Source organism: Xiphophorus hellerii, chromosome 16 (assembly GCF_003331165.1).
Source record: "Xiphophorus hellerii strain 12219 chromosome 16, Xiphophorus_hellerii-4.1, whole genome shotgun sequence".
Taxonomy (NCBI): domain Eukaryota; kingdom Metazoa; phylum Chordata; class Actinopteri; order Cyprinodontiformes; family Poeciliidae; genus Xiphophorus; species Xiphophorus hellerii.
This window is the reverse complement of record NC_045687.1, coordinates 7,207,421-7,344,211: the sequence shown is the minus strand read 5'-3', so window position 1 is coordinate 7,344,211 and position 136,791 is coordinate 7,207,421. Positions and strand designations below refer to the sequence as shown.

At 37.3% G+C, this 136,791-nt stretch overlaps 10 protein-coding genes across 13 annotated transcripts; 2 read left to right on the top strand and 8 right to left on the bottom strand.

Annotated features, from left to right (window-relative positions):
* Positions 1–73,766: 73,766 nt before the first annotated feature.
* ccdc43 (coiled-coil domain containing 43) lies at positions 73,767–76,386 on the top strand. 2 transcript variants are annotated; one of them, XM_032586347.1, is made up of 5 exons: positions 73,767–73,962; positions 74,402–74,495; positions 75,084–75,216; positions 75,391–75,446; positions 75,627–76,386. In XM_032586347.1, the coding sequence occupies exons 1-5, from the start codon at positions 73,789–73,791 to the stop codon at positions 75,812–75,814; spliced, it is 645 nt and encodes a 214-aa protein (XP_032442238.1). In that variant the 5' UTR covers positions 73,767–73,788; the 3' UTR covers positions 75,815–76,386. The 2 variants fall into 2 exon arrangements, with proteins under 2 accessions (XP_032442238.1, XP_032442237.1); XM_032586346.1 differs by having other exon boundaries at positions 75,084–75,219.
* Positions 76,387–77,408: 1,022 nt separating this feature from the next.
* mylk5 (myosin, light chain kinase 5) lies at positions 77,409–100,059 on the top strand. 3 transcript variants are annotated; one of them, XM_032588492.1, is made up of 18 exons: positions 77,409–77,608; positions 87,032–87,192; positions 89,453–89,587; positions 90,379–90,531; positions 91,308–91,478; positions 91,896–91,928; positions 92,784–92,911; positions 93,002–93,155; positions 94,223–94,528; positions 94,618–94,720; positions 95,938–96,141; positions 96,227–96,444; positions 96,530–96,653; positions 97,714–97,866; positions 97,950–98,079; positions 98,155–98,242; positions 98,328–98,468; positions 99,225–100,059. In XM_032588492.1, the coding sequence occupies exons 2-18, from the start codon at positions 87,057–87,059 to the stop codon at positions 99,425–99,427; spliced, it is 2,580 nt and encodes an 859-aa protein (XP_032444383.1). In that variant the 5' UTR covers positions 77,409–77,608; positions 87,032–87,056; the 3' UTR covers positions 99,428–100,059. The 3 variants fall into 3 exon arrangements, with proteins under 3 accessions (XP_032444383.1, XP_032444382.1, XP_032444384.1); XM_032588491.1 differs by lacking the exon at positions 77,409–77,608 and adding an exon at positions 86,645–86,762; XM_032588493.1 differs by lacking the exon at positions 77,409–77,608 and adding an exon at positions 86,646–86,762 and having other exon boundaries at positions 98,155–98,236.
* A 468-nt stretch (positions 100,060–100,527) lies between these two features.
* On the bottom strand, positions 100,528–101,820 carry LOC116736179 (complement C1q-like protein 2). Its single transcript, XM_032588494.1, is given in 4 exon segments — positions 100,528–101,052; positions 101,161–101,212; positions 101,215–101,336; positions 101,371–101,820. Coding segments are annotated over 4 exon segments (663 nt in total). The 5' UTR covers positions 101,573–101,820; the 3' UTR covers positions 100,528–100,765.
* A 1,672-nt stretch (positions 101,821–103,492) lies between these two features.
* LOC116735007 (complement C1q-like protein 4) lies at positions 103,493–104,560 on the bottom strand. The gene is made up of 3 exons (XM_032586586.1): positions 104,235–104,560; positions 104,015–104,149; positions 103,493–103,910 (listed from the first exon to the last, which is right to left on the bottom strand). The coding sequence occupies exons 1-3, from the start codon at positions 104,488–104,490 to the stop codon at positions 103,624–103,626; spliced, it is 678 nt and encodes a 225-aa protein (XP_032442477.1). The 5' UTR covers positions 104,491–104,560; the 3' UTR covers positions 103,493–103,623.
* Positions 104,561–107,036: 2,476 nt separating this feature from the next.
* LOC116735004 (complement C1q-like protein 2) lies at positions 107,037–108,102 on the bottom strand. The gene is made up of 3 exons (XM_032586582.1): positions 107,779–108,102; positions 107,559–107,693; positions 107,037–107,454 (listed from the first exon to the last, which is right to left on the bottom strand). Exons 1-3 carry the CDS (start codon positions 108,032–108,034, stop codon positions 107,168–107,170), a joined length of 678 nt encoding a protein of 225 aa, XP_032442473.1. The 5' UTR covers positions 108,035–108,102; the 3' UTR covers positions 107,037–107,167.
* Positions 108,103–109,548: 1,446 nt separating this feature from the next.
* On the bottom strand, positions 109,549–110,614 carry LOC116735027 (complement C1q-like protein 2). The gene is made up of 3 exons (XM_032586616.1): positions 110,291–110,614; positions 110,071–110,205; positions 109,549–109,966 (listed from the first exon to the last, which is right to left on the bottom strand). The coding sequence occupies exons 1-3, from the start codon at positions 110,544–110,546 to the stop codon at positions 109,680–109,682; spliced, it is 678 nt and encodes a 225-aa protein (XP_032442507.1). The 5' UTR covers positions 110,547–110,614; the 3' UTR covers positions 109,549–109,679.
* A 2,479-nt stretch (positions 110,615–113,093) lies between these two features.
* LOC116734996 (complement C1q-like protein 4) lies at positions 113,094–114,159 on the bottom strand. Its single transcript, XM_032586573.1, has 3 exons — positions 113,836–114,159; positions 113,616–113,750; positions 113,094–113,511 (listed from the first exon to the last, which is right to left on the bottom strand). The coding sequence occupies exons 1-3, from the start codon at positions 114,089–114,091 to the stop codon at positions 113,225–113,227; spliced, it is 678 nt and encodes a 225-aa protein (XP_032442464.1). The 5' UTR covers positions 114,092–114,159; the 3' UTR covers positions 113,094–113,224.
* Positions 114,160–116,658: 2,499 nt separating this feature from the next.
* On the bottom strand, positions 116,659–117,691 carry LOC116734883 (complement C1q-like protein 2). The gene is made up of 3 exons (XM_032586421.1): positions 117,399–117,691; positions 117,179–117,313; positions 116,659–117,074 (listed from the first exon to the last, which is right to left on the bottom strand). Exons 1-3 carry the CDS (start codon positions 117,649–117,651, stop codon positions 116,788–116,790), a joined length of 675 nt encoding a protein of 224 aa, XP_032442312.1. The 5' UTR covers positions 117,652–117,691; the 3' UTR covers positions 116,659–116,787.
* A 535-nt stretch (positions 117,692–118,226) lies between these two features.
* On the bottom strand, positions 118,227–120,466 carry LOC116734884 (coenzyme Q-binding protein COQ10 homolog, mitochondrial). Its single transcript, XM_032586423.1, has 5 exons — positions 120,294–120,466; positions 119,790–119,942; positions 119,430–119,622; positions 119,167–119,268; positions 118,227–118,647 (listed from the first exon to the last, which is right to left on the bottom strand). The coding sequence occupies exons 1-5, from the start codon at positions 120,410–120,412 to the stop codon at positions 118,480–118,482; spliced, it is 735 nt and encodes a 244-aa protein (XP_032442314.1). The 5' UTR covers positions 120,413–120,466; the 3' UTR covers positions 118,227–118,479.
* A 1,650-nt stretch (positions 120,467–122,116) lies between these two features.
* On the bottom strand, positions 122,117–131,051 carry hsd17b1 (hydroxysteroid (17-beta) dehydrogenase 1). The gene is made up of 6 exons (XM_032586571.1): positions 125,682–131,051; positions 125,314–125,475; positions 125,051–125,230; positions 124,853–124,946; positions 124,549–124,732; positions 122,117–123,200 (listed from the first exon to the last, which is right to left on the bottom strand). Exons 1-6 carry the CDS (start codon positions 125,782–125,784, stop codon positions 123,045–123,047), a joined length of 879 nt encoding a protein of 292 aa, XP_032442462.1. The 5' UTR covers positions 125,785–131,051; the 3' UTR covers positions 122,117–123,044.
* Positions 131,052–136,791: the final 5,740 nt, after the last annotated feature.

The following is a 136,791-nucleotide window of genomic DNA, read 5'->3' as shown; positions in this document are numbered from 1 at the left end:
AATGCATTATGGGATTAACAGTCCTTACACCAGCCTCCAGTAGACAGTCCTTCAAGACTAGAGGCACAACAATGACATCACCTATCTGGTTTACCCTTGTTTAAGCCAGAACGCAAAACTTTAATTTCCTCATTCTTCTTCACAAAGACTTTGCAGCTTGTTCAAGAATCCACTCACTCCTCTGGTTAGGAGATGCTCATGCAGGTTTTATTTGAGGAAATAACGAAGCCCCTCTGTGTTACAATACCTCGAGGTGTCTGTATTGGCAGTTTACAAGATGCCTCTATGGTTATATTAAAGCGCATAATCACATTAAAGTCAAATTACCTCCAAAGTGGGGATAAAGTAATCCCTGGTTCTCCACTGGGGGGACTCACTAATATAAAATAAATGTATGGCGTCAAATGTTCAGGGGATAGCCTTGTTAATTGACTACATTAACCTGGTGACTGGCTGGAGAAGGTAATGAGCCCTCGCAAGGTGAAGGGGACCACAAGGGAGGGCAGAGGGCAAACAGCGAGGACAAAAACTAAACCAACACCAAGATTTGCAATCATTTTCTGGCTTCAAACTTCTTGTGCTAATCTTAATGTAAACTTGAATCATTAAGAGGACGCTTTGTCTCTGAGGAGTTACACAAGCAGAAATACATGTACCATGCACACACAAACTTTAGGGAATGGCTCCACGGAGAGATTGACTGAGCCATCTGCCAAATTAGGCCATGAGCCATGAGCCCACAACTTTACTGTTCTGTTCAATTTTCAATTACTTGAGACTTAAGCACAAGGACTTCACACCCACATCTAACCACCGAACAGGCATTAATAGAACAGCTATGTCTTTCACACATGCATAAAAATGAGCTAAAATGAATCATGCAAACAAGGCAGTTATTCATAATGTTCCCAAAAAAAGATAATTTACGTGGAACCACCAATTGTTCGGCTTTTAATTTCACTGTTGGCACCAAATGAGGTTTAAGCAGCTCAATTGAAATATCTGCTCTTGACTGAATGAAAACACAAGAGCATCCAAACATATAGTAGATTCTGTTTGCTACCCAACACAAACCGAGGTTCCTGAGCCCGAAGCGGAGCTGCTTCTGCACCGAGTGCCAGATTCACCCTCTCCAAAATGTCAGAGGCATACATCGAGAGAGAGTGAGGTGATAAACACACCCAACTGAAAATGTCAGAGTGTCACTTGTTGCCATGACAGCAGGCAAAGTTTGCCAAGAACTAGACTGTTTCAGCCAAAGGCCAGATTATTTGCTACAGCTAATTGAGCGTGTGTTTCTGGCGTGACCGCACACAGGAGTGTGGCAAATAAAGAGGCTGAAAAATTCAGCATCACTCGGTATTAATCTAAAAAACACTCCTACACGTCTTAATTAGATCCTGCCAGTGACCGTAATCATTATGAAAGAATTAGTCAGACATCAAAGTAGGTTGTTGCAGAACATATTTTCACAGCCTGAGTGTTGCTGAGAATCAACTGGGAGTTTGCAGACGGAGGCTGGAGAAAGCTAGTGTAGCAAACATTGAGTGTCCGTCTTGATAAGTAAGCCCATCATCTGGTGTCAACAAAAACATGAGCTGTACAATGCAGCACTAGTGGGTCATGTTTGAAACTGATTTGTGTAGTCTTTAGTTTTATGTGTTTAATATGTTGTTTGGAAAAGTTTCATACCTCAAAAATGTGACCCCATACAATAGTCATATTCAATAAATTAGACGATGCGTTCAGAAAAGCCTTCTTTGTCAAACTACTGTTTGAAAATAGACTTTCAAGGGTTATTAAAAATATTTTTCATAAAGTTTGGATTTCTGTTTTAAAACTGATTTTAAATTGGTCTAATATAATATTCTAATCTTAATGTTGTGTTTTCATTGGCTGCCAGTTGAAATTCACCATAATGAACAGAAATAAAGGCTTGAAAATATCAATCTGTGTAATTTATCTATATAGTACGTTTTCAATAAGCACCAAGTAACTTATTGAATACTGGGTTTTGACCTCCAACAAGTTAAAAATGGCACAAAATGATTGCATTCATTTTTTGACATTTAAAAGCTTTATACTTTTTTTAGTCTGAAGATCAGATCATGGCTCATTGTGAAGAATAAAAACTATAAATAGCAAGGTAATATACAAAAAGTGAGCTTCGGAAAGAATTTAACATGAGACATTTAATGAAAAGCAGATGGAAAAAGTAATAATACAAAACTATTAATTATAAACAACAGGTACTTTTGAGGCAGTCTCAAGATGAAACATTAAAAATGAAACTAAATGAAAATATAAACAAAGGCAGATATAGGAAAAGCTATAACATATGATTTATGCTAATCTTCTGCCTGATGACAAAAACTAAAGAGGATTACAGAAGTCATTGTAATTTTAACTATTTCTCTTTTCATTGAAATAATGGTTCTACCATGAAAATTGGTTTGAACAATTTCTTGTACTGGGCTGCCTGACCATCTCGTTCATTTTAGAGAGCAAACCATGTTAAAACAGCAGAGGTAGAGTGGATGTATTGATCCAGAGCAGAGTAGTCTATCTAAAGCATAACCTGTCGCATCATATTTCAACCTTTAGCGTTGAGCATTTCAGAGTTTCTTATTTTCCATATAAAGTCTGAAAATGTAACAAGAGTAAGTCTGTATTTAAGTTCTGGAAATCGAGTTTAGTAACTCTGGATCATGTAGCTTCATAATCAGAAAGATATGACTGTTTGTTGTTTAATCTTCACTGTCTTGATATTTAAAGTTCTTATAATATTTTAGTGACTAATGTTTCTTTCAGATTCTGTCAATGCATGATATTCACCTAAAACTTGGTTTATAGCATTTCATCGAACACATACGGACTTCTTGAAAATGCATTTTGTCAGCAATTAATTCATTTTTTATGCAGAAAATAAAAGCCCATGGTTTGAACTAGAAAATTATCACTATTTTGGCTTGTTGGCAATTCAAGAAAGGATTTTCAGACACTGGCATCAAACCAACACTTTGGCCACCTTCTGTTCCAACCTATAGTTGGAACAGAAACTATGGGTTTCTGTTCCAAACTATAAGTTTAACTATAGGGATGCAAATTATAGTGTTTACTGTGGACCTTTCACTGTATAAAAACATAGTTGTCTTCCATTGTGGACTAAGTCTGCATTAGCAGATCAAAACAAAATAGTAATTTTAAAAGAACAACATAAAACAAGCAAAAGTTCAAGAAATAAACTTAATTTGAGCAATTTAAACAAGATATAGTGAGCAAGCATGATTTCTTTTTCACCTCTCTATAAGAGAATAGGAATCAGTTAGCAAATTTTCACAAAAAGCACATTTTTAATTTCTCTCAATACTTAAAAATGAGCTGTGTCCACCCACCGGAATCAATTATGGAGGTTTGCTCTGTTTGTTTGTTCTTGGAAAACAGACACGTTCGAAGCTCAGCTGCTAACCTGGCTAATACAGGTTTGTGTAAAGACGAACGCCTTTTAAATCCCCGGAGTGTGAAACCCCTCACACAGAGAAACAAGCAAACAGACCACTGAATGTCTGACATCTTGCACCACCAACACATGGTGCGTCTCACACTCTTCTCCATCTTGTACAACACTGTCAACACAATCACCATCTGATCAGCAAAAGGCCAAGTGTCGAATTTGACAAAGGGCAAATTGCTTTTCACTTTCTCTCAATCCTCCATCATTTCTGTGTTTGTCTTTTCATCCCCAGCTGTCTGTCTTTCAGGCTATCGTCTACAATCATGCAGATTTCCTCCTCAATTAAAAAACTTATTTTTGTAAATATGTCACCTGCAGTTGACATATTTATTCAAGGTAGTTAATGAGATCAATACAAAGCAGACACAGTTTTAACCATTTTATACTGATAAATTCCCAAACCTGCATCGTACTTATTTATTTAGTACACTCATTAAGGGTAAAGACGTTTAGTTTTGTACATCAGCAAATACTCCTTCATGATTTTTCTATTTTTCATTTTTAGGTAACCTGTTCCATGTTTCATGTAGATATTTAACACTGTCAAAATGTATTTACTTTTTTCACTTTACTGAGTTAATATGTTCAACATTGTGTTTTTTGTCGTGTTTTTCTAGTAAACGAATCTGGTGGCAGGAGCAGATAAAAACAAGTGTTGGCATTAAAGTCTCAAGGGAATAAATGTCCAGTGTACCTGAATTTCTCACTCTGCTTGGCTTTTTCCCCTCTGTTCTTCTGCACAGGCCACTGGATTCTTCCCAGATAAAACCTCTTCTCCATGTCTGTCTCTTGCAGGCTGTTTCTTTGCAGCGCCACAGGGGAGCCGTGAGACCAAGAGTGAGCCTCCGAGAGCAAATTATGTACATTTAAATGAACCGATTCCTTGAGACTGCTCAGCTCAGCGCTAAAAAAGAGTTCAGATGGAACAGAGCTGGAACAGGAAGCTGACAGTGTGTGTGTGGGTGAGGGGGTGCGCGTGTGTGTGTGTTGCATGGCAGGAAATGTAGTGGGGATCCACACGGTGCAGCTTGGAGTAGGAGTGTAAAAACTTGAGTGGACCCCAGGCCCTCGCTTAGCCTTAATAGCCTTCCCATTCGCCTTCTCCTCCTGCATTAGAGTTACATTTCCACTCTGGGGGGGTGGATTCCCTTTTATATATTTATTTATTCTATTTTTTTTTATCCCTGCTCAAATGCACTGTCTTCATTCAGGCAGTCACTTCACAGAGGTGGTGCTTCAAAATAGCCAAAAGACTCCTGCAGGAGTCTGGCAGCCACAGAGAGACAAGGAAACTTTCTCCAACCATCAGTTCTCCTCGCAGACACATTCCCGCAAATACACACAAGCACCTGTGGCTTTGTTTTCCGTCCAGACGATGCATCACAAAGAATCTTTTGTTTGTCAGGTTGTTCCATTATTTACCTCCTCCCTTTCTTCATCCAATGGCTGGTTTGAATGCCATTTATCATCTCAGAGAAACCTTGCGTCTGATAGAACTTGGAAAGCCAATAAATAAGTAAACTAGTTCCTCCTGACTTGAAAACACGTCCTGTTCAGAACATGTACAAGAATAAAGAGTTGCCTGACTGGACACACAAACTGGATGGCACATCCCTCTGAATTAGTCTTCAGAAAGAAAAAAAAAAAATATATATATATATATATTCCCTGCCCTACAAGAGTCTTCTTTAGACTTTTTAAACCCTTGAAAATACTCTTACAAGTTATTAAAGTCATTAAGCTCAAAATATGATAAGAGGAACTGAGAAAGGATGTTAAAGTAGCCTCTTGTGAGATTACACCACCTCTTCCTTTATCCCTTACCGTTACATTATGAGAGGAAAAGACAAGTACAAGTCATTTTCAGCAAAGCTCTGATTTTCTTCAACAAGCTTCCAGACAATCCGATGTTTGCAAAGCTCACAGCCAGGAATGCTGCCTAAGCATTCCTGTATAGCTAATGAACTGCAGACAGCCAAATAGTGATCTGCTTTTAGTCATCCGACTCGTCCACTGTAGCTGCTGAAGCTGCTGCTGTGTGGATTTTCTAGCTCCCTGCAGCATCACAACCATTTCACACCATAGGAAAATGGAATTACAGGTTTTCCCAATTAGAGAAACAAGGAGTAGGTTTGCCATGTCATTTTATGAACTGTTTTCACTGCTGTTACACAGGGAGAGAATGAGAGTGAAAATCCCTTTAAGTGGCTGAGTCCATGTTAGAAGTAACAGACACCGTGAAAATATTCCCATGCGGACTCTGAGCCCCCAACAAGTTTTAAACACACTAATACCAGCAAGGCTTTACGCCGTAGGCGTACGCTGGATGAAATATTTGCTGTGTCTGCCAGGAGACAAATCTATCCTCTGCTTTCAGTAAAATACTGTCTATGCGGCAATATCTTATTTGTAGACTGAGACCAGAGTCTCACAGGGACCAATTGAAGCTGGCTCTTTCACTCCCTGTGCTTTGTGTGTTAATTACATGAGTCACAAAGAGCGATGGTTTAACAGAAAAGGGTATAAGATGAGGTTATCAGCGTCTCTCTTTCTCTCCTCTCCATTGGCTTGGTTTTTGTATTGCCTTTTCTTCTTTTTCACCGGTGCTCATGGATAAACAGACAATCTCAGCAGACTGGAAGTACAAAATCAACAAACTGCCATAAATGATAATAGGTGACAAGGGTGAATTTTCAAATCCTCTGAAAGCCACTGTGCCTCCAGGTAGAACCCATGGATGCTCACAGAGGTTACGTGAAGGCTCTTTAGTCTCTCCCAGCCTCTTCTGGCCCTGTGGGGGATTTTCTTTCAATATCTATGTCTCTATTAATCTCTCTCCCCTTTCTTGCGTTAGTGTTGACATGCAAGTCAAGTGCACTAATGACTTTCTTCTTGGTAAAAAAAAAGAGACAATGGTGAAGCTGTATAAAGATTGCAATTATGGCATGAAGTGTTATTTCCATTTTCATGCTGGCTCAATTAACATCTCCTCTAAGTGTGTGATTGTGTGTGTGTGTTTGAGAGAGAAGGAATTTATACAGCTTCTTTAAGTGTCTAACCTTCTCCTAACCTTGTGATTGTCTCATAAAAACAGCTTTTTAAAACTATGGATGGAAGAGTCAGGGAGACAGACAACAGGTTCTTTTCCCCCCACATCTTCACTCTCCTTGACATCGCAGATGTCTCCTGCCGCTTGTGTCTAAACACATTTCACAGCTGCTTTTCCATTCTGTGAAATCATCAATGTGCGAGCAAACATACTGTGCAGTCACATACAGTCAATCCCTCTAATTATACAGTGAGAATTTTACATCTGCGAAGCGCAGACTGCTTCTGCAGGACTTCGGTAACACCCGGCATAATGTGTCTTCACCTAGCCATGAGATGAAGACGTGACTTAATGTTCGCCAGCTCAAAGAGCACATATTAAGGCATTAATGCAAAGCACGCTCTCAGTAGCCCTCTGAATAACCCAATTAGTCTTCAAATGAGATGTCGGCTGGTCCCTCATATTGTCTCATTTCACAGAAATCAGGGGAAATCCACTGGGGCAAGACAGATAGCAAAGCTGTCTTAAGAAGTGCTTAACTAGACCTCAGCACCACGACGAACTGAGAGGGATCATCCAGCCATACACTGTCGCACACACAGCGCAAAGACACTGATAAGTGATCAAAGGAGAGATAAGTAAATGCATGCATGCAACTCACACAGATGCTAACAGTGGCCTCAGGTTCAAAATGCACAAGCCAGATGGGCAGGTGTGGGTTTATAACAGAGGAGTGGGTGTGTACTTTTAGGTACCCACTCCTCGGAGGAGAACTAGCACCCTCAGGTGATAATTAGAGCTGCAGATCGGCGACCTTGCCGGGGTTTGACCTGGAGAAGACAGAGCCCAGAAAATGTCAGTCGCACAGGTAGTTTTCCGCATAAAATCTGAATAGGTGCATGACGCTGAAACAGTTGTTGCTGAGTCGACAATACAGACAAAAAAACATACAAACAAGGAATGAGTTTTTCTTTTTTGAAATGAACTTCAACGGTCAAATTTGGGGCAGGAATTGCAGTTACTGATAATGAAAAGTCAAGCTTTAATAGTGAGAGATTGTGTTCACTCGACAACTTTGCAGAAATATTCATATTCCTAGAAATTTTTCACATTCTATAATTTCATGACCAAAATTTCTAATGGTTTTAGTGGGATTTTGTGAGGCACATTAACAAAAAAATGTTGTATGACAACCTCTATTTTCTGAGTTCTTTGAAAATTGTTAAAATGGATGGAAAGTGACAAATAGTTTTCATTTTATTTTACAAATAGAAGCTGAAAAAGTGTGACATGCAGGTGTCATTAGCCCTTCTGACCCAGTACTTGCACCTTTCACTTCGATTACAGTTGCACAACTTTTGCAGGACGGTTCCACCACCTTAGCACACTTGAAGATGTTCATTTTGAAATAGTCATTTTTCCAAACCAGCTCTAGCTGCGCAAGCAAAAAAATATTCTTCAGCTTTAGATATTTTCGGTTTCATTTAATTTATTCAGAAGGAGAATGAACAATAATCAACATAATTTCTTTTTGTCTATTGTGTAAGATTTACCTGATTTGGAAATAAAAGCATCAGATAAAACAAATCTGTAAAATACTAAAGGCATAATGCATAAGAGAAAATGAAAAAACATCATTAATATGCAACCATCACTATGTATGCTTATTTAATTGATACAAGTGTTATAGGAGTGTGATTAAAATGCATTTGTTTGTTTGATACACTGTAAATGTCTAATTACTTCCTTTTCTTTCACCCCTCCAGGGGGTCTTTTTGTGGGCTCTAGTGTCCCTTATATGACAGTAGACTGACAGGAAACAGGGAAGGAGAGGGGGGAAGACATGCGGCAAATGTCGTCGGGTCCGGGAGTCGAACCCGCGACGGCCGCGTCGAGGACTCAAGGCCTCTAAATATGGGTCGCGCTAACCGCTACGCCACCACGGCACGCCCTAATTACTTCCTTTTCTACTTATAATTTTATGTCAGGATGATTTTGTGAAACACATTTATACAAAATTAACAGCGCATTGTGTAGTTAAATTTCATGTTACACTGAAAAAAGAGAACAAGTGATCTAACTTAGATATATTGTGTTAATTTGTCACAAGGAATCAAATTAAGTTAATCCAAGTTAGTTTATTAACTAACCAAGTTAGTCAACTTTAAAAGATTTACATTTAAATAAAGTGAATCTGAAACATTGGCATGACCAATTAACACATTTGTTTCAAGTTAGAGCTTGTTCTCTTTTTTCAGTGTATAAACTGATCTTTGTACAAATTTAACAAATATACCTTTATCCACAGCGTGTGAAAATTGTTTAAGTTCTCCAAACATCTTGGTAAAACTTAATTACTAACTCATCCACAAAAATCAGTGTCTGTTTTCCTCTTTTAGTAAACCAATGGCTCTAACTGCTGGATGATTAAATATCAGAACCCATCACTATCACTCCCCGTCTCCAACAGCCATCGCTGCGACTGAGCATGTGAGTCTGCAATACCCAGAGACCCTCAGGGTCACCTCCACCCACCTCTCGTTTCCACCACAGAGCTTCGGCTGTTGTGACAGCCGTGCTGCCATGGGAGCATCTATTTCAGCGCAGGGCCTTGATCTTGGGTGACTTCACATTCGGCCCTCAGTCTCTAATCAGATGTGCCACACATAAACCCCCGACAGATCAGCTGCTGGATGTTGAGCGTGTGGAGAGTTCAGCAGGACGGGGCCTCTAATGGGCAGAGCTCTGGGTTGTAGCGTAGCTTCATATGAACCATGCAGGTCCGCTGATGGATCGGGTTGACAGGATGTAAGAATAGCGCACCTGGTGCCAACATGCAAGCATTGCTTATGACAGTGAATGAATAAAAAGAAGTTGGACGTATCAAATCACAAATACAGAATCACAATTCTCCCCAAAATTACCTTCTCCATCACCCTCTTTTTTATTTTTCAGTGAGTCACCCTTGTCTTCAACACATACAAATGACCAAACTCTATTGTTATTGCAGATGTCCCACCCTCTGCAGGCGGATAATTACAGTGTTAGTGATGGGGTGAGGCGGAGGGTGGGGTGAAGCACCGGGGGAAAGAGGGGGCAGGAAAGAGAGTCGAACAGCACAATGATTCATCACCACAGTGCTCAACACACACCCCTCCTCGGCAACACGCCCGCTCCCACCCCCCGCCAGCAGTTTGGCGGCGTGCCTGAGAGTGACAAGGTGACACTGGCTCTTTTTTCATGTGCTGCAACTCCACGCCATTCCAATCAAGCTGCGAGGAGCACCTCTGCTTCACAACGGCACACCAGCCGTTGACTGGCAGGGAGAGGGGTAAAACGCAGCTTCGATCGGACATAAATCATTCACTGGTTGACAAGTGCTGCCAAATGTTGATTGCTTTTTGGTTATCTTTAAACCCCTTGTTTTATTGTCTCTGTTAGAGGCAACATATGTTGGGTGCAGAACGGAAACGTCTAAATATAAGTCAAAGTGTTTTTGAGCCGAAATGCTTGGTGACACTATCCAGCAAAAACAGGAGGGAGCTTTAACACATTTTGTGCCACAAATCCAATAAGTAATCAAAAGCAGATTGTCTTACCAACATGGATACTTGTCTGTTAAACTGTTAATAAGCAGTTTGAAAAAAAAAAAGGAAGGAGTTTTCTTGTAAAGATTGAGGAGAAGTTGGGCCATTGTGGTGGAATCTACTGTGCAGTCTAAAAAGAAACACTGAAACCAATTTTGTTTGGCGCGGTCACCCGTCTCATTCTACATTATATTTACTTTTGCATGTCTTACAAAGCCACTTGATGCCTGAGCCTTTACTCATTTCTGATGGTTCAATTACAAAGTTCAATGTATTTTAATCAGATTCTATGTTAAGTTCAATGTTTGGGATATTACTTTATTAAGCAAACTTGTGTCAAATTTTTCTGCAACTTTTTCCCTGGCCAGTCTGATATGTTCCTTAGTTTTCATGAAGCTGCTGAATCACATGTATTCTCCAACCACAGTTTTCTTAAAGAATACTTCACAGAATCAATTTATTAATAATGAGATAAAATTCCCTTTTAGATGGACTCTACACTAATTAGATAACTTGTAAAGGAAATTTATTGTACTGATTATATTGAGGAGTATCAGCAAAGTGATCATAATACAAAGGCACCTGAAAGTCTGATTTTTAAATTGATGGAAAAAAAATAAAACCATGCTCTTTTTCTATAAAATACATTGAAGTTTGTTGTACTGTGACAAAATGTGAAACTTCTCAGAGGGCATATATACTTTTGCAAGTCACTGTACATGTCTTAAAAAAAAAATAAAACAAACAGCGGTACATCCATCACCAACATGAAGGGAAGTATAAGAACAGTAAAAGAACAACAACATCATCAACATCAGCAATAAATTTTCAACACAAGCATTGCTAATATGACATTTACCATGACTCCCTAATGATCCTATCTAATGCCTTGCCGAAATGCCGCCAGTAATGACGGTACTGTCACTTTCCAATGACTTGTTTCAAGGCTGACCTTGCACTGAACTTAGCTCCTCCTCTTGGCCTTTTGACAGCTGTATCTTTCTCCACACGTATCACAATAATAGTCAAGCAGCTGAGAACCCATCTAAAACAAAGCACGCCTTTGCTTAAAGATGCTCTGCATCTTTATGGCTGGATGTGTCAGAAGGATTTACTTTAATTGAAAGTGTTAATGTTGGAGCGCAGAGCAGTACGGCGGAATGCTAACATAGCGCTAAATGTGTGATTGACTGAAATGAAAAAGAGACATTGATTAGATTGTCAAAAAAAATTACAAGTCAGTATAATTTTGAGTTTGAAAATACAATGATTGCTAACAATTAGAGACATGACAGACAATTGATCAAATTAAGTTAATTTTGTGCAATGAGGTTCCATACAGGATTAATGGACAAGCAATTGGTTTTAATTAATTACTCTTTTTGGGGGGTGATAATGATTATTCAGCATGTGTCTTTCTTAATAATCCTTTCCCCCCCAAAAAAGACGTTGGTACAGCATTCTGATTTAATGCGAATAAATCAGTGTAGGGTAAAAGCTGCCATGGTATCCTTCACAACAATTGCTGCCAGTCATACACTTTGTAACATGAGTACGACTGTCTAGTATCTGCAATAAAGGTTTTTGATATGTGTGGGTTAGCTAACCATCAAACCTGACACCATCTAGAAGGAATGAAAAAAGTATTCTAGCAAGAAATTGGTAGGATAAACTGCAAACAAGTTTTACATTACAAAGCAAGTTTGCAGCAGTGCCATCAGTTTATCTAAATGGTATATACCTACAACTTGCATTTCTGTTTCTTTGCCACCACATTGGGTTTAACTTTACATGTCAGAATTTTGACCTTAGGGGACATTCTTGTTGTATTCCCATCTGGGAATAGAATGCACCTTTACTATGGCAATAACTGTGAAACTAAGTTTCTGCTTTCTGTGCTCTGAGGGGATTTGAAAGAATTGCATACTTCTTAAAACAGTAGGAGGTAGGTTCTGATTTCTATAAATTGTCTTCATAGAGGATAGAGGACAATGTTTGGGAAAGAAAGAAGTTTATAACATTTGACATTTATAGCTGAACATTCAATGCCACCATACATAAAAACATCAAAAATGTAGATTCTGAATGTGTTAAAGCATGGTCTTTTTTGTTTGTGGTATTGAGTCTGGGATATTTTACCCATAATTGTCTAAAACATCAAATAGAACATTGCTTATAGCAGAGCATCATTTGCAGTTGGCATCCCAGAATAGCTGCCATTGCAGACATGCAGATATGTTTAATGTATAGCTTTAAAAATTAAGAGATGTTTTATGAACATTTTTAAAATGCTTCCCGATCTGACTTAAAGATGTTGAAGTTTTAATCTTCTTGGCTTCATTGAAAGAATTTTTGCTGGACAGAACAATTTCGAACTGCTGGGATTACTCAGTACTTCACAGGTTTATGACTTATTGTGGCACAAGATAATCGTTGCCTACCTCCAGCCTTTGCTGTGTTTCCCCAGGGTCATTCTGAACCCTGATTTCCAGGCATTTCTTGATCTACAGAATAATAGCTGCTGTGCTGGAAGCTTAAATTGTGGCACCAGTATTTTCAAAAGGTGGCTGCTTTTGTTTGTGTCCATTATGTTGCCATAGTAGAAAAAGATTGCGGTCCAGTTGTGCACTGGGATTTCAAATACCAGAATTGATGGCTAAATTCTCAGAAGTGTTGTCTATCTTTTATCATGTTTGACGGGAGCCTTGACCTTACGATCCAACCTTCAGTTCTTTTATTGCATTACACACCTCGAAGGATTTCAATTATTTGGCTATCAGCTACATATAGACACTTTTCAATGCTTGAAAATGATATGTAATTAAAAGCAACAAAAAAAAAAACAATTGAGATGTTAAGGCATGAAAAGAAAAAAAATCTCCTTGCTGTTATTGAGAACATCTTACAGTTGCAAAAAAAAAAACAACAGATCTTTCTTCAGCTCAATGAGATGCAATTTTAAATGTTCAAGGACAGATGATGTCTGTGGGGAAATTTGTGTCTGAGTGTGTGTCTGGACTCCTTCAGAACTCAAACAACTACTTCATTTCCACTCAGTAATATAGAGTATCAAAGGGTCAAAGCTTTCTAAAGCTATCAGTTACTCCAGCCTCTTCTCAGTAAATGAGCATTGCAGAAATGCAGGACAAAGTAGTTTCTACATATTGAAGACAATCAGTTTTCACCTTGTGGGAGGCTTTTTTCAGGCTGATGTTTATTTAAAAGGTAAGCAGAGGATGGTAATGAAGGGATTTAATTGAAACTGTATGAGACAGAAGAAAGTTAAACAGAGAAATCCTCAAATTGAAGAAAACAGCATTTATTTTCCGTACGTACAGCTGGTCAATCTTAAGCTTTACAGCTCAAATAGTAAGACAAAAACCTCTTTAAGAGGGCAACGTAATTAGGCTTTGCCTAAATAAGTAACCTTCATTTACAGCCTGCTAACACACATAAAAAGCCAAATCATCTCAAACTGTGGGAGGTGTTGTAACAGTTTGCCAACAGGAGACATTCACGCCTTAGTGCATCTGGAAGGGTGCGAGCTGACACCCATGACTTCCTATCCTATATGAGAATTGAGGATGACTTTGTTCGTCATTAGCCGTTCACACAAGCCACCAGCTCTGCATGTGAGCTACTGCCTCTCCATCTCCTACTGTGATCTCCTCTCTCCTATGTCTAGACTCACACCTTTATCCTGTTCTCTATCAAACCCACACATGATGACTCAGTATGAGACCTCATGACATGTCATCTGCCCATATACCTCTGTTGTCACAGGCAGCAGGTGCTGATTACTAAGGATGTCACCCATTGTGGCCTGTGGTATCCCACAAAGATCATGACAAGTGTGAAAACTCAGAGTAAGCTGAATGCAACTTAGCCAGGCTTAGCCAAAGAGAAGTTATTTTGCACATAATGGATTAAGATAATGGGACTTTTTGTGGGGAATGCTGTCTGTTGCATACATTGTGTACAAGTGTACTATTATTAATTTCAGCATGTTTTAAATTACATCTCAGTTTATACTTTAGGCTAATAAAGTATGCCTTAATAATCTTTTACTATTTTTGTTAAAATGGCAAAGAATAAAAAAAAAAGTAATCCTTATAGTGGACCTTGATGTAATGTTGTTTAACAAAGTAACTAATGTGGCTCATGCCAAAATATCAAACATTGACACTTCAGTGACAGAGGTGATACAACAAAAACAATACTTTTCATTTAGTGCACACACCAAAATAAGTTTTTTATTAGTCTGATAATATTCTAATCTTAAATGTCGGGTTTTCATTAGTTGTCACTGAAAAATCATTATGACTAACAGGAATGAAGGCTTAAAACATCAGTCTGTGCGTAATTATTCTATTTAAAGTGTTTCAGTGAATTAGTGAAATAATTAAGCCCTTCGATAATAATCTAATTGAAAATGACTACATACCAATGTCATATCAAAACTATTCAATCATTTATTGAAGCACTTAATGCATGGAAGATATAATTATTTGATCTGGAGAAAAAAAAAAAGCGTATTTATTTACTACTGCTGTATGTATTTGGGAGTTTAGCGCAGGAGTCAGTAATGTAGGCGAGCACAACAGGAGCAGAGGTGTGCTCAGCACCACTAAACATCCAGCTGTGAACCTTGGAGTCAATTGTGCAGGACACAGCAGAAATCTGCAGTAGTTTGATGGAACCAGGTTGTCTTTCCATTTCTAAAGGTACCACTCAGAAGCAAGGAAGAGACTCTGTCTAGTTAAGTGGCCCTAAACCATCTGTTAAAATTAGATCTTTTTTTGTTTCATCTTTCAGCTCACACACACTTGTGATACTTAAACATGATAGATAATGTCTACTTGGCAAAGGCATTAATGCCGCTTTGTGTATTCTGGCCAATGTAATTCATCAAGTCATCTTTATTACAAAACATGCCAGGGCAACTGCTTTCCAAAACTCTCCCAACTCCCCAGAAGCAACGACAGATGAAATTGGAGTTGCCAGATTTCAAGCAGGAAAATAAAGTAGGCTTAAAATAAAGTAGAGCCAGGCCTATCGGTGCTTCTACTGTTCCTGAATAATGCACAATTGGTGATTTCACATAAAAATATACAATTTATACATTTTCCAATAACGTAAAGATAAACAAAAACCATTCATCCACAAATTGATGGTCTTTACATAGTCTTTAGATGATTTAGCTATAATCAATCTCTGTGACTATTAGTATGAATCTGGATTCTGTGGTGTATACATTTGCACAGTTTTTTGTTTTTTTTTGATCATTCAAATGAGCTGTTTTGGAGAAAGTCATTGTTGCTTTTTACAGACTTTTACCAAAACACATGCCTTCCTCCTCCACCACAGATTGGATCAAACCAATAATACTTTAACCAATTCGAGACATGAAAGCCTTGCAATTTATCACACTCAAGAGAGTATTTCCGAGTTCAAGAGAACTCGGAAATATGGGACAAGTACCTAATCTTGTCAAATAAAAGAGAACTCTGTATTTAAGGAATGTGTAGCAACTGAGCTCAATTTTGCCAAAAGAATAACAGAAATAAAACAAACTTTCATCTAAATTAAAAAGCTAATGTGAAATTATTTATCCCTTTACTCTAGTTCAGAGGAGTCAAACTCAGTTTCACGCTGTTTTGATGTGTCCCTTGTCCCATACACTTGAATCGAATTCCTGAAAATATTTGAACATGCAATCCAATTTTACAGCATCCTGCTAATTATTTGATTCAGGTGTGTTGAATCTCAGAAGGACCTAAGACTCTAGAGACACCTGCTATCGAGGACTGAGGTTTCATATTTGTTCACTAGTTTACCAGTCTCTTAGTTGAAATTGAAGGTTTCATTTTTTTCCTTTTCTTTCATTGGTATGACTCTAAGAGCATCGCTGCCAATTTTCAACCCACAACTAACCCCTCTAACATGATGAGCATGTGTGAAATTCATCATACTACATCCCACTGATTTTTATATCTGCACAGGGAACCAGCATCATCTTTGAAAAAAAAATGTTTTTCTGACACAAAATTAAACTGAATTTTGACTTTGTCTTAATTTTAAAATGCACAAATGTTAAGCTTTTTCATGTTATATAGTGAATGATGTGCAGAATGGAGGCTGTAGTTTGTCTCTTGTTGGACAATCAATGGTTGATTGATTTTTACATATTTCTACTTGTTTACTTCAGCATTAATTCCCAATTTTACACCTACACGATAAAGTGCTGCTGAAGCTACTTCCTTCAGAGGCACACAATACTTATCTGTCATCAAGATTTATTTCAAGTGGCAGGACAGTCTACATTAGGGTCATTCAAGAGGAGCAAATCTATGGAGCAAGATTCCTCTAGCCAAGCAGAGAAACAAGAGCCAGGAATAGAGGACCAAGAGTGAGCGCCCATTTTCATTTTAATCAGTCAGCTTGTTGATTCAGTTGGCAGTGAGCACTCTACAAACAAAACCAAATGGCAGTTCCTGGCACTGTCAGAGACACTGAGACTTTGGGCAGAGAGATGAGAAAAGAAACATACAGGGAGGGAGTCTGGGAAATAAGGGTTTCATTAAGCTGGCCAAACACGGTAGAACACGGCACCTACTGTACCGCCGCTCCACAGCAGCACTGCTAAAGGGCTGGGCTCTGTGAACTCTGCAGCATCCCTGGCAATGGTTCAGTTAAAAACTCAAAGCACACACCAAGTGTTTTCCTACTGAGCATGAAGAACTCAGATGAGGCGGTTTCCTCGATGTCTGCTGGAATCGGTCAAAAAAAGGGAACTATCTGATCTCTGAATGTGTGCAGTCCTTTAAGACTACTTTGAGTGACTCTCACTACTAATGACAGCTTCATTATCCCTCTCCACTGTTCTCAGCATAAGTCTTGCACTTGTGGAGATGCAGAGTTTGTTGAAATTTCACAGGCCGAACAGCACATGGCCCCATCAATCACCATGCTGTGATCTACAGGAAGTCCAGTGCAGGATGTTCTCCTTGACTAATTTACTTTATGTTAACAAGTTAAGAAAAAAAGCTGCTTTAACACCAAAGTTTAATTGGGAAAACATTGAGCGCCTCAGCAGAAAACAGACTGACATTTTACACAGATTACTGTCACATCCGAAAGTGTTTTCGTTATCTAGGCCATGTCTATCAATTTCTTCTCATTGCTGTCTTGCTTTTCTGTCGTGTTTTTCTGCTTAAGGATTGCTGTGTCACTCCTTTGCTGTGAGATTACTCATGAAAAACAGGACTGCCATCTATTTGCCTGAAAACAACAACAAAAAAAACAAAGATGGCAAACTATCTTTATAGCTATATTTATAGCTTCATAACGAAGAAATTACAGGGTAATGTGAGCTAACCAGCCTAATAAGCAACTCGTTGGACTTTTCCCAATGTACATTGCATGAAAACACAACAATCTCTTATTTATTGCAAACAGTAAAGCAGGTAATCATCCTCCTATCTGATGCCATGTTTTGCTCCCATTTTCCATGCCTCATTCTTATAATCCTGTTAAATACATACAGTACATGCTTTTCCCAGCGATTTCAGCATTCCAGATGTTCTTTGACCTTTGAGTTCAGCTGTAACAGTATAAAACAGTCAAGTGATTTTTGAGTGCATCTTTGTTCCTTTCAGAGAAATAAAACACAAAGCGGGAAGAGAGAAAGAGAGAGAGCAAAGTTGTTTTGAATGACCAGTCTACAAGTGGACCTGGCTAAGTTGCCAATGTTTGCCAAAAGGCTTATTTGAATTCAGTGGCAGGAAGATGATAAAATACTTGTCATTTACTGGTAACACAACACCTCTTCTATAGAGATAAACTGGGCTGAATACTGAACAGGAATCCTTTACAGACCAGTCTTGGCAGGCAGAGGAAGCTGGCCAGGTGACTGGTGAGACCCTAAGTCAAACAGAGAACAAGGTCGGCTTAACTTTATGTTAAATGTGCCATGTAACCCGAGAGGAGAAGTCAACCTCTACGTATTTCTTACAGTAATAGATTTATACAAAGTAGTTTATAACTGTGAAGCAAAAAGTCATCTTTCACTGAATCTGTATTTTGAAAAAAATAACCTTCTGTTGCAATTTAAGTTGCAAACCTTGTACATGTTATTGTAGACACTTTGACCGTCATCAGGAACATGTATTCTCTTAGCTCAGCTGATCCATGACATTGCTCTGTTTGACTAGCGGTAGTAATGCCACGGCTTATACACCAGCTACTCAGACAACAAAAACAAAAAAATTACCGAAAAAATTAGTCAAGTGATTTTTTTTTAATCAGAAAAACCAAAGTAGTTTTGTGTGCTTACGGTTTCAGAGAGATGGATTATTTAAACAAGGTAAACAGCAGTTTTCCTAAGGCAGTATTTCTGAAAAACAAGAATCATTATCAGTTTTCTTCTACTTGTGATCTAATCTATTGCTGTCCTTATCTGCTGTGTGTTTGTCACTGCTCTCACCTCCCTTTGAATTAGAGTTTTATTGACGCTAATGTTGCACACAGTCAATGCAGTCCCAAATACCAACGCTGCACATTATTGTCTGCAGAGAGCAAAAACAAAGATTGTATTTGTATCACATAGTCGTCATAGTAGAGCAAATTTGGTGGTATAAACTAGACCAGCGGTTTCCCAAGTCCAGTTCTTGAGAGCTACCAGCCTGCGATTTTTAGATGCATCCCTTCTCAAACACATCTGGATCAAATGAACGGCTCGCTACCAGGCCAGAAAATCCAGCCTTTGTATGCAGGTGTGTTAGACCAAAAGCAAATCTAAAAGTTGAAAGATGGTAGCGCTCAAGAACTGGACTTGGGCCACCCTGAACTGGACCTTAAAACATTGTCCTGGTGGAAGGGGACACCATGCTCCTGACTCATGTCTTTTGCCACTTCTGACAGAGGTTTCTGCAGGACTTTGTTTTTACAATGAAGTTTGTGTAATAAGACAAAATGCTGAAAACATCCAAGAGTTTGAAATCAATCAATCAATCAAATTTTATTTTTATAGCACATTTCAGCAGCAAGGCATTTCAAAGTGCTTTACATCATTACAAACACAGAAACACAATGCAACATAGAATCAACAATCAAAAAGCCTCCGCAAAGCCCTGTACTGCATAGAAGTGAGGAGTCAGTGCTAAGGGTTAATGAGCAACACCAGGCATGCCTATGAACAACTGAAAAAAAATATTCACAAACACACATTCAAGAAATATAATTCAATAAAAAGGATGAAAACAACGCTGCCAAAAATTACTTCATTGGTGTAAATAGTTAACAGCCACTGATGTTGTAAACTGTTCAATTCATTTTCAGATCTCACAAATGAATGCACAACTTCAAACTGTTTAATCATTTAATTGCTACACGTTACTGGTTTTGCAAAAAAATAAAAAATAAAAAAGATAAAAATAGCAGGTATGTCAAAACAATTTGCTGCCACTGTTTTTGCCAAGGGTTTATTTATTTACAATATTCTCTATCAAACGTCTGATCTCGCTCTGCAAACACATTGTGCTTCTGTGGGAAGTGATGCACCACCACGATAACACTTTTAGACTTTGAACTCCTTAATAAGCGGCACGGCACAGCCTCTGAAGTCGGGTAGCCATTTATGTAACAGGGTGTAAAACACAGACAAGCAAATTGTTGGGACAGCTCCATGAAATCTGTGTAGATCGAGATGAATTTGTAGCAAAAACCCACAGATTCCTCACAGCTGATTAGATAGTTCTGTTTCCATGTTGTTACAAGCGGTGTCAGTCCCTATTTACACTCCCCAACTTTCCAAAAACTTTTCATGGGGCAAATTGCAGAAAAGTATGTGTATATGTCAACAATATAAATCTAAAAAAAACCCAAAAAAAACAATGCATGTAAACAGTCTCCAAAATAGTCACATTTCTGGAGCGTAGCCTTTGTATAAACTATTGTAGAATAATAATCCCACTCAAAAAGATCCCAAAGTGCTGCATCCAATTTCAAGGTTTCACTCTCAAAACGTTTAGGACTAAAAAGGTTTAATATTAAGCACTCAAGGCAGAGGCCATAGTTCTCATCCATAAAAGAAAGAAATAATCAAATCTGACCTCCAGTGATGTTGCAAAGGGTGCCAAACAATTTTTTTGAAGACCTTGGGAAATAAACTTATTAAATTAATAGATAATTTTCTATTACTATTAACTGCCTGTTGAATTCAGCATAAGTAAGGTTTGCACAAGGTAAATTGGAACAGGAATTTATGTTTTTAATATGCTTAAGCTTTTTCTAGTTGTATTCATAACAGTAGAAAATGATTGCTGTTTACTTGAGCAAAAAGGTTTCTCAGATGGCAAAATTAAGATGGATAAAATGTGATTAGGGTTAGTATTTAAAACAGCCTCATTTAATCAGGCTAAACATTCCTTGTTGTAAGTCAGTTAAAACTACAAAACATATTTATTTTTTCTGAAAGCCAGAATGATGTCAGAGTTAAATTTTATTGCAAACCCATCCTTGCCAGGTTGTTGCCCAGGGCACACACACCTCCACAAGTCTGATTGTTCCTTGGGTATAATGTCCAGATGTTAGAAGATGTCACATTCATCTGTTCACGTAATTAGATGTAAGTATCCAGTCATTGTAAGGAGGAAGGTTCTTTGTCTCATAAATGAACGTGTTTATTCTTTCTGCAAATTGACTGAATCAACCAAAGTACAAAAGCAAAATGACTGTGAAAATTCTGGCTATAAGTCAGGGACTGATAAGTTATGTGGAAATGTAAAATAAATATCTGAAGACAGAAACCAAGACGTCAAAGTTGTGAACAAAAGGGTCTTTCAAAAAAGACCCTTTTTTAGAAAAAAAGAAGTTCCCACATAATATACACAATATACCGTATGTGTATATTATACACATTATAATATTCACATATATTGTGTATATTATGTGGGAACTTTTTTTTACTCACATTATAAATAATAATTACACATTATTCATAATGTGTAATATATACACATTATATACACATAATTACATAATGTGTAATTATAAATAAATACACATTATTTATAATGTGTAATATATACATGATAGATTATGTACTGTATATATGTACATAAACACATAATATGTCTTTATGTGTTACTGTAAACACATATTATGTGAAACACACATAATTATGTGTAAACACATAATACTGTAAACACATATTATGTGTTTATTATGTGTGTATTATGTGGGAAAATATACACATAATATTCGTTTCTATTTGTTGACGCTCTTTCCAGTGCCGAATACCAGTTCTGACCGACTCAAAGTGATCATCAAGCAAGATGGCTCCTGATGGAGTGTTTTCTGCTCTGCTCCTGCAAAAATTTGTTGCAGAGGTTATGCTAGTTTTTCGATGCTGGGAGTCAGTGCTGAATCCAAGAATTGGTTTTAAGGGGGAAAAAATAGCCGAGTTTATATTTATGCACGCGAATGACATCACAAGATTACAGACATCTAGTTGTCTAACTTTAGACTAACAAGTTCAGTTGTGTTTTCACTGCTACGTCTCATTTAATCTTTTGAGAAATGAAGACTACAGTTTAATATATCTTCCTCAGGCTACAACTGCACTCGGTAGACTCTCCACTGTCTAAAGAAACTTTTTACTGACTTGACACTTTGAAGGGAGGCGAGTTGATAGAGGATGGGAAAGGCTGGGGGGCGGAGACGCAGACAGACAGATGATGGACACATTGTAACCCCTCAGGAACTCGTTGCATTTGTCTACTTCAGCTTGCTGTACAAGTCACTGCTTTTTAGTACCAAAGTCAGGGCTAATATAGTTTCTTTTCTGAAAGTGATTCGTACATAAGCTTCTTTTGGTGTATATTGAAATGGTGTGCTTGTCGTGACATCTCCTAAAGTTTTTTAAGATGTTTGTGAGAATGTGACAAATTAAGTAAAAAAAATGGTCCATGAAACTTCTGCTTCAATGCTCAAGTGCTTGGCATTATTGGTAAAGATGCACAAAAACCCAAAAGATAGTGTAATATAATTGGGTTTTGCATTTCAGCTTTGAATTTTTGAAATAATCCACTATTTTCTCACTATATATACAGTATATAAGTATATATATATAGATGTTGATCATTTGCCAAATCAGTCTGATGTGTTTAACCCTCCTGTTATGTTCGTTTCTAGGGTACAGCAAAAATGTTCGTGGGTCAATTTGACCCAGGGAGTGTTTAATCATGCAATAGTGTCAGAAACCAAAAAATTCCTCCAAAACATTTTTGTATCTGATTATTAACTCCAATACTAACCATTTCAATCAATATTTGTGCAATGATGTTTTATTATTTCTCAGAAATTAAGGATCAATGACGACAACCTGCTCATTTACTCATTTGGACATAAAAAATGGAATTTAGATTTTTAATGTCCAATGAAAAAAACCTAGACACAAAAAAACTATAATTTCCTTGAAGTTGACCTTTGGTAAATTATTTTATATTATACTTTTTTTTTTTACCAAAGGGTGATCTTTATAATTGAACTTGAGACACACATACTGTTCTGGGTCAAATTGACCCGCTGATTAAAATCAAGATAAATGAGTCATGCAGAGAGTATTTATGTTTTTCTCCACTTCTGCTGAGTGTCCACTCAGTGTGGGTGGAGTTTGTCCACAGGAACAGAAAAGATTCCCGTCAAAGGTTGTGTGAACACCTGCTTTCTCGCAGTTTCCTAGTGAAGTAAAGAGAATAGTGAGAAAGTGGGCTTGTGTGTGTGTGGTTGCGTGTGTTTGTGTGTGAGTGTGTGTGTGGTGAAATATGGTTCATAACTGCAAGGAAACATATAGAATTGGACATTATAAAATCTTTTTTTGCACTTTAACCTGACTGCCGGGTCAAATTGACCCGAACAGTATCGATGTAAAAAGTAGACCTAGGGTTTGGTACAAATGTGTAAAATGAATAAATTTTCAACTTATGTCTAGAGTGCACCTATTAAGACAAATAGAAAACGTTTCATGCAAAAAAAATGCTTCTATTTATTTTTTTTTAATTTGTAAATTTTAAAACGGGTCAATTTGACCCGGAACATAACAGGAGGGTTAAGTGTGATCCCAAAAGCTGCAATACTTGAATAGAAACTCTCAATTTTCCTGGTCCTGTTTTTAAGCACTGACCCAGAGAAAAGCCCCACTCACAAAACATTTCTCTGCCTTTGCAGAGTGGGACTGTTAACATGGTGGAATGAACATCAAATTCCTTTTAAGGAGCAAAAAACCTCCAGCAGTCCTGTAAAGCTTGCCCTTTTTTTAATCACTATCTTTCTGAGTAAAGGTTTCACTGGGAATAAATGTAACCCATGCCCAGTGAAGGAAACTGTACAGTCCAGAGGTCAAACCCTTTTGCTGCACATTTTCCTTCTTGGTTAGGAATTAAGAGTTTGGAGAAATAAGTTTTAAAATGGTGCAAAACATGCATCCAGCAGAAAAGGTCAGGACTCAATCTAACATCTGTACAACCTGTCTCGACTACCAACTAGTACCTTCTGCTATTTATGAGATTCACCAATTAAAAACTTTTCTGTTAAAAGGCAGCAAAAGTCTGCATATTTCTCCCATGCCTTATCTCCTTGTTCTTGGGGAGGCAGATTGGCACAATTAATGCTAGAAGCAGGTTTGTAAGTGCGCTTAATTAAAGCATGGAAATGTTGTGGCGAATAAGTATGGATTTGCATGAGCACACGTTCCTTCCTGGGCAATAACCCCTCTCTGCTCTGACAGCCAGCCAAGAAGAAATAAACCGCAGATCACAAGCTTCGTGGTTCTAGCTTTCCTAGTAAAAATTAGAGGAGAAGGTGTCTGCGTTCTTGGATGTCCAAAAATGTAGACATTTTAAGTAGATTAAGTGTGCAATAACATAAAGAATATAGGCTGTTAAGACAAACCAATAATCCTCATGTTTATTTTTTGTATAGAACATGACTTTGGAGTTGCTCTTCAGATGTCTGTTGCCTAATTTGCCTTGCTTTGTTTACGGCATCAATGCATAAAACCTGTCTATTGCACAAATATAACAATTAGTATGGGGAAACTAAGATAATGGCATGAATCAGCTAAAACGTGCAGACTAATTGTCTTAGTAACATTAGCTAAGATTGTACAGATTGCCTGGTTTATATTTTCATGCAATTATTTTTTTAGAGTTAGAAGTTTATTTACATTTTCTTGTTGTTTCATAGAATTGTTCTTTATATTTTATGGGTAAAATCTGTTGGGATATGCGCCCACAAGCTGTTCAGAGGAGTTGTCTTTTTATGTTGCCTTTGAAGCAACAGTTTCTTTGTCATTGGTCTTTCAGCCCTTCCCAGAACAGGATTCATTTCACAATTCTTTTCTAATATCTTGGCTGATTTCTAAAGGTGTTGGCATGATGTCACAAAAGGAAGCAGTGTGTTTGAGATGTCACCTTAAAATACATCAACATGGGCATCTTAACTCAAACTATTAGATAATGTCAGGACATCACATGGGATTTTTCAGGCTTTCTCTGGCACTGAGTTAAAGAGGGGTCGTTATGTAAAACATACATACCCACAGATTGTACAACAATGTGCAAGGAGGATTTGCTGCTATAATGACAATGAACAACCGGAACCTCCCCATGGAAAAGTTGAAGAGGAAATTCTCAAGCCTCATCATGAATAATGGGGAGCACAATGTGTTCTTGATGCTTCTCCAAGACCCCGCAAAGACAATCCAAGTTCTTGCTGTTTTTTATTTGCCTTGATAAACGTGGGGGAGAGGGATGCACTAAACTGTTCTTCACTTTTCCCTCTCCTTCAGTCCAGAATTTGTTTAGGAAACTTTTTGTTTGCCACATCCTACAAGAAATCATTAACTCATATAACCTTAAGGATGAGCTAGTTTTAAGGTACACTTACAAAATTTGCCAAAATGTTGATTTTAAATAAATTTCTTAGTTTAATTATTAGTGGCTTTATAACATAATAAGTAACTCTGACATGAAGAACTTAATCAGTCTGTTAGTTTTGCTTAATCTGCTTTGACAAGATGATGATTTAGTTGTAAATTACAACCAAAATATACAACCCCCAGCTATGTGTCCCATAAAATGATAATAGGTAACACTATGACATAAAACTTTCCTGTATGAAATATTTCTAAAAGTCAAAACTTGAATTAACTCACGCATATTTATACACCATAAGACTAACTGGCAAATGTTAAGTTCATTTTTAGATCCATTTCCAAGGCAACAAAGGATTTATGTTTTTACTGCCTACAGCCTGAGGCAAAATAGATCTCAAAATACACTGCATTAGCAAGAAACACAGTGCGAGCTCATTGTTTATTGATCCATTATCAGTTTTTGAAGATCACAGCATGCTATTGAAGAGTATGCACACATTTTAATATTGCAACAAAAGCAGATTTTGTGAGTGCTTGACAGTGAGTAGAGCAACCAATAATCAAAACAAAGTCCACTGCAGCGTGCGGACATTATTGTAAATATAGCCAGTGTGTAGGTGGTCCAAACTGCTGGCAAATGAATACCAACTACAGACATGACCCAAGAAAATCAAAGAAACACAATAAGGATTCTGCAGCATGGAACATGACACTGTAACAACTCACAGGTCTTCTCTGTCACTGAATGCATTGTTCTGGCGCCCACGATAAGCTCTCCATGAGGCTTTTATATTTGAAAAAACAGAAACGCAGGAAGGAAAAACAAAAGCCCAGTGACAAACATAGAACTTTATTGGTGGCATCCCCTTGCGGGCAATGACATCACTCAAATATGTAATTGGATGGGACTGACATTTGAAGAGAAGGGTGTTGCAGGATTTGTGCCCGTCTGGCTGCCATACTGAAACATCACGCTCTGCTGATTCATGAGGCGCTGTTAGTCTGCTCCGAAAACAAAACTCACAGTCACAGTCCATAGAGCTGAGAACGTCTGCTCTCGTGCTTAACTTAATGGGCAACTCTTAGGCATCGAGGTGACAGGAAGATTAAATAAGCATGTTCAATCGGGCAACATCTTCACTCACCAGCATCTAAGGATGCTCTTGATTATCAACCACATAGAAAGGTCACAATGTTCATTAATCAACTTCATAGATATTAAAGTGCTAGATGTATCAGATTTATCATCCTATAATTAGATTCTTTGCAACAAATGTGTAAAAAAGGGCTAAAAGTATACCATAAGTCTACCTTTCTTTTATTCTAATACATCCAATAGACCAAATGCAAGGCTTACCTACAGGCCTGTTGTGTGACAAAACAAAAAGACACCTCAAAACATTTACTTTGACAATAAAAAGAAATTAATTATTTACTGATAATACTGAAAACCAATGTTTGTTTATAGATTGCTACCAATTTTCTTCTGATGCAGTAATTCAGGTAAAAGTTTAAATCATGTAACTCAAATCAAAGTTTATAGCTGGGCCAAAGTATATGCACATTTGCATGTGGTCCTAAAGAGTCATAAAGAGCACTAAAATTGTTGCAAAAGTCAGGCTTACTACTGTTTTAAAGAAAACCCTGTGATCATGGAAATTTAAAATTCCATTTAAAGGCAGATTAATACAATTAATTTGTCAATGAATAAACTATAATGGATACCTGACACCAGTTTTCATTTGTAAACTATAATAGTGGCAATGTTAAAGGATTACTGACTTGGCTTTTAAATATACACAAATTTTTATTAGTAACTTTCTCCAAGCTGTTAACTTTGGTACTGTAATCAAAGTAAAATAAAAATGAAATGAAATAGTACATTTTTATTAACTGTTGTAAATCAATGCTTCAATTATACAGAAAATGTATTATCAGCTGATGTACAAATTTGAAAATGATATAAATTTCACTCAAGTCAAGAATGGCGAGCTTTTTAATTTTAAATGGAGTAGTGGCTTTTAAATTTAGATTTTTAAGATGAATTAATGTAAATCTACAGTATGTTGCAAATAAATTAGAGCTCAACGGAGTCTTGGTCTAACTGCTGTACTATAATAATTAAACACCATGACTGACCTTTCAGGCTTCATATTTATATTTTTGAAACAAAGGGAAGCCAGTTGGTAATCTTTTGTTTTTTTATCTCAAGGGAATCATGATTAACCTGTGAATTATTCTGAAAGAAATAATCACCGAGCCACATGGCAGAGTTAAATCTGTCTAACAGCTCCCTTATGACTGCTGCTGTTATTTAATCCTCTGGAGGAAATAAATGAAAAGGAAGAATTTTTTTTTTAAAAAAGAGATACAGGAAGCTAGTATAGAAGCTCAGCCAGAAAACAACAGAGAGACTAAATGCTTTGCTCAGGTGTAGTCAGCAATTATATCATGACCCCATATTTCAACATTTATTTGAAATAGTGCCAGAAAACTCTGTTACTCTAAATTATGTTGGTTCTCATGGGATATAATTAAAAGCACATGTTGTGAGAAAATAGCATTTCAAGCCGTTTTCTGCCTTGTGGTAATCTTCACCTCTTAAAAGCAACATTTGATTGGTGAAAAACAGGCCTTTGTGTTTTCTTTCATAGCCCTTATTTCAATAAACTATAAACAAATGGACAGAAAATTAGGCCTTTATGTACTCCACAAAAACAGAAACAAAGTTGTTGTTTTTTCTGGATGTTTCTGGAAGGTTCCTACCTAACAAGACCTCAAGGGCAAAGCTCCTGGGAAGTCCAGTCACACAGCAGTTTATTAACACCACAAAACACACAAAAAATGGTCTGGCCAGAATGTGTGTCAAGAACAAGCTGCAAGAACTCTCAAACCAGGACTGCAACAAAAGAATGATGTCATTCCTTTCTTCCAGCTCTGGAGGAGAGAGAACAATTTACACAACCTTTGATGGTGTGTATATACTATATATTAGGCTTGAGTTTAGAGATTGATTGGATTTATAATGCAAAGGAGAAAAAGGTTCAGTGAGTGGCATTCCTAAATGTCTATCAGACAATTTTCTTAATGCCCCAAATCCTTGGAAACATTTAGTTCAGAACAAACTACAGCCATTAAAAAATCCAAGGGACAATCATGTTTTGTTGAAGCCATACATTTGGAGTTTTGTCAATATTTGAGCCTGCTTGCAATTAAGAATCTAGAAATAACATAATTATATAATTAAATTGATTAGCCTTGCTCATTCCGGTTTTCCAATTTGAAATGCTGTCTGTCAAGGAGAACAATTAACAGTAATGTGCAGTAAGTGATAGAGTGCACATGAATGGCTACATTTTTTTGCATTCTGTAAATGTAATTATATTAATCTAACATGTTAATAAGTGAAGGTAAGATGGTAATTATTGTAAAACATGACAGGGGTAACACAATTTATATATATTTAGGGTCTAATTATAGCTGTCTAACTGTCTTTCTACCTGAGGTCTTAACACCATCTGTGTGTGACATCACTTTGTGCATGCCTCCTCTTAGACCAAGTCTGCTTCCTCTACAATGCTGGGCAGCAGGATGTGTATAAAACTTTATGTACAAGCACCAATGCTTCTCCTTTCTGCCTGATCCACTTAACTTCAAATGTACCTCCAGGATTTTAAAAGCTACCAATTCAGAGTTTGCTTTTATTAAGAAATAATAAAAACAGTGACCAGGAGGAGCACAAAAATATCACTGATTAAATCTTCATGGACTTTTGCATCATTATTTATTCTGATTTTCCATGTCCATTATTTCTCACATGGTATTTAAGACTGCGGTGATAAATAACAGCTAACAGTTTGTATATGTAAATATCCTTATTTAACAGTATTAGAAAAGAACTCAGGAATTTAAGACATCAACAGTTTATTGACTTAAAAGGGAATATATTTGAAAAAAGACTGAACATTTTGGTAAAAGTGTACTGTACTCTGAAGCTTTACATCACTAAAAATATGTATAATTATAAAGATATACATATTTTGGGAAATATATGAAAGGATTGCATATAGAGAGTAAAGCAAATGCATGGTGTGGTTCCTGAAACCAAATAGGCCAAGTGGAAGATTTGGGAGCACAATGATTTATAAATAAAGATCTGCACTTTCTCACTCCCTAAATGGAGAGTGAGAAGCCAGCGAGGGACAAAAATGGAGAAAAGAAAAGGGGAGCTACCAGCATTTACCTTTTCATAAACATGGAGTTTCACTCAGCTAGCAGTGGTGGCTTGAGCTCTCTGGTCAGTCAGAGCCACTGATGGAGATAAACCAAACTGACATAACATCTGAGCCGGATCAACATCCTCTTTCCCTTTTCCTATCTCTGCCTGGTTTTGCCTTTTCTTTCTCTGCTCCCTCAAAGACACTGCGCCTTTGCTAACACAGCCATCTGATTATGCCCTCTTTCTCTCTTTCGCCTCCTCTCTCAACTCTCACAGTCTTGTCTCCTTTCCACTGATTAGCCATGCAACACCTTTAATAACATCCATCAGCCCACCACTTTCCCACCCTCTTACACCCACTTCATTTATACGGGGAGTGAGAATCACAGACGGCAAGTAATTTGGGATAAAAAGAAGATGGATGTGCCTCTGTGTGAACAACATGTTCAAGAGCCCCTACAGCAGACAGTAGATGGAGAGTAGAGGACCTTTGGGTTTGGGACTTCTTTGTGCTTTTTTCCATCTTCATTCAATACACTTTACCTTAAAGGATGGTGTTGTTACCAGCACAGACAATGTTATACTTGGTTACAAATCATTTGCCTCTTCTCTTTCTAGATAATGAGAAACAGCCAAAAATAGGAGGCGGCATAGGGAAACCATTTTAAGATTTTAAAATGGACATGATGCATTCATACATTTTGTCATATTACATCCACAAACCACTACGTATTCTAGGGATTTCTTGCAATAGATCAATGGAAAGTAGAGCACAAACCTAAATGGAAGGAATAGGACACATGGTTTTTAAAATTATTTACAAATAATAATCGGAAAATGTTGCCATTTATTTGTGTTCAGCTCACTTTACTCTGACACCCTAGAAATAAATTACAAAGCATTCAATGCCATAGCCATAACATCAATGAATAAACAGCATCACTAAGGTCAAGAAACACACAAGACTGGTCAACATGTAATAAAGTTTAAGGCAATAATCAAGCCAAGCTTTAAAACATCTCACACAGCATTGTTCAATGCATCATCTGAGAATGGAAAGAATATGGCACAGCCGCAAAACTACCGAGACCTGGCCGCCCGCCTGAGCTGTATAGTTCTGTTCAATCTGGAAACATCCGAATTAAAACATATGGCATGTAAAGATAATTAAAATTACAGTTACAACCCACAGATGTGCTCTTCAAATTATTATTGTTTTCATAAAATTATCCCATGTCAAACCTTAACGAGGTGAACAGTAACTTTTTACCTCCTCTGACTGATGGTGAGACAGAAAGGTTCACGTTGTTCTTTGCACACAGCTGGTACCAAAAATAAGGTGTCACACTGGCTCATTGTCACTGTTTGAATGAAAAACTGGCAAGCTGAAGGGAACTTTATGCTGATGTCCTTCTGCACGAAATGGCTAAAAATACACTACATTAATACCTGTGAGTATTGAAAGAAAAACGTATGAAAATAAACTTATTTCTCTGCAGATTTTGACTGAGTTTGTCAGAATATTGTGAATACCCATTAAAGTATAATATTGCAAGCCACTGCTGTACTCTCAGCTTTACTTTGGCTGCCAAAGTCGCAATGAAAGGTCAATTCAACTAAAATATTTTAAGAGTGAACTCTGCATTTATGGATGTTCAGATTACAAAAGATAGCATCCAATTGGTCAATACTGTATCACTTTGGGGGATGTGACTGGCTGTATTTATTACATTATCAAAACAAAAGGTGGAGAAAAGACACAATGAATGCCTTAGTCTCTAAGCTTTCTCACCTTCTGCACCCAGCCATTGTTAAATCAGCTTCAAAGGCCATCAGTGACTAATGACATCATGACTTCATGAGGACAAACCTCTCACTAGATCATGTACAACCTCAGGGTCATTGTGTTCTTAACATATGTCCTGCCAACACTGAGAAAGGAGATTAGTAGAGCAGCTGACATCAAGGCTGAATGAGTACAAAGATTTTGTTCTTTAACACAAGGCTCCACTTTAAATACACTGGATGCAAATGCAAATGAAATATTAATATACAGTACATCTAAGTGGAAGGTTATTTCGTCTAGAGCGCATGCATTTGTTGGCGCTTATCTGCCATGATGGGGCTGATGGTAAAAGAAGTGCACACCGCTCAAGGCCTGGTGACATGGACAACTGCAGAAGGTCTGTCCTTAACAATCACATCTTTTTAAGGCTCAGACCAGGGAACTAAATACAACAACAGCAGCAGCCTAAAAATAATTACAAAACCTGTAAATGACTTTTTGGCTATTTAAGAGAATCATCATGGCTTCAATTGGAAGAAGATTACACTGACGTCCAAAGGGTGCAGATTTTTTTTTTTTGTTTTTTATGATCCACCGTTCTCTTTTTTGAGCTGGTTCAATGCAGTCTATTCTATCCACAATTTGCAACAATGGCCTCACTCCATGAAAAAAAAAACCTACTGCATTGGAAATATGGTGGAAAAACAAACAGTGTTCTTCAACCTCCTCAATGCCACACTCTATTCTCATTTTCACTTTCTTCACAGCGCAACATCTCTGCTACATACACATACCGTGTTTGCCCATGGACACTTTTCATCAATGCACACAACATCTTTTCTTGCATCTCATCGATTCCCCTTATTGAAAGAAGCCTCATTTGCAGTCTCCTTCTTGACATTTTTTCCCTCTCCTGTCTCTTTCTTTTCCAAACTCTTGACAGCCTGTGCAGAATTTGGCAGTTTGCTGTTCTCCCCTAATCCTTTGCCAGACTTTCCTCCTTCACAAATATACAAGGATTTTAGAGGAAGTGCAGTCAGACATCAGATGGCCAGAAACAGATTCCAGCTTCTTATATACAGTTCATAAGTGATTAAAATAAAACTGAGCTTTTTAGTTAAATAGAAGTTCTGATTCAAACCATATCTATGCTTGTCTTTGTATTAACCAGTATGGGGGAAAAAACATACTCTTGCTATAGTACAAAATACCAAAGTCAGTTTATTTCTAATCATTAATTAACTTGATAAAATATAACCTACCAATAAAATCATTTCTGTAAATTCCTGATAGAAGGCAGTATGTAGCAAGCTAAGTAAGGGTAATGTGCAGAAAGAACTATTTACAATATATTCTCTGGGTTTTCAATTATGTTTATTTTTCAGAGGAGTTGCTTGTGTTCTGTACTTTATGTAAGAAGAGTGGACAGATTGTATTGTGTATAAATCCCTTCAATTGAAAACAGATTAAACTGATTTGTTTTGCACCCCACTTTGCAATGGGCAAGAGATGCTGCAGAGAAAAGCAGCAAAATGTTGACTCTCAGTGAATTATGTCATGACTCACCTATATATTTTTAAAGAATATTTCACACAAATCATGCTAATTGAAGCTAGAAACTTAGTCAGAAAGTTCACATGGAATATGGCTTAATTCATTTTAACCTGGCTGACTAATTCTTATTCAGGGTGATGTGGCAAAAATCTGCAAAGGTTTCCCAGTTATTTGGGGGAAAAAAAACATGAGTGTGGTGAGTTAGGAGAACCAGGACAGATTGAAATATCCAAACTATATATCCTTCTGCAATCTTTAAAATTGCTCTATTACAACTGCCTGGAATGATCACCAGGGAAACTACAGTATGGGTTCACTTGAACAAGTAAGCCCTGCCATGAATCCATATTTTGAACATGTTCCTAAGTGTCAGGACTGCTATAACAGTGATGAGCACAAGCTGAAGAAGAATAAAATAGAAGTCAGCAATGACGATCGAAGTGCTGCCGTTAGCATCCAGATTGTGTTTTTCTTTATTTGTTTACAAACAAACATTTTACAGTATTAAAGTTTTACATAACCATTGTCTTATAAACCTGGTTTACTTTTGCCACAGGTAATAATTAACTTCACACATTTTCCTCCTTCACTTAGATGAAGACAACCAAGGTATAGTGTGTCAACTGTTTTAGAGCTCTACTGCGCTTAGCTCTATGTAAACTGGTGTAAGCATTAAAATGTACACTGTTTTTAACTGAATACCGATCAAAAATAGAATTACAAGACTTACAAAACAAATACAGAATTTAACTGAGCATTGTTTCAACTTTAACCTCAATTCCGGCACTTTATGAACAAAGAATAGTTTATCTACCTTTAACTTTGGATGGACTCACTTTACTCTCATGCTCTGAGCTACCTTATGAGTCAACAAGCAACTTAAACTGAATATTATTCAAACAAAAGCAAAATAAAACTCCTAAAACCCTCGCCTGATAAAACTGGCAACTATTGGTAAAATGGTGCACAGAAACCGTAACACAGCGCTATATACTGTTCAAATGTCCAAGCTAAAAATCTTACACAGTAGTTTTGGTGTGTTTTCATCGTGTACGGACCTGAAGGATCGTAAATTAGAAGTCAGCAACGACGACCGGAGCGCTGCTATCAGCATCCAGATTGTGTTTGAGACAAACCGGAACTCCGCCCCAAAACCAACCCGGAAGCAACGCTCCCCAAACAAAAGTTCCACTTCGACACTACTGCTACCATCCCAACCTCAGAAAAGCGCCATAGATGCAGGCAGATTAATATGCCGAATTGCAAGCAAAATATAATTTCTTTATTTTGGGGGGGAAAAATAGAATAAATTATACATGAAAATATTTCAAAATTATAAAACAATCAAAATAATGTGGTGGAATTTTTAGGTGCACCACACACAGGCATAATTTGGTCAACACCAAGTCCAAGCAGTGAACGTATGTTATTCATTTTAACAGAAAGAGCGATATTCAGTGCAGGATGGAACAAGCTAACATTTCTAGCGCTTCATCAAGTTAAGTTACATACAACTCACAAAATGAATTTCTGTGTTCTGTTTATAAAGTTTGTAGCTGCAGAATATGGTGTTTGGGAGGAAAAACATGAAAGGAAATCCGTTAAAAATACTTTGATTAGGAATAAAATAAATTGGTGCCACTAAAAATTCTTAAAAAATCATTATCTTTGTCACTTCCGCTTTGCATCTATGTTAGTATCTGTCATGGCCTGTTGTTCATCAGTTATCTTCCAACTCATACAAATAAGATGGGACACTTTCCTCCCATTATCTGAAAAAAAGCTCTTTAAAATGCTTTTCAAAACCTTCAAATATCTGTGAAATTCTGAGATCTGAGAACAATACCCTTTTTTCTTTTTATTATTATTATTATTATCATTTTTGGAATTGGGCCATTGTTGGAGAGGAAATCCACCATAGCCATTAACTTTCCAAGGGACTTTGGAGGTTGGGGTAATTATTTACAGTCATTTTACAGCACAGTCCATTTTCCATTTTACTGTCTGATGGAAAAGTGACATCATGATAAAGTATCAAAACAGTATTTGAGATGGCCTTAAAGTAACAGCCTTATGAATTGTCTGTGAGCTCAATACATGCTGATTAATTACTGACAAACATTGTTTTAATTTACTTTTGATGCAAGGATGGTGAAACTTTAAATTGTGATTAACTGGTACACATTAGGCTGGGGTAAACAGGAACATTCATTTAGAAACTGTTGGATTGCTGAATTTTTCAGGCAAAATCTCTGATCTTCAAATGAACAGTCTTGCGCAAGACTTCCGCACAAGTCTTGCACAATGTTAACCCAAGGCCTAACATTGCGTTAAGTCTTTTAGTTAACTCAACTATAACATCTTCCATCGGAGTTTGAGGGGGTTTTGTTGCTTTTTACCCCTTTAAAACTTCACAGCTGAGACACCACAGACTCAGTATAACCTTATCTCCACTGTTATCCTGAAAGTACATATCTAAAGCCCCAGGAAACACACAGGCAGAAGGAGAGAGACTAAAAGAACGTATATGTGCGGCTGTGAGTTGGTGAGCCAGAGTGAGCGAAAAGAGTGGGTCCTGAAACTCAAGCCCTCCAGAAATCAATTGTACAAACTTCTCCATGAGTGCTCTCCTTTGCCCCCTGTAAGTTCTGAACCAGTCAAATCAATTCCCAGGCATGTGTGTCTTTGTGCACCTCCATGTTATTTTGACAGAGGAGAGCAGGAAGAGAACAACGCAAAGCAGAGATGGAGGAAGGAGAAAAGATGGATGGAAGTAAACGATAAGAAATTCTTCAGATCAGATATCCTAAATGTCACCGGTTTTGTAAGCTATCACGGTGGTAAATGTTTCATTGCTCTTTATTTTTCCATCTAAAAACAAAAGCATGATGCAACCTTATTACATGTGAATATGCCTTAATTTTGAGTGCAGGAGTTACATGTTGATTTTTAATTTTTTTTTTTTTTTTTTTTGGTAATGCATCACATCTGCCTCATGCATCTCACAGCTGTATTCTTACTGTGGTAATAATGCATCATTTTTTTCATCTCACCGAACTGTTATCCAAAAATATTTAGTGATTTATGGCTTAAGGGTGAGTAATGATGCTGAAAGTATTTATCTCTCTGCATGTTCCCACTTTAAACACGGGAAGAAATAGTACATTTGTGACTACAGAGGAGAGTTGTGAATCAAGTTTATTGATCTGTTGGGAAATACAATCAGTTGTTTCCTTTCTATTCAGAATTATCTCTTGTGTGCTTTTATTTCCTCGCTCTCTGCTTAGAAACCATGAGGGAAGCATATATTACATATCCTAACTTTGATTTCTACAACTTTTCACAGAAGACGGTAGACAGGGCAGAGTGTTTCCTTTATTAAGGCCTCCCACAACTGGGACTTAGAGGGAGATTTTGGCGTCACGCCTCCCTGCCACGGTTTCTGTAAATCGGCTTTCTGTGGCCATGACAGTCATTAGCCTTGCCCCTGGCGGTAATCCGCTACTTTCTGTCTCTAATGGAAGTAGGAGGTAAAATTCACTCGTTTCTACATTAGCTTGGTCTCACAGCGAACCTGCAGGCTGTTCACAACCAAGTATTGCGCACCTAGCTGTTTTCTAGTGCAAAGGAGTACATGAAAAACAGAAGATTTTACTCTCATTTGACTTTATTATCTCAGTAAAGGCTTGGAATTGAAGATATATAGAAAGTAATTGTTTAAAACAAAATAAAGATTTTTAATGAATAATTATGTAGCACTCAAGCACAACTCCTTCTATTGCTACAATTATAAAATAACTTATGTAATAATCAAGCATGAAGAGGTGAAAATGTAACTTAGGTTTGTTTGAAGAGGAATTGAACAATTAAGAGCAAACAGGTTAAGAACAATGCAATATTATCTAGATAATATCATGACAAAAAGAGCTACTAAAACAACAAAGTTGCTTAAATGTGCTCCTTAAGTGTCTTAAGTCTCAATGAAATGAAGGTTAAAAAATAGTAACTGTCAACTAGTGGATTGCAGGCCAAATCTGCTTCACATGCTTAATCCATCTGAACTCAGTAGAAATAAATTACAGGAAAAATTATTCACCATCTTTCAAGTTTTAATCCTGATCAGAGCAGGTTAATGAAGGAAGATCCTCAGACAATAACACTTTACAGAAAGAGGACGTCCTGCTGAGGATTTTAAAGCTTGAGTTTACGTAACTTAATAAATTCAAATGAGAAGCTGGACATTGCTTGAATTAGCATTAGTTATGTGAAGGGGTTATAAGGTTATTACATTCTAAAACATTTAAGTTTTATGTAGCCCAATTATACCGCTCTAACGTGGGTAAGGGCCCCTGAGTTCCTTAAACTCATTAAGTTACAAATAATAACTATTACACTCTCGTGTTTAAACCTATGTTGAGTTTCACTCACCTTAGAGTAATGCTATATTAGTACTGTTCTTTCCTTCTCACCAAATAATATAAATTTGAATAGGAATAATACACTCCAAATACAGTTCTGAATAAATCAAACACACACCTGCATGAGAGTTGAACATATATTAAACACAAATGCACGAAATGCAAAATGTTTCACTCTTTTGATTTTAGAACCTATATTAATCAATGTGGGCCCACACTTTAATGTTCAGCTAAGCCGGCAATAACTAACTAAAATATAGTCCCAAAAAAAAAACCCCTTGCAGGCCTGATATCGATGAAACGTGGAACTGGGCGCCCCACTCCAAGTGAAGACCCGAACCCTCTCGGCACCTCACCCGTCCTCAGTCCCAGCCAGCAAGATGTCCTCAGGTCCTCAACCAGTCCGGTAGTCCTGAGGATCCAGGAACACCAGAGAAGTCCGACGCAGATCCAGTTCTCCAGCCCCGCCACAAACTCTCTGCATAAGCGCAGCTCGCTGGTCCAAGCTCAACTGTAAAGCTTCCACGACGGAAACCTTAGCTGAATTGTCTGTTAGCTGAGTTAGCTACAGTACTCAAAGTCCGTTCATTGGGTTAATGAACGTCGATGCGTCAGCGAGCGGTACACCTACGGTACGGTGAGCTCCGGTCTGGAACCGTCACAGCAGTGGCAAAACAGTAAGCAGTGTTAACACACATCAACAAAACTGTCGAGTTGAAAGTCAAATTATGTGCAAAAAACTCGTTCTTTAAAACTCTGCTACGTTTCTATTCTTTTTGCGCGGTTCATTCCTCTCTTTCCTGTCTCTCTTTTTTCCCTCTCCTCTCCTTCCTGACCCTCAGCCAACCACGGACCAGTCAAGTCCCTTTGCTTCTTCTTCTTCTTCTTTTTGTTTTATGGCGATTGGCAAACAACTTTCAGGTGCATTACCGCCACCTTCTGGACTGGAGTATGAACCAGATGCCTAAACCCTATAATCTCCCTATTAGACCTGTTTTTCTAAGAAACCTAAATACGGAATTAAAAACCACATCTCCAGATGATTTTTGTAGCAGATCTCTAATATTTAATTTAACTTTATTCCTATTTAACTCTTCTACTAATTCCTCTCTTTCTAGATTATATTTATTACATTCCATAAAAATATGTATAACTGTTTCCAACTTTCCACAAAAATTACATAACCCCGTACTATGTTTATTTATTATTTTCAAAGTACTATTTAGCCCTACATGTCCAAATCTTAACCTAGATATAATATCTTCCTCTTGTTTATTCCTATTTTCCTTTCTACACTCCCCCACTTTTTTTTGAATACTATAATAAAACCTTGCCTTCTTTTCACCCTCCCATTGTTCCTGCCACTTCTTCTTGTAATATATTTTACTTATACTCCTTATCTCATTTTTACTATACTTAACTTCCAATTCAATTTCATTTCTCTTACTCGCACTCTTTGCAAATGTATCTGCTAATTCATTTCCAACTATTCCGATATGCGCCGGAATCCAAATAAATTTAACAGTAGATCCATTTATTCCCATTTTATGTATTGATTTATTTATATCTATCAGAATGTCTTGTCTTGCTTCCGACTCTTGTTCCATAATACTTATTAATGCACTACTCGAATCAGAACAAATTAACACTTTCTTTTCACTTAATTCTTCACTCCATTTTAACGCCATTGAAATAGCCAGTAACTCTCCTGCGTATACATTCAAACTATCCGTTAATCTTTTATTTTCCATGATGTTTAAATCTGGAATTATAAATGCTATCCCTACTCTATCATTTACCATTTTTGATGCATCTGTGTATATTTGTAAGTATTCTCCATATACCCTTCTTATGTATCTTTCCACCTCTCCTTCTACTGTCTGTCTTCCTTCTTCCAACAATGTTAAATCAACTTTCATCTCTTTTTGTATCCAAGGCGGATTACATGAAAAATCCACCACCGGACTAATTAAACATTGATTTAATCCTATTTCCTTTATTTCTTTATTTATTATCCATCCAAAACTATTTACATTTACATTCTTAACACTTTCTTGGCATGGTTGTAATATATTATTTATAGGATAACTTTTTTTATGCCCTTTTACGTTTGCCCAGAACCCTACTCCTAATTGTTTCCTTCTTAACTCCAATGGCATTTCCCCCATTTCTACCTGTAGTGCTGACACTGGTGTTGTCTTCATTGCCCCACAGCAAAAAGTCCCTTTGCTCTACCCCACTTCCTCTTACAAACATGAGCCCTTTCAAAATAAAATATGGTTAACGCTTAATAACAATTTTAACATATTTAAGCAAACATGCTTGATACATTCTAAATTATCACTCCTTCTATGAACTGAACTCATTACAAACACCTTTAGTTTGGACTGGGTTACATTTAGAACATAATAAAATCAAATTAAGTTCAGAATCTAGGAAGGATTCTTTTACTGCTGACCTAAATGAAAAAGATACCATATGTCAATTTCTTTTTACTAAACAGTGATGTTTGTGTTCATAATAATATCACACAGGAAGAGGTCACTTAGCTATTTTAGCTTGATTAAAGTCTGCCAAAGGTGCAATAAAAATGCTCAGTTGAAAATATAAAATTTATATTACAGTAAATTAATACTGTAATATATTAATATATGTTAATATATAATAGCCTATGTTATATAGGCTATTATATATGCAAACAAGTAATAGCCTCAAATTATTGAATAAGGGAGTTTTGTTCACAGAAACATTTTCCAGACAAGTAACTAAAGTCTAAAAATATTGCCTAAAAAAATATCATACATATAAATATATAACATATGATATATACAGTATGTGGTCCAAAGTTATGCTCTCTGATGAAAGTATATTTAGCATTTCCTTTGGAAATTAAGGTCCCAAAGTCAGGAGGAAGAGAGGAGAGGCACATAATCCACATTGCTTGAGGTTCCGTCTAAAGTTTCCACAGTCAGTGACGGTTTGGGATGCCATGTCTTCTGCTGGTGTAGGTCAACGGAGTTTTCTGAGGTCCAAGGTCAACGCAGCCATCTACCAGGAAGTGTTAGAGCATTTTATGCTTCCTGCTGCTGATCAACTTTATGGAGAGACAGATTTAATTTTCCAACAGGTCTTGGCACCTGTATACAGTGCCAAAGCTACCAATGCCTTAGGGACTCCTGTTCTTAATTGGCCAGCAAACTTGGCTGATCTTAACCCCATTGAAAATCTAGGGGGCATTGTGAAGTGGAAGCTGCGATACGCCAGACCCAACAATTCAGAAGAGCTGAAGGTCACAATCAGAGCAACCTGGGCTCTCATAACACGAGCAGTGCCACTGACAGATCAACTCCACGTCACACCACATTGCTGCAATAATTAAGGGAAAAGGAGCCTCTACTATGTACTGAGTGCTGTACATACTCATACATATCATGCTCTTTTCAGTTGGCCAACATTTCTAAAAATCCCTTTTTTGACTGATCTTAAGTAATATTCTACTTTTTCTGAATTTGGGGTTTTTATTAGTTGTCAGCTATAATCATCAAGAAAGATTTTTTTGAAATATATCAGTCTGTGTGTAATGGATGAAAATAATATGCAAGTTTCACTTTTTGAAAGGAATTACTGACATAAATCTTTCTCCATGATATTCTAATTTTATGACCAGCACCTGTGTCTATGTAGATTTATATCTATCTAGCTATATATTTTTGTAGATGTATACCTCTATTTATTGATAGGTAAACGTAAATACACTAAAGCTAAGTGCCGATGATATTTGTTGAGTTGCAGTTCATGACTGACTGCATACAGATTTGAAGAAAGTCCACAAGTTGTCAATGAAACCCACAGTTCACTTTGTGACAAGTGCAAATTGCATCCAGAGGGGTCCGAGGGTGGGTCAGATCTGTCATCAGCTATGTGATCAGGCAATTAGTTCTCTCACTTACTTCCAATGTATGGAGAGCAGCCAGCTGTGAGAGATGGTGAGTTTAAAGGTGAGAACAGCTTATTTTTTCCACACAGCCAGACTGTGAATGTTAGCACACTATGAGAAAGTTAATGTCCACACATTGTCACATGGTTCTCTGCCGCTTTTTCCCTCCACCCACCTACTAAAACTAAGATAAATGTCCATTAATGGTTGTTTTTGCTCTTGAGTTATATCTCTTTTAACTGCTAGTTATCGTATTGTATAGCTGTCCACATTGAATATGACTGGTTGTATCATTTTATTGAATGTGATATTTTGAGAAGTTAAAAATACGACATGGGTTTTGGCCATTTTTATCTAGAAAGCAAGAAGGACGACCTAATATTTTTGCACTAGTTGTTTCTTTTGATCGTTAACAAAGTGCATCTAATCTAACTTAGAAGTATTTGGGATTTAAAGTGACATGCTCGGGAAATTTAACTTCAGTTCTAATGGAGGAATATTTAACCGTGTGCCCTGATTCTTAACTCCATGCTGTTCTTGAGCATCAGTCTGTGCATCTGCTGGACCAGCAGGAATCTATACTTAGGAAGTATCACAGATGGAAGACATTTTATTACTGTTCTGTTTGACGAAGGGTAGACTCAAAGGATACCTACTAAATAAAGGACATGTTTATTATGTTACATAATCTTTGACTCTTTGTCTTTTTCGCTGCAAAATATTTGACATACGGTGGTGCCCCCTTCAATATCACTAAGCACATTGGGGATTATGTGGCAGGCAGATGGCTGTGATACGCAGCCCACTCATACATCTCTCCCTGGGTTGTCCAGAAAGAGGAAATCTATAATATTGGGAAATCTTAGAGGAGAAACTGTGGACCTTTAGAACCTGTCAGAGAAAATTAATTCCAAAATTATGTGAATTTTTTTAAAGCAGCATTATATTGTAATAACAGAGCTTTCTGTATGGATTACTATGTATGTAATCCACGTGTTATGGAATTTCCCCCTGCAGTTGCTGCCTAATCAATTGGACTCACCTGTTAATTGTTTTTCTCACCACTGTAGTTACTGTACTACTACTTCTGCGTCCCCTGCTACTACTAATGTACCCACTACTACTGCTGTTTCCTCCACAGTTAAATCCAGCATTTTCGTTGGAACTTTACACCGCGGAATAGATGGTAAAAGCAAAGGCGAAATATTTATTTGATAAACATTGTCTTACTGATTATCTTTTATGGGCGGGGCTGTCTATGTGGTCCATTGCATCCTCCCTCTCTCCTATCAGTTTGTCTAATTTAAATTTATCATCAATACCAAGAGTTGCGTTTACCAATATGTGCTCCCTTCTTCATTCATTCCTCTTATCTGCATTCCCAATTTTTTTAATCATTTATGTTTTGAAGGCTTTTGTTGTTCCTTTCTGATTTTTCCTTCCTCCGGTCTGAATTGGGAATTCCACAACATGGTAGTAATAGTTATGAGTCAGTGAATAGCCATTGTAAAGTGCTATGGGAACAAAATACTATCTCAATTTAGTTTTATCCTGATTATCAAATATTAAAATGGTAAGCATTCTCACACTTAATAGAGCCTTAAACTATTTAGACTCTCATCATGTGTTTTAAACAATTAAGAACAAAGAAAACTCTGAATTTAATTTTTAAAAATATTCCCCGCAAGATGATAGTAAGATTATGTTTGATCCTTTCTTACTCTAGAGTATATTGGTAGATTTCTTAATTAATTTTTCTGATCATTGTTCCTACAGGCCACTTTTGGAACTTATTTTTCTGATTTTGCTTTTATTGCTGATTCATCTGTCTCCCTAATGAATGTTTTTACTTTTAGGGAAATGTCACGAAGATATTGTTCAAAATTATGGCTTTAAAACAGCTTTTTTGGTAATATCAAGATCAGTTTTTATTATTACTATTATTTTTCCCTCAGTCTTGAATGATGCTTTCAGTTGAAAATATGTTTTGATCAATATTTTTTGCTAAATGTTTTAGCAGTTTGACCTTTCAAGATGATGCTATCAGCTTGATTCTTACATCTATCACCTTTCAGTTGTTTATTATCCTCATTAGTCACTTTTATTTTAATTTAATATCAGAAGTTAGCTGACATTTTTATTTTTTCTCACCACAGTCAAGAAAGAAAACAAAATGCTTTTTCTTTTCCTCTTCACGCTTTACATGTGACGGTTTTAATTTCTTATAGGGATACATAATCCAGATTTTCAAGGAAATGTTAATTATATCTGCTATATGGAACAGATTAGACATTATTGAACACTTTCCGTGGCAAGAACAGGACAGACGGAGCTTGAGGCAACGGCATATGCGACTAATGTGACAGGCCCGTGTTTGGAGAAGCAAGGTGGGGAAATGGCTCTGGAGATGTGGGCAAGACAAGGACAAAGTGCGGCTATTCCAAGCATCAAATAAAGCATAAAGCAGGATTCATCAGATAAGTACACAAACATACTACTGGAGCCGCAGGAGCTAACCTCTCACCCTGGGGGCTTTTATCAGCCCAACTCTGACCCAGTGCTGACTACTCATAATCAATCACATCCCAGCTCCAGCCTTGCAATTAATCGATCAATTAAAAAACCCACACACAACCGCAGTGGTGTAATCAATCAATCCAGCCTCTGTGGAGAGGTGTTATTGAGAGCCAAGCTTCAGATCTATAGACATCGGTCCCAAGGTGCTCCAACTGATCTCAGTCGCAGGAAATGAAGACGAATAAAAAGGGAATAAAAGGAGGAGTGAGACAAAATGCTTGGGTGTGATCCACAACTGAGTGGAGAGGAGGTCTCTCAGCACTCCCATCATACGCCGGCACAGGCTGAATATTCATGCTGACGAATCAGGTACCATGGAGGCGCTCAGTTATTCATTATGCTTCTGCAGAAAGAAACACCCCATTGTCCCACTGCGATAGAATATTAATAGGTCCTATTAATAAAATATTCCATTCCCCCTCTTAAGACTTTCCTTTAACTTTCTTGGCCATTTCACGTGGGATCTTTACAAAGTGACCATGATGAGACCAAGAAAGACTGGCAGTCGATTGGTATTTGCTGTGATATTAAAATGGTTTAAATGACATAAGTTGATTATCTACTCCAGAAAGACAGCGGCGCTCTTGTTCCATACTTCAACAAACTATTTAAAATGAAAATAGAAAAATAGAGTGGGAGGAGATAGCAAGAACAGCTCTATAGCTGGATACTCAGAGGGAATGAATGTTTAATTTAACGCTGCCTGAAAGTATGCTGACATTTTGCCATTGTTGGGAAAGACGAATACATGGCACACTGTCTGCTTAGAGAAATGAAAATGTGCATCAAGGCTGTTAAAAATTCAACTATTCCCCAGCCAGACATGCAAATCTAGGCTAGGAATACAGTAGGTAAGCTGCCATATTTACCGATTCAAGCCTCCCCTGATTTAGTCGACGGGTGTTATTGTAATCCCATCGTCTTCATGTAACTCCACATCAGAAACATATAAAAGTTAAGCCCCCCAGATTTTATCTTACCCATCCGCTAATAAGAAATTCTCTCCCCCATGATCTCTGACTACTAACCAACACATTTTTATGAAACTTGGAATTTTCCCTCAGCAAAAATGCAGCTGAGGGAAACTGTACAAGCTGGAATTATCGCTCAAGAGAAGCCAGAAAGGTGAGGTGGAGGGGGGACGGTTGGCTCTCCTACAACACCCGAGAGGTTAAGGGGCCAGAGTGGTCCGCCAGTGGCGAAGCAGTGACACTGAACGAGAGAGTGTGAGACAAGAGAGAGAAAAAGGAGAGAAAGTGAGAATTAGAGACAGAGAGGGAGAAGGTCAAGTACCTGCCACTCCTGTCAAACACTTCCTCCAACAGCTGAGCTGTGTCCAGCAGGGTGGCTGGCTGCTTTCAGGGCCTTTCATCTCACAGAGGTGATGGGTGATGAGAGCAGCTCTTCCTCACATTTAACGTCTGTCACAATATACTCTGCAGCCCTCGTGACTACAGGGCACCACTAGGCTGCACTGACCTGTGGGAAAAGGATAAAAAAAAAGGGTGTGCAGGTTTTTTTGTTTTCTTTGTTTTTGTTTTGAGGACTACGAAGATGTAAATTACAAGCAACCTGCTTTAGATCTGCAGCTCTGGAGCCATGTCCAGCAAAACTTTGGTCAGCAGCAGCTGTGTCTTCATTACAACTGTGGTCAAGACGTCAATATTCCACTATTGTCAAAAAAATAGTGTCACAATTGCAGTGTTTCCATTAAATAAGAAACACAATTAAAACAAAACATTTTTTTGCTTAATTTTTTTTTTCCAAAGTTGCTGTTTCCATTAAGTGAATAAATTTTCAAAATGTTAAATTGTGCAATTATATGGTCAATGGAAGTGCAGCTAATGATAAAGAACAGAGTAACGAAAATGTTATATGTTTTTGATTTATTTTGGAATTTCCACACATGATGACAACATTCACTAAAAAAATATTTGTTTAGTATTTTTTATTTATTATTATTATTTTTAAAATAATTTTATTGATATTGGCAACTCCATGCTTTTCCCCAATGTTTGTATTTTCTACAAACTTTGGAAATCAAGAACTTACAAATATTTCACTGAATGAAAATTGTGATTACTTTAACTGAAGTAGAAAACTGTCTATAGGGTTTAAAAAAGAAGATAAGCTCCCTGTCTTTCCAACTGCCACAATTTTATTTTACAAGGCCAAGACAAAAATGGATCTTTAAATTGTGAACTTGCTGACCCCAGTTCTAAATATTTCTCCAAGAAGAACTATCAGCAGGTTTCCAGGCCGTACCTGAAGGCAAAACACTAAACTACAAATGTGACGAGCTTGTTACAGACTGTCACTCCAGGATCGGAAACAAAGAAAGAAGGAAAGAGTGGATTCAGACTTTAAAAGATTCATTTTGGCTGTCAGAAAAACAGTGAGAGAGAGTCACCAGAATGGAGTGAACTCCTGCCTGACCACTGGAGCTGCAGCCCAGCAGACTGTGACTGACTGACAGACTCTGAGGCGAGGATGGCGATGTGGTCACTGCGCCACACCGAGCCAACTGGCTCGCTCAGACAAGTTCTGTTTTTCTCAGCCCGTGGGGACCAAATGAAGAGCTCTCTGCCATTCCCATTTCTGAACTCCTCTCAGGGCGCATGGAAAAAGAAAACAGGAAAAAGGGGTTTTAGTTTTTGGTGAGCTGTATTTCTCGCCACACGTCAGCCAACTTTGTCTTCAGAAGACTTTTTCTCAGAGGTAGCTCCAGATAGCCTCGTCTTTAACCCCTCCCACCCGCCTCATTCCTCGTCCCTCAACAGAGTGGCACATATGGTTGAGCAAGAAGCACCTGGCAGCCTCTTCAAACCTGCAGGCACCTTGAAATTGTGCTGGGAGAAGGAAGAAAGCTCAAGGATATCTCCACAGAATGGCCTGGAATTCAGAGGCTTATTGCCCCTGAGAGCAGAGATGAGTGAGATGATTGGCTACAGGGAGGAAAGGTGCAAAAAAAAAAAAAAAACAGGTTAGAAAGCAGCAGCGGAGGGGACTGAAACATAAACGATTTTAGATGCTGACTGCTTAACAAGTACAAATGAATTTTTATTCACAATATTATTTCAAAAATATACATATTGTACATAAGGAGTTTTGAAAGGACCTTCACACAGTGCAGTGGGACTGCCTTCAAACTTTCATGGTCATATTTGCCACTTATTAATATTTCAAGGAAAATTCAAGCAAGCATCAAACCAAGGAAGTCAACAAGGAGGAAAATATTGTCACTTCTATGATTGATTGCAAAATAATAATTGTGACACACCAACAGGACAAGTTCATACTTTCATCATTCCTCCCAGTCCATCATCTTGCTCTTTATGCTGATGCATTTGCAGTCTAATTTTATTTTACCTCTGTTATTACTATCTTACTTTTACTTAGACCTGACAGATCTATATACAAGATTATTTTTGTTTGCTATAGTAAAGAAGGAAAGCTCTATCAGGATTAATGTCAGCTAGAAATACTTTATTGACCATGTCTCCGCTACGAGGCTTCAATTTATGCTGTTTAACATTACTCTAAATAGAGCCGAGACATTTCATCACTTTTGGATTTTTTTTCCAAAGACCCCAACAAAGAGAATCTCAAAGACACATTATTTTTGTGCTTAAAATAATAAAAAAAATTGATTATCAATATGCACGCCCATTATACTCTGCAGCCTCTTCTGCCATGCATCATCAGCATCCTTCCCTGCTGTTTAAAATAGATTACTGTGTATACTTGTCATAAGTGATGGATTGTAATGAAGTGGATCTATACTCACACCAGCCATTTCACTGATGGGACTGACAGAGAGAATAGATAAACACAATAAAGCTGACAAAGGAGCAGTTTGCAAGAGTTTCAAAATTATGGACAGAAGAAGATGTTGTTGTGAAGCTGCTCTTTCTTCTAGGGTACTAAATGCTGTCAGCCAGGATTTTATTATCCACCTGTTAAGCTGTAAAAATTAAACTTCTGAAAGCAAATAATCACAAGATATTTATCAAACTAACAATGCCATGGCAGACAAAATAGCTTCTTTAAAAAATGTGTATTTATACCTTTGGGATGACACTATGCTGACACCTTCTGGGTGGATTGTTTTTATCTTCTGATTACACCCACAGTTAAAATGATTTTGCTTAATTTGTTTCATCAAGTTCAGATACAGATTTTTTAATGTGCTTGCTGTTGTTTAGCTGCACAGAACAAGTAGGACAGCTCTGCTAAAGAAAAACTATTTTGCAGCCTGCTACTACAGGTACCTGCTTTGCTGCTTCATATCGACTCTGATCAATATTATTCTCTGGAGAAATGTATAAAATCTCTGTGTGAAAACAACTTGTGAGCAAGAAACAGTTTTCCCTTGATGATCAACCTGAATCTGCTCCTCGCAGCATTTCTTTTAGCTTTAGAGTGAGTTCTGGCCTATTGTTCAGCTGTCTGCCATAAGACTTGCTTGTTTTGGTTTTGTTTTGCTGCCACAGCTCTTTCTTTGGCATTTCATTCTCCATTCATTCAAAATACATAATACAAACAAACCTAAGTGATATACAGTAAGTGGACCAGTTTGTTGTGAAAACCTGTTTCCATATCCTGAATCCTTACAGTTCAGTGGAAAGGTATTTCCCCCTTACATCATTTTTGGTCACACTTGAATGTTTTAAATCATTAAAGGACTTTTAAAATGAAGACAAACTTAATAAATTCAAAATCCCATTTTCAAGATTTCCAGGCAATCCTAACAAGTAATTGTACTTTAAACCCGATAACATATTTGGTGCCAACAGCTACCAGATAACTGGGAATGATGAGTGTTTTATACATTTTTAAATGTATTGAATGAGTTCAGGCATTCCCATTTACTGCATTTGTGGCAGAATAGAGGATTCTGCAAGAGCTCTGCAAAATCCTCTATTCTACAGCCAAATAGCTGATTTTTTACACTCTGAAACAATAATAAAATGCCTCAGTACTTCAGTGAAACACGTAACTTAATCAGATATATAACAAATTAAGCTAACACAAAGTGGTTTATAGAAACATTTCACACACACACACAGCTGCAGCAGTAGGGTGCCTGGTTTCTGACTAAGCTAAACTTTGGATATTCTTGAATTTATTTTTTACTTTGCTCCCTACAACTATTAAAAATTCTAAGACTTTGAGGTTAAAATCAATAAAATCTTAGCTAATGCAAACAATTTATTTGCTTTATCTCTTCACAGACCACCAGAAGCAGAAGTCTATGATTTAAAAGGTGTTTGGGGGAGTTATTTAAAATCAACTTTTTTGAGTTCCATATCAAGTTATTACGTTATTCTCATCAAGAACATACCTAGACTGTTGCTTTAATATTTTTCATTCATGTTTTAAGAAATCCTTCATTCTCCCCTGGCAAGCAATTTCTGTATGAATAATCATCAAATTATTATCTTATTATTTCCACAATTTTCATTAAAATGTTACCTGTTGAGTTTCTTGTAAGTATGGTTAATATGACTTTAAACATATTGTGAATATATGTGACGAATGAATTACATTTTTGTTATGATTATAAACACTTTTAAACCACGTTCTTTCTGATGGTGAAAACAATGTTCCCTGATAAATTCTCTATACATGTTTATGAGTTTTATTGTAACACCGTCAAAAGCTGTGTTTCTGAATTTAAAAAGGGCTATTAAGATTTCTGTTTATGCTGCATGAGGAAAGAGATGATGGGGAACATTATAATGATGGCTATTTCCGCTCGCAAACAATTTGCTCTTTTCTCTGTCTTCATGGCCACTGTGTCCCAGAGTTATGCTAGTGACTGTATCTCTAAACTGAGTGACACATGAAATGAATGTCTCGAGAGTGAAAAGTTTTAAAAAGGAAAACCCTTGTTGCCGAGTTCAGTTCCGCTCCCTTTTCCTTATTCCATTCTTACAAAACGCTTGACTTGTCACCACAGACTCCCAAGCTCCTTTAATAAACGCTCCAAACGAAAATGTCTGGCTTTGAGTGGCAGAGTGTGACTGTTTAAAACCACTGGGATTCTTCTGTAATCCTACAGAAGATGCAGGCGTAACCTGACTTTAAAGTCGCCCTGTCGCTCTACATCCAAGTGAGGAACCTGGAGAGGAGAGGCTCGGAGAGTGAGGGGAGAAATCAATTGTACATGTTGTCTTTCCTGGGAACCAGTCTGTATCTAATACATGTTGAGAGGAGACACATATGTGTGTGTGTTTTTTTTGAGAGACCTTATATCTGACATTAAGCTCAAAATAGAGTGAAATGTGGGTTACTTCCACAGAGGGGGCCCCATGGATGAAACTTTGAGACCTGTCAGTCATCAGCTGCAGCTTCTGTCGTTTGAGGACATTGCTTAGAAATTGATCAAGTTGAAGACACTATATGTTTGTAAGCTCAACAAAAATTTGGCATCTCAAATATTCCAATGAGTCAAGCACTGAGTTTGTCCAAAAGGCTCAAAAGAATGAGATTGCAGGAATTACTCTGAATTGCATCCACATGAATTGTTTTTATTACCAGAAGCGCTGTACAACTTTCCGAAACTTTCCCTTTCCTCTGTTTTTTTTCTCCTCTTCCTTTGTCTTTCTAGTAGACAGCTGTCGGAGACAAGATGCTGCTTCCACTGGAGATTTCTGTCTTTTCACTCACTCTCAGTCTGGCACGCAGTTGCCATGGAAAAAGCCCAGAAATGGGGCAGATAACAGTTCAATGAGGGAGCAGAGACTGGAAGGGTCTGGAGGGAGGCAGCAAGTTTCCAGGGCCCATCCTGTCAAACCATCAAGCTCTTTTGATGCGTGAAAATGGTGAGGAAGACCAAGAGAGAGAAAGATTTAGGGAAAAAACCCCAGAAATGATAGAAGAGAAAAAAACTGGGAGGAGGAAACTAATCTGTTGACTGAAGTCAAACTGGTGTGTGGAGAGATAACGGTGTTTCAAGAGGAAATGACTAAAATAATTAAGATCTATCCGTGTTGGGAATATTGTAAGCACCAGGTGTAATTTTAAGTGAGGAAATATCAAGACAGCCAATATACTGCAGCCGGAGAAATGAGCCACTGCAATACAGAAGAAATCCGTGTGATATCCTGTCTCTGATGTAAGAATTAACTGTCTATTACAGAGATATTAATATTCACGTAAGTACAGTGTTGGGGATTAATTACTGCGCACAGTCAGTCTGTGAATGTTAAAATGAGCTTCGCTGGCACCAGCAGCCAGTTTATCAAACTAACAAATCAAAATGCAATCATGAAAAACCCGAGAAATGATCTGAGGGATGGGGGCAAACTTTAAGTTATACGGTGTGTCAATAAATTTTATAGATTGAGAAATCAGCAACACCCAGTTATAACTTTGTCTTTGTCGTGTACACAAACACACAGAGCTGACCTTTCATAGACATACATCTTAATCTCACAGACACTTAAAATGCCCTTGTAGATGGATTTAAGTATCTTCAAAATATCAGCATTTTTCTCACCTCAGCAAATGCCTTACTCAAAAAGTCTCATCTTAATGTCTCTTAATTCTGTCAAAGTATGCGTATTTATTTTTTTTTTAGCTAAAGTAGAAATTCTAAAAATATTTTAAAACATTGAATGATTAGATAATTATTTATTTAATAAAAAAACAGTAAATATATATGTATATTTTAAAAAAATATATTAAAATACATGTTTGAAATCTTGAATGTTCAAATAGCTACAGGAATGGAAGAGTTTTATTTCCTAGGATAGTTTGTTGACATTCTTGACCTCAATCTTGTACAATCAATGTGGTAGAAAAAAAAATGTAATCAGGTGGCAAATGTGATTTATCTGTCACATTACCCAAATCAATATTTGATTGGTTGATCAGCACCTTATGGCAACTCCTAAGGGAAACAGCTGAGTTCAAAATCTTGCATTTAGAAATTCAAGTCTAGTTTATTTGTATAGCACACTTCAGCAACACAGCCATTCAAAATGCTAGAAAAATCATAACACAATCAGCTAACAAAACAAAAATCACATTACAGAGGCAGAATGAGAAGTAATGAAAGATTGCAATCTATGTTTCAGGTATTATTAAACAAAGGCAACTCTAACTGGGTTTTTAGCCATGATTTAAAGGAACACCGAGTTTCAGCAGCAGAAGAAGAAACAGAACAGAAGAAGAAAACCAGAGGAAAGTTTTGCCCAACCAAGCCAACAAGAAGCTTGATCAACTTATTGAGTCACAACAAACATCTATCTTATCTAATTTTCAGCGAGATGTTTGTATTTTTCTTCACATCACCCACTTTCAATTCCTAAGTCAGGAATCACAAGACTAAATCCGAACCAAAAACCTTTCAGTCTCTGAGGAACCATCTGACCAGACCTGTAGAACATAATTCTGGATCATTACACCCTGATGGTTTTGATTTTAATATCTGGCTGAAGTTAAATAATTTTGAGTGATGAATTCATCAAATAAATACTTATAAGATATACAATGATTCTTGAAAAGAATTGGAGGACTGATGTATGGATACTGATTTAGGGTGGCTATTTATTACCAAAAAGCTAAAAAAAAAAAAAAAAAAGCTATAAGAAATATGCAAACAAACAGATATGGTGAAATAAATAAATCCTCGAGAAGCTGAAGTTCTGTGAAACATCAGCAGGGACTTCCTGGTGACAGCCCATCTCACTCTCTGCAAACTGTTCTGAAGTAGCACTGTCAGGAGGGGCCCCTCTGAGGTTCCTGGGTAAAACACCTGCCTGAAATCAAATTTCCTTTTATTTCCTCTCCTCCTTGAGACTAAAAGGCGAAGACAGGGGACCCAGTTTTATGTTACAGACATGCAGCAACGGTGCAATTGCAGTTTTGTAAACAGATCAATATGTAAAAGTTGTAATCTGGTTGTTTTTACAGTCCTATTACATTCTCAGGGCGATGGTTAAGGAGTTTGTTCTTTTATTGTCTTGTGGGGAGGGGGAATTACATAGTGGTTTAGTTTTTCATTGAATAATTGCACGTGGTGTCGTCTTCTGAATTCTTGCCCTTATGAGTTCTGTGAAGGTAAAAAAAAAAATATAAAGCTGCTGCTCCAGGTAATGTAAAATGCATTACTCCCAGTGTGTGACAGTTACTTAGTAGACTGATGTAAATCTTTCATGACCTGGGTATAAGCTGAAACGCTTCCCTTATAATAATGGGCAGTATAAAGTATTAAACTGAAAAGGCATCTACACTAGACTTTGGTTTATGGATGTCAGTGTTGGTCTGTTAGTCAGTCAGTTTAAAGCTTTTGTTCCGACACTGCCAAGAAAATCATGACAGACTGTCCACTGACGGTCTTTCTGACATCTTGAAGGTGAATCAACCTGCGTCTTATTTTGTTGATGATCAGATCAGTGAAACACTGTCAAAATTGGCTGATTATCTGAAAGCAGTGCAATAGGGTAGTGAGACTTTTTCTAGAAATCAATTTTTATTCGAGAGGAGTTTGTTTAGAGCTGGGAGATAGCTCAGTCTGAAGGAACTGTGTGACTCATTATGTGCCGGCTGCCACGTTGAAACTTTAACTTCTGGTAATGATTAAGATGAGAACACGTCAATGAGGAGGAGTGGGAGGATGAGATGGACGATGAATGCCATCAGAAGATTAAGTACATTTAAAAGACGAAAGAGACCGATTCCTCCGTGACATTGAGGTGGCTCCTTATCAGATGCTGAAGGTCCTTCATGTTTAACTGCATTAATGCTTAGTTCCTCAAACAGCCTATCAAATGCCACGATGAATCAAAAGTATACACTGTGCAAAAGTTTTAAGTCATCTTTCATTTCCTTCCGAGGAGCCTGAGTTTGTTGGGTCCTTTTAAAATCTATCAAGCTTTTTTCACCTGGCTTTCTGATTTCTTTTTTGTTTTGTATATTTACTACTTTTTAATTCATTTTTAGTGCATTGTCTCATTTTGCTTGCTAGGTCATCATCTATTCACATGGATACATTTGTTGGTACATTTTAAAGTACTTTAATGCAATACTGTATGTTTCCTGGAAAGCAATTTACTGAATCAGAAGTGTCAGTTTTATGTCCATCATGGCTTGGTAGTTTGGTAACTCATATGCATGACTTGAGGAGAGCAAAATGACAGTTTAAACAGCTAATTGTAAAGTATTTGAAATATGTTTCTATTCATTCAGGATATCATGTTTGTCTGGAAGAGAGTGGATATGGTCAGAAATACTCAGGAGAGATTCAGAAATGAGGATGAATTGATTTGTTGGTGTTTGTTGGTGGCAGGAAATCAGGAATGACTGAAGCTAGGAGCAGTGGGTAAGTATTGTTGCTTTTCTGTTTGCTGTAGGATGGCACCCTGACTGATGAACTGGTAGACCTGGATTGTCAGAGAACGTTAAGATTGAAGGTGCACAGCCAGATATTGACTGCTATTGGTTTGTGTTTTCTCTTGGTTATAAAACAGGCAGATTTTCAGAGGTACTGATGAGCAGGGCAGCAGGATTAGGCAACTATTCCAAGTAAGAAGATGCAATGTCTTCTCTGGTGGAACCAAGTAATCCAGATGAGTGTGGTGGTTTGGAGGAAATTCAAGAAATAGCCAGAATGCTATGGTTTTATGGAGGACTACAGAAAAGTGTCAGGTTTCTAAGGCATAGGGAGACATGCGGATTAAAACACTGGGAAGTTTTATCCAATGAATTGTTTTTAGAAGGGCTTCAGTACCATACCCATAACAATCAGGCAACTGATGCAAAGGAGCACAATCTCTAAATACTCAGGACATTTTTCCCGATCATCTACATATGAAAGTGACTCAGAATTTGAGTTCACCCTTAAGAAGTACCACTGAACTGAAAGGGAGAGAGAAAGAAGAGAAAGAATACACAAAACCACTCCAAAATTATGAAAATAGATGCATGAGTAGCAGATAAGATTGTGTAAATAAATTATATTCTGTTTAGTTTACAATAACATGAAGTGCATATGTTATGCACATCATAACACATTGGTGTTTGCATCTCGACAAACACCAATGTTATTTAGACTGATGAGACATAATTGATGCCTTTAGACCAATCCTTTGGCTCACTGTCAAAAGAAGGACAAACAAAGCTTTCCAAGAAAATACCTACTGTGAAACATGGAGAGTGCTCGTATTCGTTTTGGTGCATTTGACATTGTAACGTGTGCCAATGTCAATGAAGACACAAAACTGAGATAGAAACCCAGGATTCTGACACATCTTGAGCAATTTTCGCAAGAAGAGTGATTCAACAGCCTATTGACAAATGTAGAAATCTTACTGTTAAGTAGAGACTGCTGGTTGGCAGTGATTACTATGTTTTACCCTGGACTGAACTCATAATAGTCTAGTCATATCAACCACTCAAAGCTCTTTACACTAGACTCACATTCACAAATATCTCGGTACACCAGAAACCAGAAATGAGTATGTAACTGGGGGTTAAGTGCCTAGACAAGAGGCAAATCAACACAAAGCAAGAAACTGAAATAAAAACCTTCAACTTGTTCTCTAAAGTCATAGTTGCCCCCAAAGTTGCAAAAATGGCTGCCCCAAAATATTAAACTGTGAGTGGCCTTGTTGTTTTTATTCTTAAATGTATTACTATTGGGAAATCTTTAGAGAACTTGTATTTTTCTTCAGTCCTCTTTACATCCTCCAAACAGCTGTCTGCCAAGTCAAGTTGAGTAAGTGAAAAGAACAGTGAGGTGTGATTCAAACGACAATGACAGAGAGTCTGTGAATTTGTCAGTTTGTCACCAACACTAACCTCCAACAAAAAGGTTATGTCAAACACCCATATTGCTCATGCAACCTTAAAGAGCAGGTCAGATGTGGTGTTCCATGACACACATGGAAACCCAAATAACGTCTCCTCACCAGAGCCACCTCGGCTTTCCTCTCTTTTTCACAACTTAAATAAAACAGCATATCCTGGAGTGACGGCGGAGGACTCTGGAGGTGACAGAGAAAGAGGAAAGCTTGATGAAACACCATGAAGGAGAAGAAACTGACACAGATAAAAGAAAAACTGCACAATGGGATGTCATGGAACTAAACACGCATGCATGTCTAACATGCTTGGTGCTTCGTGTGAGAGGATGAATTTGCACACAAAAAATGGCCTCAGTGTAGCAGCCATGCTCTGAGGGCGACCAAACCAGCAGGGAAGCCAACAGGCCTTAACAGCTATGCTGCCCTCTGGCTTCCAATAATTCTTGCAGTTGTACATTATATAATTTCACCAAGAAATTAATAACATTTATGCTGATTTTATATATGAAACTTTTACTGAAGCTATATATTTTCATTTTAGAATTATTTAATTTGTTGAGCACCACCAGCCGCAGGCATCTTTGTCAGCATTTGCAAATTTTAAGATTTTTCTTACAAAAAAAATAACATGGGAACTGCAGTGGTAAGAAAAAAAAAAAGATGAGACATTTCCCTATAATTCCTTAAGGAAACTCAACCAACATCGACCAATGGGGAATCAATGAGCTGCATGCTGTCGAGAGTGTCAATGAAATGCTGCAATCGAAAGAATAGAAAGCACCAAGCTTGAATTCAAGACTGACAAAATACATGGAAATGAGGACGAGCATCGCAGATACCACTGAACAAACACAACCACGCATGGATACACAGCTGCAATTAAACAAGAAACAAAACAACAGGGTGTCTTTTTGATGGATTACTCCAGATTAATGAGTTAATCTTCACTCAGTGCTTTTTTTAAAATATTTGAAATCACAAGAAAATGAACTGAAATGAAGGAATAAAACTCAACAGTAAATCCATTACCTGACTCATTTGACTTTGCAAGGCTTTTTTTCACTTTCCCATAAATGAAAGATGCATCTCTGGACTGTATCACATCACATGAAATATGACTCACGTTTCTGAGCACCATCTGCAAGTTTATAACATAACCTCAACCATCTGTGTCAGTGTAGAAGTACTTCTTAAATTATGTGGCTACTTACTGAAGAAAATATGATTATGGCAACAACAAAAAAAAGCTATAAATGTGTTGAAATATTAATGAACAGAAATCTAAAACAGAAATGATTCCTTAATTTGAGATGTTTCAAATCCTCTCCATCTGCCAAAGTGTTTTTGAGCAAAATACTGACCCCAATTTACTTTAAATGACAGCAGTGGTCCTTACACAGAAGCTAAACAACTACTGGTGTGTGTATCAGAGCATAGATTTTTGAAATCTAGAAAAGGTTAACAATAAAAAAGGTGAGAAAGTTCTGACCATTTACCATTTAAAAAGTACAATATGTCCTTTTATAAGGGTTACAAGCTGAACTGCGGGTGAGTGTGTTATCGATTCTCTGAATATGCACATTTCCACAAATGTCAAAGTAGTCCCTTATTAGTTGTAGAAAAGATTTACAACATCAATACAAGCGTGCAAAATGCTATTTGCCACCAAAACACAACTCTGTAAATATTTAAAAGTTAAACGTTTGTAAAAGAAATTCAAATTATTTCAACCTTACATATTTCCTATAAATAGACTAATGTGCCCAGTGGGTTATTCCATCTTTGCACAAAGTCTTATACAGGGAGCAAAATTACCACTAATTACAATATTTACATTCACTTAAAACTAGACTGGAATTACACATTGAATAATTTATTTTCTTCAAACAGAATCTCCGCATTAATGAGGAATAACAGCATAATTTATTTGCTACGCAAGACACAAATGCTGACTTCATTGTGAAAAAAACTGCTTGAAAGATGACCAATCCGGTAAATAAATATTATGAAGAAGATAAGCCAGGGTCACCAACTTGGGCTCATTTTCTTATCTGATTGTCTGAGCTGAGACGCTGTCTTCTGCTGCCTCAGTTCTTCCTCACACTGTTCAGTTCTTAATTTAGCCCCTACTGTGCTCAAACTGATTACAAAGGCTTGCAACAGGGCAAGGTGCACCGTGGTGCTCGACTCTACAAGCATGAAGTGGCAGAGGGACAGGGCTAAATCAAGACACATCCCCGTGCTGATAGATACTGAATGGAACCAATAGAGAACATGGAGCAAGGTCGGCATCCATTAGCCATGCCTTGAAGTCACAGATGGATAACTCCACAACAGAAGGGCCAGCAAGTACCAGTCCTGTCCTGCATTAGAGATTTCTTTGTGTGTCACACACACACAACACACATGCCTAGAAAAAGCTGACACATGAAACCAATGCAGATGCGTGTTAGACTTTAATTGGTTTAGCTGACCCAAAACTGAAATTCTGATGTTTGGGCCGCTGTGGCTCATGGCTGAGGAGTAGCAGTCTATCAACTCACAAGTTATCAGTTTGAAATTAGCGCCTTCACACAAAAACATGTTGAAGTGTCCTTCAGAAAAACTCAAAACCACACATCTAGAAAATTACATTCTGTTTGAATTTCTTTCTGTACACTCACCATTGTTTGTTTGTTTGCTCGAGTCCTACATCCAGAACTGGTGTAAGGGAGGGGCCGGCCCAGCACTTCCTGTTTGTATAGGTTCATGATGTCACTGATTACATCACAGAGTACAACCAAATGAAGTTTTCTTTTTTGTATAATATTATTTCTTCTTGTTAAAGTAACTTTTGAGCTGCACTGTTTGAATTGTTTTGCAAATCATTTAGTTGTGTAGATGAGTTTGTATAGTAGATAAATAATCTTATTCTTGTTTGGTACAGACTTATGAAGGTGAGGTGTGTTTTAGTTGTGCATAAAACCAGAATTTTGTTTTTCAACTTTGGGCTTAATGAGGCATAAATGAAGATGTCATTAAATAAAATCCATCAAGAAGAAACTTGAAGTGTGTGCCTACCTACCACCTTCATTGAGGCTTGTTTTACAAAACCTCACAGTTTTACAAACAGTTTAAATCATATATTTTCTTCTACTGCATAGAAACACACAACCTTTTTTCTCCCAAAACTTTGTGACATCAAATTAGACTAAACTTTTTCTGTTTTCCTCTAGTTAGGATTACCAAAATTGTTTCCAGAGTAAAAGCTGAGATCATTTAGGGAACATACGCTTCCTTAAAGTTTGGTACCATTTCCTTTTAAACTATATAACTTGGGTATCTTTCTGCCAGCTTATCACAAAACTTTGCAGAAATTGTGGAACTTTCCTTTGTGATAGCCACCATGAAACATAAACTCTATTGTCCTTAAGTGACTTTGTAACTAGATCAGTGGTATGCTTTAACTCGTTGACCGTTTGTAATACTCTTCTTTTGCATTTTTGTTTGTACTTACACATAATGTTTTAGGTGTTTTTTTCTGTAATATTGTGCAGTTACTTTCAGCAACAAAACATCCAAACAATATAATGCTGCCACCCCAAATTTTACTGTTGGAAGGAAATTCCCATGGCTGCAAAATAATGACACTTGTTTAATAGCTTTGAAGGAATAGTAAAACCATAATTAGGTGAACACTTTGTGTTTTGTTGCAAAACTTAGAGGCATACAGCTAGTCTACTCCAACATAAAATAGTTTTTAATTTGAAAAGAAAGTCATGTATTAAACAAAGAATGGATTCCTTAACAGTTTCTTAATATAATAGCAAAATCTGTCTTCTCCTCCTGCCTAAAGTCCTCCAGGATCACAAACCTGCAATGCAATGACGGTACCAATGTCATCCTGTCACCTGAGCTGAGCCATTATTTCACAGGCATTCTTAATAGCCCTATAGATTAAAGTCCAGAGGAACAAGACACCAACAGATTAAAAAAAGAAAGATAGGAAAGAGGATGATGAATTGCCTTGGATTGCTAGGCAATCATGCATAAATTACTAGGATGTTCTTAGGTATAATAACCGGTTTTAAGTGATCGCTCACTCCTGGGAAGCTGTCGTGTAAGCAGGAGCGGGTTGGGGCGCAGGGGGAAAAGAGATGGTTGGCGGGTAAAGAAAGGAGCGGGTCGCAGCTGTCTACTCAATCACATCACCGTCAAGGGTATCGCCCTGACACTGTCTCCACTCCATGCCCTCAGCATTCACACAAATCTCCTGATAGACAGACGTAGCAGTCAAACAGAACCCTCACCCCAATGTTGAGGCCCTAAGGTTCCCCCTGGCACGTCTCTGTGGCCCCGGCGGCAGCTGCTGGGAGAGCCAGCAATAACTGATTATTCAGGATCAAGACTAACAAGAATCTGCCATGTGGATCTTCACACAACATGTTCTTGTTGTAAATACAACATGAAGCAGGGGGGAGCGTGCGGTCTTGTTTTTCCTTTCTCACTGGATTTACTGCAGATTCTATCACAGAATTAGGAGAAGCAGTTTTAGATGAAAGATTGGAGAGTTTAACTTTGAAGTAAAACAAAGTTCTTTATTGTACAGAATGTGAAGTATATCTTATTTTATTTTCTATTTTGTAGTTTTTTTGCAATATTACATGGCATTTAAAAATTCTTAACAAAGATTAGGGGTACAATTCTTTTCTGGTATTTATATATATAAATACCAGAATCTGGTATATAACACAAGCTCAAAACAGCAAAATTCCGTGTTTTTTTTTTTTGCATTTTCTGGATTCATCTTTGATATAAATGACAATTTGATCAAATATTTCTCAGTCCTGAGAGGTAAACAAAAACAATGAAAATAATGTAAATATTTAATAGAAAATGAATCAAAACCATCAACATTTCTGAGTAAACACTTAAGTTTAATCCAGCATCAAAGAAGGAAATTGCAAACAAAGTTGCATCTAACAAATCTTAGCAAGTAAGAAAAAATTGAGACCAATTTCAAAATTATATTTACAAGCAAAACTATTCTTTAAGCATGTTAGCAGTTAATCTACAACACACCTGGTGTCATCATTCAGTATTTGTGGATGACAGAAGTGCATAGAGTAGGGAGGTTTCTGCTGTACTATATATGTCAAAATTTTACCATGGGTCTTTAATCAGTTTTTTTTCTATCTTTTATCAAATTACATCTTCTTAAATTTGTGCCTTTTATTCAATGTATTGAAAGTAGACACGTGTTGAAAGTGTGTGTACTCTTCTCTAAATTAGTCATAAAGAGCACTCTTCCATATTATTGCTACTTTAGATGCCATCTGCAACAACTTAAACGTAGCAAAGTTGGCAGGGCTTCAGGGTAGCCACAGTCGACCATCCACCAAAGCTAGCCCATTGGGAACCATCGCTACAGTTGATGCAACACTTAGGAGTCTACACATTAGTCTCCCTTGACCAGATCTTTCTTTGTCAGCATCAATGTATGTGCCTTGCTTTAAACTGTGACTCTGCAGTCTCTGCTTCTTTAAGTTCTCAGGTCTTTCTGTCTTTTTGTCTTCTACAGGAATACTGTAATGCTACCACAGCAAGGAGCACTGCAACAAAGCAAACCCAGGCCACCTAACTCAATAGTATCCACAATGATCAATTAGGCTGAAATACAAGAGAGTGCGCACCACCCAAACCAATCAAGCATATGCACAGACACAAGAAGAAATTGTGTGCTTTTCTTCTGTGACTCATTACAGTTTTGAAAACCAGAAAATGAAAGCAATAAGGCAAAACTGTGAAAGGATACACAGGTTAATATTTACCCTGCAGCACAGGGTGTGAGAGGATTAATGGTCCCATCCCATCCTCCATTAATCCAAGACAATGCTACAGAGAAAAATTCTTTACCTGTCTGTTTTTCTCTCTGTTATATCCACAGTGAAAGTTCAAAGCAGGGCTTTTGTTTGCACATATGGGGGCTCTCCAACAGGATATGAAGGAATTGAGAGAGTTGAGGCTTAAAGAGAAGGTGGCAAAGAAACAGAAGAAACAACAAAGTATGTAACAAAATGCCTTTGTTTTTAAACCAGAACATCTGCGTCTTCAGGTGAAAGTCAGGGAGATGTGGATTTTGTGTGTCCAAACAGTAAAATTTCCCTGGACCCATTATGCACAGAACATTTAATCAACAAGGAACACTCACTCAGGTGCAGAAAACTAATTTGACTCTACCTAACCTTTTGCTGATGTACTTAAACTGCAGCCTGAGGGTTATCTTAGCCTAGCTACATGGGTTAAGTCAGTGAGCCACAGATTGTTTCCCTGGCATGATCTCAGAGGAAAATGCACCAAAGGCAGTAGATTCTGGTGCATAGAATAGACGACACAAATCAAAGAGTCAGTTGCCAGCCTATGAAAAGGGTAAAGTGTTATTGAGTGCCATCCAAGCTTGGCCCCATACACATTCAGGGAGCCCATCTATAGTGTCTGCAACATCACAAATGCACCAGGCATGCACAGTAAGCATGCAACATGAAAAGACAGCTGATCTAAGAGGTTTGTGCATGCCTCCAGGGTAGAATCAGTATCTAACACTCTCAGGTACTACCAAGCATGCAGGACACCAAAAGTACATAGGCAGTGACCAGTAGAATGGTACACAGAGGACAAACCAAAACTAAATGTGTGATAAGGGGCAGTTCAGCACTGTCCCATTTACATAGAAGACAGAGAGCAACAAAAGTGTGCTTTTGTACTATTTACTTTTCTCTTTTTAATCTGTCCTAAAATGTATTTCCCTCAGGTGATGTAGCAGAGAACAGAAATAATGCAACACGGAACTGTTTCTGCTCTTCTGGGTAAGATATGCTTTAGCAGATTCTGGGCATTGACTCGGAAAACAATGTGGGAAGAGACAGCTTCCAGTGGAATCCAATAAATTGTGCATACCAGTAAACAGATATTAAACAATGCTTAAATGCTCAAGGAGATTAATAGATAGCAGTTATGAGAGCTGCATCTTCCATCATCCAGAGGTTGTATGTACAGGCATTGTTGCTAGATGTTTACTGAATGTTTCAGTTGTCAGAGAATTGTTCTTTTTGATTACAAAATAATGCATGGTGTGTGTGTGTGTTTGGCCTCATATTTAATAGATTGTATTGACAATTTTCCTAACACATTCTACATTGTGGGGGTCGACTGCTCCTCATGGGAGCTGGACTTAGGGCTCCATAAGAAAAAGTATTGTATTGGGGTTAGGCCTTAGGGCTAGCTCTAAAATGTGAATTGGGTTGAAGAAATGAATGAAAAATTACTGGAAGTTATTAAAATTAAAATTAATTTTAATTCCAAACTATTTAAATTTTAAATTAAAGTTGCTATTTTACTATTTAAATCTCATTCATTCCTCTTTCAATTATGTTGTGATGTAATTTCATGATATATATACAGGTATATATATATATATATATATATATATATATATATATATATATATAACATTTTAGAGTGGTGAGATAAACAATATATTTAATTAGACCGATTATCTTATTTTCAAGGTTGTTGAGGAGTGCTGGCTCCGCCATGGGACCCAGCATGCTCTGTGCTCGTCTTGCTCTATGTTTCAGGTTGGTGTTTTTATCCATATGGGCAATTTAACTATAGACCATATATTCTACCTGGAGGTAGACACAATCACATAACTGCAGGCATCTAAGAAATCTAGTTCTACATACTGGTGGTGCTTCCAGTTTCCTATATGAACCAAACACATCTTGTTGTCCCAGGTAGTATCCTTCTTTCCCACTTTGGTATGGTGAATCTGCCATTGACACTACAAGGCGACCGTTCCCACCACACTGTTTGCCTGAGCTGCCAGGATATAAAGCAGACATATTAAAAAAGACTAGTAGCAATTTCTTGGTACTGGAAAATATCTTGGTTGTGAGTAAAAAAAAAAAAGAAGAAAGCACTTGCTCAACTACTCACTACAAATGAACACAAACAGACATGATAACATTCATAATCATAAGTAAATGTGTCCTTGAGCTTTCTTTAAGTGTGTCACATCAGTATAAGTGAAGCACTTAACGTACCGGGCCATTTTGCCTGCCATCAATTCTGCACGCCATCCAATATACTGCATCTTGCGCTTGGTGGATGGAAGAATGGGAAGGGTGTAAGGAAAGAAAAACAAAAGCGATTGATATAAATGATCTGCCGGCCAGGAGAGGCCCCCAGGCAGGGGCGAGCGAAGGTCCGCTCGATACCAATTGATCGTGGGAGGCCCAGGCATTCGTCTTAATTCTGACTAATTAAGGCAGCGGCTGACGAGAAGAGGTTAGAGGGACAAGTTGTTAATGTGTGTGTGCATGTGCGCTGCTGCATCTATGGGACCTCCCAGATTACAAAATCTAGCTCCCGTGTTTACAAAGCGAGGAACAAGTGGAGGATTAAGGAAATCAGTTTAGGAAACAACAACCGTCCCTACATTAGTGCTGCTGCCAAAATAATTCCCCTCTCCGCAGCGGGCTGCCTGACAGGCAGGATGGAAGTAAATCCCTCTCTTAGTTTTTTATTGTGTTTGTGTGAAAAATTATGATTATCTTTTGACAACACAAATGTGCCCTTTGGTATCTAGGATGAAGCAGAACAGAGGCGCTTCTCTAGCCTCGCTGATCCCCACTCGTAGACTTCAAACCCTTTTAATTCGCAGGGATGACAAATTAGGTGCAATCAGAGCAACATTTGGCAACGGGATGATTTACTTGCATGGTCAGGAGTGTGAAAAATGAAGGCAGGTAAGCTGCCGGGCAAGAAACAAAATGCTTTAAAGTGCAATATTACGATAGAAAATGGTAGATGCAACTCAAGAAAAGAGAGTTGTGAGCTCAGAGTTTAGTCACAAAGCCCTTTTAAAAGATTACAGCATCTGGGAGCAGAACCTGAACGGGTCCTGAGCTGCAGAGAGCGAGTCTCAGACTCTGATTTCTATCTGTCATTCCCCCGGGGATGTTGGCAGTGTGAAGTGGAAGGTGGCAGGGGGAAGGTATCAGCATGAATGAGGGGCAGCGGCAGTGACAATTCAGCCTGACTGGAGATCACAATCTGAGGGCAGAAACACAAACAGGCATTCATGTGAAGGTGAACATGCCCGCCTCACTCGGTATAGGCCCCACAGACAAAGGAGACAAAATATCACAGAGTAAAAGTGACAGACAGGCAGCATATCTGTATCAGACAAGATCCCATTGTGTTGAGGAGAAACGGAAAAAAAAAAAGAGCTCAGATGGCTTGGCCGACCTGCACTCTTTGTTACACACTCTCACAGTCCAAGCCACGAGAGATTGACAGATACACTTGAATATCAGCTACTTGCTGGTATTCAAGCAACATGACATAAACTTTACTGTCCTTTCCACCTCCTGCTCCGTGTTTCCTGCCAGCTATTCACATCGGCGCCTGGCTCAGTTGGGCCACCGGCCCCGAGGGCATGCTCTATCAGAAGTCCACCAGCAGCAGCAGCACGCAAACTAACAGTGGATGTCTGAGTGTCCTCACCCAGGACTATAAATACCTCCCCAGCTCCAGACGTGGTGTCATTCTGCTCACATCAAATTAACCGATCAGAATGGACGAGACCCCCCTTAAGTCTCCACTCGTCAGCTCGAGTGTGATGTCCTAATGAGTGCCTGGCCGTCGATACCAGTCCACATAACAGTGGGCCCTGAGGGGGACAATTAGGGATGGTACGAGATTTGTTCCTTGATAAATGTTGTCACCGCTGGTACTTGTACTAATAAGTGGTAATTTGCTGTTGTAGACTCTGATGACACGCACTGTAACAACTTAACTGCGGTGAGATGACTAAGCCCTATATGCTTTTATATTAAAGGGACACAAATGCTTCTATTGGTTTAAAGTGGTGGGAGCCACAAACATGCTGTGTTCTTAGTGCAGATGGGGATTAAGCACAGATGTAAACCTAAACTTTTAGATCATAAACATGGTTGTTATTAGAGCCCATATTTACTAAAGGTGCACACATAGCAAGGCACCACAATATATTAGTCCTTTACAAAAGTACACTTTTAATGTTTTTCTTCTAAACAGACTATCATTCTTAGTGTTGTTTAAAAAGGAGCTGATCATTAGTTCTTTATGCTTCTGAAGGTCTTTCGTAGTATTTTTCTTTCCACATGCTTAGTTGCTTTTCAGTCGCTCAACATTTTCTAAGGAATGTTTTGTCATTTCTTAAATTAATAAACACTTATCTAACAACCTTATGACTTAATCTATGAATAATTTAAAATTTAAGTGTCTAAAACTTAAATCTTGAATACTTGAAAACCTTTGAATGATGATGAATAAAAAACAAAATCCTAATAGCTAAGTGGTGTGAGAATAACTATGGAACATGAGAACTTTATAGGAACCTTGTCACTTATTTTCTCTCCAGTTCTTGCATTTAACTAACAACAGCATCTGTAATGTGTATCTATAAAATAAAGCAAGTGAACAAGAGCAGGACGGAGCAACGGATGAATAACAGATTTCATACCTTTAATGTAATTGTGTCTGTGTCAAGCTGTGTATCTTCGGCATATTTGCAAGATTTTACCATAAAGGGAACAATGTTTTTCTCTTTAGAGAAACTCCAAGCAACAAAGTGCATCAATGTTCAATTTGAAATTATTTTTTGGCACAATACTAGTTCTCAGTCTTGGGTATTGATGTAAAAGTTCTGGCAGTTCTTTAAAGAGTTTGGAACAGGACAGCTGGATGGATGGATGGATAATTTTCCATACGTTGCTTTCCTCTTCCATCCTCTTCCATGACCTGCGAAAACACTATAAAAATGTTTCCTCTAGAAATTCTCTCAACATCAATTAGCTGATCATATAATAAAATCTACGGAGGTTTCACTCACTATTGAAAAAAAATCAATAATCAAATGACTATACCATAGGACATTTTCTGTTCAACAGTAATCCATTATTGATGACGTTCTGATGGCTCTGCTAATTGTTTCACCACTTTTTTTGTCTCTACTGATCATTGGTGTGGGGAAAAATGTTTTTGAGCACTCCACTCTGTGGTGTGTGTTAACCTCTCTGCAGTCAGAAAAAATAAAACTCTTTTTTCCGGCTGTATCCACAGGGACCAAATAAAGAACAGGAGAGTACAGAGACAGATCATGATGTACACAAAGTAGGAACACCGGTGGCATGGGACTGCACAGCGCCGTCTGATGTGTGGGTGAGTGACAACAACCAGTAGAGCAGGGAAAATACAGCCCATCGGCAGGTGCACCAGCAGCGACCAGCACGCATAAACGAAAAGGTGGCATGTGCCTCACCACACCGCTCTCCGTCTCCTCTCCCTCCAACTTTTACTTTCCCCCTCTGTCAGCATACAGCAACAGGGCAGTGACAAGATAGACAGGAATTGTCAGTATGGCAATGCAGTGATACCCTAAACCGTCACACACCGATTCGCTTGAGTCTGTAGTAACCTCGATTTGAACGGCCTTGTTAGGCAGTGATCTGACAGCAATTCATCTGATTATAGACTTATTCAAATGCGGGGGAAAAAAAGCGGGGAGAAAAATCCATGGGACCTTGCATGGATTGGCAGCGGGTTTGGGGAAAATGTTGGGGAGCTTGCATGTTAACGCCTACAGTACTGTCAAAAAATAAAAACAACAAAAAAAACATCTTCATGCTGTTTCATGAAGGAAAGGGGTAAAATTGCATTCAGCTGGCAACAAAAACATAACAACTCATTTAAAAATAAGGTGACGGGCATGTCAAAGTGGATAATGAGTGATGACTCTGAGGATTGCTCTGCTTTGAATAAGCTCATAACTCAGTCAGCGTTTTCTGCATTCATTCACGGGAACCCTTAAAAGTTGTCTAACTGAATCTAAATCTACAGTATCCATTTTCTTTCCACACAGTCTCTGCAAAGCCACCAAAAATCTATCCTTTTTACCCCATACTAAGCCAGGTTTTCAATTTAATTCCCCATCTGTGACCAGCTTGAAATATTATCTAAGAAATGAGATCCGTGACCCTGAATACAGAGCGTGAACCGGGATGAGGGAGCAGGATGGAGACATGGCCTGATTCTGCGGCTGAGAGTGTGTGGAGAGGAGGCCTGGATCTCCTCCCCAAGTGGCATGGCTAAATATTTGTCCTCGTCCACTTGGCTGTCTAGACACATCCTCTCAGCCTCCCACCCTTTCCATCACCCCCTGCTCTGTTCAGAAGTGGAGATAGTTGGCACGGTCAGTCAGGCAGAGTGCCAAACTTGCGACAAAAAAGTTTCTACTCACTGCTAGAGGTCATGCAAGTTCAGAAACCTGGAAAGAACGGGTTTTGAATTTTTAAAACCTCTGGGCCATAATTTGGGGAGTCACATGCAGGCCAAGCGAGGGAAAAAGAAGGGGAAAAAAACTGTCAAATGGTCTTTGTGCTTCCCAATGATTTGCCAAAAGAAATCCTTAGAACTCAAGGAGCGGTCTCTGTGGATTTCTCTGAGTTAGTATTCCATATTCATTACCTTTTTCTCCACACATACATGGTGGGATTTTAATTGCCTACAATTTAGAGTAAAAAGCTAGATGAGCAGAGTGAAAGCACAATACCTCCTGAGAGAGACATGTGGGTAGCCCACCACCAGCATATTCAACCTGGTACAGGCATAACCACTAATAGGAGCCTTCATTACAAATTACCAGATTATTCCCTGAGCCATAAGCTCAAGTTAATCTTTTTACCTTCTGAGATCCTCACAGTTTTGCTGCTCCGGCAAAACTATGCCCTAGCATTTAATGCTGCAGAGACTCTTAAAATGTTGTAAGGCATCTCGAGGGAAAGACTTTTTATCTTTCACAGAAAGGTGAGAAATCAAGTTAGAAATTATGCAAATTTATTTAAAAAACAGTAATTGTGCATATATAAACATAGCAGGAATACTGTGGTTTATTCTGAAACCTTTCAGTTAAGGACATCAATACAATTTTGGTGCACAAAGTACACACTTTGTATACCAAATTAAATAATACCAGTGATTCAATTAACAAGCGTTCAGTTATAACATTAGGTTGGATTCATGTGATACAGCATGTTGTCAAATTAAATTAAATTAGTTGTACTAATTTATAGCTGTAAAACTGAAACTACATTAAAAAAAACATTCAAATAATTGTGTTGTTTTATATGAGCCAGAACATTTTCCTCATGTGTATATCCCACTCTGACTCTCTTGCACATACTCTCTAACCATGGTTGTCAAACTGTAGCACAAATACCACTAAATTCCACTAAATTCTTCTTTAGTGGAAGAAACTTTGGTACCACTTAATCATAAGGTAATACGAATGAATTCACTTTGAAGGAAAGTAAGTAAGTGCAAACAGCCAAAAGATTATTTGGTTAAGTATGTTGATATTTGCTTCAAACAGAAGTTACCCGAAAGTGAACCGCTGTGGAAAACATTTCAAAAACTCCAATGATCTGAAGCAGTGCAATGAGAACAAGCGCTAGTGGATATTTATACTCATTTCCATTTACCTCTGAAGTTGTAACTTGGATCTGGAAATGATATCAAACCCAGTTAACCTGCTCTGGCTGCAGGTTGATGAACTGATAAGTAACTTTAATCTTTTCTACTCTAATTCTCAAGTCAGGAGAAATGGTGGTTACTTTTTCCAACACGAAAAAATAGTAGCTTGCATGATAAAACTATATATTTTCACCAATTATCCAGTGGGAAATGTTTGGAGCTTTGCATTTGTTTTCATGACAAATCCCAACAAACTAAAAAAAAAGTGAACATTTTGTTATACTTCATCTTACAATATGTGGTATTACTTGCAAAAGGGATAATTTACTGAAGCAGTATTTGCTAAAGAAAAAGACTTAAGAAACAATATTTTGTAATATTTACTTGACTTTTTAGATAAGAATTTTAAATCATATAATTCCAGAGTTTCCAAGCGTGGTTATTTTGTTATTTGACCATAAATTGTCCATGCTGTTCATTGTCCAGAGATTAGAGAAAACTAACACATTAATCCTGTTTTGTTTTCCAGTACTTCCACTTATAATAATATCAAATTCAATCTGGAGGCAGTAGCTACAGATAACTAATAATAGATTTACAATCTGAAAATAGTGGAAAAATTATTTTGGTGGCCAACTACATTTCTATTTATTCACTTTATTATTTAACTGATTTTTTTTAGGAGAATCAGACTATTTTGATGTGAATTGTACTGTAAAAACATTTTAGCTTAATTCTTTAAGCTAAAATGGAAAACAGGAAAACAACTTGGTGCCTTTACAGCTCTGCAATCAATGTAAACAGTCATGTTTGTTTACTTTAAACAAAGAATAGTGCAAAAGAAGTCAGGTTTCAATTTGGCTAGTGGTTGAAAAAATAACAAAATCTTTGTGCAAATACAATTATAAGGCAAGTGAATTTTCTGACCTCATTAGCATATCTGCAAGTGTTTTCCAAACACAAATGCTTGGGGGTTTTAATTTTTCTGAGGAGATCATTTTTTGTGTAATAACTGGGTAAATAAAACAAAGGATAATGTCATGGCGTTGTTTGCTTTGATCGTGTGTCTGCCTTGTGAAGTAAGAAAACTAATAACACACACAAAATGACAGTACCCACAGCTGGGTCAAGGGAGCATCATCTCTAATGTCTACTTTGGTCTCTTCATATGTTAAACAGTTGAATACAACCAGCATGCAACTTACCCAAAATAAGAAAGTTTGACAAGTTTAGACTGATCAATAAAATAACTGTCCCTCTAGCTTTCATCTGCCCTATTGTTGCCACAGTAAAAAGATTTAAAGGCTTGTGTATTGTCAAAATACATTATATCTCTACGCCTTATTATTTTGTACACTAATGATGTAGACTTAAAATTTTAAAATAAGTCATCAGAAGTCAATTTAACAGCTTATTCAACATATTGACTACCATGACAAAGATTACAGTTGCTTGTACATTTTTTACTACAGTGTGAGGAATGCTCTAGCCTGGGAAGAGGAGGAAACATGCCCAATACACATGCTATTTTTTACTTCTACGCACTGCCTGGTTGTTCTGGGCTCTGCTTATATTCTGTCATATTAGCGCTGGGATAGAGGATATGTTGACAGAGAGAGGACATTGCACATCGAGTCTGTAGGGCTCTTCTAAGCCTGGTGGCACTGGGACATGAAGACAAGCGTGCATCTATGTGTGCATGTATGCGTGTATACAAGTAGAGGGTTGCCTGTGGAACAGAGCATGTGGATCCCCACCCACTCAGCCGCCTCGCGGCAATCGTCATTTCGCATCAATCTACAGCCCCTCAGTATAAATAGGACAGACGTCCTAAAGCTACACACTACTATGAGAGGCAATGGCATTATTCATCGTCCCTGGACCTCTGAGCTGGAAATATGGCAACGGCAGCCTGCTTCAATGGCAGTTTCCCGCTCACTAATGCGCCACTTTATTAAAAGGAAATGCTTTTTGGTAGTTACTGCAAAGAATTATTCAGTTTTTGCTTGTTTTTGTTTCACTTAAATGTCTCAGATCATTGGACAAATTTTGTGATTAGACAAAGATAACCTGGATAAATGTTTCCAACAAAACATCTCGATGACTCCCAAGAGAAAATTATCCTGTGTACAATTTTAACAACAGTTATATGCCAGTTATATCTGGCATTAAACTAACCCAGAAATCCAGGAAAAGAAAAACATAATATTAACCTTCAAACACAGTGGTGGTAGTGTTTGGTCTGAAGTTGCATTGCTTCTTCAGGACTGAATTATGGTTTCTGCTCTCTAGCAGCTTGGGAACCTAAGCCCAACAAGTACACTTCTGAACGGCTCAGTCAAAGCTAAATGGAGGTTTTGGTTTGGCCTTGTCAAAGTCTGGAATAAACTCCTACTAGTGTGGTATGAATTCAAACTGGCCTTTAATGCTTGAAAGCCCTTGAATGCTACTAAATTAAAGCAATTCCACAGAGAAGGGAGGACAAAAACTCTTGGATCAATTGGTTACTGCAATCTCTTGATAGCAGACAGGGAATATTAATCATTCCATATAAGGAGTTAGATCTTTTCACATATTGCCCAGTTGGTTTGGATAGACTTTTTCACTTTTAAATAAAATCTTCTTTTGAAACCTGAATTTGTATCTATTGTGTTAGATATCTTTGTCTGATAGTAAGTTCACTCATGCTCAGAAGAGTTCAAAAATACTTTACTATTTAGCAAAATAGAACTAAGAAGAAAATAGAACTAAGCACTTCTTACAAACTTATAAGATTGCTGCCTTTTAAGTTGATACTGTATTATCAAATATAGCCATTATAAGTTCAACTTTTTTAAAAATGCTCATAGAAACAAATATTTCAGCTTAACTGTGTGGCCTGCAAGGATCTGAAAGTTGTGCACTAAAATAGAGATTATAGTTCCACCTGGGAGCCTCCTTCTAGCATCTCAGAAACTTTATACTTCATTACTGCAATATAAGCGGCGTGTGCTCTATTATGAAGGAGCAGCAGGAAAGGCTGTGTCTGCATGGTTTTGTGTGTGAAAAAGCCCATGTTAGGGGTTTAATTTGTAGCAGTGAAGTAACTAATAAGCACCTCAGAACAAACTCCCTGCACAAAGCAAAATCCGCCCATTCACATGGAAACTGTGTTTCAGATCCTCAATCAGCTGGGAGGTGTTTTCTGTTGTTTCATTGTCAAATGAAAGAGAATTCACATCTGACAGGGAATTTTTTTCGGTGTCACGACTCTGTGTACAGTTCCATTGTAGCAAAACAGACTCTGGTGTACATGCACAGAGCAACACAAATGACACACGATTAGTAAGGTCAAAACTACCGGGTTAAATCTTAAGGTAACTTTTTCTGTCAGAACACAGGAGTAGATAATTCTTTTACTTCCACCTAGTGGTCACAATTTGAGTAGCATTCCAGAAAAGAATTCACTATACACAACAATATGAATTTAGAAAAATATTTGTCACAAGTATGAAAAAATAAAATAAAATAACTACAGGCAAACATTATCAAGCAAAATATGTATAGTAATAATAATATTGCAAACTACATTTTTCAACAGTTTTCATTACATTAAAAAAACAGCCCAATTATTGAGGCTCTCAATTATTCAGGTAAAATAAATAAAATGTTATATATTTGTATTATTCTGAGATTATGATACTATAAATATATATATTTTTTTTTTACTTCAGGGAAATGTGGGACAATCGGACATTTATCCTGAATATTTTTTTTTTCTTTTCGATAATTTCTTCAAAAATGGGCTATACTACTTAGCCTTTACTTAAAAGGCTCAAATCCAAACATGGCAAAAAGAGGGAAAAAAGAAGCATAAAAGCTGACAGTAATTATGCCATTAAATAAGGCTGTAATGACTTCAGTATATTTTTATATCGCATTTGATTACTTTAATTTTGCATACGGTATGATTATATTTAATCCTGATTACCCTGAAGTACACATTCCATCTATCATTTAGTTAAATCACTCAACTCTGGCTTATTAATCAGTCAGGCCTAAAGAGGCTCCTATGAACAAGGAATAATCCATTTAAAAATTTATAATAATAATATATATACTGGTACTTTAGAACCAACAAGATTATTTCCAACAGTTCAAACCAGCCCTCAAATAAAATGCCTGAAATAACATCAGTTATTGAAAAATGTTTTAAAGTCCTAGATTTAATAAAATGAATGGTTATAATTATAACATACAATAAAATTGCTTAGTTCACTTCTGCTCTATGCTTTAGTGTTGTTTTCAAATATACAACCATTATTTAAGTGAAATTGAAATGACAGAAGATTACGGAAGAGGATTAGGGCAACCGAAAAAAAAAGGGTTCTGACTTTAGAGTCAGAATTCTGACTTTAAAATCAGAACTTTTTTTTCCGGTGGCCCTAATCCTCTTCCATAGAAGATGTAGGGTCAATGGAACAAAAAAATAATTCTGACTGTAGTTTCAGAATTGTGACATTAATTCTGATTTTAAAAAGTCAGAACTGTGATATTTAATTTGAGATGAAAGTCACAGTTGTGCGTCAAAATTCTGCTTTATTTTCACGTAAAAAAGTCTGAATTTTGAGATTGAAGAAGAATATTTTTATTTCAGTGGCCATAATTGTCTGCCGTATGAAGGAGTGCTATTTCTTCTGATTTCTAATTCGCGATTCTCGCTAATTTCTCGAAACTCTACCCACCTCTGCTCAGACGATAATCATGTGCATTCTTTCATTCGATCATTGACTTTGCATTTTTTTAAACAGGCACTGAGTTAGGGCAACTGTTGGAAAGGTAGGACCTCAAAGCGCCAAGATGGCGGCGCCCATGGGAGACGCCGGGGAGTTTGAAAGCTGGCTCAACGACCGACTGGACTTGTTAGAAGTTGACCGTGAGGTGTACGGTGCATATATTTTAGGAATACTAAAGGAAGAGGAGAGCGACGAGGAAAAAGAAGATGCGCTTCAGGGAATTTTGTCCGCTTTTCTGGTAAATATTCAAGCAATGTGTCGCTCGTTCACCAAGGCTGTCTTCACATCTGCTTCTGTCTGTCTTCTCTCGGTCGGCTGGCTTTAAGTCCTGTAGTGCTGATGTCAGCGTTAAATTTAGCCATGTATCCTTATTCAGCGGCTGATTAACTCACAGAGATTAGTTTTACTAATTTGCTAAACTAAACTCCACCCAATATTTATTTCAGCTAACTAAAAGTGTAGTTTGTTCTGACAAGAATTACAGAATTTTGTTTTTCGGTTTTAAAATTATCTTTACTTGTTATAGATTTATATTACGGTTGTTTGATAACTGTCCCACTCAGGCTGAAGTTCATTTAAGTTAGTGATTACAATGATAAATGTTTACTAAGTTTCATGATCAAAATGCTTTATCCGTTTTATCAATCCGTCACTGTCCCCTTTCCTAATGTGTTAAGGATGAAGATACCATAGAAGAGGTCTGCAAGCAGATTATCAGTCACTGGAAGGAGTGTTGCAACCGATTGGCTGCCAGACAAAACACCGATGACGGTATACAGAATGATTTGATTCGATAATCCAACAACTCGTCTGGTAAAAGTAGACACTGGTTGAATAATCTTGGTAATAACATTTTCCTCACTGCTTTTTCTTCAATATTTTACAATTTCTACCGTCCTAATAATATGTTTCAGCTGAAACATATTACTGGGCATGTAGGGAACCTGAAATATTCAACCCCAAATTTTCATATTGTAGTTTTACAAAAAAAAAAAAGGTATCAAAATGAAGTAAAATACCAACATTTACAGGTATAAATACTAAATGAAGTTGTATGAAATCAAGCCAAAATGTTTGGCAGACAAACTCTGCTCCATTGAGTTTGTCCTTTAGAATTCATCAAATCTTTGCTTCAGAAGATGGAAAGGAATTTTAAAGAGTAATGTACAAGAAATCTTATTGATTATTCAGATTTGCTTAACTACTGATTATTCTAATAATAATCAGTACTTATACATTTTATTCAAGGTCTTCAACTCCCATCAGTTGCCATCATACAAGTTACGTGTACTGTCCTGACAGTGACTGAACAAAGGTTACTGGCATTGTAACTATTTCTGTTCTTTTCATTTTTCTTAGCCGAGGTCCAGGCCATTGCCAGCATGATAGAAAAACAGGCTCAAATTGTGGTGAAACAGAAAGAGGTGACTAAGGAGTCGAAAAAGAGAAAAGAGGCCCTTCTTGCTCAATACGCTAATGTGACGGATGAAGAAGAATATCCTTGAATGTGTTTTATATCTTTGTCTTTGCTTACTGACATTTTTGATGGTACAAACATACGGTCTAAGTATAATCATGTAAAGAGGGAGGCAGATGTTTTTTTGGGGGGTTTTTGTCTCCAGACCAGTTGCATTTCAGATGTGAACCTTTTCCTTGACTAAAGCACTGAAGCTGAAGAAGGGGAGCCACCAACTGGAATTGATGCTCCTGGAAGTAATAAATGTATCCTTCATAACTATTTTTACCTCTTTTACCACAAATCCCTTAAATTTAGCATATGAACATGTCTTTGCTTAGATGTGTTACCAGCCTTTCACTATGCTTTTCCCAGTTATTTATGTCTCCAAAGTGGTTACACATAAAAAGCGATGAGTTTTAAAATTCCTTCACTGTTGGCATCAGCCCTGTTCAGGAACACCAACGTGGAGGAAGTGCTGAACAGACAGAAGCAAAAGCGTGACCAGGCTCGGGAAGATGCTCAGAAGAAGAAAGAAATGGACAAAATGCAACGAGAGAAGGACAAACTAGCAAAACAAGACAGAAAAGAGAAAGAGAAGAAACGTACACAAAAAGGTGAACGTAAAAGATAAAATCAAAAGAAAGGACTTTTATTTTTTTGCTTTAAAAAAAGAAGCTTGATTTGCAAAAAAAAAAAATACTTAAAAGAATGGGAAGTAAAAGCTAGAAATGTGTGCTTCTTAACAAAATCTCCTAATATGTTAATATCATGTTTGTCAGATTCTTAGTAAAGACTTTCTCTTAAAATTCTAAAATGAATACATTTACACTAATTTAAGGTGATTCAGAGAAACCTTAAACACGATGTACCTATGCTGAAACAATGTTCTACCTTTAGGAAATTCTTTTCAAAGTGTCATACTTTGGTTAGGATTTGACATGATCACCCTTTAAGTAATAAAAAAGTATGCAACTTTTATTCCAGCAGCCATCATCTGATAAATGCTTCATAATTCTGCACAACTCTCAATAGAAAGTCATCTGCATTTTTGAGTATTAGGTTTTGGTTTTACTTGCTATACATTCTGCCGAGAAATACAAACAAAATTTGCTAAATTAACCTAATTGTACGATGTTCCACCATTCAAATGTTTTGAAGTTTCTCTTTTTAAAAGTACTAATAAAATCTTTTTTTTCCAGAAAAGTGTGTTTATTTTTTTAATTTAGTTGAACAGAACAGATAATATGAAAAAAAAAACATCCACAACACTTAAAATACAGAAATGCAGAAGTTAAATGCAGTCGCCGTAAAAACGGTCACACTCCACCTGTAGCATTTTGCTAACAATATGAAATCTAAATTTATATTTAAATGTTTAACTACTAAGATTTTACAATCTTTAGATCTACACTTTAAATGAGTAAAACTGACTGATTATAAAGTTAACACCAAAAGATAGTTTTTCAAACTAGAACACGTCAAGTTAATTTTAAAAGTTTTCAAAAGGTTTAATGTTTTGTACATAAACTTGGTGAATGAAACCTTTAACACTTTTGAGATAACTCTTATTTCACTGATGTTTTTAACACTTTTTCTAATAAGTGTGATTAAAGCATTTAAATACATTGAGTCTTTCTCTTAATATTGTTGGAACATTTTAAATCAAACTAGAGATAAAAAAACAAAACTTGTCTGATTACAGAATGGTAAGGTTACAAAAGAAATACGAAGGATTTGATTGGAACATTCCAGAAAGCAATTTAGGGTTTGTTAATTTTAAACGACTGCCTTTGTGATTCAATTATTACTGGGGAATACATAAAACTAAGGTTCTATTATATTCCAATAAATAAGTAAAATGAAGAATTCACTGAAATCTTCTGCATAAATAGTGTCTTTAAATACAACTGTGTTGGTACAAGATTGCTGTTAATCTGGAGAGGACACTAATCAAAGGAAATTAAGATGTTGGAAATTGTAAATTACATTTCATGTAATTCTGGAGCAAAAAGGTCAACGATGTCAGAAAAATCAGTTATCTTCCAAGCTTCAAACTGCTTATCTCTGTTGTGATCACTCTTTTTTGTTTTAATAAAATGTTATATAGTCATTTTAAGGCAAGTAATACTACAGGAATATTTGATTCTATAACCTTATTCAAAATCTCACATTTGTACTTAGATAATTCATAAGCAGAAGGAGTAACCTAGGAAAGGAGAGGAGACACCTTCGGCACATGCGGCCTCCTCATCCACCTCGTGTTCCTGAGTCTTGATGGCTTTCGGCACCGTGCTTTGGAGGGCGCACCACAGGGCTGTTCGGAGCCTCTTGGTTGTAGCAGCCAGTTCCTTCAGTGCCATGACCATCAACGGGTTATCTATAAAACAAGCCAGGTGGAACCATGAGCATCTTTAAAAAAAAAGAGGTAAAAGTATATGGAAGTATGATTACCTCTGTCCTCTGTGAAATTAATTCCCTGCTGCTGCTGTTTTGTCATGTTTCCACTGTCCTCTTTGCGTCTTGACTGGGTGATGCAAACGGCCATGTGATGTGTTTTCAGCGCTGCGTGGATGTTAATATGCAGGGGAACTCCACAGAGACACTCCATTCTATCAAAAAGGCTTGCCACCTGGAAAAAAATAATATTACCATTTTATTTCACTTGTCTTTGAGTCTAAGCAAGGAAAAGATAAATAATAAAAACATCAACACTTAATTTATTAAGTGTGTTCTGATGGAGCAGCAGAAAAGGCTGCAAATTTACAAACAATATTTAAAGCTATAACTTTTTTCTACAGTTACATTTAAGAACAAAAATGTTAAATTGAACCAGAGTAATTTGCATGTCATAGCGGCTATAGCTGGAATTTGCAGTTTGTAGTATTTTTCCTGATGTTTCAAGGTACCTAAATGAAACAGGGCCTTTGTGAATGAAAAAAAAAGTATGTGAAAATTTCCACCAAAAGAAAAATCACAGAAATTTTCTAGAAAAAATTTTGAAATTTTTGAGTGTGAAAAGTCAAACATTTTCTAGAAAAAAACTGAATTTTCCAACTTTTTTTTAGTAAATTTCTGAGATTAGTTTTATGTAAGAGTTTGTATTTTCTAAAAATGTTTTTGACTTTTCAAACTCAGAAATTAAAAAAAAAATTTTTCTTTGAAGATTTCTGAGATTAATCTAAAAATGTCTATGCTTTTTTGGCAGAAATTTACTTTTTTTTTTTTCTATCTACTATGGCCCTAATACACCCTTGTCCCTACATGTGGCTCTGCTGCAAAAAATATTACCTTTGCTTGCTCCTTCATCTGATTAATAATAAGGTAGTCAACTCTTGTTGATTTCGGTGGAGTTTTCGGGGGATTGGTGTTGGTCATCACTGCAGCTCTTTTCCCAGGAAAAGCTTTTTTAAGGATGACCTCTGCCTAAAATAGAAGACATTAGACAACGATAACCACAAAAATAAAAAAATTATAATAATCCTGATGTTAGGATAAAAAACCATACCTTTTTTCTCTCCTTCTCCAAACTCCTGAACTGCTCGTAACACTCATCCATGTAGAAGTGAATCTGGAAAGCGGGTCCTTCTTGATTCATCATCAGTGAAGCCGTCAGAGCTGAGGCCATGCCATGATAGGTGCTCTCCCCTCTGTGGTTCTTCATGTCGCTGATAAAGGAGCTGAATGCTGCAGCATCATTAGTGGACCTCATGCCGTTCATGTCCATGTGAGGCCCGCGGTTTTCACAGGGCAGGATGGATCTGGAGCTGAGGTTCGAGTTCATGGCCATGCTGGAGTATCTCCTGAAGTCATTCAGAGAATACGGAAGAGGCGTGAACTGCTGCATGTTCCCTGCACTGATCATGATGTTCTCTCCGTCACGTCTCTGCGACTGCATGTTTCCCTGGAAATCAAAGTACGGATTTTGTGAGAAGCGCTGTTTGTCTCCCTCTGCCATGTGTGTATTGGTTTGTTGCCTTCTAGAGAAGCCTTCTCCTGTAAATCCAGGCATTTGCATCATCTTGCTTTCTTTCTCCATTTGCGGCTTGATCTTTTTCTGGCTCTGCCTTGTATAATATTTTGAATACTGGCTCATGCTTTGATGATTGTGGTTGTCTACATGCATTATCATCTTGTGCTGGTTCGGGAAGGTCAGATGCGCTGGGAACGGCTTTGGTTTCTGAAAGTACTCCATGCGCTCGGAGCTGAACTCGGGAAGATCTTGGAAGTCGTCGAGTTTAAAGTTTTGTTTCCTCACATCTCCCATTCTTCCATTCTGCATCTGCTCCAAGTGGCCATAGAGCTCCTTCTGCGTCTGCGGGAAATTCTGTGTCAACGCTGTAGGGTCGTTGGGCTTCCTACACTGTTGAGGCAGTCCTCCTCCTCTGACCATGTCCACCACTGGTTTGTGCACGCCTGGAAAGTCTCCACAACAGCCGCTACCATGATCTGATGGCATGAATGACCGAAAGCTGCTGACCAGTTGATTCATGTCTTCTGGCACGCAGCAGTCGTTAAGGAACGAATTTACGGTCTTTGGATTGTAGTGGTCTTCGCATAAATCGTCAAGGCACGAGGCGTTTGCATCTTTCTGAGGTCTGAAGATGTCGCTCAGTACTGGTACGTTTTTGGAAGACACATCGTTTCCTCTGCTGTTATAAGGCGGCATGCTGATGTGTTTATACTGTTGAGACAGGTCAGCGGTTACTTTGTTGGACAACGGTAGTCCTGGTGGCAGCTTCTGAGGACGGATGGAGTAACTGCCTCCATTTGGTGAATTAAAAGACCACTGCTGGTTCCCAGCTAGTCCACTGGACAGCTGACTCATCTCGTTAACTTCTTTATCTACTGACTGCTGTGCTTTACTGAAGGCCTCATGGGGCAGATGGTTTGGAATAAAAGAAGGGTTGTTGAAAGTTTTAGGTTCTGGCTGAAAATACTGTAGTAACTCTTCTTTCAGTGTCTTTGGAGACCAGATAGGGTTGCATGTAGGTAGGCTTAAAAAGAGAGATAATAGGATTTATTGTCAGAGTTTATGGAACATGTGTCAGTTTTATTTGATGTAATAATCCATACAGCAATTCATATGAACTTAATATGTAACAATAAAACCCTGAAATACCTTTCACTGTAGAAGTTATCTTGTGAATCTGCTTCATCCAAAATATTTGAAACAAGACCCTGAAGGTCTGCCTCAGCATCACAGTTGGCATCAGTCTGTTTCCTTCAAAGAAAAACGAAATCTGACATTGAAACTATGTTCTACGACTAAGTATTAGGGTCATTGTATATAAAAGAAAAAAAACTATCCATGAAGGAGTACATTTCTGCCAAAAAAAACTCTTATTTACAAAAAACATACCGTGTCTGACTTTATCTTCTCAGAAAACTTCAGATCATGGAAAATTGTAATTTTTCTCTAGCAAATTTAATTTTTTTTTCAACATTAGGGAACATTCAAATTATTTCTTATAAATATATGAAATTAATCTAAAAATTTCCAAGTTCTTTGGTGGCAAATTAATTACTCCATGGACAATTTTGTTTTCTTTTAATCACTTTAATACTCTGTTCTAGGTATTCTGTGCTCATTAAACATATTTTTTTATTTAAACAGAAGAACTATTGTAGAACAAAAATTAAAAAGTCTTACCTATTTTAAGAAATAAATTACACATCCATAACACTACACTTTGTCATATAATAACAGCAATACCTGTTCTTAATGGTAGTCTGGGCATATCTGAGTTCATACTGATCATCTTGAGACTCCTGAGACCAGGAAACATCCGAAAGCTCACAACGTGATGGAACTGGGTTGGGAATGAAGGGGACTGACATGCAACCACTTTTACCACCTATATTAACACCTGTCTAAAAGAGAGAGAAAGATTAGATTCAACAATGTGCTACTTTCTTCCTCCCACGTCAACTGGTTTTTACAAATGAGGTTCTGAACTCTTTACACCTGGTAAAAACTATAAATTATTCAGTGAGACTCTCCATATAACAGCCTGGATTATATAGACCTGCCATGCAAACAACATGATTTCTTGTTTCCTTTTCAATTTTTATAAAAAAATATTCCTCTATATGTCACTGCTCAAATGTACAAGATGTTTAACTAAAAAAAATTCCTGCATTCCTGCTTCTCTTTTGTGTTAAATTTGTCAGCAACAAATTTGAAGACACCCGAAAGTGTAGCAAGAAATACAGCGTTTCAGCTCATTTGCATATCAGGTGATGTCAGCTTTCCAGGACTGCGAGGATGTTACTTTTCTAATAAGCTCAAGCTGATATAACATCTTTTACCTGCAGGTAAGGGAATTATTACCCATAATAATAGTAATTAAAAAAATCAGACTACAGATTCAAAAAGTTTGTCATATGCTATATAGATTTGTTTTACAAAACAATATATACCACGTAATGTCAAATCTTCAGAAAATTAGAATATAAAACATCAGCGTTAAAAAAAAGGTTTTCAGGCATTTTGAGTTCTGCATACATATACTGCATTGACAACTGTAATCAAATATACTGTCAAACTTTTCTTACCTTCAACCCAATGGAGAAATTAATAGCTTATTGTCGAGAAAGAATAAGACACCAGGCCCAGGAATACAGATGAGGAAAATGTTGCACTTAAAGCAACCTGTACTTCCTTTAATGCTTCATAAAGGGCCACAGAGTGATTGCTTTTATCTTATGCCACACCAATGCTGTAAACCATAGTCATCAAAATGAACACAAACAAACGCTATAAATGTATAACTCCAGATGTTATGTTTCACTTTTTGAATTGATTTATTTAAAATAATTTAACTTTTTAATAATTTTGAAACTTACTGAAGTGTATTTCTGTAAAAAAAAAAAAAATTGATTGGAGGCGTTTCAAATTTTTAGATAAATAAAATATATTTTGCTGCTATATGTAGATTTTCTGAGGGTTGATGAGACCCCCAGAACATAAATTTGTAATTTTAACATGCCAAGAAAATACATTTTAAAACGGCAATTCAGTTGTTCGTTATGTAACTATGATTGGCAGGAAAAAAATGTCATCCAAGGATTTTCTTAAGTACTTTGTAATAATAACATGCATGTACACTGCTTTCAGATTGTTTTAAACAAGAAATTAAACCCCATTTTCCAAGATATTAGATGCAGGAACCATATGGGGTGGGGGGTTGGGGAAATCAGAATTCCAACTTACCTGACGCTGACATGGCTGAAACAGTGAATTTCCCAAAGTGGTCTGATGCCCGTCAAACGCCATTCTAAACTCTGGCCGATTCTTCAGTTCATTACTGGGCTAGCGAAAAAAAAAAGAAAGAAAGAGAAGTATTTCATTGTTAATGCCATTTAACCCCTGTACAGTACATACAATTATCTAGGTAAGAAATGTTAACAATTTTAGTTTAACTGTAGTCGAAGAATAGCACACCAGATAGCTAATTTGCCAAATTTAACAAGCCGTTAGAAGCGGACCTGACGCTGCTTAAGCTAGCTTTCTTAGCACGTATCCTCACGTTTCTAAACTGACATACGTCAATTTATCTAGTGGGTATAACCGTCGAACACCAAAAGAAAAAACTCTGAATGAAATTTTATGGAGAAAAAACACTTTTAACAGTTTTACCATTTCCTCCAGAAGTCGACCGAATAACTCTCGGGACCTCTCGAAGTCCTCCCCCAACCTGGCTTCTTCTTGTCCGGGGTTCGATACTGTGCGTTGACGACTTGAACGCGCATTGGCTGAAAGAATAGACGATCACTATTTAGTCCAATTATCAAAAAGCAGCAGATCTGTCAGCATAGCAACATCTGGTATCAACTCCTCCCCTTTGATTTAGAAGAGACGCAGGTGTTCCAGTAATGTCTAGCTCCGGGGTGTGCAATCTTACAGCCTAAAGAGCATTCTGGCCAGCCAAATAAAATTTGTTTTAAGCCGCAAACGTCATAAGACTTGAAAAAAGACCACATATAATTTTGGATAAATGTGTACTCTCGGAAATTTGTCGTCATCTTTTAAGAGCCAACATTTAATCTTTATTTCTATGTTCTAAAATAAAGATAAACATAACATTTAGCAAACAAAAGATGGATTTTATTTTCTGTGGGATGGAAAATGATGGGCAAAATGATGGGCAAAAGGATTAAACGTGGCTGAATACAAATGAATGGTACACTTTTATATTTTAAATTAACTGTTGAAATTTGTGTATCATTTTCCTCTATCTTTACAGTTATACTTTGTGCTGCTCTGTCATGCAAAACCCCATTAAAAATATGTAGAATTTTGTGGTTGTAATGAAACAGCATGAAAAAAGGGTAAAGTATCTGTTAAGATTCTGTGCCCCCGCTCCAGTTCTTTAAGTTTTCTTTGGTTTTATTTTTAATGCACATTAGTAGTTTCCAGTAGACAATCAGAATATTGTGTAGGCTTTTTTTTTTTTTTTTGCATCTTGTGGTTTCCTCTTGGTCTCTGCATGTCTACATCTGTGAAACTGTTGGTTGAAATGCCTTGAGAACTGGAGACCAGACAGTCACAGTCAGTGTGTAAAACCAATGAGGCAAAAACCAAGCAGGAACCTCTATGCAGCAGGTCAACAGTCAAACTGACATTATTGCTGGGGGAGCTCCATAAAGGAGAGTATGTTGGGAGTCTTGGGCCTTAAACTGTTCAAGCATTCAGTGTAACTCAACCTGTGTTTGGGGAAGGGAATAAAATATACGTCTGAGAAGCTCATCTTGCAGAAATGAATGCATTTGTAAACAATTCTCTCTTATTAGCAAAAATTATTTGTAAGAATTTTACAAGATCAAATAAATCACCATAGTAGAAAACATTTATCTGAGTGTTTTGCTGTTAGATTAATTAATTCATTAATTAATTAAATAGCTAGTTAGGGATTTTTATTAAGGTGTTTTCAGCCACTGCTTGTCTCGTAATGGAGCAAATGACCGCAATTGAGTTCATAACCACCAACGGGCCTGCTGCCATGTACAAAATTAACCTCTAGGTGGAGCCAACTCTCTCCCTCTTGTTGGTGGTGCAACTGCTTCTACCAGCTTTACAAAGTGTAGAGGATCATGCCATTTCTCATTTCAGACTTCAGGGCTTAAAAAGACCCCGTGAATAATTTCTCTAGTGCTCCAGCTCTTTTCCAGTTATCTTAATAAACCTCTTTCCTGCCCTTCTTAAAAGTTGAATACAAACAAGTGTTGCTAGTGCCACAAAATGTCTCACTAGTAAATGCATTCATGTTAATATATTATGGGCTTCTATTAGAAAAAACCCACATAATAGAAAATGACAGCCTTTCTTGGTACAGCTGATGAGATGCAATGGTGTTCCGATAATATTTAAGTTTGTTTTTTCAATTCTGTAATGAAGTTCTAATGTAAGCTATAAGAAGTGGAGCTGTACATGCATCGATTTCCATCCCTAATAGTGATTTGTCATGGTGCAATTAACTATAGAAGTTGTCACTTTTGCTGTTCCTGCCAAATGATGAAAATCAGTCAGATTTTGCAAACTGATACATCAGTAAGGGTTTGTTTGGTATTTTGTATTTGGCCCTGAACCCCATCCATTAGCCAGGTATGTAAATAACGACTCATTTTGTTCTCTGAACAATCTGATTGACCTGAAGGACAGGAGAGGCCTTCACCTTTAAATTACCTTTGCAAAGGAATGTAAAACTTTAACTCTGTGTAGGTGGGGAGTTGGATTTGTTATGGCTCAGCTTGAGAAATAATTTTAGTGTCAGTTTGCCTTTTGACTTTGCTTTTATTTTACAAGAAACTATGTTTATTATAAAATACATACAGACCAAACATTTGGAGGAGGAGTAACTAGAAAAGATTACTTTGAACAAAATAAAGTCTGTGTAAAATCGTAAACAAAATATTTTAGTTAAAATTTACTCTAAAAAGAGACTATTCAACATTAATTTTGTATAAAAAATAATTGTGTCATTTTTCCCCTAATTTTATTTTTATGTGTTTGCACCTTATTGTGTGTTTTTCTCTTTAAATTTACTGATTTCTGGTTTGCTTGTATTTCAACACTTTTGCTTGAAACTTTAGACTTCATTCTGGAGATTTTATCTGTCCACCTACCTGCTAAAACTAATTGTGACTATTTCTGAATCTGTCGCCCACTCAGATAATAGATGTTTCCACCATCTACAATCTTAAGCTTTAGTAAACAGATAATAGAAAATTTTTCAAGAATAGAAACTTCCTTGAGGGATGCCTGCAGACAAGCTACATGTGGGTATAGTAATCAAAAATCAAATCCTTTTATGTGCAACATCAACTTTAATTACATTACTCTTTTTTGCTTAATGTCAAAAACTCTTACAGTTATTCAGTGTTTCATGCAACTTTCTTTTAACCAACTTCATCTGAATGTCCTCTGTTATTCTCAGGAATCTGTCATGGCTGATTAAAAGCTTTGTGCCTTGCCTTATTAGTAGAGTTGTCCATCATGTAGTGTAGTAGTGGACAACCCTGGTGACTTATTTTTGTGCTACTTCCATTAAATTTTGCAAGAAATGTCAGCATCTTCTTGATAGAGATTGTAACAAGCTAAGTGGTATTCAGATGATGAGTCTAGTTTTGATGAGGCTATCAAAGGCTAACAACCTTTCTTTTTGACAAGAAGATATTTTTTTTATCTCTAATAGAACAATGCTGTCTACCTTGCATCTATAACTTGTGCTACACCAACCTGCATTCACTAAACATCAATCTCTGTGAGTTCAGCTTTTTTTTTTTTGCAAATGTTTGATTTAGGATTTCAGCTCACACAGAAATTAACACAAGCCCCTCGCAGTGCTATTCTTTGTGATTGGTGATGTGGAATTTGGAAAGCGGGGATGGGAGTGAGGTGGAAACTATTGTTATGTTCCTCTCAGTGGGCTTAGACTTGTCACTTTTTTAAATACACAACTCATTTCAGTGCTGGTATTTAAGGTTTCTGAGCAGTTAAGTGCAGATTGTTTGATTATTACTTTTCTCTTGATTTTAACCTAACCGATTCAGATTGTGTGGTTGGTGTGCTGCCTACCTCGACAGCACACAGTCTAAAAACAACAGACCCCTCAAGAGAGAGAGAGAGCAAGAGAGGGAGAAAGAGGGAGAGAACGAGTTACCCTAGCAGCGGATGAGTCGGTTGCCTTAGAAAGGGCCATGTTGTGTGTGTAGGGATAATACTGTCAGAAGAGGGATTTAAACGTTCCTGTTCACAATCAAAGCTTTACGGTAGTCACACTTGGGATGAATGTGCTGATGTCAGGCATTACAAAGTTCAGCTCAAGCATTGATAAGTTACAAATCAAATAGAAATCAACGGACAGCAGTGCATTCAACAAACGGTGCACAATATGACCTTTGCCTGGGTGGTAGAGATAAGCCCTTCCTTTCTTTTTCTGCCTTTCCCTGTTTATCCAGAGTGCGTGTCTGTTGTCCATGATGATAAAGACCAGGGGTTTGTAGTAGATGCGGGTTCTGGTTACAGGGAGAGATTCTACGAAGATAAGCAGCTGCTTGTCACACCTGAAAGGGTCTAGGTAAGGCAAGATTTGTCACGTAGGTGGAGTCAGTGCAGTTCAAGGGAGGGTGAGAGAAGAGGGTTTTGTAGAATAGTGTGAGGGCACAAGGCAGAGTCATTGCTGGTTCAACAGGGAGGAGTGTAAACAAAAGTGGCTTGATGATTTTTTCTCTTTTTTTTACACAGAAGAGAGTTCAAGCTGTGGAGGCTCACACCACAAACTCAGAAAGGAAGTGTGATAACCAGTCAGAGAAATGACTTTGTGACTTCTTTTTTTGTTCTGTTCAGACCCTGCAGGGCTCTCTAAACAGACATGAACGGAGACAGGAGCAAACAGCGTTATGTGTCAACCTTCAAGCTGCAGCTCCAGCCATCACGTCCCCCATGTGCAACAAAAAATGGGACAAGAACAACAGACATCAGGACTTCTGGAAAATGTTCGAAACCAGGTAAGAGCTGAAGACGGGATTAGAAAACCAGAGAATGTTTTATTTCAGTACTTTCATTTGTTGCATTTTCCTTGGTTCTAATATCAATAGCTCAAATCTGAACAAGGCAATGCATCTCATAAGTTGACACACTGACTTCAAATACATTGCAGCAGGGCATGTTTTTAAAGTACACATTGCGCTCATCACAGTTTTTTCCAAATTATCTCAATATATCTTCATTGTACTTCATCAAACATCTTTAGCTTTCCTTTAAGTCCAAAATGTCAAATTTTGTATGCTAACAAACTTTTTTTTTATTGTGCTTCTTCCTCTTTTCTTGCTACAGATATGCATAATTTCCAACATTTAAATGTGCCACATTTTATTATTCCTTTTTATCTCATCATGCATGCGCTTGTTATTCAAAGTGTTGCACGAGGTGTTTGGACATCAATTATCATCTGGGATGCATGACTGAACACTTTCGTTTGTCAGTCGCTTTTCTACTGTGTTTGGCATGTTGCAGTTTCAGCAGCCAAGAAAAGGAAACAATTAGACAGCTATCTGAAGATTTTAGTAAAAATAGAAGATGGTTGTGAGAGGAGCCCCCGATTTAAAGGCTCAGCTTAAGTAAATAAATATGATAACATCATTTGAAGAAAGAGTAATAAAGATTGACCTTTCTCATGACAGTTTCCAAAACTGTCCTAACACAGAAAGTTTTGCACTGAATTAAAAGCTTTAAACACTAACTGATGGTTGCAGGAAAAATTCTCACTTTGGTAAACCATAACTTGCATGCTACAGATTTTTTTAAGCTTTGTTGCTTAACATGCACCTTTAGAAGTATCATGCAAGCAATGACACTTTCTGTCAGGCTGCAACTCCAGCATGGCACTTATTTTCTTTAACAAGTCCATGCCAGAATGAGGAAGGGAAATTCTTGAGAAAGCAGCAGCCAACCCCCAGATGGCCACCATCCAAATCTAACAAAATAACTCAAGTTCTATCAAAGAGAACAAGGTCTTTACCTTCAGGGCATTATTCCGCAAAATTTGTGCACACTCCCCAAAGAAAAACAAAACAAACAAAAAAAACAGCATGCTTTCATTAAATTAAGCTGTTAATATTTAGCTTTTCTGAGCCTTGGTCACCTCCTTTAACATGAGAAGGAATAAAAAAAAATAAAGAAGTGCAACCAGTTTTTGTTACTGAGAGAAAAATAACTTGCATACTTCCTTGTGTACTATCTTAATTTCTGTTGTAGAAACATGTTACGTGTTAAGAAACAGACACAGAGCAAATTGTCTACTTGATGTTGTGGTTCAAGATGTTGTTATTAGCAAGAGAGCTATTTTCATCATGTTCCCCAAAAGATATCAGGTGAAAAAATGTATTTGTCTATGATTTAAGGCACTGTATTACTTTATTAGGTTTACCTGTTCAATTGCTTGTCAACAAATAGTTTTATATGGTAACAACTTCATCCATTTAGTAACAATGTGATAAGACTTGCTGAAGTTCAAACCAAACCTCAGGATCGAAAGGAAATTTATGTAGCATAAACCATGCTTTAAGGAGCCAGATAGACTCCTGGCTCAGAGTATTTCAGAAACTGCTGGTCTGCAGCTTTAGCACCCCACCTTTTGGGGTTGTGCACAGAAAGATGCAGTGAGAGGGAGTTGTGTGAATTAAATTACCTTGTTGACGTCAAAGGTCAGAGGAGAATGGGAATACTGGTTTGAGAAGCTAGAGTGGCAGCTCAGGTAACCACTCATTACTACCTAGGTTTGGAGAATATAATCTTTGAATGTCCAACATGTCAAAACTTGAAGCAGACAGGCAACAGCAGCAGAACACACCAGGTGTCATCCTGTCAGCTCAGGAAACCGAGGCTACCATTAACAGTTGGATAATTACAAATTGGAAAAGCATATTTTGATGGAAGGGTCAAAATTGGTGTAAACATCTTAAATCATGGTGGTGGTGATAGTTTCTTCTCACACTCTTGGTCCCTGTTGAGCACTGGTACAGCTACTTAAAGGAGGACACGTCACCATGTCACAAAGGTCAACTAAATTCAAACTGGTTTCTTGAACGTAAAAAAAAGAGTTAATTGAACTCCACTGGCCTTCATAGTCATCAGATTTCAACCTTTTGTATTGGGTGGGATGTGAAACTTACATAGAGGATGTCTATTCAACAATCTGCAGGAACTGTGTGATTCTCTAATGTCAATATGGACAAAAACCTTTTTACATATTGTCTCCCATTGTAGATTCACCAAAAAATCTGGACCCACCTGTATTTATAAAGCCACTTGAAGACTGCTGTGCAGATGAAGGAACTGACTTAGTGCTAAGAGGAGTTCTCACAGGAAGTCAGCCCATCAAAGTTATATGGCTGCACAACGGTAAGCAAAGAACAAGGTACATTGTTGTATCCTTGCTCAGTGACAGATTTTATTGTCACACAATACACACTGGTAATCTAAAACAGAAAAAGAGTCTGGAATCTACAGTCCAAACAAATTAACCTCTTACTTACAGGAGTAGATATAATTTTGCATTGGAATTAAAGCTGACTGAAGACCTGAAAGTTATCCAATACATATTTAACTTTCAGATATAATGATTTTTATAAATTGGTTTAATCTAAGATGGGAGCTTAAGATTGGAATGAGGTCAAAATTGGAAATTTCAAAATTTCCAACCATTATAGAAAGCAGAATTCACATCAGAATCTGGGCAACAAAAGGACAAAGTTCTTTTTGAGTCCAAAACAAGCTGTTATTATTGTTGCTCAAGGATCTTGCTCGACTCATACGATGTGATGACCCTACACTTGCCTCTTTGGTTTAGAGACATTTCTCTAGAATCTAAAGCGCTACTGAGAATAAAGCCCAAGACTTCCTAAGTGTGAGGTGGTGCAAACAACTCTACTCCCACATTGCCATTTGAACAGCTATCTAAACCGCTAGCATAGCTAACTCCTAAGAAAGTTTTAAGTTGGATGTTGTTCGGGAAAAATTTATTTTCAACACAAGAGATTTGGCTCCTTTTCAAAATTTCTTCCTGTTTCTCGAACACACCTTATCTCTGTCAGTAACACTGACTGTCCCTCTGCAATGCCACTTTAGTTAAATCAAGCTATCCCTGTGCTAGCAAAGAAGTATGCTTCTATTGTTTTTATTTTAATTTGCAGGTGAAAGGGTACATTTTGGAAACTCCTCCTTGAATGGCCATGATGTAAGTTTTGTGGTGAGGGAGTGCTTGCCAGAAGATGCTGGTGCTTACACATGCTTGGCTGAAAATGATGCAGGGAGAACATCCTGCAGTGCAGCTGTGTTTGTTAGAGGTAAGAGAGATCAACATATTTTCACGGTAGTTGAAAAAAAAGTTAGTAATTCGTGAACAAGAAAGTTAATTTTTAACTCAGTTAATGACAATAATATTTTCTGAACAAAGAAGGTACTCATTTTGTAAGTTACAATAGACCAAGCTTCCCTCTCCAGGAATCCACAAATCTCCAACAGAAATGCTACTTGGCCAAGTAGCATTGAGACAAGGTCAAATGGCCCCAGAAACTTCTTGAAACCTCTCTACGTAACCATCAATTGACCAAGTTTGTCCCAGAAGTGCCACAATCAATTAAAACAGAGTCACTGGAGCAAATATTAACATTTCAAAGTGTGTTGTATCAAGTTGCCAATTAAAACTTGTTGGGAACTATGAACCAAAAGAGAAACTGGGGTGGAGGTTCATCTTCCAGCAGAGCAATGACACAAAATATTCAGTGAATTGGTATTCATGCAACCAATTTTTAGACCTATATTCAACTGAAAATCTGAGACAGAACTTGAAAATACCACTGGTGTGCAAAATACAATTGCACACTTTATTTTTGATAAATAAAGCATGTATATTTTTTCTACAACATCACATTTATGAATTGCTTTGTTTTGGTCTACTATACAAAATCATAATAAAAGGCAAGGAAGTTTGTGTTTGTAAATGGATGAAAAAATGTGACTAAGTGTGAATACTTTTGCAAGACATTGTGAGAGTTTGCCTGCCAGAGTTTTATTGGTGATGTTGCCTATTTTCTTTTCCTCTTAATTCCAACCAATACAGACTTCGAAAGTATGTATGGTGTCACAAAGATTCCCACTTCTGCATCCAAAAGCACTGCAGAAAATGGACAGTCTTCACAAACCTCCAAAGCTGAGTTGCACAAGTGTAATGGATCTATCTGTACATCTCCTGCAAAGTTTGTTCAACAGAGCCCAGTCTCTTCACCGAAAGGTAAAGGCGTTCATCACACTTTTCAATAGCATTTTAATTTGGGGCAATTTCCATTATTTATTTGGAAGGAAGCCATGTATATATTACTTTTTCCTGCATTTAAAACCCAGAAAAATATCTTTACCTCAGGATGTTCCTGTTTAGTCTCTGAAAGGAAACACACTTCCAGTCCTTGCGTGATTGGCTGTCAGGCAACATGTATACCAATTGTAAAAGCCTTCTTCAACAATGCAGCTCTCTGATACACCCACTGAAAGTTTTCATTCCCAGTTAAACACCATGTAGGGAAGTGGACATTGCACTTCAAGTTCACTGAAACTTCCTGAGTCTGTAAGCTGATAGCCATAGTAGTCAAAGTTGGACCACACCTTCATTTTCAGCAGCTTAAACCTGCCTGCTCTTCATCTCTCTGCACAGAAGTCATCCCAAAGAAGAGAACCAACTCGACAGGTGAGAAATACTTTTTTCATTTTTTTGTCCAACCAAGTAGCTTATCAAAACAAAACATTCCCATGTGGTATTGTTTAATACATAATTTTTCATTTTCTTCTTCTTTTTTTTTAGTCACTGCTTTTTTGTTGAATAATTGTAACTTGTAATTGTGAGTAGTTTGGTGTTTGCGCTGTTATGGTTTGAATTGGGGCTGCAAAAAACCCCCAACAAACATGAATTGCTTTTAAGCTATTGTGCTTTATTATGTTGAAAAACTTTGCCTTAGGGTGTTGGCTGCCTGAACAAAAGCATGAGAAACGCACATGATAATGCCAGGCCATCTGTCGTAGAGTAAACATATTGTGTCATATTTCTTTTTTCTTGTTTTTTTTTAATAATAAATTAGATATGAAGGGTGGACAGAAATTAGACACAGTGAGTTAACTATTATCACTAAAGCCTTTTAAAAAATATTTATCTTTCTAAGTTCATTTAAATTTACCATCCACAATATTTACATACTGACAGTATGTGAAGAAGAAGATAACCTAAGCTCATATATGGACTTGTGTTCAAAGAGTGAGCTGTTTTACCTGTATTTAACATGAGCTAGGTTAGTGAGTATATCATTAGTGTTTTGATCTTTGTTTCTACATAATACACTTGATATTCCTGTATGCCACAATAATGGTATGATGAAACCAAACATATTCCTCCATCATACAGGACAGAACAAGGCCTAAAACCCTCTGCAAGACATTTTTTTAGTCTTTATCTCTAACTTACACTCCATGTTTTATTGTTTCCTTCCAGTGTGATAAAATGAAACTCTGACCTCAAAGACAAAACACTCTTGTTGTTTTGTCTTCATAGGCCCAGTACTGAGCTTTCAAAATCCACCCCAGCATTTTGAGGTGAAGGTGGGACAAACTGCCAATCTGACGTGTTCTTTTACCGGAAGCCCCCCTGTGGTATCCTGCTGGATCAGGAACAAAGAACAGGTAAAAACAAAGCAAATGCCCAGCTTTTGATTTCTCCACAGTATTTTTCTAACACCATGGTTTTTCTTTTGTGTGTGTGTGTGTGTGCAGATAGTTGACGGTCCAGAATTGTGGACAGAACATACAGAACAGAGCAGTACACTGGTCATAGCAGAGGCTACACCGCAGCACACAGGACGCTACACTGTGGTAGTGAAAGACCGCAAAAGCTCAGCCCAACACACACTTACCCTTTCTGTCATAGGTAATACAATAACATACATTACACTAAGTGGCCACTTTATTAAGTGGACCTTGATAATACCAGGTTGGACCAATTTTTACCTTCAGAACTGCCTCAAATCTTTATGGTATAGATTCAAGAATTTGACAAACATTCCTCAAATATTTTCATCACACCACACAGCTGCGAAGCATTCGAACAGTTAAAGATTCTGCTCATTTAAAACCCAATAAATCAATAACAATTAAGAAGGCTGATGCACTGCACTCAATAATGTCTATCAAGAAGACAGATAAAGATACAACAGTGTATATTGTCTTTGCCTAGCAATATCACTGTGCGAGGCTGACATCCTGTGAGAACGTCCAGTAGCATGTTGTCAGTTCCTTCATTCCTTCATAAAGACACAGCAGTCTTTATAAAGGCAGGTCTATTCAGATTTTTAAGAGAATCTGCAATGGAAAGAGGTGGAAAAAATTTTTTGATAGGATCACACAATTTCAATGAATTTGTTCACTGTACACATGAATGTGTACAGTGAACACATTGAGATGTACCACTCCCACTCCTTTGGGAGGATGTACCACACAGTGTGGAATGTACCACACTCCCAAGGGAGTGTGGTACATCTCCTTTGGGATGTACCACTACATCTCAAAGGAGCTCTGCTAAATGGAGATCTGATGGATGTGGAGGTGATTTGACTACAGTTATGTTAGTTTCTTTATGTTAAAGAAACTCTCAATACTCAGTTGGCTATGTGAGTACTAAGGGACTCATAATGGGACGAGAAAATATCCACCACACCATTATGCCACCAGCAGTCTGAACACTTTACTTCAAGGCATGATGGATCTATGCTTTATTTACACTAAACTATGACTCGTATGAATGTCTGAATGAAGACACATAGGACCAGGGCTTGTTTTATTCAATCTGTTATTGTCCAGTTTTGGAGAACCAATGTGAATTCTGAGCAGACAGTTGGTGTGGTATTCAGCTGCAGTAGCTTATTGGCTTCAAGGTTCAAAAATTTGGTGGTTCTCTCAGTTTGAACCAGCTTGCCCTTCTCCATCATCTTTATACAGACAGGCCAGAGCCTCCTGCTTCGGGCCCGGTGGCTTCTCTCATATCTCCATCCAACCTTGTGCTGTACTGGTCGGGACCCTGTTACGACGGCGGCAGTGCTGTCCTGGGCTATGTGCTGGAACTGAGAAACCAGGGACTTTCTGGGGAGTGGAAAAAACTCACTGCCAAGTGTGCCAGCACCTCATACCAAGTGTCATCCAGGCTGGAACCAGGACAGGAGTACTGTTTCAGAGTGAGGGCTTATAACGCAGTGGGGGAGAGTGATCCCAGCCCAGTTTCAGCAGTGGTGAAGATGGAGGAACCAGGTTGGGTGTTATTTGTATCTGGTACCGTATCTGAAAGTTGTAATTATAATAGGAAGCCTTTAATCAATATGTTGTGTTTGTATTTGTAGATTCTAAGAAAACACAAGAAGAAGCCACTCAATACTCCTGTGTCACTATTGATTCTTCCCACAAAGTTACAGATCACTACAACTTGCATGAGAAATTGGGAACGTGAGTATCTGCAGGTCACACATTTTCTAGCACTTGTGTTTTTGGAACTTGAGCCAAAACTCCCTTTTCTCGAGAACTTCCATTACTGTATTTTGGAAGAAAGAAATTGGATGTAAGAGTAGCAGTAGTTCTCTAGTATGGCTAGAGGGCAAATTCTGCCAGTAAATGTGATTACAACACGAGCTTGCAGAAACCTGTTCCTCCAATGACTCAGATTTTATGATGTACAGTGTCTTGATGTACTATATCTGTAAAAAAAAAAAATAAAATTTCACTCTGGCAGTTGAAGAAAGAAAGAATAACTCATCTGAATTGCACATGTATTATCTGTGTTTGATTTTTCAACCGTTTGAATCATGTCTCTTCATTCTTCACTCTCAAGAAGCCAAATTTTCTTGTAATCCTTTCAAGTAACCTTAATCTTCAGACTCTCTGAAGGTTGTCCAAAGTATCCAGTCCTTTTTAACCTGGCCATGACACAAATGCAAATTATGGATAAAAATACTTTTTAGGGTTTAAGCACACTTCAAAGACGAAATATGTCTAAAAGTCATGCTTTGACAAACAGGACTGAAAGAAATCCAATTAAGATTTGACAGAGAATGATAATCTTAGTTTGTCCATCCACTTTATGCAAAGAGTTTGGCTATTGCTCTTACTAGTGGAAGACATTTTATTTTATTTGTGCTAAACTGCAATATATTTCAGTTTATAAATTCAGTTCAAAAATACAAAAAACTTTCATAGGAAAATTAAATGTTGTTGCGACTCACACTGTTAAACCTTATTCAAACAGTCATTGCGGACAGTGATTCAGTGGGCTTGACCAATCTATAGTAGCTATCTGTTCTGTATAAACCTGAGGAAGCTACTGACTGAAGACACTGTTTATGTTGGATAGTCTCATTTCAACTCAATATTCATGAAACAGAGACAATATTTTCACCTAATCATCTCTGCTAGTCGTCTAATTCGCTTTTGCTGTTCCTCTTTAAATGTGTATCTGTCTTTATTGTTAGAAAGGCAGGCAGATAATGTCAGAGTCAGGAATATGATTCTTTCTCACTGAAATTGATGGAAGAGTTGGTTTGAACTTCCTGCCTCCTCATGATTTTTATACTGTAATGAACTTGCTAGCTTGTATCTGTTGAGATGTTATTGTATGGTCACTTTCATGCCTGAAGATTTTAAGCAAGACTGACTTCTGTCCTCTTCAGGGGAAAATTTGGCTTGGTGTTCAAGCTCAGCCACAAAGAGACGGGCCATGTGTGTGCGGGAAAGTTCTACAAAGGACGGCGAGCCAAAGAGAGAGAAGCTGCTCGTAAAGAAATCGAGCTGATGAATCATCTCCACCACCCCAAGCTGGTTCAGTGTCTGGGAGCTTATGATCATAAACCAGAGATGGTCATGGTAATGGAGTTGTAAGTACCATCATGTCAAATTCTCATTACAACGCTAAATTTAGGCTGTGTGTCAGATGTCAGAGTTGTATTTTTTTTCCTGTAGTATTGCAGGTGGGGAGCTCTTTGATCGCATTGTGGATGACAGCTTTGAGTACACAGAGCCTGGCAGCGTGCGCTACATACGGCAGATTCTGGAGGGGATCGCCTTCATGCATCAGCAGAAAATTGTTCACCTGGATCTGAAACCTGAAAATATCGTCTGTGTTGACACCACTGGCACTTCCATAAAGATAATTGACTTTGGATTAGCTAGCAAACTTGGTATGAAAAATTAAATTCTTTTCCTATTTATGCATCTGTCTTGTGTTGGATATGTGTTCTCAGTTTGCAATGCACATTTACACAGATGGGAACACAGCTCTGAAGGTGATGCACGGCACTGCTGAGTTTATAGCACCGGAAGTTATCAACTATGAACCTGTGTGTTTGGCCACTGACATGTGGAGCATCGGTGTCATCTGCTACATCCTGTGAGTCACCTTGTTGTCCCCGCCACATCAAAACAGCACTTTAACACAGTTATTCGTTTTATTGCCAAAATGCAAATCAAAAAGTTGGTATCACTCTTCTGACATCGCAATAAATTCAAAGCATAGATTTGTCTCAAGGTGAAACAGTTAGCTTTCACTCCAGGAAGCACCCAAGAAATTTTGGATCAAAAATTCCCCCCAAAGATGTCAAAGTAATTATAAGTGATGTCATCAGGAAATGTTTATACTTTCACCACTTTTATAGTAAAACCTGTTTCAGCAAAATAAAATTGCTAGTAATCACATGTGAATGCTTCAAGCCACAAACCACATTTATTAGATATTGCATTTTTGACTTAATCATAAAGATTTCGATCAAATTAGAAGACTCCCAATTTTAACAGGTTTAAACTACAAACTTCAATCTACTTCATTGCCGGTTTTATGGATCCAGTAGAAAAATAACTCTGAACAATGAATGGGTTTTATCAAAGCATATTCATTTGAATGGCTCAGTCAAAGTCCATACCTAAATCCAAAGGAAAATGGCAAAGCTTCAAAATTGAAGTTAACAAGAACTCTTTTGCAAAGAAAATGGTCAACATTTTCAATTTCTGAAAATGCAAGGTTGGAAAAAACAATATTAAAGACTTGCAACTGTAATGTAAACAAAACATAGTTTCTGGAAAGCACTGAGCTAAAAACATAAGCAGCACACACTTTACTGATTTTTTTAATTTATTTTTGAACGATTTTAATGAGATTTCCATCTCATTTCACAATTATTTTATTGCACTGTACTGGCTTAAAATCTCAAAAAAAAATACATTAAAGTTAGTGTTTGTAGCATCAAAAAAAGTTAAAACTTTCAAAAGGTGTTAATATTTTTGCAAGTCATGTGCACATAAAAAGTGTATTTTTAAGGCTTTCTACAGTATACAATGTTGAATCATACAGAAGAACAAATTTCAATCCGAAAGCCTTATAGAGCAAACCTCGTACAATAATGCCACCTAGTGGTAAAAACTCACAAATACTCTTCTCAATCTTTCTGTTTTAGGCTCAGCGGTGAGTCTCCGTTCCAGGGAAACAGCGATGCGGAGACTCTGGCCTTGGTCACAGCAGCTCAGTGGGAGTTTGATGAAGAGAGCTTCGAAGATATAACTGAGGAGGCCCAGAATTTCATCAGCTCTCTCCTAAATAAGGATCCCAGGTCATTTCACAGATATATAGCCAAAACTCTCCCACAGACACCATTTTTCAGTCAGTCTTATGCAGTTCTCTTTGGATCTGTAGGCGGAGGATGTCTTGTGAAGAGGGTCTTGCTCACCCCTGGATGAAGAAGTTTGATTCTGAAATCCTATCTTCCACAAAATGTCTGTCGAAGGAGAAGATGAAGAGGTTCTTAGCCAGGCAGAAGTGGAAGGTAACACACAGTATTTGAGCAATCTGTCCTGTGGAGCTCAGTTATTTTGTTGTCTCATTAAAATGTGCCTTACAGAAAGCCGGGAAGGCTATGCTAGCCCTAAAGAGAATGGCTTTGCTGTCTAAAAATGAAAGCTCTGCAACTCTCTCAAGCGCTGGTAAGGGTGAGATGCTTTTGGTCCTTTCCTCATCTTGACTGAGTCACTTTACTTTATTTGTGTGACATATTTATTTACTTTTGTTTCCTAGACCTTCCGCTGAGTCCTGAAGCAGAAGATGCGCTGCACTCTCTGGAGCGTAAGATGCAGGGCCCACCACAATTTACCAAGAAACTGGAGGACCAGAAAGTAGCTCGGGGCTCCTGTGCCCGGCTCTCGTGCCACCTAAGTGGTATACACATAGGCTAACACAGTCATTTCACTCTTTGTCACCACTTAATTATCAACCCAGCCAGCATGCTGGGTGTTTTAGCCTCGTGACTCAAGGTACGACTTTTTGACAAACCAACAAGGAAATAGGATCAATGTCTCAACAACCAGGTCCAAAGCTGAACCTTCTACCAAGACGACTGAGCTTATAGCCTAAAAAGAATACTGAACAAAGAAAGGATTATGAATTTCCTTCTTTGTGAAAACTCATAGTGAGCACTAACTGGAGTCGACACAGAAGGCATTTAGGAAAATATGATTGGACGAAAAATGTAGCTCTTAAAGAAGTAAATGACTGTAAAAAAATAGTCTTTGTTTATTGTTGGTGTCATTCTAATTGTGGATAATTGTGAAGTTTTTTAGATATTCTTTGCACTTTAGAGCAAAGAATATCAATGATTTACTATTCATTAATACCAATATTTTAAGATGAGATCTGTAACAGTGACCTGAAACTTTTAAATGTGCATTTATTTATTTTATGTTGTGATAAAAAATGGAAACAAAACCCTTTTTTTTCATTCTGTGGGTTAATTTATGTAATTTCTGCACAAATCTTTCATACTGAAATAATCTCCGTATGATGCACTAATACATTTGATGACAAGTCACGCTTGTTAGTGTATTCAGACCAAAAAGGCTAAAAGTTCACTTGCTTCTGAAAGTGTACAAACAGCACCAATACCAGATGTCTCACTTCTCTTGTTTTTTACTGCAGGATATCCTGATCCAGAGGTGGTGTGGCTGTGTGGAGATGAACCTGTAGAAGAATCATCCACAGTGCAAATAGAGTATGATGATGATGGATGCTGCACCCTGATTCTTTCAAAAGTTGAAGCAGAGGATGCAAATGTTTACACCTGCAGGGCAACCAATGACCACGGGGAGATGTTGTGCACCGCTAAACTAACAGTTCTATAATAGAGTAAATATATGTATGCAAAGAGGAATTGTACAGACATGAGGATCTTTGGTGTCTTGAATATATACAGTCATGTTTTGATGTGGAGAAGCCAAATGAGAAAAGTTCTGTAAGACTGTTGCATCTGAAAGAGTATAACCCACATTATTGTACACAGTTTAGATGTGATTCCTGAATATAGTTACAAGCATGCTATGGAAGAGTTGATATTTCCTTAATATTTCCTTCAATATGCCGATTTAAATGTGGTTTCTGCTAATAATGTGAACTATAGAGCAATATTGTCACATTAGTTTTTAGAGATAAAGTGGACTCAAACTAAAGTGTTGGAGTAATGTTAAGAGGATGCCATTAAATTTCTGATTGACTTTAAGGTTTTGATAGAATATTTGAAAAAAAGAAATCATGTCTAAATATATTACTAGAAGAAGTATAATCAACCATTATTTTGCATTTCAAGTAGGTGTAATTTATGTTTTTGCATCTTATGTGTCACATTTGCTGCTGCTTTTACCATGATATAGTTGTCGAGAAGTTGTTAAAATTGACTAGTGGCATACCAAACAATGTAGAGATTCATGAAGATTTATACAGAAATATTTTTGTAATGAATAAAGGGCAATGAAACATCTTTGATTTTTATCTTTGCAACATCACATCTTCACTTACAAACAACCACTACTCCTTTTAGGGGGAAGTTGATGTGAATGCAACTTCTATGCTATTTGGTTAAACAAAGTTTAAAACAAATGGACAGATGAGTTTTGTAAGCTCTAGATTCTCACATATCCTGCCTTCTTTTTACTTTTGATCTTTAGTATCTCATCTGTCACACAACAGACTAAAATCTCATGTCTGCTTCAGTTGAACAAGACGTTCTCAATTTTTTCTTTTGCTCCAAGAAACTCAGTTTGTCTGAAAAACATACATTTTGATTGTTGATACGTTTTTCTTCTACATAAGTTCATTCATTTTCATTTATCTTAAAAATAATTATGACTAGGCTCCAAAAACTTTGTTGAGTACCACAAAAAGGAAGTCTGAGGACGACCAATGGAACTTGTTCCACAATTTAATCTAATTAAGTCCTTTCCACAAGTCTAAAATTTGTTTCTAAAGGTAAGAACTATCTACAAAATAGCACGGTTATTTGCTGCTTAGACTGAAGAGTATGCAATATCTAGTAGATAAAATACAAATTTACACATTTATACAAAATGACATTTCTACTAAAAAATTATTTCTACACATCATAGTAATTTTCAATCTAAATAAAAGAAAATTCATTTTCTGTGAAATAGTAAAGAATCATTTTTGGATGCATTGGGTGGTATGCATCACATGGGGAAGAGCAGGAAGCCGCTGAATGTGTTGTAGTGCATCCCATCATCATAGACGGCCCTGTTTGGCTCCAGCTGCACGTACACGTTGTCTCCCACTTTCAGAGAGATGACCACAGCGTTGCTTCCACTGTCGTGAATATCAGTCGCAGCGGTGTCCCACACAGACGTCAGCCGTTCGCTGTTCTTCATGAGGCTCACAACCGAGTTGGGAGCAGGAGTCATGTTGTTGAACATCGAGAACCGAAAGAAGTACATTCCACTGACAGTTGCTGTGAAAATACCTATAAAATATGAAGAGTTATGAAAACTGCAGTAAGACATGCAACCCATTGATTTGATTAGTTTGTTTTCCTGTCTTTAGACACGTTTATTCCTAATGCTGTACACACCTGTTGATGGATTATAGCAGTTCCCTGTGTTGGAGAAAACCTTTTTGTACCTTTTAGTGGGGTAGCAGTGGTGAAAGGTCCTGTGTTTCCAGAGCCAGGGAGAGCTGCAGAGAAAGCCACTCGAGGAATGCCTGAAAATATCAAAAATAACAGATTGGAAACTTGACAGGGAGTAACTATATTTTATCATAAGGTTGATAAATGTATCACCTTGAGTGAGTCTCCGCAACTCTTGAACTTCTTTTTCAGCATTTTCCAGCCTGGTTTCAAGAGAAGTAATTCTTTGTTCCATGTTTGTGGGGCAGATGTTACAGCAGCTGGCTGAGCCTCCAATAGGACAAATATCGTCATCATTCCCTGGACCAGAATGACAAAGGCTGAACGTTAGCATCAGAACAATAACCTTCTTCATGTTTGTTGCTTTTGAGCTTCTGCGCCACTCCACAAATGTCTCCAACCTTTTATCACATGTGAATGTGTAACGTGTGATAAGTAGGTCATGTTGAGACGTTTACTCCAGACACGCACCATACATGCACACACAAACTACGGACACAAAGATTCTACACAAAAGCCTTTTGTTTCATATGGAAACTTACTGTAGAAACGAAACTTAACTTTAGTTAATTTAGAGCATCGGATGACCACAGGGAGGACCTTTAATGACATCAGCAGTCCAGGAGGCAAACCTTAGGATATAAGCAATGTGTCTTCCGTGTTTGAGCAGATGCTGTATAATTTCGGTTATATTCACTCCACAACAAATTAGCCTGTGAGGGTAAGCGTCTCTCTTTTCTAGCGCTAAAAAAGAATAAAATAAGTAAAGTCTGATTATTTGTGTCGGCTGATTTCCTGCATGTGTGGTCACATGGTTCCGGTCCATCAGTAAACTTATATGATAACAGTCAAGACTCCTGTGTGCATGTTAAAATAGAATTTCAGATACTGTATATTCAGTTCTGCTTAAGCTAACTCTGAGTTGTTGAAATTAAAGAAAATGGTGAAGGTCAAAAACTCTCACGACTATATTTTCATTGAAATGTATTTGTTAAACCCGAGCAACTTTGTCATTTTGTTGGTTTTTTTGCTCTTCGTCACAATGCTGCTATTTATTAACTTGGCCAGCATGCCACATACTGCTATCACTGGATAAAGGTGTGAGTGTCTATAAAATCTACATAGAAGTATGATCAAGGTTTTGTTGTCCCAAAAACCAGTTTTGAAGGTGCAACTTCCTCCAACAAGAGAGAGTTCAGTCTAAAATAGACATAGCAACCAAGAAAAAATGCTCAATTTCCATAATTGTAGCAGTTCACATGCCATGATAACTGAAGTCTACATATAGGTCCTGCAATTAACAAAAAATGACTTGCAGTAACAGATAAAAATACTAAGAAACTAAAAATTGTCTTTTGAAATATATTTAAATATATAGCCGAAGAAAAACGACTAGTGACTGAGGGTCACTGCGCGTAACACAAACCCTGTAAATTCTAGACACTAACAGGTACCATAGAATTGCACAAAAATCCGTGAGGGATGGATTTTTTTTCTATGTCAAGAAAAAAACAAACATTTTAAACTGTTTCTTTTTAATAAAAAAAAAAACAATTTGATGACAACCCATGACAGTTACACTTGTTAGTGTATTCAGACGTGCTTGCTTCTGAAGGTGAACAAACAGCACTGATACCAGATATCTCACTCCTCTTATTTCTTACTGCAGAATATCCTGTTCCAGAGGGGGTGTGGCAGTGTGGAGATGTACCTGTCATAGAATCATCCACAGTCCAGATAGAGTACGATGATGATGGATGCTGCACCCTGACTCTTTCAAAAGTTTTAGCAGAGAATGCAAATGTTTACATATGCAGGGCAACCAATGACCACGGGGAGATATTGTGCACCACTAAACTAACAGTTCTATAAAGAGTCAATATATGCAAAGAGGAATTGTACAGACATGATGATCTTTGTTGTCTTGAATATGTAGGGTGAAGAAGCAAAATGAGGAATGTTCTGAAAAAATTTTGGTGCAATTGAAAGAGTATAACATAGTTGCTCTATTCAGTTGAGTATAAATAGTTTCAACATTTCTTTTTTTCTCTCCTACAAATATCTACTTCAGTTGTTTTATACATTTCCAAGTACTTCACTACTGCAGTTTATTGTTGATGCTTTTTGATACATTAATTTTTATGACTTTAAAATGATCATCAAAGCTAAAAGCTATCTGGAAAATAACCCTGGATATTTATTACTCAGGATATTTTAAATGCTATTTAATAAGTTCATTTATGTAGATAAAACACAATTTTACACTCACACAAAATGCAGTATTTCTGATTTATTTATTTCATCAAGCATTTTCTACACAAATTATGCTAATTTGCAAATTGAAAAAAGAAACTTCCTTTATTGTGAAATAATAAATCATGCTGGCATGCAGAGCTGTTGTATGCATCACATTGTAAAAAGCAGGAAGCCGCTGAAAGTGTTGTAGTTCATGGTGTCGTCGTAGACCAGCCTATTTGGATGCAGCTGCACGAACACGTTGTCTCCCACTTTCAGAGGGATGACCACAGCGTTGCTGCCCATGTCATTGCTGTCAGACCCATTGGTGTCCCACACAGACGTCAGCCGTTCGCTGTTCTTCATGAGGCTCACAAGCGAGTTGGGGGTAGAAGCCAGGTTGTTGAACATTGAGAAGCGAAAAAAGTACATACCACTGACCATCGCTGTAAAAACACCTGTGAAAACATGAAGGATTAGAAGAACTGAACGGAATATACAAATTAATATGAATTTGACTGTTCTTGTTTATGTATACATGTCTTCCTAATGCTGTACACACCTGTCGATGGATTATAGCTATTGCCTGTGTTGGAGAAAACCTTTTTGTACTGCAATGGGGTAGCAGTGGTAAAAGGTCCTATGTCTCCAGAACCAGAATCCCTGAGAGCTGCTGAAAAAGCCACCTGAGGAGAGCCTGAAAACATCAAAACACCAGAAATACATTGGAAAACTGGACATGCAGTAATTATATTTCACCGTAAAGCTGAAAGATTTATTACCTCCAGTGAGGCTCCGTAACTCCAGAAGTTCTTTTTCGGTGTTTTGCAGCCTGGTCTCCAGAAAAGTAATTTTTTCTGCCATGTTTACAACCTTCTCCCCCAGTTCTCCCACTTTTTGAGTTACAGATGTGAGAGAGCAGATGTTACAGCTGCCAACCGAGTCTGCAACCTGACAGGCTTTGTCTTTTTTCTCATCAGGTCCAGGATCAGAAAGGCAGATGCCAAATGCTATCATCAGAATAACAATCTTCTTCATGTTTGTTGCTTTTGAGTTTCTGCTCCTCTTCTCAGACGTCTCCAACCTTTTATGCCTGCTGACTGCATGGGACAGTGAGCAAAAGTAGCTCACTACTCTTGTGCCCGCCTCTTAATGTCACCTCAGTGGTATGTAAAAATGCTTTGATCAAAAATGTTAACATAGAAATTCACATATTCTTTCCTCTTAAATTAACTCTTAACTGTTTAAGGAAATTCTGAAGACTAAGAAATCTTAAAATGTTATTTTCATTGAGATTTTTTCACTTTAAACACAAGCCACATTTCCATCCTTTTTGTCATTACCTTCCTATTTACTTAGCCAGCAAGTTAGCACTTCTTAGATACGCGGATCTAAGTTGTGACAGGTGGCAAAATCAACATAGAAGTATGATCAAGGCTCTGTTGTCCCAAAAAACAGTTTTGAATGTGCAACTTCCACAAATGAAAGAGTTTAATCTAAAATATGTATAGCAACCTAGAAAATATGCTCCATTTCCTTCACTATAAGAATGCATTTATTTTATTTATCACATTTATAATCAGTTCACATGACATGATAACTGAAGTCTACATAGAGGTCCTGCAATTAATAAAAAATGACTTGCAGTAAAGATAAAAATACTAAGAAACTAAAAATTGTCTTTTGAAATATATTTAAATAAATAATGTAACACAATTTATTTTTATTTTATTGGTTCATGTTAGTAATTTTTACATTATTTAAAGAATGCAGCTATGTTAGAAAAAAAAAATTAAACTCTTTCTTTTTAATGTGCTACTGAAAAAAAACAATTTGATAACAACCCATGACAGTTACACTTGTTAGTGTATTCAGACATGTTTGCTTCTGAAGGTGAACAAACAGCACTGATACCAGATATCTCACTCCTCTTATTTCTTACTGCAAGATATCCTGTTCCAGAGGTGGTGTGGCAGTGTGGAGATGTACCTGTCGTAGAATCATCCACAGTCCAGATAGAGTACGATGATGATGGATGCTGCACCATGACTCTAGCGCTAAAAAAGAATAAAATAAGTAAAGTCTGATTATTTGTGTCGGCTGATTTCCTGCATGTGTGGTCACATGGTTCCGGTCCATCAGTAAACTTATATGATAACAGTCAAGACTCCTGTGTGCATGTTAAAATAGAATTTCAGATACTGTATATTCAGTTCTGCTTAAGCTAACTCTGAGTTGTTGAAATTAAAGAAAATGGTGAAGGTCAAAAACTCTCACGACTATATTTTCATTGAAATGTATTTGTTAAACCCGAGCAACTTTGTCATTTTGTTGGTTTTTTTGCTCTTCGTCACAATACTGCTATTTATTAACTTGGCCAGCATGCCACATACTGCTATCACTGGATAAAGGTGTGAGTGTCTATAAAATCTACATAGAAGTATGATCAAGGTTTTGTTGTCCCAAAAACCAGTTTTGAAGGTGCAACTTCCTCCAACAAGAGAGAGTTCAGTCTAAAATAGACATAGCAACCAAGAAAAAATGCTCAATTTCCATAATTGTAGCAGTTCACATGCCATGATAACTGAAGTCTACATATAGGTCCTGCAATTAACAAAAAATGACTTGCAGTAACAGATAAAAATACTAAGAAACTAAAAATTGTCTTTTGAAATATATTTAAATATATAGCCGAAGAAAAACGACTAGTGACTGAGGGTCACTGCGCGTAACACAAACCCTGTAAATTCTAGACACTAACAGGTACCATAGAATTGCACAAAAATCCGTGAGGGATGGATTTTTTTTCTATGTCAAGAAAAAAAAAACATTTTAAACTGTTTCTTTTTAATAAAAAAAAAAACAATTTGATGACAACCCATGACAGTTACACTTGTTAGTGTATTCAGACGTGCTTGCTTCTGAAGGTGAACAAACAGCACTGATACCAGATATCTCACTCCTCTTAGTTCTTACTGCAGAATATCCTGTTCCAGAGGGGGTGTGGCAGTGTGGAGATGTACCTGTCATAGAATCATCCACAGTCCAGATAGAGTACGATGATGATGGATGCTGCACCCTGACTCTTTCAAAAGTTTTAGCAGAGAATGCAAATGTTTACATATGCAGGGCAACCAATGACCACGGGGAGATATTGTGCACCACTAAACTAACAGTTCTATAAAGAGTCAATATATGCAAAGAGGAATTGTACAGACATGATGATCTTTGTTGTCTTGAATATGTAGGGTGAAGAAGCAAAATGAGGAATGTTCTGAAAAAATTTTGGTGCAATTGAAAGAGTATAACATAGTTGCTCTATTCAGTTGAGTATAAATAGTTTCAACATTTCTTTTTTTCTCTCCTACAAATATCTACTTCAGTTGTATACGTTTCCAAGTACTTCACTACTGCAGTTTATTGTTGATGCTTTTTGATACATTAATTTTTATGACTTTAAAATGATCATCAAAGCTAAAAGCTATCTGGAAAATAACCCTGGATATTTATTACTCAGGATATTTTAAATGCTATTTAATAAGTTCACTTATGTAGATAAAACATAATTTTACACTCACACAAAATGCAGTATTTCTGATTTATTTATTTCATCAAGCATTTTCTACACAAATTATGCTAATTTGCAAATTGAAAAAAGAAACTTCCTTTATTGTGAAATAATAAATCATGCTGGCATGCAGAGCTGTTGTATGCATCACATTGTAAAAAGCAGGAAGCCGCTGAAAGTGTTGTAGTTCATGGTGTCGTCGTAGACCAGCCTGTTTGGATGCAGCTGCACGAACACGTTGTCTCCCACTTTCAGAGGGATGACCACAGCGTTGCTGCCCATGTCATTGCTGTCAGACCCATTGGTGTCCCACACAGACGTCAGCCATTCGCTGTTCTTCGTGAGGCTCACAAGCGAGTTGGGGGTAGAAGCCAGGTTGTTGAACATTGAGAAGCGAAAAAAGTACATTCCACTGACCATCGCTGTAAAAACACCTGTGAAAACATGAAGGATTAGAAGAACTGAACGGAATATACAAATTAATATGAATTTGACTGTTCTTGTTTTTGTATACATGTCTTCCTAATGCTGTACACACCTGTTGATGGATTATAGCTATTGCCTGTGTTGGAGAAAACCTTTTTGTACTGCAATGGGGTAGCAGTGGTAAAAGGTCCTATGTCTCCAGAACCAGAATCCCTGAGAGCTGCTGAAAAAGCCACCTGAGGAGAGCCTGAAAACATCAAAACACCAGAAATACATTGGAAAACTGGACATGCAGTAATTATATTTCACCGTAAAGCTGAAAGATTTATTACCTCCAGTGAGGCTCCGTAACTCCAGAAGTTCTTTTTCGGTGTTTTGCAGCCTGGTCTCCAGAAAAGTAATTTTTTCTGCCATGTTTACAACCTTCTCCCCCAGTTCTCCCACTTTTTGAGTTACAGATGTGAGAGAGCAGATGTTACAGCTGCCAACCGTGTCTGCAACCTGACAGGCTTTGTCTTTTTTCTCATCAGGTCCAGGATCAGAAAGGCAGATGCCAAATGCTATCATCAGAATAACAATCTTCTTCATGTTTGTTGCTTTTGAGTTTCTGCTCCTCTTCTCAGACGTCTCCAACCTTTTATGCCTGCTGACTGCATGGGACAGTGAGCAAAAGTAGCTCACTACTCTTGTGCCCGCCTCTTAATGTCACCTCAGTGGTATGTAAAAATGCTTTGATCAAAAATGTTAACATAGAAATTCACATATTCTTTCCTCTTAAATTAACTCTTAACTGTTTAAGGAAATTCTGAAGACTAAGAAATCTTAAAATGTTATTTTCATTGAGATTTTTTCACTTTAAACACAAGCCACATTTCCATCCTTTTTGTCATTACCTTCCTATTTACTTAGCCAGCAAGTTAGCACTTCTTAGATACGCGGATCTAAGTTGTGACAGGTGGCAAAATCAACATAGAAGTATGATCAAGGCTCTGTTGTCCCAAAAAACAGTTTTGAATGTGCAACTTCCACAAATGAAAGAGTTTAATCTAAAATATGTATAGCAACCTAGAAAATATGCTCCATTTCCTTCACTATAAGAATGCATTTATTTTATTTATCACATTTATAATCAGTTCACATGACATGATAACTGAAGTCTACATAGAGGTCCTGCAATTAATAAAAAATGACTTGCAGTAAAGATAAAAATACTAAGAAACTAAAAATTGTCTTTTGAAATATATTTAAATAAATAATGTAACACAATTTATTTTTATTTTATTGGTTCATGTTAGTAATTTTTACATTATTTAAAGAATGCAGCTATGTTAGAAAAAAAAATTAAACTCTTTCTTTTTAATGTGCTACTGAAAAAAAACAATTTGATGACAACCCATGACAGTTACACTTGTTTGTGTATTCAGACATGTTTGCTTCTGAAGGTGAACAAACAGCACTGATACCAGATATCTCACTCCTCTTATTTCTTACTGCAAGATATCCTGTTCCAGAGGGGGTGTGGCAGTGTGGAGATGTACCTGTCGTAGAATCATCCACAGTCCAGATAGAGTACGATGATGATGGATGCTGCACCATGACTCTTTCAAAAGTTTTAGCAGAGAACGCAAATGTTTACATATGCAGGGCAACCAATGACCACGGGGAGATTTTGTGCGCCACTAAACTAACAGTTCTATAAAGAGTCAATATATGCAAAGAGGAATTGTATAGACATGATGATCTTTGTTGTCTTGAATATGTAGGGTGAAGAAGCACAATGAGGAATGTTCTGAAAAAATTTTGGTGCAATTGAAAGAGTATAACATAGTTGCTCTATTCAGTTGAGTATAAATAGTTTCAACATTTCTTTTTTTCTCTCCTACAAATATCTACTTCAGTTGTTTTATACATTTCCAAGTACTTCACTACTGCAGTTTATTGTTGATGCTTTTTGATACATTAATTTTTATGACTTTAAAATGATCATCAAAGCTAAAAGCTATCTGGAAAATAACCCTGGATATTTATTACTCAGGATATTTTAAATGCTATTTAATAAGTTCATTTATGTAGATAAAACACAATTTTACACTCACACAAAATGCAGTATTTCTGATTTATTTATTTCATCAAGCATTTTCTACACAAATTATGCTAATTTGCAAATTGAAAAAAGAAACTTCCTTTATTGTGAAATAATAAATCATGCTGGCATGCAGAGCTGTTGTATGCATCACATTGTAAAAAGCAGGAAGCCGCTGAAAGTGTTGTAGTTCATGGTGTCGTCATAGACCAGCCTGTTTGGATGCAGCTGCACGAACACTTTGTCTCCCACTTTCAGAGGGATGACCACAGCGTTGCTGCCCATGTCATTGCTGTCAGACCCATTGGTGTCCCACACAGACGTCAGCCATTCGCTGTTCTTCGTGAGGCTCACAAGCGAGTTGGGGGTAGAAGCCAGGTTGTTGAACATTGAGAAGCGAAAAAAGTACATTCCACTGACCATCGCTGTAAAAACACCTGTGAAAACATGAAGGATTAGAAGAACTGAACGGAATATACAAATTAATATGAATTTGACTGTTCTTGTTTTTGTATACATGTCTTCCTAATGCTGTACACACCTGTTGATGGATTATAGCTATTGCCTGTGTTGGAGAAAACCTTTTTGTACTGCAATGGGGTAGCAGTGGTAAAAGGTCCTATGTCTCCAGAACCAGAATCCCTGAGAGCTGCTGAAAAAGCCACCTGAGGAGAGCCTGAAAACATCAAAACACCAGAAATACATTGGAAAACTGGACATGCAGTAATTATATTTCACCGTAAAGCTGAAAGATTTATTACCTCCAGTGAGGCTCCGTAACTCCAGAAGTTCTTTTTCGGTGTTTTGCAGCCTGGTCTCCAGAAAAGTAATTTTTTCTGCCATGTTTACAACCTTCTCCCCCAGTTCTCCCACTTTTTGAGTTACAGATGTGAGAGAGCAGATGTTACAGCTGCCAACCAAGTCTGCAACCTGACAGGCTTGGTTTATTTTCTCATCAGGTCCAGGATCAGAAAGGCAGATGCCAAATGCTATCATCAGAATAACAATCTTCTTCATGTTTGTTGCTTTTGAGTTTCTGCTCCTCTTCTCAGACGTCTCCAACCTTTTATGCCTGCTGACTGCATGGGACAGTGAGCAAAAGTAGCTCACTACTCTTGTGCCCGCCTCTTAATGTCACCTCAGTGGTATGTAAAAATGCTTTGATCAAAAATGTTAACATAGAAATTCACATATTCTTTCCTCTTAAATTAACTCTTAACTGTTTAAGGAAATTCTGAAGACTAAGAAATCTTAAAATGTTATTTTCATTGAGATTTTTTCACTTTAAACACAAGCCACATTTCCATCCTTTTTGTCATTACCTTCCTATTTACTTAGCCAGCAAGTTAGCACTTCTTAGATACGCGGATCTAAGTTGTGACAGGTGGCAAAATCAACATAGAAGTATGATCAAGGCTCTGTTGTCCCAAAAAACAGTTTTGAATGTGCAACTTCCACAAATGAAAGAGTTTAATCTAAAATATGTATAGCAACCTAGAAAATATGCTCCATTTCCTTCACTATAAGAATGCATTTATTTTATTTATCACATTTATAATCAGTTCACATGACATGATAACTGAAGTCTACATAGAGGTCCTGCAATTAATAAAAAATGACTTGCAGTAAAGATAAAAATACTAAGAAACTAAAAATTGTCTTTTGAAATATATTTAAATAAATAATGTAACACAATTTATTTTTATTTTATTGGTTCATGTTAGTAATTTTTACATTATTTAAAGAATGCAGCTATGTTAGAAAAAAAAAATTAAACTCTTTCTTTTTAATGTGCTACTGAAAAAAAACAATTTGATAACAACCCATGACAGTTACACTTGTTAGTGTATTCAGACATGTTTGCTTCTGAAGGTGAACAAACAGCACTGATACCAGATATCTCACTCCTCTTATTTCTTACTGCAAGATATCCTGTTCCAGAGGTGGTGTGGCAGTGTGGAGATGTACCTGTCGTAGAATCATCCACAGTCCAGATAGAGTACGATGATGATGGATGCTGCACCATGACTCTAGCGCTAAAAAAGAATAAAATAAGTAAAGTCTGATTATTTGTGTCGGCTGATTTCCTGCATGTGTGGTCACATGGTTCCGGTCCATCAGTAAACTTATATGATAACAGTCAAGACTCCTGTGTGCATGTTAAAATAGAATTTCAGATACTGTATATTCAGTTCTGCTTAAGCTAACTCTGAGTTGTTGAAATTAAAGAAAATGGTGAAGGTCAAAAACTCTCACGACTATATTTTCATTGAAATGTATTTGTTAAACCCGAGCAACTTTGTCATTTTGTTGGTTTTTTTGCTCTTCGTCACAATACTGCTATTTATTAACTTGGCCAGCATGCCACATACTGCTATCACTGGATAAAGGTGTGAGTGTCTATAAAATCTACATAGAAGTATGATCAAGGTTTTGTTGTCCCAAAAACCAGTTTTGAAGGTGCAACTTCCTCCAACAAGAGAGAGTTCAGTCTAAAATAGACATAGCAACCAAGAAAAAATGCTCAATTTCCATAATTGTAGCAGTTCACATGCCATGATAACTGAAGTCTACATATAGGTCCTGCAATTAACAAAAAATGACTTGCAGTAACAGATAAAAATACTAAGAAACTAAAAATTGTCTTTTGAAATATATTTAAATATATAGCCGAAGAAAAACGACTAGTGACTGAGGGTCACTGCGCGTAACACAAACCCTGTAAATTCTAGACACTAACAGGTACCATAGAATTGCACAAAAATCCGTGAGGGATGGATTTTTTTTCTATGTCAAGAAAAAAAAAAACATTTTAAACTGTTTCTTTTTAATAAAAAAAAAAACAATTTGATGACAACCCATGACAGTTACACTTGTTAGTGTATTCAGACGTGCTTGGTTCTGAAGGTGAACAAACAGCACTGATACCAGATATCTCACTCCTCTTATTTCTTACTGCAGAATATCCTGTTCCAGAGGGGGTGTGGCAGTGTGGAGATGTACCTGTCATAGAATCATCCACAGTCCAGATAGAGTACGATGATGATGGATGCTGCACCCTGACTCTTTCAAAAGTTTTAGCAGAGAATGCAAATGTTTACATATGCAGGGCAACCAATGACCACGGGGAGATTTTGTGCGCCACTAAACTAACAGTTCTATAAAGAGTCAATATATGCAAAGAGGAATTGTACAGACATGATGATCTTTGTTGTCTTGAATATGTAGGGTGAAGAAGCAAAATGAGGAATGTTCTGAAAAAATTTTGGTGCAATTGAAAGAGTATAACATAGTTGCTCTATTCAGTTGAGTATAAATAGTTTCAACATTTCTTTTTTTCTCTCCTACAAATATCTACTTCAGTTGTATACGTTTCCAAGTACTTCACTACTGCAGTTTATTGTTGATGCTTTTTGATACATTAATTTTTATGACTTTAAAATGATCATCAAAGCTAAAAGCTATCTGGAAAATAACCCTGGATATTTATTACTCAGGATATTTTAAATGCTATTTAATAAGTTCATTTATGTAGATAAAACACAATTTTACACTCACACAAAATGCAGTATTTCTGATTTATTTATTTCATCAAGCATTTTCTACACAAATTATGCTAATTTGCAAATTGAAAAAAGAAACTTCCTTTATTGTGAAATAATAAATCATGCTGGCATGCAGAGCTGTTGTATGCATCACATTGTAAAAAGCAGGAAGCCGCTGAAAGTGTTGTAGTTCATGGTGTCGTCGTAGACCAGCCTGTTTGGATGCAGCTGCACGAACACGTTGTCTCCCACTTTCAGAGGGATGACCACAGCGTTGCTGCCCATGTCATTGCTGTCAGACCCATTGGTGTCCCACACAGACGTCAGCCGTTCGCTGTTCTTCATGAGGCTCACAAGCGAGTTGGGGGTAGAAGCCAGGTTGTTGAACATTGAGAAGCGAAAAAAGTACATACCACTGACCATCGCTGTAAAAACACCTGTGAAAACATGAAGGATTAGAAGAACTGAACGGAATATACAAATTAATATGAATTTGACTGTTCTTGTTTTTGTATACATGTCTTCCTAATGCTGTACACACCTGTTGATGGATTATAGCTATTGCCTGTGTTGGAGAAAACCTTTTTGTACTGCAATGGGGTAGCAGTGGTAAAAGGTCCTATGTCTCCAGAACCAGAATCCCTGAGAGCTGCTGAAAAAGCCACCTGAGGAGAGCCTGAAAACATCAAAACACCAGAAATACATTGGAAAACTGGACATGCAGTAATTATATTTCACCGTAAAGCTGAAAGATTTATTACCTCCAGTGAGGCTCCGTAACTCCAGAAGTTCTTTTTCGGTGTTTTGCAGCCTGGTCTCCAGAAAAGTAATTTTTTCTGCCATGTTTACAACCTTCTCCCCCAGTTCTCCCACTTTTTGAGTTACAGATGTGAGAGAGCAGATGTTACAGCTGCCAACCGAGTCTGCAACCTGACAGGCTTTGTCTTTTTTCTCATCAGGTCCAGGATCAGAAAGGCAGATGCCAAATGCTATCATCAGAATAACAATCTTCTTCATGTTTGTTGCTTTTGAGTTTCTGCTCCTCTTCTCAGACGTCTCCAACCTTTTATGCCTGCTGACTGCATGGGACAGTGAGCAAAAGTAGCTCACTACTCTTGTGCCCGCCTCTTAATGTCACCTCAGTGGTATGTAAAAATGCTTTGATCAAAAATGTTAACATAGAAATTCACATATTCTTTCCTCTTAAATTAACTCTTAACTGTTTAAGGAAATTCTGAAGACTAAGAAATCTTAAAATGTTATTTTCATTGAGATTTTTTCACTTTAAACACAAGCCACATTTCCATCCTTTTTGTCATTACCTTCCTATTTACTTAGCCAGCAAGTTAGCACTTCTTAGATACGCGGATCTAAGTTGTGACAGGTGGCAAAATCAACATAGAAGTATGATCAAGGCTCTGTTGTCCCAAAAAACAGTTTTGAATGTGCAACTTCCACAAATGAAAGAGTTTAATCTAAAATATGTATAGCAACCTAGAAAATATGCTCCATTTCCTTCACTATAAGAATGCATTTATTTTATTTATCACATTTATAATCAGTTCACATGACATGATAACTGAAGTCTACATAGAGGTCCTGCAATTAATAAAAAATGACTTGCAGTAAAGATAAAAATACTAAGAAACTAAAAATTGTCTTTTGAAATATATTTAAATAAATAATGTAACACAATTTATTTTTATTTTATTGGTTCATGTTAGTAATTTTTACATTATTTAAAGAATGCAGCTATGTTAGAAAAAAAAAATTAAACTCTTTCTTTTTAATGTGCTACTGAAAAAAAACAATTTGATAACAACCCATGACAGTTACACTTGTTAGTGTATTCAGACATGTTTGCTTCTGAAGGTGAACAAACAGCACTGATACCAGATATCTCACTCCTCTTATTTCTTACTGCAAGATATCCTGTTCCAGAGGTGGTGTGGCAGTGTGGAGATGTACCTGTCGTAGAATCATCCACAGTCCAGATAGAGTACGATGATGATGGATGCTGCACCATGACTCTAGCGCTAAAAAAGAATAAAATAAGTAAAGTCTGATTATTTGTGTCGGCTGATTTCCTGCATGTGTGGTCACATGGTTCCGGTCCATCAGTAAACTTATATGATAACAGTCAAGACTCCTGTGTGCATGTTAAAATAGAATTTCAGATACTGTATATTCAGTTCTGCTTAAGCTAACTCTGAGTTGTTGAAATTAAAGAAAATGGTGAAGGTCAAAAACTCTCACGACTATATTTTCATTGAAATGTATTTGTTAAACCCGAGCAACTTTGTCATTTTGTTGGTTTTTTTGCTCTTCGTCACAATGCTGCTATTTATTAACTTGGCCAGCATGCCACATACTGCTATCACTGGATAAAGGTGTGAGTGTCTATAAAATCTACATAGAAGTATGATCAAGGTTTTGTTGTCCCAAAAACCAGTTTTGAAGGTGCAACTTCCTCCAACAAGAGAGAGTTCAGTCTAAAATAGACATAGCAACCAAGAAAAAATGCTCAATTTCCATAATTGTAGCAGTTCACATGCCATGATAACTGAAGTCTACATATAGGTCCTGCAATTAACAAAAAATGACTTGCAGTAACAGATAAAAATACTAAGAAACTAAAAATTGTCTTTTGAAATATATTTAAATATATAGCCGAAGAAAAACGACTAGTGACTGAGGGTCACTGCGCGTAACACAAACCCTGTAAATTCTAGACACTAACAGGTACCATAGAATTGCACAAAAATCCGTGAGGGATGGATTTTTTTTCTATGTCAAGAAAAAAAAAAACATTTTAAACTGTTTCTTTTTAATAAAAAAAAAAACAATTTGATGACAACCCATGACAGTTACACTTGTTAGTGTATTCAGACGTGCTTGGTTCTGAAGGTGAACAAACAGCACTGATACCAGATATCTCACTCCTCTTATTTCTTACTGCAGAATATCCTGTTCCAGAGGGGGTGTGGCAGTGTGGAGATGTACCTGTCATAGAATCATCCACAGTCCAGATAGAGTACGATGATGATGGATGCTGCACCCTGACTCTTTCAAAAGTTTTAGCAGAGAACGCAAATGTTTACATATGCAGGGCAACCAATGACCACGGGGAGATTTTGTGCGCCACTAAACTAACAGTTCTATAAAGAGTCAATATATGCAAAGAGGAATTGTACAGACATGATGATCTTTGTTGTCTTGAATATGTAGGGTGAAGAAGCAAAATGAGGAATGTTCTGAAAAAATTTTGGTGCAATTGAAAGAGTATAACATAGTTGCTCTATTCAGTTGAGTATAAATAGTTTCAACATTTCTTTTTTTCTCTCCTACAAATATCTACTTCAGTTGTATACGTTTCCAAGTACTTCACTACTGCAGTTTTTTGTTGATGCTTTTTGAGCATCAACAAAGTGATTTTAAAGTCATTTTTATGACTTTAAAATTCTCATCAAAGCTAAAAGCTATCTGGAAAATAACCCTGGATATTTATTACTCAGGATATTTTAAATGCTATTTAATAAATTCACTTATGTAGATAAAACACAATTTTACACTCACACAAAATGCAGTATTTCTGATTTATTTATTTCATCAAGCATTTTCTAAACAAATTATGCTGATTTGCAAATTGAAAAAAGAAACTTCCTTTATTGTGAAATAATAAATCATGCTGGCATGCAGAGCTTTTGTATGCATCACATTGTAAAAAGCAGGAAGCCGCTGAAAGTGTTGTAGTTCATGGTGTCGTCGTAGACCAGCCTGTTTGGCTGCAGCTGCACGAACACGTTGTCTCCCACTTTCAGAGGGATGACCACAGCGTTGCTGCCCATGTCATTGCTGTCAGACCCATTGGTGTCCCACACAGACGTCAGCCGTTCGCTGTTCTTCATGAGGCTCACAACCGAGTTGGGGGTAGAAGCCAGGTTGTTGAACATTGAGAAGCGAAAAAAGTACATTCCACTGACCATCACTGTAAAAATGCCTGTGAAAACATGAAGGATTAGAAGAACTGAACGGAATATACAAATTAATATGAATTTGACTGTTCTTGTTTTTGTATACATGTCTTCCTAATGCTGTACACACCTGTTGATGGATTATAGCTATTGCCTGTGTTGGAGAAAACCTTTTTGTACTGCAATGGGGTAGCAGTGGTAAAAGGTCCTATGTCTCCAGAACCAGAATCCCTGAGAGCTGCTGAAAAAGCCACCTGAGGAGAGCCTGAAAACATCAAAACACCAGAAATACATTGGAAAACTGGACATGCAGTAATAATATTTCACCGTAAAGCTGAAAGATTTACTACCTCCAGTGAGGCTCCGTAACTCCAGAACTTCTTTTTCGGTGTTTTGCAGCCTGGTCTCCAGAAAAGTAATTTTTTCTGCCATGTTTACAACCTTCTCCCCCAGTTCTCCCACTTTTTGAGTTACAGATGTGAGAGAGCAGATGTTACAGCAGCTAGCTGAGCCTGCAACCTGACAGACTCTGTCATTCTCATCAGTTCCAGGATCAGAAAGACAGAATCCGAATGCTATGATCAGAATAACAATCTTCTTCATGTTTGTTGCTTTTGAGTCTGCTCCTCTCTTCAGTTGTCTCCAACCTTTTATGGCTGCTGGCTGCATGTGATGTTGCGTAAAAGTGGAAAAGCCAGCTTCACAAAACTCCTGTACCTGCTGCCTTTGTTTTTGATGTGACGTTGACTGATTTTTGGAAAATCCCACTAATTCAGTCTGAAGTACATTTTAATATACTGTATAGTTTTTGTTATAAGGTCTAGATGTCAGTTTTTTTCCACTTTGAAACCCAAGGTAGAAAGAAAAAAGTACTAAACACATTCTTTGAAAATATTTCCAAAAACAAAACCCAACCTATTACCCAGTATGGATATCTTTGTGTTCAAATACTAATTAGTTGGGAGAGAGAGGTCAACCGCACCCCGGGGGTCATTGTGCAACTATTCCCGTAAGCAGATGTTTTCCCCTTTTCTTAGAATGCTTAGTTAAATTGTAAAGATTACAAATACGATAACATGACCTTTGTTTCTTTACTGGCATCATGCTTTGATCGGTCACTGGACAACAAACAACAGAGTTTTAGTTACACTACAAGAAATCAGAATCAGCTCTCAAAGCACTTTTAACAAAAACTTTTATTTGATGTATTATTACCGTCAGCAAAATAAATAAATATGTACAGAAAAGTAAATAAATTTTAATTTGGCTCAAAATAAATACAGTTTGCATATGTTCAATTTACAATAAAATATGTAGGTGCGTGCAAACAGGAGAACTGGTCTCAGATGAGAGTCAAGTATTGGGCGTAGTGAAAGCAGCACGATGGCTTGGTTTTGGTAATAGCCCGGGAGGATAAGGACACTGCAGAGGTCAGAGGTGGTTGCTAATAGCTGCATGACTCCTCAAGGAAGCGTCTGGCTTGTTTCTGTAAAGAGTCGCTGCATGGGACTCGAAGGCACTGACCATTTGCTTTACAACTTCGTCGAAGAACACGGAGGCCAGCTGAGAATGCAGCAGAGACTTGAACTCAAAGGACACCTGCAGGAGACAGAAAAATTCAAATGTTCAAGAGTTAAAAATTATAAATGATCACAAAAATCTGCATCCTTAAATGATATTTAGGCTTTGGAAGTTCAGGAGTATCAGAAGCCAAGGATTATCCATGCTTAACACGTTGGGCTGAAATTGAACTAGATTCTGGTTAATCTTGGTGTAATCTGTGCCAACATTGAGGTTAAACTCCTGCCTGCAGCTCCTTAATACGCTACATTTACTGCTGCTGCATTCTTACACAACACCAGCATGATGCACTACACTAAATTTAGAGCATAATGAGATTTCATTCAACACTTCCTCGCAGCCAGTAATCCATTCACAACAGTACAGAAAGGATCGATCAAAAGTAAGACTCCAAGGAATGGAGTCTGATCTCTTAATTTCTTCCCTTTAAATCAATATCCTAGCCCTTTTAAATATTTATAGCCAGTATGGCGATTTTCTGGTCTTTGCTTAACTCACAAAGAAGAAGAATTATCTTATTCACAGAAAAGTACTTACAAAGAAATCCACTTTGCAGGAGCCTGGGAGGCCTTTGGCTCCAGGGGCAAACCTCCACACCGTTTCAAGATGGCTGAAGAGTGACCCATCAGAGCACACCGCCTGATTTGGACACGAGCAATGTGTAAATGCTAAAAGTTAACAAGCTAATCAGTACAGTCATGAGAATTACTAAAAAGAAGCATTTTGCATTATAACCGTAAATTATTGAAGATTTAAAAACATTTTAAACTATAAAAATCCCAGTCAATCTAAGGACTTACTCTAACTTGGTGGTTAGGAACAAAAGTGAGCTCAGATGTATATCGCTCGGTGATGGGAGGGAAACCGATTTCAAGCTCTGCTCGGACGTTTCCCTTCGTTCCCTTCAGGATTCGAGACTTCTTGCACCAGGGAACAAAATACTTGTAGTCCTCTACGTTGGCCACCACCTTGTACATCTCTTGTGGAGTGTACCTGGACACACAATTACATAGCAAATTATCTAATTAATTTAAATCTCTTTCTTTTCGAATGTTTCATGGTTTCGATATAGTTACAAAATAATAGATGGTAGCGTCAAAAAGATTATTGTTTTTCTACTATTACTGTGATCATTTCAAACTGTTTAAATTGGCACTCACTCCAATATCCTGCTCTCCGTGTACTCCATCCTGCGGGTGCTGATGGGAACAGCCAGGTTGATGAAGGTGCGCCTGGTTGTCATCGTGGGGGTGGCAGGGCGGAGCTGAAGGCTGGCTCTCCTTTCTGCCAGGATCCCACAAGATCCCAACTGTCTAAAGTGGAAGAAAACATGGCATTTCTGAGCACATTCACGTGAAGTCTGTGGCTAATACTGCAGAATAACTCCTTAGAGGATATTTACTTATTTCATTTATTCAACGGAGTAAATCACAAACTGAAAAAACTCGCTTTAATTATAATCTGCCAAGTTGTGAACATGCCAAATGTATGCTTTGAATTTATCAATGAAAAGGTTATTTAAGCTCCTTCGTGCGCTTTCGATTTGATTAAGGAACAATTTTTAAGGCGATTAAGCAAAATCACTCAAAGAAAATGAATGCTTAGGAGGAGCAGAGTGAACAGACTGATGTAAGGGCATCTCGAGTAGAAAAAGTCGGACCCACCTAAAGTGTGCCCTTCTGCTGTTTCCACGTACAGCCTTTAAAAGTGCGCCGTCCTTCATGTCCACCAGCGCCTTAAACAGCAGAGACGTTGTTCTTCTGGTCATTCTGTATTTTTCCATCAAAAACCTCGTTTTACAAACTAACCGGTAAAACCATGCCAGCAGCTGCAGCGCGAGGGCTTTATACTCACACCTGGGGCGTGGCAATGCTACCAAATAAGGAAATATCTTACGTAACGCGCTCCGTCATCGGTGTAGACCAATCAGAATACGCTGAGGTGGTTTTTAAATTATACATTTTAAAAAGGTGGATAAGAGCAGAAATTCCAAAGCTAGTTATACATCACAATTTCAATGTTTTTGCAGCATAATATAAAAGACTGTCTAAGATAAACTGTATCTTTGAATACATATGTATGAGTAATTTATTGAAAAAAAGGGAAGGAAAAATGTCAAAATAAAAAAAAACGTCACTTCCTTTGGTAGTACTTTGCCTTTTTTTTAAACCCAAGGGAGCCTGGTAAAATAAGACTTTTTGTTTGTTTGTTTAAATGTTGAGCAGTTATGAATGTAATCTAAGCATGGTTGGTCTGCTAATTAGATTTTCTGACTTTTGATTTTTCATTTATAGTAGAAAATTTTCAACTGAAATAAAAGCTGTTTTTATAGTCAAAAACTGACAATCACAAATTTTAATTTGCTTGAATTAAACCATCTTTGAGATAACAAAACTTGAATGTACCAGCAAAGGATACAAAGGCTGGTTCATTTTTTCATATTTTGACACTTATCCCATCAGCTGGCACTATGAACGTACTGTATATGATACACTGTGACGTTACTGTCCCTGCCTATGGTAGTGGTTAGCTATCATTGAGATTGGATAAACAATGTAATGAAACAGAATGTGACAAAACCTTTTTTGAAATGTCCTCTTCCAAACTCAACCAACCAATATCCGGTCCTGGATATAAAATTAATTTTGTCAACAAATATCTCGGTTCAGATACAAAACTGTTAGGGATAAAGAGTTTTGAAATAAGACTATTTCAGGACATTTGTAGCAATAGTGTAATAGTAAGGATCAACAACTCATCTGTTTGCCTTTAATGTATGTATATAATTACCTAAATCATATAAAAGACAAAACAGGAAAGAGTGAATTGCAACTAAATCACATGGCATTTGGCATCCAGTGTATGAATGGCATTTAAAGACTTTTCCACTCAGTACAGAATGAAAGTCCAGCAGGTCAATGACCTGTACATGATGAACCTGGACTCTGCTATGACGCAGCAGTAAAGGTCATGAAACTGATTGGAGTAATAATTAAACCAGACAAAAAAATAAAAAATAAAAAAATAAGGTAGCACTCAAGCATTTGATTTATTTAAAATATCTTGAAAAAAATGTTGTGAATTCATCTCTCCAAACCGAATGTGAAAAATTATTTGTACTTGCAGCACCCTTAAATCCCAGAATTACGGATCCACATAATACATTGCATTCTAAAGAGCTCACATGTCTGTGCTTTTATCTTAAAGGGTTGTGAGCTAACATGGCCAAACTTGTTGCTGTTGAATCCAAAAAAAGGATCCTGGGAAAGGAATTAGAGCACCTGATCAGGAAAGGATTTGAGAGTCTCAGTCAGGCATGTCAAAAAATAGGTCAGATACGCAAGTACATACAAGATAACCTGTCTCATGTCAGAGGAGGACAGGCTAATCCCCTGACTGAATTAAACATTACGGAGTGAACGACTGTCTACTGAGACTTTGATCCATGAAACCTTGTGCAACAATTTAATGTCTCAGCAGTTTGTTCAAATATACTTTAATGTCAGTAAAATTCAAATTAGACAAATGTTTGTAAACATTTTTTTGACTTCTAACCCTGTTCGATTCTTGCTGAAAGAGAAAGGACTTGCAGGAGCCCTTTGTTTCATATATCTTTGATTAAAGGTTCAATTGGATTTCTTTGTACTGTGTTTGCTTTGGCTGATGTTTTGTCACACGCCTTTCACTAAGTACACTGAACATCTCATGATGCAGTGACGTAATGCAGTCTGTTTCTTTCAAACTTTGGTACAATATATATATATATATATATATGTTCTATAACTGTTATTGCTTTTCACTTTAGGATCAGTTTGGCTTGGAGAACTTTTGTTTTTATAAGTAAAAACTGCAAAGTGCATACATGCAAATACACATATACAGACATTCATCATTTTGTACTTATGTGTGGATATTAATATGACGTGACACCCAATAATTATTCCAGGTTTTGGGTCTTTACATGGACCATCGTTCAGCCAGTTTTGGCGTCTTGCTTTAAGATGGGACAGCTTTTTTCCATACATTAAAAATAGCAAATTAGAGTTACATAGGTACATTTTTAGAAAATTTTCAGTTTCAACAATCTAATGCAAGAGCCTAGCATGAAGCACTGCAATCCCAGAGAAAATATGGAATGTGAGATAAAAAGCTTTGTTGAAATAAACTAATGTAAAGGTTGTGGAATGACTTAAGACAATATACGTAATCCTTATCAAATATTACTCCACAAGCAATAACTCTCAGACAAATATAGAATGTGGAGTTGCATTTTTTTGCAAACTCCTCTTACAAAACTCATTTCATCACCTTTGCCCCAGAAGCTAAAATTAGAAAAAACAAACACTATTCTTTTCACTTAGGGCAAGGTTTGCAGATAAAGTGGTTTCTTGGATGAAAAAGCCACATTTCTGCAGTTATTGGTCCTCATCTGCAAAAATGATCTTGCTCATAGCTTTGATGTATTCCATTCCATCTGGTTCTGTGACCTTCAGTTTGGTAAGAGGTGGCATGACGCTGTTGGTGAAGTATCTGAATGCAGGACTGGCGGAATGGATGGCATCTAGAAATACCTAGAGGAAAAGAAAAACAAAGACACGAGGAAGACATAAGTTGTCGTTGCACCACTGCAAGTGAAGAGGTTTTTATTGAATTATTTACAAAATTCAACAGCAACTTTCCTTTTAAAGAATTCAATTGTTTATCTAACCTGCAACTAACTAAGAATGTTTGGTCTGTTGTGAAGAAAATGCACTGTGTTTTACAAGAATCCTACTAAAGTTGATATGAGTGAAATGCAAGGGTTTTCTTTTTTTATTTTTTTCATTGACTTTCCTTTGTCTTCTTTTGTTTTAAATCTACTGGGTTTAAATCAGTCACTGATTTTAATATTCCACTTATAAACTTCTTCATTTAAAAAAACATACTCTTATTGGAAATATAAAAAGTACATTTTCTTCAATTGTTTGTATAACATGAAAAGTATGCACTTTCTTTATGTGAAGCTCATTGTATCTTTACAGTGCTGGAACTTAGGGATCATTTAGAGATAAGGATGTAACTCTCGTCTGTTTTCAAGATTTCAAAGATCTTGTCAAAATCTTTGAAGAGTAACAATGCAGCTGATCGGAGCCAGAAAGGTGAGCAAAAAGCATTTGCGAGAAGTATAAAAAGATACAGTAGGTATGTGTAGTTTTAGGATTTTACATAAGATTCTGAGGTTATTAAAGAGGAATTTTTAATATGTGGATAGTGAGTGAAAGACAGGAAATCAGCATAGGACATTATAAAGACACCGCTGAATGACAAGATGTAAGCAGAGAGGCACAAACATGATTCAGGGCAGTTCTCAATAAGGGAACAACTGTTTCACACGTGTTCCTCTTGGGAAATGCTACATCTCCATCGGAACACGAGCCACCAGATTTAAAAGTTATTTTTATCCAAGTGCTATTTGGAACAGAACGCCAAATGAGACTTTTATAGTGCAATTTTATGGTGTGGCTATCTATTGGCTGTGTGATGTGATCTAATTTTATTGGAGTTTCACACCATGTAATTTATTTTATAATGCCTTGTTTGGTTTTCCTGATGTGCCGGTCTTGTTTAACATCTGTTGTTGTAAATCATGCAATGATAACAAAGGTATTTGATTGTGAGTGATTTTTAGCTGCTTTCTTGGCTGCTGGAAAAATTGCTCACACCAGTCAGGAGAGAAAAAAACACTTTCAGTGAGCCACACTTTCAACGTTTTTTTTAAGAAAACTCAAACATTTCTCCACTGTAACATTCTTTTTATGTCAAAACCATGTTTATAACAAACGTATAAATACTGTAGGTCCAGCTTTGAGACTGACGAACTGAGCATATGTTATGGCACCGTTAGCTTTTTAGATGTGTTAACGAGGAAAAACTGCACACCTCAACAATATCTTCAGTTTCCTGTGCAGCATTTTGGAAAACCGTGCTGCAGTGTTGCAGGTATTTTTCATACAGACTGAGCGTTCGGCCATCAACCTGTTGCAGGGATGAATCCCCGAGCTCTGCCTTCTGCAGGTTAATCAAGAAGTCACTGTTGACCGGACCACACTCGATGAGACTGAGTCTGGAAAAAAGAAGCAAAAATATACAACTCAGATTGTCATGTAAATTTACGGTTATTGAACAATATTTTTTTATTTTCAGTATTTCTGTCAGGAGTGGTGATGTGGCCATTAAAACTCACTGTATGTTAAAGTGTTGCAGGAGGACAGCCAGACTCTCACATGCGCCTTCAATTGCAAACTTACTGGCACAGTACACCTCATTAAAAGGAAGACCTGTGAGGGCATTAGAGTGTGTTATTTTGGAAATGTTGAGCATAAGCTAACAAAAATTGAAGTAACTTGACGTTCGTAATCCCTTTCTTAGTTGATTGTCTCACCATGAAGCCCTCCGGTGCTGCCCGTGACCAGAATCCGGCCCTGACCTTGTGCTTTCATTCCTGACAAGAACACCTGCATGGTCTGGATGGTGCCAAGAAGGTTGACCTCCAGAATATGCCTCATTGAGTCTAAGGACTGAACCTCCAGGGGTCCCATCAAACCCACACCGGCGTTACACACTGTAAATGAAGAATACGAGGCAATTATGTGAAAATTGAAAGCAATCCAAACTGAAGGAGATTAGACAGCCACGGGAACAAACCCAGAATGTCCACCCGTTTCTCCACAACTTTGTCTCGTGCTGTCAGGATGGATTGTCTATTAGTCACGTCCATTTGAAGTATTTCCAATGTATCCTGGTGCAGACCTTTTACACAGTCTAAAAGTCGTTCTTTCTTGGCCAGGTTCCTCATTGTGGCATACACTAAAGAGAATGCAACACCCATGTTTTCGTTTTAAACAAAATAACTGTATAGAAAAGTGAGGGATTGGCAAAAACATGACCATCAAACCTGACAGAGTGACAAGTTATTTATTGTTATCCAGTAGCAAAATGCCTGGCTCCATTTTGAGTTACTCTTGTGCAAAAGCCTCTCGAGATCATGACCGAAAGATGTCAGCTGTGGTTACCTTTGAACACTTTGCTGGTGTCAGAAGCCAGTCGAACAGCCAAGCTGAGTCCGATCCCAGATGAGCATCCTGTGATCAACACAACCTTCTTCTCCATTGACATGCTGGTGTCTTAAAAATGTCCTGGTTGAAAAGACAGAACTGCTGCAAAGTACAGACGATCAAAGTGAGTCAAGCAGTGTGATAGGGGCTGGTGAAAACTCTTCTCAGACCATCACAAGGCCACACGTTATCAACCACCTGGAGTTCTTTCATTAAATCTCATGTCCTTGTTATTTTGGCTTGTTTTGTTATTTGGAGGGAGATGTGTGGGAAACTGAACCTTGTTTTTTATGTGCCTTGCTAAAATTTCTGGCCACATCAATAACAATAACAAGAGTACGAGATTATAGTGGTCTGAAATCTAAATATTTAAAACAGCTGGATTAATACTGTCATAGTTTCAGTGTTTCCACTGTAGGCACCAGATGGCAGCATAAGTTCATAATGGCACTCCTATAGCAAATAAGCTATGTTTTATTGATAAAAAGACAATAATAGGTTTTCTCTTGACTCTGTAGTAAAGAGAAGATCTCTGGTTTGCAGATTACTTACCATTACCATTACTTTGTGATGAGTAATACAGGTTTAGCACAAGATTGTTTGACTATTGTTTTCATATCTGGTTTATAGAGCAGTTTTAAAAACATATTTAATGTATGACAGTTTCATACATTAACTGTATAGTGATAATTAATAATTAATTTAACACAATGAACTATACGACTTCTCTAGGTCATTGGAAGGAAGGTTACACTGAAAAAACTAACAAGAAATGCTTAATCTAATGAATGACTTGGAGATCAAACCTTTTTACATTCAAACTGCTACCAGCAGCTCAGGAACAAACATATCCCTCATTGTTCTTAATTAATTTAATCAAGTATTTTCTTTTAAAAATCTATGTGCATATAGATGAGTTACCACTAGGTGGCCTCTTGTACAAACTATAGATCTCTATTCTTTGTTGTTTTGCATGACTGTGACAGCAAATCCTTATAAAAATAAAAATAAAAAGTTAAATAAAAAGCTTGTGCTCCATGCAGAAAAAGTTTTTTTTTCTTTTTAAGTTCAGACTAAGCTCGATATGTTTCCTGGTTCTGTGAACAGTTCCATTCTGGTCATTGTTACATGACAATGCCGCAGTAATTGTATTGTTTTTTAAGAACAGCTGCTGCTGCTCGGTAGCCACATTTGAAAAGAATTTCTTTTTCTGATGGGAGCAAACCGAGTAGGAATTTCCTGCCATTTTGTTGCGTTCCTCTCCTTGAGATGGCATCAGTTTGGCTGCTGTCCCGGAGTCTGCAGGACAGATAACAGTGAGCCTTGAGCCTCTCTGAAATTTCTGCAACTCCCTTGCATTGTTTTAAGCTTTTGAACTGACTGACCTCAGAGGGTTTTAGATGTTCTATGTCTTGCAAAATGGGAGAAGTGGGGGTGTCCAGTTGACCTGCAGAGGTCAATTGTTCTGGAATATGATGTTTCTTCTCTATAATTCATGTTAAAGTTGTACATAAGAAGATTGCATTACTGAAAAATGATGAAGATGAGTTGATAGATGAGTAAGGGAACAGAAAACGATTATCTGTTCAGCTCTGTGTAATATTCAGTCACTTTTACCTCTGCACACAATCAAGCCGGTCTCAGTCGTTTGGCCTTAGATCCATTCTGACAGTCTGGTGAAAGCATGGGCAGTTTTGGAAGCTTTTTGCTGTACATGACCCACAGTGTCTCTGAGGCCCAATAATTACCGAGAGGTCCACTGGAAGTGCACAGTGACCCAGAAAAAACATTAAAATTACTCTCTGGCAAGACTAACCCACATCACAAGGGCAAGCAGACTTTTGAAAATCTTACAGCTGTGAAATGAGAGCAGAAGAGAGAGGAAAGTTATTCCATTATCCCACGTGCACCGCCACATGTCTTTGTGGCATTTTTCAGAATACAAAGGAAAGAAAATGTGAGACTCATTTTAGACATTTGATGCAGAGAACCACCGCATTGAAACCACTTTGCAAACAGTTCAGCACTGGAACCAAAATGCTCTGCAGCAACACGAAATCTGTGCGTTTTTATGCTAATGTGGTGAAAGAACAGACACGTGAACGCATGCAGACACAGAATCAGATCTATACTGTAGTGAGGCAACAGATGCAGATGTGCTCAACAGGATGTCCCGTGTGAAAGAATTGAGCAGAAGTGAAACAACTACAGACGTGCTGCGGTGAATGTGGTGAAATTAAATGTCACGCCATACCTGACAAATTTTGATGAACGTTTTTGGTAGATGATTCGTTTTGTTCCTGTGAACAAAATTACCTCATAAGACTTTAAATTTTAAATCCACCTTTTGAACCTGATAAGAAAAATTTTTCTGACGTAATTTGTGACAGTTGCTGGGATCCTGGTATGAGGATGGAGAGCAGCGTTCTCATAACTGGAATGCTGAAAAGCAGCAAACATGTTAACAGTTGATCACATCAAGAATGGCATGAAGATGCTGGCTTTTACTGACCTAAAAATATTACATATTTTTAATTCTTTTCTGACAGCACAAATGGAAAATAGAAACAAAAAGTTCATGCTACAATAGAATGTCACTGATCAATTGCATTCCTTTCTGTTTGCATGACATGTTTTGTTACTGTAAAAATATGGCCGCCTGATAAGGTAGGGGTCATGTGTATATGTGCTTTCATCGTGGCGTCTATTTCTATGACAACAAAACAAGTCTGTATCTTAGCAAACATACCACTGAATGTGGTATGTGTGATATGTGGTAATAGCACCTTTACTTCTCGTTTACTTTTTTCTCACAAAAACATTTCAGATAATTTTTAAAATTTAAAGAAGGACAACCTGAGAAAATAGATAAAAAATTGTTTTTTTTTAACAATGAAAGGAATGCTTGGATTTCTTTTGATAGAAACTAAAGGAAAACATTTTCTAATTTAAACACTAGAGAAAAGTGAAATGGTTCAAATTCAATACCCTATTTAGTGTGATTTATACAAGTTCGCTTGTAAATAAAGCAGATATTTATCAGCGTTTGACACAAAGAACCTTGCATTCTTGCTGTGGGACCACAATGTCTGAGGACACTTTCATTCCACTCTAAAGCCATAGTTCACTGAAGTCCCTTCAGAATAAGATTTTTATACTTACTTCTGCAAAAAATGTTGATATATGAGATCAATGTAGGTTTAAGGCGGTATGATAGACGTGAGCTTTGACGTCAGCTGCAACCCTGAGGGCCACTGGTTGACCTTTTGGTTTGGCAGTCACCCAGACATGTTTGTATATGAAGCCTCAGTGCTCCAGGAAATAGCAGGGGTTTTGTCATGGGAAATGTCCCTTGAATCAACTTCTTTCATCCTGTTACTTTGGACATCCAGTCCCTTCTCTCCTGGCCATTAGGTATTCAAATCTGTCTGTCAGGGACCAGACTTACCCTGGGTTTAACCAAGAGCTTTGATATCATTATCTCAGCTCATGCAGGAGTTTGGAAGAGACAATCAGTGCTTTTGCATTCCACTTGCAGTTTGCCCCACATAGAGAGGGGTTTTGTTTTGACGATGAGCACAAATGTATCTGAGCTGTGTATCGAAAACTAGTCCCATCTGCAGCTTTTTTGAGATAACATACCCCCAAAAATTTGATATTCAAACTTTGATATAATCAATGAGGATTTACTGCGTCATACCTGAGAAACTTTGGTTGCATAGAAGAAAGACAAGACGCTCAAATTTTCAGTAAAACACTATAAACATGCGTCTTAAAAATGCTGTCCCAAAACGCCTCCAAACGTCTTTCCATGTTTGTGTTTTTGTTTTGTGCTCCAGGTGCAGGCGGAGTATGCCAAGAACTTCAGGCACCAGGGCCACACCTGGGATGTGGTCAGGCAAAGTACTGGATGGAATGCATCTGAGGTGACTGATTCATCCTGGAATTTACCTCTAAAGGCATAAAGAGGAGTCAGCATTAAAGTCAACAAGGCATTAGCATTGGTCTCACCGTCTATTGTGTTTCTCACAGGGAGCTCTATTTTTTGTTTTTATTTCCACCAAATGACTATGTTTGTGCATTCCTGTGTTCCTGGAGAAAGTGATGAATCAGTGGCACTCCTGTTCCTCCACCTGGTTACCTCTGTTTATATGTCGCCCTGAGAATGCGGTTACTAAGCGTCCAGACAAAACATGCGTTGTGTTCCCAAGCATGCCAGTAAGTGGACAAAAAATGTCCCTCTCAGACAAAACAGCACACATTATATATCAACTCATTTGCATGCTTCTATCACATATGCCTCATCCCCTTGTTTTCCAAAGCTATTTCCTGTGATGTCATATATTCAGCATATCTACTTCCTCCCATGCTCCAATTTATTTGGGGTTCTGTGACTCGGGTGTGCCATCTTTAGGTGTGGATTTTGAGGCTTAGTTCCCTATCAGTATTTGATAGTTTCCAGGATACGCTGCCTGTCTTGTTGGGTTGCATAATCCTTCTTTCTAAGAGAAGCTGTAGTAAAATTTAATGACTCTTCCTTCAGATAACTATGAGAACACATCCCTGAAAGGTCAACGGCACAGTTGTGTAATCACTCCATCAACTTTCAGTGCCTGGGAACCAAGTTTTACATCCTTGTGGCATGCAAGCTTGCAAAATACCCATCACTATGAGCACCTTTTTCTTCTCTCTTCTCTAATTGATGTGTTTGATGGATCATATTTCCATTGTATGCTCTCGGCACAAGACCAGTGTGTCCCACACCCTCAACGGTTTACAGCTAATCCCTGCTATTATCTGAGCAAATACTTTTTTCACATGACTGAATACAGAGAAATGCTGTCGGTCTTCATTTCTGGAATACTCTTTCTTGCTTATCATTGTTTCTGTTTTGTTTCTTTGCTTTTCCGATTAGCTAGGTTCCCTGTTGTTACCTGTGAAACGGAAATAGACATAGTTGTAAACAGAAACTGAGATAAATCTCTACCCTATATATCACATGTTGGTCTAACAGCTTATAGTATTGTTTCGGAATAGCATCTCTGCTTCATGGTCTGTTTGTTTTTCTGCTGTTCTTCCTGCTGTGGTTTATGACTATTTTAGGGAAGGCAAAGCTTTTCATTTAAACGTTAAACTGCAAAATCAAAGGAAGAAATTCTACAATGAAGCATATTATTCTTTAAGCATTTTTATGATGTGTTACATGAGTTCAAGTTAGTTTGATTCCCATTGGAAGGTTCTCCAGAAAATTATCATTAGCAAGAGTCTTACATTAACTTTTAATTATTTTATTTGAACTAACCAACCTTTTTAAATCATGAAAAGATGACAACTGTCTGATTTTTATTTAAAAAAAGAATTGGATGCATATGTTTTAATTTATATAGAATTTTCTCTAACCCCCATTATCATTTTATGCATACAGACCCAAATGTATACACACCCTTCATTTGGTGTGCGATTAAATGTTCTTTAGAAAGATGTAGCAACTTTTTGTGGCTATTTATAATGTTCTATCATATTTGACCACTCTTCTTATCAGAATAAAAAAAGTGAATTTAAATTAGCTGGTTTCCTGTGGAGTGGCACAGTTGTAAGGTCTGTTGCCTTACAACAAATAATGATAGCCATCTCTCCGAAAATAATTGATAAGGACAAATATGGGATGTGCTTTGGTAACACATCTCGTTACAGATCTCTGACAAACAATGTGTCTATGTAGAGATTAAAGGGCTTCTAAACTAATCAGAGGCAAGCTGGGCAATCAGCCCCAAAAAGAGACATCTGTGAAAAACAACACAAATTCCTCATTAAGTCTTTTAGGGTTTAGTGTCCATAGTACGAGTTTATCTCTGTTGCTCCTTCTTTTAAGACCCAGCACAACTTCTATGTCTTGAAATTTCAGGGAGTAAATATGGCAGCTGGCTGTCATGAAATGTCTGGTAACATATTTCAAGCATCTCTCAGGCTTGGGCCAGTTTGATTTTCATCTGATGTGTGAATCATGGGTATACTTGGAAATACTAACAGGACAATTATTCCAAACATATATTTAGGGTTGGGAACGAAAAAGGAGGCTTATGTTAAGCGTCTGGATTGGCCCTGAACTCAATACTAATAAAAAATTACAGACTATGGTTAAAAGATTAGCCTGAGCCTGGAAACCTACAAATTTGTGGAGCGGACATAAAATCCTGAAAGAATTATACCTGGACAGAAGCTTGGTGGCTGCAAAATTGTGAGACAAATTAGAGATAATCCACAAAAAATTCAAACTTACACACTCAATTCATATTTTCAACAATTATCAAAATTGCATGTTGTACAGGAAAAACAAGTGTATGTGAATCCTCTCCTGTGTGATTAGTACAAGTTTTATGCATTTAACTGTCTCGTTATACCAGTGAAAAATGAGATAGGCACTGCTTATGTTGTATAACACTGACTGAAGCTCTCCCAGTTAAAATTTACTGTCAAGATTGTTTTTTAGAGCAAATAAAGAATTAATTGGCCATAAAACATAGCATGTTTAACTAGAATATTTATGTATCTGTTGCTATCTTTAAAAATGAAAAGGGTGTTATATAAATTTTTCTATAGATAACAAGAGATAAAGATGATTTGCACATCATTCCCAAAGTCCATCTGGCTCTTATCACCTTCCAACATCATTTCCTTTACTAAAATGGCCGAGACGAGGAGTCTGGTCCCTGAAGTATGCCTGCGCTTACTGTAAATGGTATTACGTGCTTATCACACATCACTCTCCATTAAGTCGTGTCAGTAGTGGCGATGCTGCAGATTTAGGGGAGGTTTTCTCATGTCCACAACTTCCACTAATGGACTTCTGAGACTCTTCAGAAGTGATAAGAGGCAGAGTCAAAGGCTAAGGTACATTTCAGCAATGATCAAATGGGTCACGATGACTTGCTGGTAAATATCTCATATTTCCCTGAAGTAGATGGCAGATGAATCTGTCAGACAGTCAGGACAGAGGTCAGAATGAAGCTGTGGGAAACGTGCTGTGCTGCATGATCCTCTATGAACGGCTGAAGTTCAAATCACCCTCCTTTATCTAGGGCAAATATTTTGTAGCCAATTTATCATACTTTATAATTATTACATAAAAATGTCGTCCACTATAATTTGGGCTTTGTGGGAGTCGTTTTCTGCGGCAGCAGCAGATATATGGTGTTCAGCAGCTGGAAAATGTAATTATGTGATCATCAGCTACTTCTGGTTAAACAAGATGGGTATTTTTCCATGACTTCTGCCACAAGGTGAAGCCCAAAGAAAGCTGTATGCGAGGCAGTTCTCAAGAAGTGCATGTAAAGAATTTCAAGGCATGCCTGCCTTATACGGGCATCATTCAAAGCTGATTGTCCAGTTTGACAATGTGCAAGATTCCTGCTTAGTTTCTGTTTATCAGGTTGTTTTATTTTAGGAAGGTGGCTGGATTAGACTGTCTCAAAGCATGGGTGGTGCTAACACCCTTCATGCCATTACAATAAACTGAAAACTGCTCTGTCAGTTGGAATGATATTTGTTACTCACTTGAGAGATTCCCTTTAGTCCTTATGGAAAATGTTCCCACCTTGCCTTCCTAACCCTAAGTCTGTCATTATTTCTTCTGGTTAAGATATATTTTTACACTCTGAAATGATTTTCCAATCTTTTTAAATGACAAAAATAAACAAAAAGGAATTTGGCTTTGTTACTTACTCCATCTTTTTTGTTTATGCTGTTGGATCGCTAAGTTGTGTAGCTCTAACCAAACTTTGGGTCAGAAATTGTCAACAAGACAATAGCCTCATCACTCTTTATAAACCGCCATCTTGAAATAAACAACCTGATTAGACTGAACCTCGCCTACATGGTGAAATAAGAAATAATAAGATCGTAAAGTGATTGATAATAATATAAATATCAATAGATTGAGCTAGGGCTAGAGCTGGTTTTTGGTGTCTAATATATGTTTCTTTTGGTGACAAATTATAATGAACTGATATTAGTATAAATATCAGTTTTTTCTATATATATTATGTTTTTTTATATATTACCTATTTGTGGTTCAGTATTCGCCTATTTACATATTTTCCTGTGGAAATTTCCCCTTCGCAGTTGAAAGTAATAGCTTTGAACACAGACACAACTGCAGCTACCCTAATGCACACCACATATATTTGACACCAACAATAACAACTTACACTTATTTATGAGAGTAACTGTATAATCAACAGACATCATGTTAAGTTTAACAACACAACATCACATGCAATGAGATCTTGTTATATCTGTATTAGGTAATCATAGATGTGTTGTTCTAAACCCAACAAACCCACATACGGTTCCAGCTGATACAAGCGTTTAAACTCCACCTGTTAACAACGAGAAGGATTTATTTTCCTATTTTCCAACCAGGAGGCCAGTTTGATGTTTCCAAAACAATCCGCCAAATGGAGTTTACACAAATACTTGTGGTTTTACAGCTATTAACCACACCTGATGAGATTTGCTGAAGTTTCAATCAAGATGTAGATTTAATAGTGTGAGGCATTTTTTTGAGTGTGTTTTGATAAGCATTTTTATAGTTTATAGTGCACAATTAGAGAACAACTGAGTCCAAGCTCAAAAGGTTAAAAATGTACTTTTTAAGCTTAATTTATTACTAATAAATCAGGCATAGTAACAGCTACAATAGTGCTGACAGTGAAAAAGCATTCTTTAATGTCTTCACTTTACACGGGTACAAAAAGTTTGCAATTAGATCTAATAACTGCGGGGCTTTCCCAGATTTATTGTATTGTGTGTTTTCAAGTGGAAATTACTTTTAACACCCCTTAAGCCTAATCGGTTTTAATTATAAACTTTATATAACTTCTATGTAAAAAAAATATTTGTCATCTATACAAAAAATATTTAAAATGTTTCAGAAACTATGCCATGCTATATCTATATGTAAAACACGTATTTAGATACAAAAAACAAAAGAAGACAAGCACTTAGAGCTTGCTGTTGTTAAATTAATACATTTTGGCTTAAATATGCATGTTAAGTATAAATATACTTATTCAAATTAGGGACGTTTTTGTCAATTAAAGTTCTATTCATCATTATGAGCACAATTAAATAAAAAATGGTTTCTTGCACTGGGATAATCTAAATTATGTACAAAAGTTTCAAATAAGAAATTGTCTTGAAGCAACCAGTTAAAAATAACCAAGGAAAACTGACAGTGTTGTTTTGTTTTGTTAGCTTCCTGACAGCTCATCTCTCTTCAGCGCTGCCTTTGGTTTAACAGGCATGTGGCAGCGGATTCCTCCTGCCTGGCCCTGCGTCAGTAGGGGGATTCCTTGAGATCTTGCATCTGGGTGCTGCATTCTTGCTGTCCCCTGCACACGGCCATCGCAACGCTCACAAAACCCAACAATTAGACGGCTGCAGTCACAGACAGAGTTGTTTCCTGTCTTCCAGCTGGAGTGAGGGGTGTGAGAAACACGCTCGCTGAGATCAGAGTTATGGGCACAGAGGCGAAGGGTAGTGCAGAACCAAATACCCCCCGTCCCACAGTGACATGGGTCCCCTCTTCATCAGACTCTTTACTCAAAAGAGGAGGGGGACGGACAATGGACCAATTCAGAATCTGTTAACAAGAGAGGCCCTTTCTGTAACAAACAGTGAGCTATGAATGAAGATAAAGATGTGTGGGCTGTGTGATTAAACATGCATCTTCTGTTTAAACAGAATGAGATGAAACAGGTGGAAAGAATATTAGCCCTGAAACCACACGTAAACCTTTGAAACTGATTAGGAAGATTATGTTAAAACCCAACAGATGGCAGTAGTCCTTGTCTTTTTTTTTTTTTTTCGTGAGTTTTGAATTAGAAAAGGGGCTGTCAGAGGCAGGCGGCCCATCAAAGTGCAGGCACGCCCTCAGTGTAGCCATGGATGTTGGGCTGGAGGGCGGTTAAAGCAGTCTGAATTACTGCCAGAATCTTTTCAGCCTTGGGAAAAAGCAGAGGACCACTGGAAGTTGGACTCTTTCCAGGACATCATTTAAAAAGAGACCATTTAATGTTTACACTCTCTATTTCTTGCTTAAGTTTGCTTAAAGCAAAAAAAAAAAAAAGAAAAAAGAAAAAAAAATTCAGAAGTCTAGATTCTCTTTGGGATACATTCTCAGACAACAAAATGTGTAAACTACAAAAGAAAAAAAAAAACAGTTTAAATATTTTCTATCAATACTATTGAGAATAAAATTAATAGACAGGTTCATATGTTTTAATGGGATATGATAAAAGTCAAACTACACATCAGTTTATTTTGGTTTGAAGACTTTGCAGGGAGAGAATAAAAATGTGATTCCAAATAATTTACATTAATTTGATTGCTGTAAACTGCAAATGAAGCTTCCTTTTGTTTAGTTATCAGAGCAACAGAGAAATCATCACCAGGCAAGTAAAAAATTAAGTCCGGGTAAAAAGACAGATTTATAATTAATAATAATATATATCAGAGTACACACTTTTTCACTAATAACTATCAATCTCATTTTGTTGCATCTTGAAGTTTTTACAATCTTTGTTGAAACGTCATTAGTTCAGTTCTTTTATTTAGCTCCTGTTCACAACAAACTTTCAGGACAGAAAAGTGCATATCCAATTCATATCCAATTATGTAAATACTAATTTAGTTTGAAATTTTTAATTCAATTCCATCTAAACCATTATAGAACACAGTCAAGTTTAACATATGAAGTCAACTGGTGAGTTTTCTAAAAACGGAATCCCTCCTCTGGATTAATGACGACCACAACAAACAGGGAATTAAATTCAATATAATCAAAGAAAACTCCACCTCTAAGATGTTCACTGAAGTAACAACTCAGATCTGGTATCAATTAAACAACATGAATAGCTGATATACAATAATTTAAGGAATGATGATGTCTGTCTTCTATTTTTTTTAATATTCTTGTTTTATTTATAATCTGACGCTTCACTTCTGTCTCCTGTTGTTTTCATTTGTCTCTCTTTACTCACCTCACTTGCTTCGAATTTACCCTTTA

What these genes read in the sequence shown, in the direction of transcription:
- LOC116735004 (XM_032586582.1), bottom strand. Translation starts at nt 108,034, where the DNA reads ATGAAGAAGATTGTTATTCTGATGATAGCATTTGGCATCTGCCTTTCT. An exon ending in GTTACGGAGCCTCACTGGAG is followed by an intron (nt 107,694 to 107,778) that starts GTAATAAATCTT and finishes TGATGTTTTCAG; the next exon opens with GCTCTCCTCAGGTGGCTTTT. An exon ending in TAGCTATAATCCATCAACAG is followed by an intron (nt 107,455 to 107,558) that starts GTGTGTACAGCA and finishes ATGTTTTCACAG; the next exon opens with GTGTTTTTACAGCGATGGTC.
- LOC116734883 (XM_032586421.1), bottom strand. Translation starts at nt 117,651, where the DNA reads ATGAAGAAGATTGTTATTCTGATCATAGCATTCGGATTCTGTCTTTCT. An exon ending in GTTACGGAGCCTCACTGGAG is followed by an intron (nt 117,314 to 117,398) that starts GTAGTAAATCTT and finishes TGATGTTTTCAG; the next exon opens with GCTCTCCTCAGGTGGCTTTT. An exon ending in TAGCTATAATCCATCAACAG is followed by an intron (nt 117,075 to 117,178) that starts GTGTGTACAGCA and finishes ATGTTTTCACAG; the next exon opens with GCATTTTTACAGTGATGGTC.
- mylk5 (XM_032588492.1), top strand. Translation starts at nt 87,057, where the DNA reads ATGAACGGAGACAGGAGCAAACAGCGTTATGTGTCAACCTTCAAGCTG. An exon ending in TGGAAAATGTTCGAAACCAG is followed by an intron (nt 87,193 to 89,452) that starts GTAAGAGCTGAA and finishes CTCCCATTGTAG; the next exon opens with ATTCACCAAAAAATCTGGAC. An exon ending in TAGCCAGGCAGAAGTGGAAG is followed by an intron (nt 98,080 to 98,154) that starts GTAACACACAGT and finishes TGTGCCTTACAG; the next exon opens with AAAGCCGGGAAGGCTATGCT.
- LOC116735007 (XM_032586586.1), bottom strand. Translation starts at nt 104,490, where the DNA reads ATGAAGAAGATTGTTATTCTGATGATAGCATTTGGCATCTGCCTTTCT. An exon ending in GTTACGGAGCCTCACTGGAG is followed by an intron (nt 104,150 to 104,234) that starts GTAATAAATCTT and finishes TGATGTTTTCAG; the next exon opens with GCTCTCCTCAGGTGGCTTTT. An exon ending in TAGCTATAATCCATCGACAG is followed by an intron (nt 103,911 to 104,014) that starts GTGTGTACAGCA and finishes ATGTTTTCACAG; the next exon opens with GTGTTTTTACAGCGATGGTC.
- LOC116734884 (XM_032586423.1), bottom strand. Translation starts at nt 120,412, where the DNA reads ATGGAAAAATACAGAATGACCAGAAGAACAACGTCTCTGCTGTTTAAG. An exon ending in ACGGAGAGCAGGATATTGGA is followed by an intron (nt 119,623 to 119,789) that starts GTGAGTGCCAAT and finishes TTGTGTGTCCAG; the next exon opens with GTACACTCCACAAGAGATGT. An exon ending in TTCCTAACCACCAAGTTAGA is followed by an intron (nt 119,269 to 119,429) that starts GTAAGTCCTTAG and finishes TGTCCAAATCAG; the next exon opens with GCGGTGTGCTCTGATGGGTC.
- ccdc43 (XM_032586346.1), top strand. Translation starts at nt 73,789, where the DNA reads ATGGCGGCGCCCATGGGAGACGCCGGGGAGTTTGAAAGCTGGCTCAAC. An exon ending in GAATTTTGTCCGCTTTTCTG is followed by an intron (nt 73,963 to 74,401) that starts GTAAATATTCAA and finishes TAATGTGTTAAG; the next exon opens with GATGAAGATACCATAGAAGA. An exon ending in TGCTCCTGGAAGTAATAAAT is followed by an intron (nt 75,447 to 75,626) that starts GTATCCTTCATA and finishes TGTTGGCATCAG; the next exon opens with CCCTGTTCAGGAACACCAAC.
- LOC116735027 (XM_032586616.1), bottom strand. Translation starts at nt 110,546, where the DNA reads ATGAAGAAGATTGTTATTCTGATGATAGCATTTGGCATCTGCCTTTCT. An exon ending in GTTACGGAGCCTCACTGGAG is followed by an intron (nt 110,206 to 110,290) that starts GTAATAAATCTT and finishes TGATGTTTTCAG; the next exon opens with GCTCTCCTCAGGTGGCTTTT. An exon ending in TAGCTATAATCCATCAACAG is followed by an intron (nt 109,967 to 110,070) that starts GTGTGTACAGCA and finishes ATGTTTTCACAG; the next exon opens with GTGTTTTTACAGCGATGGTC.
- hsd17b1 (XM_032586571.1), bottom strand. Translation starts at nt 125,784, where the DNA reads ATGTCAATGGAGAAGAAGGTTGTGTTGATCACAGGATGCTCATCTGGG. An exon ending in CACCAGCAAAGTGTTCAAAG is followed by an intron (nt 125,476 to 125,681) that starts GTAACCACAGCT and finishes CATTCTCTTTAG; the next exon opens with TGTATGCCACAATGAGGAAC. An exon ending in CAGCACCGGAGGGCTTCATG is followed by an intron (nt 124,947 to 125,050) that starts GTGAGACAATCA and finishes ATGCCCTCACAG; the next exon opens with GTCTTCCTTTTAATGAGGTG.
- LOC116734996 (XM_032586573.1), bottom strand. Translation starts at nt 114,091, where the DNA reads ATGAAGAAGATTGTTATTCTGATGATAGCATTTGGCATCTGCCTTTCT. An exon ending in GTTACGGAGCCTCACTGGAG is followed by an intron (nt 113,751 to 113,835) that starts GTAATAAATCTT and finishes TGATGTTTTCAG; the next exon opens with GCTCTCCTCAGGTGGCTTTT. An exon ending in TAGCTATAATCCATCAACAG is followed by an intron (nt 113,512 to 113,615) that starts GTGTGTACAGCA and finishes ATGTTTTCACAG; the next exon opens with GTGTTTTTACAGCGATGGTC.